General features: G+C 46.2%; 1 protein-coding gene across 1 annotated transcript; it reads left to right on the top strand.

The window, feature by feature from the left end:
- Positions 1-51,125: 51,125 nt before the first annotated feature.
- Positions 51,126-107,938, top strand: LOC144099484 (cytochrome P450 3A8-like). The gene is made up of 5 exons (XM_077632821.1): positions 51,126-51,313; positions 88,695-88,901; positions 91,468-91,657; positions 102,697-102,911; positions 106,378-107,938. The coding sequence occupies exons 2-5, from the start codon at positions 88,716-88,718 to the stop codon at positions 107,359-107,361; spliced, it is 1,575 nt and encodes a 524-aa protein (XP_077488947.1). The 5' UTR covers positions 51,126-51,313; positions 88,695-88,715; the 3' UTR covers positions 107,362-107,938.
- Positions 107,939-144,179: the final 36,241 nt, after the last annotated feature.

The raw sequence follows: 144,179 nt of genomic DNA, 5'->3' as shown, positions 1-144,179 counted from the left end.
GCGGTCGGGTTCGGCCCCGGGTACTCCGGATCAGTAGCCGAGCGCCCTAACCACTGAGCCACCGCGGCGGGTTCAGTTAAAAAAAATATGGAAAAATAGTTTTTGGGAAAGGAAATGACGGAGTATCTGTTTCATCTATGGGCGGAGACCTGAACCGCGCCGTAAGGGAAGGGACAAAGGAGGGACTGAGAGAATAAAGGAAGAAAGAGGTGCCGTAGTAGAGGGCTCCGTAATAATTTCGACCACCTGGGGATCTTTAACGTGCACTGACATTGCACAGCACACGGGCGCCTTAGCGTTTCGCCTTCATTGAAACGCGACCACCGCGGTTGGGTTCCACCCCGGGTCCTTTGTATTAGTAGCCGAGCTGAGTGAAATAATAATAATAATAATAATTGCTTTTGGAGGGAAAGGAAATGGCGCAGTATCTGTCTCATATATCGCTGGACACCTGAACCGCGCCGTAAGGGAAGGGTAAAGGGGGGAGTGAAAGAAGAAAGGAAGAGAGAGGTGCCGTAGTGGAGGGCTCCGGAATAATTTCGACCACCTGGGGATCTTTAACGTGCACTGACATCGCACAGCACACGGGCGCCTTAGCGTTTTTCCTCCATAAAAACGCAGCCGCCGCGGTCGGGTTCGAACCCGGGAACTCCGGATCAGTAGTCGAGCGCCCTAACCACTGAGCCACCGCGGCGGGGCCTGAGTGAAAACCACAATCGCGCTTTTAGGTACGTGGAGGTGGGGTCCGCCTGCAAAAATTTACTGTCGCACAATATTTCGTGCTTAGCAATGGGAAACTGGCAACATTTTTTTGATTGTACGATATTGTCTGTGTGCTATGATATTTACGTAAACAAACTGCCTTTCACGTTCGTTTCAGACTTTATAATTTGAAGTTATTTCTCGCTTGAGGATTTAAATTATTGCTATTTTTTTTGGACGATAGCAATTTTATTCTCCCTACTTATTCTGGTGCGCTTTCAAGACGATCTTCTCGTTGCACAGAAAAATTACTGCTGCGGAAAATGTTGCTCTAAATAACTTCATATTTATTCACACGTTTGCAGATTCCTGCTTTTGTGGGCGATGTTCACAAATCCCCCGTAGATCCAAAGCAGGTGTATGCGTAATAACTTGGAGAAAATATGTTTTTCTGAATTTAATATCCTCAAGTGCGCTGTGGTGCTTATGCAGCGAAAATGAAAACGCGCTTTATAACCGACTTACTTTACAACGTAAACACGCAGGTCGAAGTCGGACAGTGTTTGCGGCGAAGCTCCAGGACTGTTCCAATCGACGATAATTCTGGCTATGATGGTTGTTGGTCCAATGAGAATAAAGACGAGCTGCATGCAATCTGTCCACACGACGGCCCTTAGTCCACCCTTGTTTGTTTGCGAGAGAAAAATGAAGGTGTACCCTTCTCGCTCTTTCAAAAATCAGACGCAACAGAGACTGGTCAACACCGAATAGGGAAGGGCTTATTTTATTTGCAAAAATTGATACGCACTTAACGATTTCATTTCTTATAACAGATCCCACTTCACTTCACAGCGTTGCTACTTGCAACTCTGTGCTCTTTATTGCAATCAATTTATGAAATTATTACGATTCATCCTAAAATGGTTGCATCACTACAGTGAATTAAGTAAGATGTTATTCAGCATAACACAAAAAAGCAACAAGGGTTGAGGGGGAACCTTGTTACTGTTGTCCGTTTGTTAATTGTGATTTCAGACATCACAGAAGTACAGTCAGAGGCCAGAGGCAAAGGCGATAATTATGACCACATGACTATGCCCTTCTCACGGAGAAAACTTGCAGCGCAAACAGGACAGCAGTTCTCACACACAGTGGTCAAAGTGCAAGTAAATAAGACACCTAAAAAAGTTACAAGTCAGCAAAAGTATAGATTTTGTGTACACTGAACTATGAACATATTCTTCAAAGTTAGTGCAGTCCTCAAAATAACAGACACTGCATATGAACCAAAATATCTTCATTCCGCTACCCAACATTTCGACAGGGCACCCATGGTGCTTTTCCCGAGCAACCCATAACAACCAATCATAAAATTAACTGCCACCTGCCATGGTGCGCAGTTTGCTCACAATCCGGTGGGCAGGTTGCGATGACGCCACAAGGTTACCAGGACCTTATAAGGTCAGAAAGCTGGGCAGATGGTTGCGTTCCATAGTATAACAGCAATGAAGACGAGGCCAAGCGAAAAACCAGACAGCGCGAGCGCTGACTTTCAACTAACGGGACCTATGTGTCCCATTAGCCTCATAGGTTGCAAGTCTGGGTATTTTCGTGTATTTTTCGATCATGCACAACGTCGCCGACGACTACGGATTTTCTCCAACAAGAGCTCCTTAACGATCTCGCGGTAAATATTTAGAGGGGCACGTAATTCCATTACGTGTTGACAACGAGATAGCATTAGCAACTGCTGATGCTTTTACTAAAAATGACGTAACCAGACCGGAAGTAAAGTGACTACATTCCAGCCAAGGGGAATACTCCTGTCTGCTGAATTTAGTCCTTTGCAGCCAACAGGAATGGCCAAGTTCAGTGACGTCACTTCTCTCTTGCCAATTGGTGAATTTTATGATGGATGGCGCATTTTGCCCCCATGCGGCTGGAAGGCTTTCGCGTTAAAACAGTACCGGAACGTCCATGCTCATGCGAATGGGTTTGAGGAGGCGGTGCACTTTCCTCAGCAACTAACGCGGCTTTCTTCTCGTCAAGGTCAAGTTGTTAGCTCCATGAGATTTATGTGGTTTTTCCTATGGGTTTATTCTTAAAGCAGCTCAATAATTTTAAAGATTCCGACCGGCAACAGGGCAAACTAGAGTGTAACAGTTCCAGATAAAATTCTACTGCTTTAGCGACGTCACTGCGCTCATTAAGATTACGCAGTGTTATCCAGACTGCGGCCATTCCTAAGCCTGCAGCTTCCAAATCTCACCCGCATGACTTTGCCACAAGAGTCACCGCTTGAACACGTGTGCACAAAACACTCACCAGTGCCGCATACAAAGTTCCGCGCTCTCCGATTGCGATGTTGCACCATGTAAGGGGCGCTCCGAACAATGTAAAAGAAGCAAACCTTCACTCTGCTGTCTCCCTGCTGCTGATAGGAGTGCGTAAAATAAATTTGATGTTTTCAGGAAATGTGCAAAGAAATACAGTTCGTAAGGAATAGGACCATGTTTGTCTTTGAGTGAAGGGTGAATTTTTTATCGGTGATGATGGGGGGGAGCAAGGATGATTCCGGGTAATGCACGCAGGTAGCATCCATCTTAGATCAGCCTACATACTTTTATTTTTTTGCACCTGAAGCACATCAACAGAAAAATCGCTTCAAGAAGTGGCTATAACTACAGATATACGGAAAATGCAAGAAGTGTTTTCATGGAAGAAACTCGCAGTGAAGAAAGCAACGTAGCACCATTGGGATGGAACGAAAATTAGCGTGCGTGTACAAAAACCAGTGAGTCGCCGTACTGTATGCGGACGTTAACGAAACAATATCAGCTATCCAGGATGTAGCTACAAATAGAAAATAGCAGAAAGAGCTGTTAAGCTCAGTGTTTTTTTTTCTTCACTTTTCTGTTTGAGAAAAAATGCACGCCCATGAATGTATACGATATGTAACTTAAACTGCGCCTATTTCTGCAGCAAATTTCCTAAATCAGGAAAAACGAAAATTAAAAAGAAAATAGTTTAATTAAAGTTATCCCTAGAGGATTTTTAGTACTAAACATTTCCAAAGGAACATTTCCTCAGACATTGTGCTTGGCAACTAGAGAAGCATCCTAGACATAAGTGAAGCCATAATATCACCTGTACCATCTGTAAGTCGCATCACAAACAAGAAACTGATGTCAGTTTCTCAGCGCTACTTTTCCAGAAAATCTCCAGAAAATCGTTATGAATGCAGTCTCTAGTTTTGTCATTTTTTTGAAGAGAGAGTGCGCTTCGATCCTAGTCTCACCGGTTTCTTCCTCGTTCTTTGATATAGCTTCAAGGCAACACAAGAATGCATTGAAATTTTTCAGCATGGCCTTACATGATTCAGCGTGTCTTGACCACCTGGTCTCAGAGAGACATTTCAAAACAAGCTGCCGGCTGGTTCCGCTCATGCTGTCCAAAAGATACCTCCATCGCTTAGGTGAGGCAGCAAAGAACACATACAGTTTCTAAATTACAGTGGAAAATTTGACTGCCTCAAGGCAACTGTCAACGCTACACGCCAAATAAGTTCAGTGAATGACCAGCACGCGAGACGTAGACTGCCAATTCGTTCAGGTGTTTGATTTGAGCTTGCAGTCTTTTGTGTTTTCCTGGCATATTATTCGCATTATCATAAACTTGGCTCCTACAATCATCAGTTGAGATGCCATTGGTCGTCAAGAGGGACATCACGGTATCGAAAAGATACAAGCTGGTATGCGATTCGATTGGAACAAATCCAAGAAAGCGTTCGTACACATTTCCATATAAATAGTATCGTAAAACAACTGACAGCTGATCAACGTGAGTAAGGTCTGGAGTGGAATCAACAATTAAAGAGAAGTATTTTGCGCGTTTCACTTCGTCAACGAGACGTTCCTTGAGAGCCTTTGTCACAAGCTAGATAAATTCATCACAAATGGTTTTTTGACAGATAAGATGGGTGATGTTTTCCATTGTTCCTGTAAAGTTTGATGTGCTCCTCTAGAAACAGATCAAACTTGGCAATGGCCTCAAGCACTCCCATATAATTGCCATTTCTCGGCGAACCAAAAATCTCCTCACTGCCCCTAAACGGTAGATTGCACTCAGCTAGAAGCTTAACTAAAACGGCTACACACTTGAACACCTCTGTCCAGTAAGCGGTCTCAGTGACAAGATGCTTAACTAGTTCCTTGTTAAGTGTGCTGCTCTAGTTAGAGCGGCCGAGCCATGCTGCCACGCAGTTCCGGTGCTCGGCGCTATTTTCATGTGCGCAAACCTTTTCTTCTGCTCTTTTACAATCAGAAAAGCCGTGCGTGGTGAAAGCAGTGGGGTTGCTTGAAATCGAAAATAGGTTGCGCATGAAACAGTAAACGGAACCTTGGCACTCCGAGTACTTTAACCGATGTCGCTCGTACGCCTCCCCATTTACAGCCTTTCTCACGAAAAGATGAGGTGACATATAGCGTTTCTGAGTTTGGATTGCCTCTTGGAGGACGGAAAATTTTTTGCCCGATTTTGAAAACAATGGCCCTTTCTCAAGGCATACACTCCGAAAGCTGTCAGTAATAACGTCTGGTCACTTAGCAGCGTCACTTCATAGAATCTCTCAACGTACCTCTTGTTGCGAGAATGTCTGTACTTCTCTGTTGCCGCAACGAGAAGCCGTCTCATTCGTCCTCTTGAGGCACACTTTGTGTGTGGAAAAATGATTATTTGAAGCCAAACTAACAAGAAACAAGTGAGTCGGCTCTTGAAGTGTTGTTTCCTGGCGCTCGTCAGTAGAAGGAGGCTCATCGGGGAAGTTTGGCACCTGTTGATCAGCAGTAGTAGAAATCGGGCGTGGCGGACCACACACCTGGAGCTCTATGGCAGGGGTCCGGCCGAGTAGCATAGACGTTGCTGACTCAGGAACAGGACAGGACTCGGTTAGCGTCGGTTGCTCAGAAATATGAACGACTGAGGTTGGCACCATTTTCACAGGATCCAGACAACCAAGATGAGTCAAAGCTTGCTTCTTGCCAGAAAACTGTGGGGATTGAGTTGGCAAGTCCTCCACAGAAGCACAGTCGGCACTATTGGGAGTTTGACAAGGACTCCCTCCGCGGAAGCTGCATTCAGTAGGTACTTTGCCATCTTTGGTAGCTTCTTATTACGCTCTTCTCTTTCTAACTTCGCCTTTCGTTTAGACGCACCACTTTGATGCTTCCGACCGATCATTTTCGCATGAATGGATGCTAATTGTTCACCGCACCGGGCACTTCGTCAGTCCGACGCGACCGCAGGCGTCCAACGGTGGCAGTTCCGATGACTGGCGCACGCTGCCTGGATGGTCCGTGGCTAGCCGAGAGTGGTGCGTCCCCCGGGAGCTCCTCAGCGGGAGGGCTTATGCAAGCTCAACCGGCTGCTCGGGGCTTAATCGCAGCTCGCAATCAACTTCCTTTCATAGACGCGCGCCGCGTCTGTCTGTTGCTAGCGCCAAAGCAGACGTTCACATACGCATATAGTTCCTTGTACAAATTCCCTCCTTCTCCATACAATGTCACTCCTTCTTCCGTTCCGGTCTCGTCTTCCTATTGGCTAGGAGCAATCGTTTGTACTGGGAGGTTCTCGATTTTTCTTTCGCCCCGTCTACGCGGAGCGCGAGAACGAAGGGGAGAGGGCGACTCCTTGCGCGGGCGAAGTTACGCGCCCTCCGTCGCCTCTGAGTCATCTTTTTCTACTTTCTGGAAAGTTCGGCGGCCGGTCTGACCTACTTTTTATATCATACGGGGATACTTAACGTGCGCTAACATAGCACAGCTTACAAGCGTCATTTGCGTTTGGCCTTCATCGAAACGCGACCGTCGTGATCATGATTGAACTCTGTTCTAGGCCTCACTTTTTAAATAAACCTTTCTCCCTTTGTCTCTTGAACGTTCCTGTCAGAAATAAAAGGGGGGGGCATGCAAGTCCTTGTAGTTCTCAAACGCCGGGCGAGATCTTACGTCTCTGCAAGTTTACCACTCACTGCGTCTGATCCCTTTCCTTTAACTGCCAAGGTTATATCGTGTACGTCTCTTTCATTGGTTCGCGAGTATGACACAAGGTTTTCTTTCGATTCCGCTGCCGTTTATTCTGAAACTGATTTTATGGACGGCGCAAAAATAAAAATATACTCAGACAGGGACAATGAAGGCACATGAAAAGAACGGGTCTGGTTGTTGTTAACGACATCAGTAAACATGGCACACTGAGGTACAATCGCCCACGATCTAAAAATCCTGGGCAATATTTACAGATGTTTGGCAATAGGTGAATTTTTTCTGGTGACGGTTGCTGCTTTGATGATTCACATTTTTACTATTTTCTATTTATAGCTGTATACATTCAGGAACATATATTCAGCTGACAGTGTAGCGCTCGTCGTTGTTGTTGTTTCCTCAAAACAGCAGGCACATACTCATGGTGGGGGACTGGCCAGGGTTTGGTGCAGATCTAAACAGGAAAATTTTGAGATAAAAGTCAATGGCAACTAGAATTAAGTTAACACAATTATTTCTCGGTTACAATAATATACCTGTGAAGATGCCACACACCTGCTTAAGGGCATGCCCTTTGAAGGTTGTACTGAAGGAGAGGAGGACGGACACATATTGATAATTGTTGCTTCTTCGTTCTGTCTTCGACTTTACGCGCTTTTTCCGCAATGCATTCTATAAGGAACATTTTGGACAGAAACCAATTTATTAATTGACAGGGGCTGACGACATTTTTGTGGTCATCAACATCCGAAACAGGAGAACGACCATTTCAATTAATTTAACCACGTTAGGTGTCAATGAAACAGGTCTAATATTTTCCAGTTATTAGCCTGCACCATTATTTATAGATAAAGGGATCACTTTGGCGAGTTTCCATTTATTAGGAATCCAAACAGGTTTGATGGAATAATTTACCAGTGTAATAAAGAGTCAGGAGACTGCTCAATAAGGTTTTTATCATTTTTGATGTTACCCTATCAGGCCCAGAAGGCCCTATAACCCTATAACCCTATAACGGAAGAAGCTAGTGAAGAAGAAGACCATTAACGAGTTAGCCGTAAGAGGGAAAGCACAGGAGTTTAGGATAGCGCTGCAAAACAGATATTCATCTTTAACTGAGGAAGATGATCTTGATGTTCATTCAATGCACGATAATCTGACATCAATAATTACGGAGTGCGCAGTAGAAGTAGGCGGTAGGACAGTTCGAAAAGATACCGGGAAGCTATCTCAGGTGACGAAAGATCTGAATTAGAAGCGCCAAAACATGAGGGCATCTAACCCTACCGATAGAATAGAACTAACGGAGCTATCAAAGTTAATAAATAAGCGCAAGGTAGCCAACATAAGGAAGTTTAATATGGAGAGAATCGAGCATGCTATAAAGAACGGAGGTAGCCTAAAAACAGTGAAGAGTAAACTAGGCATAGGTAAAAACCAGATGTATGCATTAAGAGACAAGCAGGGCAATGTCATTAGCAATATGGATAAGATAGTTAACGTAGCCGAAAAGTTCTACACAGACCTGTACAGTAGCCAATGTAATCACAGCGTTCATGAGAAAGACAGCAGTGCACAGCAATGCGTCATCACGCCAGTAACGAAAGATGAAGTAAAGAAAGCCTTAGAAGCAATGAAAAGGAGAAAAGCAGCTGAGAAGGATCAGGTAAAAGCAGATCTGTTGAAGGATGGAGGGGACATCGTGTTAGAAAAACTATCCACCCTGTATACGAAATGCCTTATGACCTAGACTGTACCAGAAGCTTGGAAGAATGCAAACGTTACCTTAATTCATAAGAAGGGAGACGCCAAGGACTTGAAAAATTACACAGGCCGATCAGCTTACTATCCGTTGCCTACAAAGTATTTACTAAGGTAATCGCTAATAGAGTCAGGGCAACGTTAGAGTTTAATCAACAAAATGATCCGGCAGGCTTTCGTAAAGGATATTCCACAATAGATCATATTCACACTATCAATCAGGTGATAGAGAAATGCGCAGAATATAACCAACCTCTATATATAGCTTTCATTGATTACGAGAAAGCATTCGACTCAGTGGAAACCTCAGCAGCCGTACAGGCATTGCGTAATCAGGGGGTAGAAGGGCCTTATGTCAAAATACTGGAAGATATATATAGGAACTGCACAGCTACTATAGTCATCCATAAAGTCAACAATGAAATTCCAATAAGGAAGGGCGTCAGGCAAGGAGACACGATCTCGCCAATGCTGTTCACCGCATGTTTACAGGATGTATTTCGAGGCCTGAATTGGGAACAGTTGGGAATAAAAATAAATGGAGAATACCTAAATAATCTGCGATTTGCTGATGACATTGCCTTGCTGAGGCACTCAGGAGGTGAACTGCAAATCATGATCAATGAGTTAGACAGGCAGAGCAGATCGATGGGTCTAAAAATTAACATGCAGAAAACCAAGGTAATGTTCAACAGCCTAGCAAGGGAACAACAGTTCACAATTGGCAGCGAGAGCCTAGAAATTATGACGGAATACGTCTACTTAGGGCAGGTAGTGACAGCTGATCCGTATCATGACAGGGAGATAACTAGAAGGATAAGAATGGGGTGGAGCGCATATGGCAAATTCTCGCAGATCATGAGTGGCAGTTTACCAATTTCCCTCAAGAGGAAAGTGTACAACAGCATAATCTTACCGGTACTCACCTACTGGGCAGAAACGTGGAGGCTAACGAAAAGCGTTCAGCTTAAGTTAAGGACAACGCAGCGAGCCATGGAAAGAAAAATGATAGGTGTAACGTTAAGAGATCGGAAGCGGGCAGAGTGGGTGAGGGAACAAACACGGGTTAATGACATCCTAGTCGAAATCAAGAGAAAGAAATGGGCTTGGGCAGGGCATGTAATGCGAAGGCAAGATAACCGCTGGTCTTTAAGGGTAACGGAGTGGATTCCAAGAGAAAGTAAGCGTAGCAGGGGGCGGCAGAAGGTTAGGTGGGCGGATGAGATTAAGAAGTTTGCAGGCAAAGGGTGGATGCAGCTGGCAAAGGATAGGGTTAATTGGAGAGACATGGGAGAGGCATTTGCCCTGCAGTGGGTGTAGTAAGGCTGATGATGATGATGATGATGATGATGATGATGATGATGATGACGACGACGACGACGATGATGATGATGATGATGAGGGGCCAGAAGCAGCAGATGGTAGCCTCAACACTATCGGGGAAAGAGATCTGAAAGGATAATCAGAGGTGCATGCTGAATCTGAATCGTTTTTGCTGTTGATGTTATCCTATCAAAAGATGGAACGTTGCCACACTGGGGCATCGGCCAAGAATCGGGTGGCTATTCACATGTACTCAGGTAATAAAAAGGAAAATCATGCGGGAACGCAACACCGGAGGATTCTTCCACATGAACAGAAAATGGAAAAGGTTTTTGATTTCAAAATTAATAATAATAATAATAATAATAATAATAATAATAATAATAATAATAATAATAATAATAATAATAATAATAATAATGTTATTAAAGGTAGAGATTGAAACACAATTATTAAGTCAAAATCTAATAGTTGATAGCAAAGAAAATTTTGCAGTACTTAGCATGGCAGTCAGTGAGATTCTAGCAGGAAATTTAGAACAGCGGTTCAAACGGATCTGGGGCGAAAACCAAATGCGGTGGCACCAACTGATAGCAAGAGCGGACTGCTTCAACTGAGGCCAAGGGGCCGCAAGGACTCCCCCAGCCACCTTCTTCTCCGATGTCTATAGGCGACAATAGCGCTAAAAATGCTCAACAGATTCAGGCTCACTATAAAATGTACAAGGTGAGAGAGCGCCAAAGCCGACCTGTGAAGATGGAAATTTAGAGGAGGAATCGAGCAGGAATTTCGAGTACATTACGTCGCCTCTTCTACTTCTGTACTGACGGACATTATTCCTTCATATTATTTCCGAGCCGTCTTTTTTTTTTCTGTGAATATATGTGCCGATCTGAAATTACAAATATTGCATCTTAGTCTTTTGAAATCGTAGGTGTGGCATTCCTAATCACTGCGCTCGACTGCTTCAGTCTTGCCCAAACATCGTGGGTGCAACCGTCTGAGTGAAAGAAGTGCGCTGCAGGCTCGTGGCAGCACGTGAGGCCGGCCGCGGATCCCAGCTCGACCATCCTGGCTGACTGGTAGCGCCAACAACGTTCTCGAGCACCTAGGACGAGCGCTCTACCTCCGAGCAGGATCAGCAGGATCCCAAAGAGGGCCAGGGACATCCTTCAGCAAAGTCGTTCGAGGTTCGTCAGCCGCCTCCCGACATTACATCAATGGCCGTTGCGCCGTCATTGGCCCCTGACGATGACCAACCGGTACGACCACAGAACCCTGCTACAAGTGATCAGGCCACGGCATCCTCTGCGCCACCCTGTGGCCGCCACGCAGCTTGGAAAATTTTGGCTTCAGCACGCCTGATTGCGCTTGGACGACCGCCCTGGGGTGATTTGCCGGTCGCCGAGCGGCCACTTCGCCGCCTTTCGATTCCAGTCAGAGTTCTGGCCGTCAGGATCGGACGCCGTGGAGGAGAAAATCGCCAGGAGACGGAGTGTGGTGGGAGCCGCGCAGCTCAGCCGCGTCGCAAGCCGCGACTTTTCCTCGCCGTCCGGCTCTGCTCCGGTCGCTAGCTTCGTCAAGGTGCGGGAGCACTGACCCCAAAAGGCTCTTCACTCAGTGGAAGCAGGCGGAAGAAGTGTTTGCGACCTCGAGGCTCCCTGTGGACCACATCATGCACGTCTGCAAGGAAAAAAAGAAACGCGTTAAATAAAAGCTTGTCGCCGGAACAGTCGTTGTAGTGTTTGATTTCTGTTTTGCCAAGAATATATTCTTACGAAGCACTGGACTCTGTTGAGACTGATTATACAAAGCTCAGTGAGTACCAAGGTCAAAAGGATCGACTTTTGGGCGAGTTGGTGCACAACTCGAAGATACAAGGCGCAAGAGTAGACAGGACTAACCAAGAAGCGCCTTGTCCGTGTTCGTTTTGGTTTCGTCCTGTCTACTCTTGCAGCTTGTCTACCTTCAAGTACCGAGAGCTGCTTTTGTCTTTCCTTTGCGCCGATGTTCTGAAAATGTAAACCCGATCTCGCAGCTACTGGTTGTTAGATGGCCATTATCGCGAATGAATTATCTGACCAGTTCTTTAAACTGTACGACGTTTGGTTTTCGGACTGCGATGTCGCAAAACGACATCAACTGTGCTCAGGCTGCCATACCACACACTTGTTGCGCGGTGTGCAGTCCTTCAAGTTCCATGGGTAAGTTGTACCTTGCAATATATTTATTTATTTCCAAAGCATTAATTCAGAGACGAATTCGCCTTGGATAATATAGTTTGATATGTAAAGTTTAAAGGCCAGCTGCAACAAAAGTTTACTTTGGCTAGCTTGCTTCTTAATATTTTGGATACGTCATAAAACTAACCGCGACACGTGGCCTGTAAAAGAAAGCGTAGTGGAGTGCTCCAGTTTAATTTAAACCAGCTGAAGTTCGTTAACGTGCGCGGACATCGCACAGCACACTAGTATGTTCTATTGCTTTTCTTTCGAAATGTGACCGTGGAGGCCGGGATCACAACCGCTACCTTGGGGTCAGCGGTCGAACGCCAAAGCCACTGATAGTCACGCGTCGGGTGGTCTTGGATAATGGAGGAAACAACAGGTGCTGTTTGCTTGGTGAGGACTCAGAGAAGCCGACAGGCTCACAAATATATGCCGGAAGCCTCCGATTTCTCGTTGCATGATGCCGCGATAGGACACGTGCTTAACCGTCGCAGCATGCTACGCGTAAATTTCTTTTTTAAAGCGATAGCTGCTATTGCCACATTACAGGGTTACTATCCGTATTTGTAGGGTGTCGGCAGAGGTGAGGCAGATCCGTGTTCTAGCGGAGGCTCTTTTTCTTGTCGCCCGATCGAAGCGCAGTGTTCGCTGCGATGACGTCACGCTAATCGTTCGGCGTCCATTAGTGGCCGCCGCAGCGATGCAACCGAGGAAGGCGAAGTCGCACAACGGGACGAGGCACGTAAGTTGGAGGCAAGGATATGCAAACGTGAGGAGGGTCAAACCCAGGGGGAAAACGCCCGGTATACGGTGGTCTCAAACGCTCTACAATACAAGATCCGTTTCTCTGTGACCACATATTTGTTAGGTCTCCCTCCAATAACATGCACAGAATCGTGGTACCGTTATACGCGTCGTCATCACTTCGTTAATCATTTCGCGAATAGGAGCTCTGATGACTTGTACGCTTGGGAGAAGCGCTGGCAAAATTTTTGGTGCGCTAGCATTACTGGCCGCAATCACACATTTCACCGGGGTCTGTCCGAAGCTTCGCCGTGACCTTGAAGCTCGATAGATATGCAGGTGGCGACGCACGCAAACGCGGCTTAGCCAGTGAGGAGGCGGCTTGGTCGCAAAGCTGCAGCCAATGAGAGAACAGCTGTATCGCAGCTGCGGCCGTGCAGCACGCGTTCAGCAGATATTGTGAGATTCTCGCTGGACACTCAGAACCGAGTGGACGTTTGTCGCTTGCACTCCCTCAATCAGTGCTAGCGCACTTCGGACTTGATTAACTTTGCAAATCGGCTGTCATTTTCTTAGTGCCAAAGCAGTGTTGACCTCTGCTGACTGCTCGAGAATAGAAACCTGGCTCTCACAAGCCCAACCGGTGCCTGTGTTTGAAAGAGCCACCTGTCGTGAGTCGGGACAGTGGCGCATCTCTGAACCGCTGCAACACTGCGCGAGAGAGTGATGACTCTGAGATCTTTTAATATACATTAGCGCTGGACCAATTCCACGTATGTGGGCATTTACTGAGTATCGCTATCGCGTCGTGCCCTTAAAAGAACTCTGAAACAATTTTCGTGGTCATATTCCAGTGAAACAGATCTGCAGAGGTGCCCTCTGTGAGTGCTCGAGTTAAATTTTAAAGCTGTGCATCGCCCCTACCATTTGCAAATATGAAAGAAAAATCCATGCTCTCAGTAGCTCCCAACCAAGTAGAGTTATACCTCAATGCTCATCTCCCACCCCGATTAAGTCAGCGGGCAGTTTTTCGAGCCTGCTCACTGGGCGTGGGTGGGATGGTGCTAGAGGTGTCGATTGTGGAACGGGTTGATGGGCGCCGCCATGTTGAGGACTGGGCGGTGCTCGTAGTACACAAATGAGCTGAGAACTGTGGTCTCCCACGTTCTGTCCGCAGCCAACAAAAACCGGTTTTCCCAACAGAGTCAGAGCGGTGTATAGTACCGACCTGTTTTCTCATTTTTTTTTCTTCAGACATGTCGGTGTGTATGCGTTCAGTGCCGTGAGGGGAATCATCATTTTCAACCGTCGATATCCTCGTTGTGAAAGAGGCTAGCTCAAACTTTTTTGAGGTGCGCTGTCAAGTGATGAAATAGTGATCGCTCATGCACTTTCTTGACCATTAAGTATTTCATGGTCTTTTTGAGGAGGAGCTTAAGTGTTCCTTCAAGTTTTTTTCCCCACAGGCAAGTATTCGAAGCCTAAAAATACCGAGCTGGACTATCTAGAACATGATGTTGCATCTTCTACTTCATTACTGACAGACTCTGTTTCTTCATTTTATTTCCGAGCCATCTTAATTTTTGGTCAATATTCGCCGGTCTGGAATTACGATTCTTGAATTTTATTACTTTTGACATCGCAGCTGTTGCATTCCTAATCACTGCGCTTGAATGCCTCAATTTTGCAACCGTTTTGCAATTGTGAGTGCAACCGTTTGAGTGAAAGAAGTGCGCTGCAGGCTCGTGGCAGCACGCGAGGCTGGCCGACGTCCCAGGCAGACCATCCTAGCTGACCGGTAGTGCCGACAACGTTCTCGAGCACCATGGACGAGGGCTGTACCTCCGAGCAGGATCAGAAGGCGCCCAAAGACGGCCAGGGACATCCTTCAGCAAAGCCACTCGAGGTTCGTCAGCCGCCTCCTGAAATGATACAAAAGCCTGTCGCAACGTCAATGAACCATCACGATGACCAACCGGTACGACCACAGAACCCTGCTACAAGTGATCAGGCCAGGGCATCCTCAGCGCCACCCTGTGGCCGCCACGCAGCTTGGAAAATTTTGGCTTCAGCACGCCTGGTTGCGCTTGGACGACCGCCCTGGGGTGAATCGCCGGCCGCCGTGCGGCCACTTCGTCGCCCTCCGATTCCAGTCAACGTTCTGGCCGTCAGGCTCGGACGCCGTGGAGGAGAAAATCGCCAGGAGACGGAGCCTGGTCCGAGCCGCGCAGCTCAGCCGCGCCGCAAGCTGCGACTTTTGCTCGTCGTCCGGCTCGGCCAGCTCGGCTCCGGTCGCTAGGTTTGTCAAGGCGCGAAACCACCGACCCTTAAAAGCTCTTCACTCAGCGGAAGCAGGCGAACGAAGTGTTCGAAACATCAACGCTCCCAGTGGACCACACCATGCACGTCAGAAAAAAAACGCGTTAAATAAAAGCTTCTCGCTGGAATAGTAATTGTAGTGGTTCATTTCTTCCTTGTCTAACATACAGGCTGACGAAGCACTGGACTGTGCTGACACTGAGCATAAAAAGCTCGGTGAGTAGGTCGGTGATGACGAAACTGAGTCGAAAACACAGAAACCTAAATTAACTAAGAATATAGGGACTCAGAGACAGCGTCGATTCGTTTCCTATTCATTTATACTTCTGCCAACCATCGCTGCTGTCTATTAAGTGGCACTTGGAAGAAAGTGTCATGGTTCTCAGAAACACGCCCACGATGACACGTGCTTGAAGAAACGCTTCCCGTGCCCTTGTTTAACTAGTGCACAGGCACCGGCGCCGCCGAATGACGAAGCGCGACAACGCATGAGACCATAGGTTTAACACGCCTACCGGCTTTGTTGGTGCTAGTCCACTGTCGGCAAGATTATGTGGGAGGCGGTTGTGCGACGAAATGGTACAGCGTGGTCTACGTGACTCATCCGGTGTGGATGCGCAAGCCGGAGGACGGCTTGCGGGAGAGGCGACAATGCCGGCCGCGTGCCTGCGATTAGCCATTACATTTCTTAGGAGGCGTTGCTATTGTAACTATTGTAGCAATTAGCCATTTCAGTTCTTACGAGGTGTTGCTGTCGGCACGATCCATGTCACGGTTAAATGAAGTGGAAACAAACTGGAACGATCGAAATGCGACACCTGGTCGCATTCAGGTGTTCACTACGGCCACTCTGCGGAGCGGGGCTGAAAACTGCAGTGCAGCGTTGTAGAGAACGTAACAAAAGCACTTTGCTTCGCTGACTGTACCCAGGCATCATGGTAATGGTTGAGTAAATGATCATAAGCTATGTTGATATTTTTGGGGATAGCCGGTGTATATTTTTATCAGTTATTCTGTTATTCCCGCTGGTAGAAGGTAACGACTGCCAAGGCCCATATTCTCTCTAATAGCTGTCCTGGACGTAGGCACCTCCTGAGATTTGTGGTCGGTCCCATTTTGTGCAACACTGCAGACACGGAATGTAAGCTAACATTCCAGAACGTAGCTTCCATCGGCTGACACATTCTTCGCCACTTAGGAACTACTGGTAGTCATTCGATGATCTCTCCTTTCTGGTTCTGACAGAAATATAAACTTTTGCCAGGCAGGGGCCTATTGGTTTACATTCTTTTTTGGCTGCCCCACCATACTTTTTGTCCTCAGCGAGTGGCGTGCACCGATTAATGCGCTCTAAGTGGCATGTACACCAATCAAGCACACCAGATGCTTGATTACCCACTCATATTGTTCACCGACGTGAATTACTTCTGGACTATTCGCTTCGTTAGCCAGGATGCAAGCGGGTTGGACCAGGTCGCCAAATGTTCATCCTTCATGCGTTGTCCTTCATGCGCTGCCACCAAAACATTCAACTAGAAAATTTTGGTATTTCAATTATGTGCGCAGCGTGCTACAGATTTTAATACGCACCAGAAAGTACGACTTCGTAGAGAGTCCGTACCAAATCGCCCAGTCGTCAGCTTCGCTGTGGTTGTGGAGAATATTTGAAGGCGACAACGTTAAGGCTCCCGCTCAGCAGAAAATCCGGCTTGGTTGTCGTCGGCGTCGTCGGTCTTGTGAGGAAAAAATTCTCAGAGAAGCAGCCTAGATGGGCCACCTATATCGCGTGATCTCGTGGAGTCATGACAACCTACCCACAGGATTGTGAGCAAACTGAGCACCGTGATTGGTGGCAGTTAAATTAATGATTGGCCGCGAGAGTCTGCTCGGAAAGAGCAACTTCGGTCCCAAAAGCTTCACCGGTTGGAGCCCCTGCCATCGAAGGGCAGTGGCGTTGCGCTTAAACGCTTCACCACTGCGCCTGAAAAGGCATGAAGACTCCGAGTGATCTATGATAGTCGAAAATGACGAATTTATATATATGAGCATTAACCCATTGACACTATCGTGTCATAGCTTTAAGGAGAAGTTTAAGTTTCTCCTCCAATATTTTGAAGCTGGGTTTGCGTGTGTGATCCGCCAACCTAATTTCGCCCATCTCACGCTTCCGCATTGCCGCCTACTTTAGGCTGCTCTTTCCTAACACTTTTGTGTTAATTTCTAGCGATCAGCGCTTCGGCAGTCCAATCTGTTTTCCACGCTCTGTATTTCACCATTGCATTTTACAGGCCAGGGTTTCTTTATTCAAAGCTTGAACTCATAGTAATGCTGTTTCTTTTTGTAATTTTGGCATGATTTAGGTTTTGATGCGTTTCTTCACGACGTCCGGCGGTTTTCCGTTCTGTGCACGCAGGCTTCATCTTTTTTTTGTCTGCCTATTTTTTAAAAATAATTTTACCTCAAGCCTTGCCACTGCAAGAGGTGAAAAGCTTTGCATTCCTTCCATTGACTGCTGCCATCCCCTTTCAGCCGCTTTCATTTGACCAACCGTAATATTACTTCTACCTTCAAGCAATAATTTTGTGCACAGTTAATCACGTGCGCTGCAGATGTTACGAAGGGAACCTGCCCTTTTCATCACTTAAAGTGTCAGTCACCAACCCTACACAGCTGTAATCAGACCCAGCTTCTAATACGAAACTTAAGGATGCTGTTCCAAGTAGACCTCCTCTGGCGCGCGATCTCCAGTCTTACCGTTAGAGAACTTCTAAACTTTGAAATGCTACCTGTAAGCTTAATTTTGAGAAATGCAATTACACAAAATCGTACTGGGATGCAGAAATTACTAGTTATGTCAAACATTCGGATCTTATTATTAAACTGTGAATCTATTTATTATATTCTTCCCTGGAAATTCCTTGCCGAAACGTTTACTATTCAGCAGCTTAGGAAATGTATTTTAGGCAATTGGCGAGACGCAATAATTATATTAAGTGCCGGAGGAGCGCCTCAATGCGCATGCCTCTTTGTGCAAACACTTTTATTTTGATCATATACTATCCAGGCGAATAGGCAATTATAGCTGCCAAACCCGTTTTTCAAATCTTTCTGCCGTTGACGCAGCGACCTTGTATTTTTCGTTACTGTTAAAACAAACTACAGAGGAGCAATCATTAGGACTGGAGTGCCAGCGTTTTAAAAGTACTGTGGTGGCCTAAATTGAAAAAGCATATAGAAAAAGACTTTCTCGGCTTTTCTTTCCTTCTAGTCCAGTTCTCCTACGGCCGACTTTTATGAGGAAACACGACGCTTTACCAGAACTGGGGAAGTGACTGCTTAAAAATGGGCGGGAGGTAAGTATGCAGTATAGATTCCTTGTTATGAAAATTGAAGTATTAATTTCTGAGCAAAACAATCATACTCTCGAGGGGACAACAAAGGCTCTTCATCCTTGTCAGCTCGTTTAATTCGTTACATGTGTAATTGGCTATCTGTTTCCGATAAATCTATGACCGCTAAAAAGAAGCATAGACGTGCATTCAAGACGCTAAGAGCCCTTCGTACCACGCACAAAGAATAATGTCTCGGGCTCTCCCATCATAGCGCCGGGAAGGCAAGTTGACGACGGCGTGACAGGCTCCCAGTTCTTGGTTATATTTTTGAAAACAGTTTTAAAGAGGACCAATAAATCCGCCCATAAACGCGGCTGCTGGCCCGTTTTTAAAAAAAAATGTTTGGTAGCATGACAACACCAATTAGGCATTCATCAGATCAGGCAGCCAAATGAACTTCAAATAAAAATCAAATTTAAGAGTAGATAAAACTAATGCATTTCCTCTTGTCCACATTAACATGTCATTTTTCTTGCCTTACTTTATCAATCCTTTGGCAATTTTCTATTGCTTTTTCTCCTAACTAAAGAGATGTCAGACCGAGGCCTTTTTAGAGAGGCTATTGTAATAGAGCCATTTTGTTCTGTGGCATGTCCTGGTCTTTGGAAATGAAAGCAGTTCGTAATTCGGGATCTCACCTTTTCTCCAGTGTGAATATTTGCTGAAATACAGTATTGCGAGCTTTTGAATGCTTCACGTTGAAGTGCTTATGACCCGTTTCGTCATTGTTTCATTTCAGTGCTCTACGCACCTCGAGTGTTGCTCCCGTCTCTTCTGCGACGGTCATCAATGCGTAGATCCATTCTAGCCTTGCTCCATGTCAGACAATGAAGGTTTGAGCACATTTGTATTGCTAACACAGTTTTGTTGCAGCCTCTTCAGCAGTAGCCTGTATAAACAACTGAAGTTTATTCCATGCATGCAAAAATATTTGCGCATGTCACTTTGTTTGCGCCGCATCACACTCGTTTTCTAGAAATGCAAGTTTTGAACAAGCACCTAATCACGGTTATAATACTTCAGTACATAATTATGGCGCAGTCAAAGCGTGGGCACTTTTCATAGCACTGTTTATGCCTGAGGAAACTGTGAGGTCAGTGAAAAGCTCGGCAAACATGTTTTCCAGCATGCGAAAGTGTTTTTCAACAAGATAGGTTTCATTTTGTTAGTTTTTGGCCATGTCCATTGAATGAAGTCACACAAAGATGCATTGTTATTGGTTTATACAGATTAACTGCCGTGGTTTACTAGCAAGAATTCGAAGGCTATGTGCTTGGACCAGCTGATATAGCACATGGCGCGTCTATGGCGACGCCTGCTGTCACACAAAACCCCAAGAGACAAGCAGGGGGAGTACAATGGGGCGACACAGATCTGTCGGTGAGTGCGCCATGCTCCCCTTACAGGGCCGTGGAATGCATGCTGCAACTTCCCAAGTGTATTCACGAAGTGGTGGCAAATGGGAACTCTGGTTGCGTACTGACATGTTTATTTCGTTTTCGTTTTGATATTATTTACAAGACAGCCAAATGAAACCTCATAGGCGAATGATTGCAATTCTGGACTTGTAGCCGACCGTTAGTAATAGTCATATCAGAGTGCAAAATTTCAAAGCAAAATTACTGCCCTCGCCGCTGTGGCTCGATGTGAGCCATTCCTCGCGCCATTCGTAAACGGAGCCTCTGCGGGGAGCGCGGAGTGGCGTCTATCAGATGACGACATTCTGTGACGCATCAGCCACGCGACATTAGACATTATAGTTTGGTGTACTTAGTAAGTACACGCACGCATCCCTCACTGCATTTGACACTTTTAGCTTGCCGTGCCCCACCATCCCCTAAGTGCGCGTGTACCTAGTGGCACCACCTAGTGACGAGAAGTCAAAGCACATCACGACGCCGTGCTGAAGAAATATTTCACCGTAAATAATGATGACAGGGATGAGTGCATTGCGAGCCTTTTTGTACCAAGAACTGGAAGAAAATGTAAAAATTCACTAAAAGCTTGTTGCTATGAGGAAATACAAATGTCGAGGTACGCAAGGGATTAAGACAGTGTTGTCCTTAATCAAAGCTGCTGCTCATACTTCATGTGATAAATATGGGAAGAAGGCTACAAGAAAGTAATCTTGGTTATAATCTTTTGTATACACTAGGCAGAAAGGTCGCACAGCAGCGGCTCCCTAGTTTGTACGACGATATTCTACTATTTGCAGATAGGAATATTTGCAGACTGGCTAATTCTTGTGTAGACGAAGCAGATGCTCTAGGCTTCACTTTTAGCGTAAAGTAGGTGTGTTGACTTTCAAAGATCCAATTGATAAAGTGCTTACAATTCCAGGCCATGAAATGCGCAGACTGGCCAAATACAAATATCTCAATATCTGGGTAAATAAAGCACAGATATGCAAAAATACCTCGAACAGACGGTCAAGGAAGAAGGGCGAAGAGATGGCGGGATAATTAAAAACAGGGCATTATAGGTGTAGAACCGGTATGAGGTAGTCACAGGTACCTCATGGCGCGATGGCGTAGAGGAAGAGCATCCGCCTCGCGTGCAAGATGACCGGAGCTCGAATCCCAGTGCCGCGGAATTCTCCAGCGAGTTAAAAAAATCAACTCCCCCGGGTGTCGATGGAATTCCATACACAGTCCTAGGCTGCGACCTGATCTCGGTGACCAGAACCGATCACCAACTCCCTCATCAGAACAGGATTTTGTCACCGTGGTGCAGTACTTGGCCATACCATTCTAAGAACCGACCAAATAACACTCAGCTCTCACTCCCCAGTGGCTGAGGAGCAACTGACCCAGGCAAGGATCAGACCTGTGACGCAGCGGAGGATGCTAAGGATCTATGGCTGCGGACAAGCCGCCATTGGACTCTGAACCTTGCACAGTTTAACGCTAGAGCCTTATCTAGTGAGGCTAGCTTAGCAGTGCTGTTTTAAGGAATTGGAGGGTATTATCGGGACTTAGTGAAATAAGGAGCACAGGTGATGCGTGTACAATACTAAAAGGTGGGCACACACACTGCAATTGCAGACTAGCGGATAGACGAGAACTAGGTGTGGGATTCCTCATCAATCAGGATGTAGCTGGCAACGTAGAGGAGCTCTTTTGTATTAACGTGAGGGTGGCAGCTATCGTATTAAGGCTCAATAGGAAATACAAGCTGAAGGTGGTGAAGGTCTACGCGCCTACATCCAGCCATGATGACCACAGCATTCAAAGCTTCTATGAAGACGAGGAATAGGCAGTGAGATAAGTAAAATCACGGGACCCTGAACTGATGGGAGACTAGGATGTGAAGGTAGGCAAGAAGCAGGCTGGCGACCAGGCGTTCAGCGATTATGGAATAGGTTCTAGGAATAGCAGGGGAAAATTATAAGTAGAGTTCACACATAGAAATAATTTACGGATCATGAATACCTTCTCCCGCAAATGAGAGAACATGAAGTGGACCTTGAATAGCCCCATTGGTGAGACTTAAATTGAAATAGACTTCATAATATGCGCACGCCCTGGCATCGAGCAGGATGTGAAGGTCCTCGGAAATGTGCGTTATAGCGACCAATGGTAAGGTCCCGAATTTTCCTATATTTGAAGCGGGAAAGGAAGGAAATAGTGAAGCGGAATCCGATTAACGTGTTAGCGGTAAGAGGGAAAGTAGAGGAATTCAGGATTTCGCTACAAGACAGATATTCGGATTTAACTGAGGAAGGCGATCTGAATGTTCAGAGAAGAAACGATATTCTCACGGCTATCATTATGGAGTGTGCTTTAGAAGTAGACGTTAGGATGGTCCAAAAGGATACCGGCAAGCTAACTCAGGAGACGCCAAAGCTGAGGGCGTCTAATCCTACAGACAGAGCAGAACTAGCAGAGCTATTGAAGTTCATAAATAAGGGCATGGTAGGCAATGTAAAGTAGTGTAATGTAGAGTGAACCGAGCATGCTGTAAAGAATTAGGGTAGCCTAAAAGCGGTGAAGAGGAAACTAGGCATAGGTAAAAAAAAACAGATGTATGCGTTAAGAGCCAAGCAGGGATATTTCATGAGCAATATGGATCAGATAGTTAAATAACAGAAGAGTTCTACAAAAACCTATACAGAAGTCAATGTAATCAGCATGTTAATGAGTAAGTCAGTAGTGCACAGCAACAAATCATCCCGTCAGTAACGAAAAAGGAGGTAAAGAAAGCCTAGGAGGGGAAAAGCAGCTGGTGAGGAACACTTAACAGCTGATCAGTTGAAGGACGGAGGGGAGATTGTTCTAGAAATATTAGCCACCCTGTATACAATACCTTATGTCCTTGAGCGTACCATAAGATTGGAAGAACGACAACATTATCTTAATTCATAAGAAAAGATGTCAAAGACATGAAAAATTACAGACCGATCAGCTTATTACTCTCCGTTGCCTACAAGGTATTTACTAAGTTAATCGTTAATAGAGTCAGGGCAACCATAGACTTCAATCAACCAAATGATCAGGCAGGCCTTCGCAAAGTATATACCGGAATATATCATTTTCACACTATCAATCAAGTGGTACAGAAATACGCAGAGTATAAAGAACCCATTTACATAGCCTTCACTGACTACGAGACATGATTTGACTGAGTGGAAACCTCAGCAGTCATGAAGGCATTGCGGAATGAGGGTGTAGAAGAGCCATGTGCGAAAATACTGGAATAGATCTATGGCAACTGCACAGCTACTACAGTCCTCCATAAAGTCAATAATAAAATTCCAATAAGCGATGGCGTCTGGCAGGGAGACACGACCTCACCAGTGCTATTAACCGCCTGTTTACAGCGGGTATTTAGATGCCCAAATTCGAGACAGCTGCGGATAACAGTTAATGAAGAATACCTGAATAATCGGCGATTCGCTGATGACATTGCCTTGCTGAGTAAATCAGGAGAGAGAAAAGTATACAACAGATGTATCTTACCGGTACTTACCATTGGGGCAGAAACTTGGAGGCTGAAGAAAAGGGTTCAGCTTAAGTGAAGGACAACGGAGGGAGCTATGGAAAGAAAAAGGATAGACGCAACTTTAAGAGACCGGAAGCATGCGGAGAGGGTGAAGGAACAAACTCGGGTTCATGACATCGTAGTCGAAATCAAAAGAAAGAAATGGGCACCGGCAGGGCATGTAATGCGAATGAAAAATATCCGCTGGTCCTTAAGGGCAACGGAGTGTGTTCCAAGAGAAGGCAAGCATAGCAGGGGGCGGCAGAAAGGCGGGCGGAGTAGATGAAGAAGTTTGCGGTCATACGGTTGGCGCAACTAGCACGGGACAGGGTTAATAGGAGATACATGGGAAAGGCCTTTGCCCAGCAGTGGGCGTAGTCAGGTTGATGATGATAATCACAACAGAAATGGCATTTAATCACAGTGGTGGAAAAGGACTAGGAAACTAACCTATAAGTATGCAGGAAACAAGGGTGGACAAATAAGGAGCGGCAGGCAAAAAACGCAGAAGTTAAAAACTGGAATAATTCAATACAGGAAAAGTAGAGTGTACGACTATATAGAAATTCGAAAAGGAGGACCAGGAAGGAATCATTCTATGGTAACACAGGAGGCAGTGCCCTACTGTTTGAAGGTAGATCAAAGTGCATTAGACCGCGAAGCAGCAGAAAAGTTATGCCGCCACCGTCTGGAAGACGTTGAAGTAAGGAGCGTTAGCTGTTTGGCATCGCAATCTATCGTCCATGCGGTGTGTTAGCACGTGATTAGGCTAGATTTTCATACCTCACGGCAAGCGGGTGCCTACCGCCTTGCCAGATGCCGTGTGGGGACGTCATGGCCGCTATGTTAAGCTTAATAATAACTAAATATTGACGTAATTCGGCGATATTGGTGTCTAACATAATCTATTCATCGGGCCTGTTACGAATATGTCCTTAATAATTAAAAGCAAATAAATTTCATCCTAACCGTAACTAAACGTTACCTTCATATGTCCATATTGGTGTCTAACGTGTTGTACTCATCTAGATGATTCCCAATGTCTAATTAGTTTTGCGAGGACCTCATTAATTACTGCGTTATCGGCGATTGAACATAGGCACGTGATTTGTTAATTATCCCGTCACAAAACCAGTGACCCCACTATCAATCACCAATTCGTTGTACTAATGACGCCATCAGTTAATCAACAATTGGGTTGCTATATCGTTTTACTGCAGAGGCCGCCATCTTGAATTCCTCGGACTTGGAAAATTTCATGCCGAAGGGAGGTGGTAGCAGACCCCAAGAAATCGAGACACGTGATGAATAAGATCTAACACTCTTAAAAAAACTTTAGCCAAGAAGAAGACACTTGTGATGTGTGTGGTACGTCTCTGGAAACACTTGAACATCTTGTGCTACAATACGACGGTATCCATCTAGATGTCGATGGATACAGCCATGCAAACTTCCCGGCAGTGCTGCTTCTTTGGAGAGAGAGAAAGCGAGAAAGCTTTTATTTAATCGACTCATGCTTGAGTTCGTGCTCCTGTGGGAGAGGGAGTTAAGGTTCCTCTCCCTTGATGCTGAGCAGGTGCTGAAGGAGATTGTCCCATCAAGAGACCGTTTTGCCGTAGTGGGCAACCCAGGTCTACCACGTGATTATGTTGCGAGAAAGAGCGATGCTGCGTTGTGGTGGCTATTGGTAATTCTAGCATGTGTGGAAAAAGCTTCGGTATGGAGCCACACTTGGCAGTGAGGTGCATTAGGGGCCAGTTGTAATTTGTGTAAGATAGAATCATTGGGTAGGCTTGTCTGAGCAGCGCTGGGTTCTTTCGAGGGAGGAAGTTGGGTGGCCTAGAAAGTTGCCGTCTGGCTAATTGCGGAATGTTCGCACTGTCCTTGCGTAAATCGCTAAAACGAGCGAACGTTTCGTAGACAGAGATTTATCACACCGCGTCCTTTTTCGTAACATGTCTACTTCGCTCGCTATATCCATCTAGTGACGTCATAGCTGTGTAAATTAAACATCTCTTCCAATCGGAGCCTAGAGCGTACACACGTGCCTCTACACGCACTGAAAGAACCTCGTGCATGCCGTACATTTAAAGGCATGACGTGGGCATGACGCAGAGACTGGTAGGCGCACCCATCGGTACATAAGCGCGGTACATAAGGGATCTCGCATGCTTTGCCTTCAGCTTTCAAACATTCGCCCTCAAACCATCGCAGGAAGCGCCTTCCATAACGGGACAGTTGCACATCGCTTAACTGCTGCACCACTGCGCCAGGAGGAGTATGAGGGCTTCCAGGGATCGATGAATGTAAAGTGGAGAATTATAATTATAACTATAATTGGTTTTGGGGGGGAAAAGAAAAGGCGCAGTACATGTCTCATATATCGTTGGACACCTGAACCACGCCGTAAGGGAAGGGTAAACGAGGGAGTGAAAGAAGAAAGGAAGTGAGACGTGCCGTAGTGGAGGGCTCCGGAATAATTTCGACCACCTGGGGATCTTTAACGTGCACTGACATCGCACAGCACACGGGCGCCTTAGCGTTTTTCCTCCATAAAAACGCAGCCGCCGCGGTCGGGTTCGAACCCGGGAACTCCGGATCAGTAGTCGAGCGCCCTAACCACTGAGCCACCGCGGCGGGGCAAAGTGGAGAATGACCAATTCCGCATATATGAAAATACTCTGTGAAACGTTATGTGACCGCAAATAATATCTCTTTTGGTTCACCCAGCTGTGGTTTCTCGATTCTTTTAAAGCTTTTGCTCAAGTTATGTGAAACGCCCTCTTTATATACTGTATAAGGTCATTAAGATTATATCCTTTGTCACCCACAGATATATGCGCAGCTACTTTCAGAATTGGTCTCCCTAGAATATTTTCCAAGAGGCATTGTCCAAAATACCATACCGAGGAAGGTTCTGTGGATACCGTGTGTCTGCTAGGAAGGTTCTTTTCCTTGCATTGCTATATTAGTCTCCATTCTTCTGCAGCTACATGTTTGTCATGTAAATCGCTACCTCTCTTCCGTACGATCAATGCTTGGGTGCCATTAAGTGCTTTTTACCAACATGATCTTTTCATCCGTTTATTTTTCTTAACTCACCCATAGTTCTCTGAATGTTTGTAAAAGGCCGGACATCTCTCGTTGGGATTTTGTCACTTTAAGGATATTGAAGAGGGATGTTCTTTCCAAGGGCTAGCATGCCATAGCCATCGCGGCACATATCCAACCGTCAAAGCATTCGCTGTCTTGTTTGCACTGCAAGAATAAGTACGTTAGAAGTCAACTCATGACGAAGTAACACCCTAACCTTTTTTGAACATTTCAGTTGTCAGCATATTTGTTGCGCCAAGACAAGTCGCACCCATTACACACATCAAGCACAGACAAGCTTAAACCTGGGAACATTTCCAGCAAACTTGTCATAACAGTGCGCATACACAAGACGTAGATATATTTCCACTGGGTATCGCCTTGTATAGAAGCAGCGCCGAAGCTTCTCGCGCTGTCCTTACGTACCATCGTCAGCAGCGCTATTGGTGTTTACTGTTGGCGTTGGAGAAGTTGGTATGGAGATCTCATAGTACTGATGTTTTGGACCTTGTGTTGGAGGGGAGCCAATCTTAATGCGGAAGGATTTGCGTGTGAGAAGTGTACTTTGCTTTACGGTGCTGTGCCCTTCCGCGTACTGCTGCTCACAGAATAATTCGGAACGCTGCGAAGGCGGCCGAGCGCCGGCGGAAGATTACAGCCGCGGCTTGAGCATGCGCTAGCTCCCTAAGGAGCGAGCCGCGTTCCTATAGTGAACCTAGATTAGCTCTGCTGCTCCAGAACGCTAGCGCAAGAGCCTCTTAGTGCAAGGACAGGTGGGCTGAGCAGTACAGTGTCTGTGACAAGCCATTTTCGCGCGGCTCAACGCAATCTCTAATCGCATATGGACTGCTTGCGGCGCTTTGGCGATGGTATGTGAATCTATTCTGTGATGCAGCCGAGGTTTCCATGTTTGTGTACGAGCTCCGCGGATTGGCTACTACCAGCGCTTCTCGCCCCCCTTGAGAGTCGGTGGCGGGTGTGCGAAGTCTATTTCTCGCGCAATTACTTCTTCAGTTTCACTTTGTATTGTGAATTAAAGCAACATTTTGACAAAGACTTGACGGATCGTTTAGCGGCAGTTAAAGGGTTTACAGCAATGAAACTGTTCTAAAAATAAATTGGTGTGGCAGGTTTCTCAGTGCCTACTTCATCCACAGGAGGCTTATTTTTTTCATGCATCCAGCACTGTATTAAACTTATATTTAAGGCTCAAGAATATCAATGAGGTTTGCAGGTACTTCTACAGTGCGCCCTTGTGGTATCTGTAGCTTCGCATTTCCCCTTGTGGCGAGTATTCCTGCATTTGATCGCGCGTTTGCATTTGTTGGCATAAATGTACGCTTTTAGTGAAGAGTAGGCCCTACGTGTAAAATACAACAAAAATAGTGTGGAAAGCACTTTGCAGATACACAGCAAGAATCAGGCTGGGTTTATTTTTCCCCAGAACAGCAAAAAAAAAAAGAACAGAAAGGCAACTCTGCGTCGCCTTCCCCGACGCGCCAACTTTTTGTATTAAACTCGTACGACCTCAGTGAATGACCTCTAATAGGCAACCAATAAGAGCCGGCTGCATAATGTTTTCGTTCATGAAATATGTGCTGAGAAATGCGACGATTAATTTATTAAAAAAACATTCTATCACTATTATTTTGCACCTACAAACGAACCCTCGCTATTTTTCTAAAACTAAGCTTTCATTCACGATAGAAAATTAAACTGAGGGAGGAATTGCGCAAGAAGAGAGATTTCCCAGACCCAGCTGAGGTGCTTTAATATATGAGCAGCAGTCAATGCTAGCCGTAGCACCAATGACAGAGAGCTTGACGGTCTGGACAAAAGAATGCAGATGCCGGCGTCAACGCAACGCAAGCCGCGCGTCTGAGAGATTTCGGTGGACAGCGCGTGAACACGCTGCGCGCCAGACACCGGTCGCCAAGCCCGCTTCTTAAAGCTAAGAAGCCCCTAGCGCTAGCCTTTTTGGTGTAAGGCAGCTCTAAACTAGGTTCGCTAGGCAAGGGGGGTCGCTAGTTAGGGAGGCCGCGCAGGCGCAGTCTGTCTCCGTATTCTTACGCGGTGCGCTTCGCCGTCGAGTGGCCGCCCGTCCGCCGTTCCGAATTATTCTGTGAGCACGTGTACGTCATCGATGGTCGGTGTGAAGGGGCGACTGGGCACGATGGCTGAACGCAGATTTGATATTAAGTGCGGTGTCGGTGCACATAAGGAAAGACCGCAACAAGGAAAGTTTTTACCATTCTAACATCCTTGTATCCTGTAATGTTAGCTAAAGGAACCGTGATTCGTGGTCGTGTTAAAGAGGAGAGAGCACAAAGAGGCTTGCATAGTGTGATTTTTGGTCGGCCATGGAAACAGGAAATTTTATGGAGTCTTTTTCCAGGTGGTGGTGGTGAGAGTTCATCAATGCCCATTGAGGTTTTGTGAATGCTAAATGAGCAGTGTAACTTTTATCGACTGTACATGTATTTTGAATGACCAGAAAGTTCTCGCCATATAAGCAGCTATTGCCAAAGGTTAAGCAACATTTGAAAATAATGTAATACTTTATTTTTCCTAATGATAATATCTCTCTCATGTGATACTCGGCGTCTGAAAACCTTCGCCTTGCAGATACCAGTACTGACCGCTGCGTTGTCGACGAGTAGTGGCAATAATGAGTGCGGTATTTATCGAGATTCAAAAGATTTAATAAGCTTGTAGTCACATACAGTAGCGCAGTTGCAATAATTATAAGGACGATTACGATTCTCCCTAACCCGAAATATAGGCGCAGCTATGTGGGTGTCTCTAGTAGGCTCGTTGTTTTGCTTTGATCGGTCGTCTGCACGTGTGGTGACGCTGTTAGTTCTATAGTAGTATTCGTTGATGAAGAAGACGCTGTGCAATTCACAGCGCGCGAGAATGTGTATATTAGTCCGATTGCACTATTAACAAAAGATGACGGCGATGTAAAATGCATAGAGCGAGAGTGTGTTGACGTTTAACACGAGGCGTTATCGGCTGCGGCGATAGCCTAGACGTAGCCTAGTGTCCAGTGTGCTGCTTTGTTCGCAGCGCGCGTAATTGAATCCCATTCGCGGAAATATTTATTTTTATTCATTTGTTTATGCTTCGGCTGATTTACACCGATAGCGGCAACCCGCCAGAGGCCATCAACGGGCGCTTTAGAGCTGAGCTTTCAAATACCGCAAATACAAAACATAGGAAAGATACGCTACTCCGCCATGCGTAATGGCAGCTGAGCTGCGGAAGCCTGCACTGCAAAACCCTTAGTTTAATCAACGTTACGCCGGTATTACAACACTGCAGGCATGCATATGTGCTGCGCCGTCCTTGCCTGCAGTTCATACGCGAAGCGTCATCAGCCAACGCTCAATGCAGTCGTTTCGCTGCGTCTGTCTTTGGTGACAACGCCATGGACGGCGACCAAAAGTGGTCAACGTCAACTTCAAGCAAAACCTCGTTCAGCAATGATGTTTCCTCTACATCCAAGTAGGCAAAACCACGGCGGAGGCTTGGCGGGAGAAATATGTTGGTGACGCCACTCTAATATAGTGTGCGTGGCTTAGTGGTTGTTGCATGCTGTTTAGGAAGACGATCCTGCTGTAGAATCTCGACGCCAGAAGCTCTAGCCCGCTCTTAAAATCGTCTTAGCTTCCGCTGCGTTAAACAAACCTCTTTCCTCCTGTTGTGACTTCTCTTTGTTTTTTTATGAACATATCACCAGCAATGGCTGCTCTTGTAGTTAAACTAATCAAAATAATTGACCAGTAAGGGATTCTCCCAGCCGGAGCGCAATGGGGCGGCAGCACGATAGCGCTGATGACACGGCTCTTGAGTCGCGTGGCCGGCTCTTGTAACCTGAGGTGCTTCAACAAACCTAAGGTCCCAGATCGGAATCAAAACGAATTATACACTACCAGCTGCGCTGTAATAAGGCTTCTAACGTCTGTTACACATATCAGCAACCGTTTCATGCATGTAAGAGCGCTGATGATCCCAAAGCCACTGTAGCTGCCGTCACAATTTCTTAAGAATTTTAGGAAACGATAAGAAAGAAAGGGGTAAACTGCTCAGGAAGATGCGACAATTTCAAAGAGGAAAAAAAGTAAGGCTCCTAAAGCTTGTTCCAACGGTAACAGTGGCTTGGAAATATTGCGTTCATTTGTCTGCTTAAATTGTAGTCGATCCATTCAAAGTGGCCTAGCACGACTCCTTGTTGAGCCGAGGAGTTTCAGCAATGCGCAGCACCACTGTCTGCTATAACCTGACGTTGTCTGTGCATCTAAAAAATATATTCCTGCGAAACCGCTAGCACTGCCTTAGTTATTATCAGTGTAGAGCATACCTTCCAGGTGCTTTGTATGCGCCGAAAAAAATCTTTTGACGTGAACTAAGAATGAGTCACGCACATGGTATCATCCCTAGAGAATCTTCCTCATCTTACTGCTTATGTTTGAAACAGCCGGTTACATTTCTCCTGCTCTTTGATAAATTTGTGGAAAGCATCGCAGTTTTCTTATTGTTAACCAGCGCAACAGATGGCGATGACTTTGAAGTGACTTTTAATATCGACGACCACGTTTTTTTCTTTCCTGCAATTTTACCCTGTGCGCGAGGGAAATTTCTCAAATTGAGAAATTTACTATCCATCACCGTTCACCGCGATTCGGTGCTTTTATTCTTTCCAAAAAAGTGCTGGAACAGGACAGTGTTTTTTTTTTACCCGGTCTTTCAATGATGGTGCACTTCCAGGTGTGGCTTTTCTTTTTCAACGCTCTTGTCTGGGAACTTTTTCTTATCTGTCATGTGCATTGTTTTCCGCCTTCCTAGCATTCGAAGGAAAAGACGCCTCTCCGTTTGTTTGTTTTTCAAACTAGCCAGGATTATATTTCAACTTTGAGGCTTAGTACTTACCTGAGCGCCAATTAACTCGCACTCTTTGGAGGTGCTCGCCTGCAATTAAGCAGTGTGATTAAAGAGAAGTATACAAACATCGAAATTGTTCAAACCAATGCAAAGTATGTATAAACCTTGTTTGGTTTACTCATTTACGATTATTATCTTGCAGCATCTGGAAACCTACCAGAAAACGTTTATAATTGCATTGCTACCAGCAGTTTCTATCGCACTCGTCATGCCAAAGCTTATATGTAGCCCATAAAAAGTACATGTATTGTTAAATTTCTGGGAGAGGCTCTCGTCCCACAGAGTACGTAGATGGGCTACGGCTGCACCTGATATTGATAACGATATTCATATTCAAGGGCGCATTTGTTTAGACACATTGGACGTGTAAGTATTTCAGTTCTTAAGCATCCTAACAACAGCTTCCGGAGAAAATTAACATTTATCTTTACGTTGTGTAGAATTCAATGTTTTGTAGTAGCTTCCAACTTGCGCCTTTGGTTGCGTGACATAAAGAGTGAACCACCAATGCACCAATTACATTGCAAACAAGATAACTCAGGAACTATTCGAGCGGCTTTTTCAGACATCAGCACCACAGGCACTACACTGCCGCAGTTGTGCTCACAGCATCTAAAGCAACTCTCCTCATAAGCCCACATAATTATCTCCTATTTCATATACACGGCGTTTCACTAACTTGAGTGAAGGCTAGGGAAGGGGAGAGACGGGCTCGTTAGGATGTGCATCACGAAAGCCAACGGTCGGCGAAACCAAGAATCATAGGGTATGCTTCTATTTTTAAATTGGTTGCATTAATCAACGGAAGATTACAAGGGTAGTTCATTTAAAGTTACGTGATTAGAAAGCAGAAGAGAAAATAAACCACGCGCCGCCAGTGCAAGAGTAGTGGGAAGTCTGGAACATGGCAGCGAATGAGCGCAATGACGTTTGTTTTTTTCATATCAAGTGCGGTTTGTTTAAAAAGAAAGGACCACGCACAAGTTACAGACGTGCGCGATACAAGAGAAACAAATTTTTCTGGTTATTTCTCCACCCAGATTTCGAATCAGTTTTGGATATTATGCGCCAAAGGAAAGCTAGTTGTAGAGCATATAAAACCTAGCTTTTCACACAGGAACCTGACCACATGAACAAATAAACCTTCAAACTACGCTCCCTCTCCTTTGCACACGACTACACGTTCCCACAAAACATTGTATGTGTTCTTCTTGAACCCCCTCTTCACCTCTACGCAAAATACTTGGCCCTGAATTGAAGACAAAAGTATTGCATACGAATCATCTTGTTCAAATAACTAATTAAACTAAACATTATATTTCATTGTTGAGCCCCAAAAGACGGCAGGCAATAAGTCGCTGGTTTCACCAAGCTGCCTCTACCACTTTTTAAAGCATTAACTCGAGTGACGTGAAATACCGTGTATAAGTAGGCTGCAGATAAACTGGCACCGAAACAAAATATAATTAATTTTTTGCTTTTGCCTTAAGGGTATGACGTGAGAGCGAGGGTAATTCCCATGCGTGCAGACGGTCATTCTCAACTTTACATTCATAGATCCGTGGGAGTCCTTATGCCACCCCTGGCGAAGTGGTGCAGCTGATATATTAAAAAGACGACATCCAAAGCACAGCGCGATATACTAGAAAAATCAAAAGAATTTCGGTTGCCTCGTCGGGGCACGGGGTCTGTTCATTTTGGTGGCACTTTGGGACTGTGGTACCCTTCAGTAGGGACGGGTCCCTCTGCACCACCTTCCATAGAGTGCAGCGTACTGGGATTCACAAAACATACTACAAGGCAACAAAACCAGGCTTGGATGGGTCGAGAACTCTCCGTGTTTGCTCTGGCGCAAGTCTGTAGTACCTTCCTCTATGTAAAGCATGCCTACACCCTGCATCGATGCAGTTTCGCGCTACCGTACTTCTGGCTCTAAACCGTGCTTTGAAAGAAAAAAATCGTGCGCGCTGACCATGTGCAAGGTCGAAGGGAGCGTCCGACGCTGCTGCCAGCCTCGACCTGAAAGTGATTAGCAGGCCAGAGGAAGCCAATCAATTCGTCATGCAGTTCGGGGTAGGCCTCGTGTTTTCATTTTTTTTTCATCATTGAAGAAGCCGTAGAAGTGAGCAGTGGCTGAGGACTTTGACACGGCCAGCGCCCACATTTCGTCAATTCACAACCTGGCGCCACAAGCGCGCGCCACAACATCCTTTAATACTTCGTGGGCTGATTCTTTCAGAGTAAGGACGGCAAATTTTACTTCCCTGTTTTCTTCCTTGCCATGATGGGTGAACTTAAGGAACAATGCATCACGTCGTGGCATTCGCCTACGACCAGCAACCATTTTAGAGCGCTGGTGCTCAGAGCCCGTTCGTGGGTTGAGCCGCGTAGCCGTCGTCGTTGTAGCCGAGCCAAATCAAAACACTTCCCGCCACTGGTATTCGAACCAGAAGCACCGCGAACAAATCAGTTTCGCTGCTCACATCATGCGAGCACCACGATATCGCTGCACCCGATAACTCCTCATGGTAAACTACAGCCCACTCTCGCGCTGTGCTTTGCACATCGCCGTCTTCTTTTACCAGTACTGCTGCCGAACTAATATACACATTCACGCGCACTGTGCATTGCACATCGTCGTCTTGTCCAATTAAGACTACTATCGTCACCAGGCGTGCCAACGACCCACAAAATCAAAACAATTAACCTACAGACCCTGAGACAACGACAGAGCGGCGCTCAAATTTCGCAGTAGAAGGAATCGTAATCGTCCTTAGAATGTTTATAATGAAAATATTGTCTCAAGTTCTGTCGGTTTCGGTTTCAACAGCTCGAAGACAGCTTTGACATCGCTATTTCGCATAGCTCATGTGAGGCTTAAAGAAAATCCAGCCTCCCTCAAGAGCCGGACTGATAACGAATGAAGGAGCAGTGATTATAGCACAGTTTTTCATGCCTCATATGCGACCAGTACCGAACTTTCACGTCGAAACCATTCTTATGTTGTTGAAGCCGAAACTGAAAACAATATTACAGACAAAATGCAATTTTCCGTTTTTTAGAGGTCGTATGCGAATACCACGTTGTGATCCATGTATACATTAATGTCTCTCGCATTATAACAAAGAACAAAATACGCAACCAAAATTTTGTTGTCTAAACTTGTTTCAATGCTGGAAAAACTGCGCGGGATGCACTATCGGCAACCAATGAAGCGCAAAACAAGGGAACCTAAATGGCGACACACAAAAAAATAACTAGTTTGAACGTGGAGAGGAAATACAAGCGAGACTGATTATCGGAGCAAAAGGACAGTCTTCGGGTCATCCAAGTGAAATTACACTCCGCTAGTATTGGGCTTTTATGGATAAGATTTTGTCATTTTGCAGTTCGTGCTTCAAATGTCTTTTTTTTTCAGTTTCATATGTTGCTGATTTTACGTCGCAGCAAAACAACTCAGCTATCGCTTTCTGTACCACTTCAGCGGCTCTAATATTTGCTCTTGGGCGTGAAAGGAAAATTTAAATTATTGCATCCGTAATGAAAAATAATTACGTGAAATTTTAAAAAGTGCTTGCAACTCAGCAACACAGCTGTAAACAGTACGTCGTTGGCTACATTTATGTTGGCTTACCTCTTTAAGTCCGTGGCTCAAGTTACGTAATGCACCAGTCCGATATAGTTTGGTTTATGGGGGGTTTATCGCCCAAAAGTTTGGCATAGCGGGCTTGACGAAGCATTTCGATCAAAATTTCGTTAGGGGCGAGCTGGTGGTTTACGTAGTTTATTAGGGAAAGCAGCACAAATGACTCAACGCAAAATACTGAACAAAACGTGAAGCCGATGATCTTGTTCAGTATTCTATGTTTAAAACCCAAGCAATCGACACCAGTTCATCTACGCTTTGCAATCGGCGGTTTCTTTGTCTGCTTCATTCAATGCACTGCTGTCAAGAATAATGAGACAGTTTTGAGACGACAATTTTGTATTTTGTGTACAACTAGCGATTAAGCGCTCGAGGTTCTATAAACGCAGGTATTTCTAAATTACTTTGCCCTCTGAATAACACGACAAGCCTTCTCCTCTGCTGAAGGGAGAGTGAGTCGCAATATGAAACTCCTATAAATAATAGAATGGCAAGCACACAGTCATAATATCGATAGAAATGTGGCTCGCTGAGATTTTGCAAATTCCTGTTGACACGTACGTAAAGAGCCACTTAACACAGTAAACCGCAAGTTCAAACAATGTGGAATGACATTTATTTTTTTTTCGTGGTGTTGCAGATTTCTTGTCGTAACAAACCAACACTGTAATTTTGGAGGAACAGATGAGGGCATAAGTCTTATTGGATTTACTTGAGCCACCGCCGTCAGTAATTTAATAATATTTCAGCTATATAGTTGTAGCCAAATGCTTGGCTCAAACTAAAAGACAAAACTGCGAGTGTAGCAGCCTATTTCTGCCGCGGTGTAGTAGCAGCGGATATGAAGAACATTCAGAGAGCGGCCTTCTCTTTAACGCTGCGTCTATTAGAAGCAAGTTTGCATAACATCTTTTTAAAATGTGCACCGGCTAAAACAGTGATTTCGCCTCGCGCGAGGACTGACAAGCGCATGTGTTGTGGTTGTGAAACTAATCTAGTCTTATCTTACTCAATACTAACCCTCTGATATCCAATCGAATAAAGGAGACACTGCCACTGTTGTTTCGCTTTGTTGTGCACTCATATATAAAGGGATACATAGGGGCGAGGTGAGGAAAAAGAGCGGGCTTGCGATCGAGATGAGGCCACATCGGACAGGAAAGCCATATTATATCCTAGTGTTCTCGTGGTATTTTCAATAGTTTCCATAGGTCAACCAGGGTTGCATAAGCCTACGGGTGGCTCTGTCTGCCTCTGCTGCTAGTCCAGCTCCGTTGAGTTACGCGCTGGCAATTCGACCTCTACTTTTAGTGCCGCGTTATTCCCGGTTGCGGTGCATTTCAGTGTACAAGCCGGAGTGAAAATGGCGTCGTGCTGCTCGCGATTGTTCGGGGAAAATATTGACATCAGCCGAAGAAAAAAGTGGATCCACAACATCGCCCTTAAGGAGTATGTTTCCACAAAGCACACCGTCCGCAGCGAAATACTGTTCATTTCGTGGTACTTAAACTAGTTTCCATACTTAAAACTTATTGCGAGATCATCAGCAAGCTGATAGTTTTGCTTAATTCGCTGATCATTGTCCGTTGTTTCACGCGCTAATCTTTCCATTTGATGTCATTGCTCTTTTTTCTTTATTCGCGTCTGTTGGCGTGCGGATTGCGCTTATTATATCAACCTTAATTTCTTAATGTCAGTGTGGGTTTCCGCGAAAAACGTTTGCCTCGTCGACGTTAATTTTTTTTTTGCTAGTAAATACGCGTGCTTCTCACCTAGTGCAAAACGGAAAACGTTGATTTTCGTAGCATGTACAGCAGTCTCTCTCACGTTTTCCCCGAATCTCTAGCATGGTAGCTGTAGCGACGTTATACCATCGTCTGTATAGAGATGATAGGGGACGTTAATCTTTTGAGCGATTAAGGCCTTCGTCCCACCGTCGCGACTGTGCAAAACTCTACCGCGGTTCCGAGATGTAATGCCATCTGAGGAGTGAGTCGCAATAAAGGTGAGTTTTAGAGCGAGCTTTGACTTGTCGCAGGAGAAATTGCTATGGTATATTGTGTGACATTCCGTGTGTGCTACGAGGATCCACGTTCGACGGCGCGGCGTAGACGGAGACCCGTGACAGCGGCATCATCAATTACCCAGCCATGCTCTTTGAGTGACGACCAGAAAAACCGGACCCGCCGCCGCCCCGGGGAAACAGGCTTTATCCTCCCCAATTTCCGGTTACATTCCAGGACAAGGGAGCTGTCAGCGGGCCAGAGCGCGCCGTACCACAGCCGACGCTATGCGCTACCGCGAAGACGACATTCTTTCCCTCCCCCCCCCCCTTTGTCGTGGGCTATCGCCGGGAAGGCACCCACAGCTTCCCAGAAGGGCCGCGACGGACACCTGTCATGGCGGACAGGCAGTACTCGCCAAGAATGTGGAAAGACAGGCGCTAGTGAATTAGCTCCGAAGAGAGAGCCTGTGTATACTCTCACTTGAGAGAGAGTGGTGGCGTTTTTGTTGTTTATTTAGTTTGTATGGTTAACAGACTCTGGGTTCGAGGCTAAGCCCAACCCAAGGGGTGGTCTCCATCTCGCATGTTATTTTGGATTGGAGAATTGATGCTTTGGGCGGGCCACTGGAAATGACCGCCCTTAGTCCTTTGTTAATCAAGTGCTTAAAAGCACATGTAAACGGATGCAGTCCAGTCTGAGCTGGGGCTCCATGCTTAGCATGTAATGTGATGCTACTTAGGCACTAACCTGCCCGGTCGATGAGTAAAGTAGTGCAAAGTTTGTTCTTTTGTAAATTCAGTTCTGCTTTTTCCAGTTTAACTCTCTGTATATGTATGTTGTAAAATTATGCTCTGCTGTCATCATCTACAAGCTCGCCTCCTGTTCACCTTCCAAGCCGAACGACACTAGAGGAAGGGTTTGTGAACCATCCTCGAAGAAACGGACGACTATTGAAATTCTACTGCAAGCACGCTCAGGACGACATCGTTCGCCAAGAGGGCCTTCAGCGCCGAAGCCCGTCGGCGTGCAGCTTCTGCCAGCAACCGCTCGAGCCCAACTCCGGAGCCACTCCATCGCCCCCATGAAGTCGTCGGCACGTAAGCTCGGACGCCCCAGCCTCTGATGCATAATCTTAATCATGTGTAATTATTGAATATACCTGTTTGTTTAAACTGAGCCATACGGTGTCTCTTTGCCTCTCCGTCCCGTGTGGACCTGCGCATTATGGGGGTCATCACACTGGTGTCAGAAGTGGGGTCTCAAAAGCAAATGTCCTCTGAATGCTGTGACATTCATGACTTCAAAATTGTAATCAAAAGGGAATCACGGGACTGATTGTGGGACTTTTACCCCCATTTGAGAGGCTTGAGGCACAGGAGGGCTTAAAAAAAAAATGACTGTATCTGAGGGAGCTCCCACTCCACAGCCGTCGCTCGGAGAAAGCATGCTGGCATTAGGAAGCGTCACTCCGACGTTTACGGGAGATAAGACAGGGGTTCCAATCTGCGATTTCTTTTCCATGCTAGAAGAGATTGGGAAAATGGGGGGATGGTCCGATGCTCAAATGCTGGGAATGGCGAGGTGTAAGATGGCAGGAGCTGCTCATGATTTTGCATGGCGAGACGAAAAAGTAAAATCCACAAAATCATTTGCGGAATTTAAGAAGCTCGCGTTTGAGCATTTTGACACTGAACCACGTCACGTGCGAGTACAGAGGTTCCGTGACGCCGGACAGATGGTAGGGGAGGACGTGCGAACGTTTGCGTCGCGGCTTCAGCGCTTAGCGCGCGATACGTTAAGCAGGGAGGAGGAAGGAGACCAGCTTAAGAAGAAATACGCGGAGGATATACTTAAAGAGGAAATGACCGCTTTGTTCGTGGCTGGTCTGCAAGACCCCGTGCGCCGGTTCGTGCTCTCGCGCAAGCCGAGCAATTTCGACCAAGCCGTGGAGGCCGCATTGGATGAGGAACAAAATGAGGCGTTAACGACAGCCGCAGCGAGAGTACGCGTCATAGAGAGAGCGGTGCTCAACCCTGAGGTTGCTCTCTTGACAGAGCGGTTAGATCGCTTACAACAGCTGCTATCTCAGCAGGTAGAATGCCAGGTTGAAGCGCGCGCTCAACAGCGCCCACTCGCTGGAAACCGGAGACCGCCACAAAGCTACAGGCGCGGTATGCGAGATTTTGAAGAAATCGTATGCTTCGCTTGCCAGGGTCGCGGACACATCGCCAGGTTCTGCCGAAACGTGCGCCGTGGGGAGCCACAAAGAGAAGCAGGCGAGACACGCCCTAAGCAAGCCTACAGCGGGGCTCCAGATACCGAGTCAAAAAACTAGTTAGTCCTCCCCAGCCTGAGGAGCGTGGGGAGGGAGCAGTAGATGATGAGGTGGTGGTAGTTTGTGTGGCCGACGAGGCATGCCCTGTTGTGCGTTGCAAGTTAAATGGTTGTTGTATGGAATTGTTGATAGATACGGGGTCAAAGGTGACATTACTTAAGGAGAGCAGTTTTAACACGCTTCGAAGGAAGGGGGACCGCGAGGTGTTGGAAGCGTCTGGTGGTATGGCAACCAAATTTGTAGGCATAACGGGGGATCCTCTTGGCATAAGTGGACTCTACCGGTTACACTTCTCTCTCGGCGGAATTGCATTGGAGCACCCCTGCTACGTATGCCCGGACACGGTGTCTCTGCCAAACGGAGTGTCAGGTATATTAGGGCAGGATTTTTTGAGAAAAGGGAAGGTAGTAGTCTCATTCTCTGAGGAAGAGGTTAATGCGGGCGGCTCAAAAGTTCCGTTTTTGAACAGGAGAGGGGCTGAGATTCGCATTACCGATATTGACACCCGTCAAACAGTGGGATCATTGGAGAAGGTATATTCGCGGGTTGCCGTCCGGCTGGTCGAGGAGGCGGTCGTCCTTCCTTGGTCGGAGCACATTTTGTACGCGTTTGTGCCTTCAGATGTAGAGAGCGGCGCCGTGGGAGTGCTTGAGCCGGTCGACTCTCTCAGCAATGGCCTGAAGGCAGCCGCGTGCCTCGTGACAGTTAATGACGCCCACAGAGTGCCCCTACGGGTGGTTAACTGTAGCCAGCAGCCACTGAGCCTTCCCAAGAACAAAACATTGGCTTTCTTCACCTCTGCGATAGAGCAACGTGAGCCCACCGATACGGTACTCGCAACTGTAGAGCATGCTAGTCCTTCGGCTGCTCCAAAGGTGTCGTTCGATCTTTCTCACGTAAAATCCAGGGAGAGGGAGGCTCTGGCTGGTTTGCTGAACGACTACTCGGAGGTATTCGCCGCGTCCAACCTGGATTTGGGCTGCTGTGGCGTTATAAAGCACAGGATAGAAACCGGCACTTCATCGCCCGTTTACCAGCGTGCGTACAGGATTCCTTACTCCCAACGTGAGGAGATGGAGCGGCAGGTGCAGGACCTGATTGATCGCGGCATTGTCGAACACTCAAAGTCACCCTGGGGAGCACCAGCACTATTGGTGGAAAAGCCAGATGGCTCGTATCGATTGGTAGTGGACTACCGCAAACTAAATGCCGTAACTCGCATCGATCCATACCCCATCCCCAATATACAGGAGACGCTTTCTCAGCTGGGCTCTGCCAGGTACTTCACGGTAGTGGACATGGCGGCGGGATTCTGGCAGATAGCAATGGATCCGGCAGATGCCGAGAAAACGGCATTCAACACGCCCTCAGGGCACTATGAATGGAAAAGAATGCCGATGGGTCTGGCCAACAGCCCTGCTGTCTGGCAGAGAACCGCTGATGTTATCCTGGCAGGTCTTCTGGGGAGGCTGTGCTTCGTGTATATGGATGACATTATCATATACAGTGGCAGTTTTGATAACCATTTGCGCGATATTGAGCAGGTTTTGGTGCGACTAAGAGCAGCGGGTCTCAAACTGAAGCCCTCTAAGTGCCAATTCCTCAAAAACTAGGTGAAATACCTCGGGCACGTTGTTTCAGCTGACGGCGTGCGACCGGACCCTGAGAAACTAAGGTGTGTCTCGGATTTTCCATCCCCGACTAGCGTCCGCCAGGTCCGGCAGTTTCTCGGCCTGATCGGTTACTACCGAAGGCACATAGAGGAGTTCGCCAAGCTCGCTAAGCCGCTCACCGCCTTAACAGCCAAACATGTCGTCTTTCGTTGGGACGAAAACGCGGAGAATGCTTTTGGGGCCCTGAAAATGAAGCTAATGAGTGCACCGCTGTTACGCCACCCGGATTTTAGTTTGCCCTTCGTTATGGCCACAGATGCGTCAAAGTTCGCAGTTGGTGCCGTGCTATCTCAGGTTATCGAGGGCAAAGAACATCCCGTTGCTTTTGCTAGCCGACAGTTGAGCCCCACAGAGCAAAAGTACGGAGCTACGGAAAGGGAGTGCCTCGCCGTTGTCTGGGCAGTAAAGCACTTCAGATGCTACCTTTACGGCCGCAAATTCAAGCTAGTCACAGACTGCCATCCTCTGAAATGGGTGATGAGTGTCAGGGACCCTAGCTCGCGACTCGCTAGATGGAATCTACACCTGCAGGAATACTGCTTGGAAGTTGAGCACAAGTCAGGAAAGACACATCTGAATGCTGATGCACTCAGCCGCACAGCTGCCGTGGCAGCTATAGAAGAGTTTGTCCCCGTAGTCGACCCCGCCGAATTACGCACAGAGCAGTGCAAAGATCCTGACCTGAAGCGAATAATCGAAAGCTTAGAGGGCGCACCGTCTCATCCCGAACAGCTAGGTTATTTCATTGACAAAGACGGCACCCTGTGTCGGCGCACGAGGCCAACCAGGAAAGGGAGACCAGAGAAAACCGCTTGGGAGAGAGTCGTCATACCTCGGTCGTGGACAGAAAGGGTTCTTCGCGCGTTTCACGATGCGCCATGCGCCGGTCATTTTGGCGTAGCGAAGACACGCAGGCGTGTGGAGCGTTTGTACTTTTGGAGTGGCATGCGACAGGATGTTAGAGACTACTGTGCGAAGTGTCATTCCTGTCTCGAAAGAAAAACACCCAAGGGACGAAGACCAGCTCCAATTCAGCCGTTCCCTGAGGTTTCGGCTCCCTTCGAGCGGACAGGTATGGACATAATGGGCCCATTGCCCACGACCACTTCCGGAAACAAGTACATTTTAGTATTTGTCGACCACCTTTCAAAATACGCGGAAGCGGTAGCACTCCCAGATCAGAAGGCAGACACGGTTGCAAGAGCATTTGTAGAACAGATCGTGCTCCGACATGGACCCCCGAGGCAACTCTTGACAGATCGGGGAACGAACTTCGTGTCGCAGCTAATGAGGAGAGTTTGCGAGCTGCTTAAGATCGCTAAGAAGCAGACAACACCGTACCATCCGGCTTGCAACGGCGCGGTGGAGCGACTGAACCAAACCGTGGCCGGGTTCCTGTCGCATTTTGTTTCGCGCGACCAGCGGGACTGGGACTTGTGGCTCCCGTATGCAATGTTTGCCTACAATTCCGCAGCACACGAGAGCACGGGCGAATCGCCATTCTTTCTTCTCTACGGCCGAGACCCGGACCAGCCTAGTTAAGTGCCAGAGGGCCCCCGTCGTGTCCCATACGCTTCACTGGACAACTATAAGGTTGAGCTAGAATCGCGCTTGCAAGTGGCGAGGGACATCGCAAAGGAGGCCTTAAAGAAAGCGGCGAAGCGCAGGAAGGAGGTGCACGATCGCAGTGCTAGAGACGCGCCGTTTGATGTGGGGGACAGCGTTTACATTGAAAACCGCCAAAGGCAGATTGGGCTAGCTCGTAAGTTCCAGACGAAGTGGAGAGGACCGTGCGAGGTTGTCGAGAAGCTTTCTCCGGTAAACTTCAGAGTCCGAGACGTGAACCGGCGTTTGATAAGGATACACGCAAATCGCCTCAAGTCGGCACCGGTTCAGTATTCACGAAATGAGGAAAGGGAAAGCGCGGATTTTGATGGGGACAGAAGTGAAGCGGAGCGCGCAGATAGTTCGCAAGAAACGCCCTCTCCTGCATTTGTTCGGCAGGCGCCCGAGGTGACGGCCGGAATGCCACCGGATTTACTTCATGCATTGCTAGAAGAAGAAGCGCGCGAGGTTGCTGCGCAGATAACGCCAGGAGAGGCTCCTGCCACGAGCCCTCGCGAGTCCCAAAGCAGACAAAGGGGCACAGACTTACTTAGTATGACTCATGAAGGCCGATATCCGCTGCGAAATCGGAAAGCTAAGTCGGACTAATGGCGTAAACAGAGCGGAGTTGTGAACTGGTTAGAATTGTGTAATGCCGCAGCTCATAACATTGCTATGTGCTTATGTGTTAAGTTATCGGAGTTGGTAGTTAAACCTTTCTGTCATTAAGTAACACCTGCACAGGAGAGCATGCGGAGCGCATGCAGAACCTGCCCTACTTCCTTTCGTTATCTATATTTTTGTCTGTGCCGTGATCGTGCTAGAAGTGGGAGCTCCTTTGTAACTGTGGTAAATTTATTTCGTCAAGTTTGGACTAGAAAGGAGAGGCTTGGGTGCTGAGTTTCATGTTTATCTGTAAAAAGATCAGTGCTGCCCCTGGAGACGCCAGTATTGACAGCGGAGGCATATGGTGTTGTGCAGTGGTGTTGAGTGCAGCGAAAAGTGTTTTGTCGGACGCACTGTGCGAGGCGATTCAGAAAGACAAGGGGAGCTGCGTGGACTCAAATGTTCGGAGAACATTCTTCTGGAGGGTGAGCGAGTGTGACATTCCGTGTGTGCTACGAGGATCCACGTTCGACGGCGCGGCGTAGACGGAGACCCGTGACAGCGGCATCATCAATTACCCAGCCATGCTCTTTGAGTGACGACCAGAAAAACCGGACCCGCCGCCGCCCCGGGGAAACAGGCTTTATCCTCCCCAATTTCCGGTTACATTCCAGGACAAGGGAGCTGTCAGCGGGCCAGAACGCGCCGTACCACAGCCGACGCTATGCGCTACCGCGAAGACGACATTCTTTCCCTCCCCCCCCCCTTTGTCGTGGGCTATCGCCGGGAAGGCACCCACAGCTTCCCAGAAGGGCCGCGACGGACACCTGTCATGGCGGACAGGCAGTACTCGCCAAGAATGTGGAAAGACAGGCGCTAGTGAATTAGCTCCGAAGAGAGAGCCTGTGTATACTCTCACTTGAGAGAGAGTGGTGGCGTTTTTGTTGTTTATTTAGTTTGTATGGTTAACAGACTCTGGGTTCGAGGCTAAGCCCAACCCAAGGGGTGGTCCCCATCTCGCATGTTATTTTGGATTGGAGAATTGATGCTTTGGGCGGGCCACTGGAAATGACCGCCCTTAGTCCTTTGTTAATCAAGTGCTTAAAAGCACATGTAAACGGATGCAGTCCAGTCTGAGCTGGGGCTCCATGCTTAGCATGTAATGTGATGCTACTTAGGCACTAACCTGCCCGGTCGATGAGTAAAGTAGTGCAAAGTTTGTTCTTTTGTAAATTCAGTTCTGCTTTTTCCAGTTTAACTCTCTGTATATGTATGTTGTAAAATTATGCTCTGCTGTCATCATCTACAAGCTCGCCTCCTGTTCACCTTCCAAGCCGAACGACACTAGAGGAAGGGTTTGTGAACCATCCTCGAAGAAACGGACGACTATTGAAATTCTACTGCAAGCACGCTCAGGACGACATCGTTCGCCAAGAGGGCCTTCAGCGCCGAAGCCCGTCGGCGTGCAGCTTCTGCCAGCAACCGCTCGAGCCCAACTCCGGAGCCACTCCATCGCCCCCATGAAGTCGTCGGCACGTAAGCTCGGACGCCCCAGCCTCTGATGCATAATCTTAATCATGTGTAATTATTGAATATACCTGTTTGTTTAAACTGAGCCATACGGTGTCTCTTTGCCTCTCCGTCCCGTGTGGACCTGCGCATTATGGGGGTCATCACAATTGCATTGAATGGTGTTTTTCAAAATAACATCAGATTCTTTAACTCCGCAGTTAATAAAATAGTACAAATCGTGTCCGTGAGATTCACTTAGTCACGGAATGACTCACTTAGTCACGGATATATTTTTCTGTATAAAATCAATTGCGTCATGACTGACACCTTCACCTTTTAATATATTCCAAAGGAGTTGCCTGTTCACGTTGCCGTATGCACCGCTTATGTCCAGGAAGGTTAAATACAGAGGTCTGTTTTTCGCCTTAGCTATTTATATCCACTGGGTAAGCACGAACAGGATATAATCTAAGCGCCTACCACTTCTGAACCCGTACTGAAGTTCTCCGAGTATTCTATTACTTTCTACCCATGAGAGCATTTTTAATTTCACCGCATGCATCACCAGCCTGTGTATAACTGATGTTATCGCAATCGGTCGGAAGGATTTTATGTTCGTCGTATTGCCTTTCCCTTTATAAATCAAATTCATTCCACTCAGTTTCCAGCTGTGCGGAATTTGCTGATTCGTTATGACTGCCTCCAATACTTTTATCAGCGTTTCCTTGCCTCTTGGGCCAAGTTCATTAGTTAGCTTGATTGTAATTTCGTCGATCCCTGCTGACGTACATCTCGGAATATTTGCTTCTGTCTTTTTCCGATTAAGATTGGTCCGCTCTACGCTGTTTTCTATTGTGCTGTCCTGTGTTGCTCCCTCATTTGGAGTGATTACCCTATCGTCTTTCTGAAATGACTAAGCTATAACTGATTAAATGTAGTTAACAGCGTCATATCCCTCTATACACTTTCCCTCGGCATCGTGAATCTGTTCCTGCTTTCTGTGATTAGCTCTGCCCAGTCAGCTTATGCGGTGCTAGAATTTTCTTGGCCCCCTTTACTTACATCGCTAACTTCAGCCAGCCAGCGATCAGAGGACAGCTTTATTTTAGCCTGGACGAGGACCTTAACTTGTTGTTTCTTTTGTCGATAAGATAACCATTTTCGGCCTATTTCCTCTTCAAATAACGACGCCCTCTTTGCTTCTCTGTGTTCCCGTGATGCCAACCGTCGTTGTTCGATGACCTCCCTAATTTCCTTATTACACCAACTTCGTGGCTTCCTCTTTTCTCTCCATCGGTTTACTACTTTTACTTCTTTTATTTTTGTACTAATGGGTAGTTTTGATTACAATCTCACTTTTCTATGAGATGTGTCTCTATTGCTTCCTCTATGCCGGCCGCTATTTGCGCTATTTCTTCGTCATATAATTTTGCGTACTCTTTTTGACTCCCCTTCATTTCTCTTTTCAGCAGGGCTCCTTACTGTAGACTAATACCCTTATGATCTTTACCGAGGCTGTACTTCCCCTGTTCGTCTATTTCCATTATTGCGAGCTTGCTATGCATCCCCTGCGACATTAAGCAGTAGTCTATGGTCGTTTGCCATTTACGGGATTCCCAAGTGATTTGTCCATCACATTTTGTTTCTATATTCACAATAGCTAGGTTTTGTCGCTCACAGAAGTCGAGCCTCAACTTTCCGTTACAATCTGTGTATACATGCAGATCCCCGATGTGACCATTCACGTCCAGCAGAATAATATCGGCGCTTTCTCCAAACTGCTTTATATCGTCATTAAGACACTTAACTAGATCCGTGTACTCTTGCCTGCATTTGTCCCCTGTCCCTTAACAAACTAATCCTAGCCATGCCCTTTTACCTGCAATTGTACCTCATAGCCAGACATGTTCTTTGCAAGTTGACTTTATTCATTGTCACTTTTTTCCTTGATGTATCATCATACCTCCTCCTCCTCCATTCCTCTCCGTTGTTGTTCTGTTGCTCCCTTCCCAGACGTAGCCATCAATAAATGGTAGGTCTTCTAGATCCCTTAGCTGTGTCTGGCATAGCCAGTATATACTTATTCGTCCTTCAACTGCTGTTCTATGTCTAACCACTTCGCTCTCTTTCTACCGCCTTGCATGTTTATGTACCTGATCCTGGTGTTAAATTTCTTTTTTTGTAGTTTTCTTCCTGGACCTCCTAGTGGCCATTTTATTGGCGTCAGCCTCCATTGTTACACTTTCTACTTTGCTTCTACCTACCCGTACGCCCTGAGCCGCAGTGGACCCCTAAAAATGCTACTGCCTGGCCTTCCAGGCGTCACCCGATCTCGGCTCCTAGCCTTCCATTAAAGTGGATGCCATCTCGTGTAAAGCCTGCGACGAAGCCTTCTCAAGCACTTCACTGTTTATGTCTGCCACTTCAAAGCCTTTCTCGTGGCTTAACTTCCTTATCGCCCGATTAACAGCCACAACGTCCTTGGCAATTTCTCCGTTACGTACTTGCACTTGTACTTGCACTGTGCGCACCACGATCTGGACTTGCTGTGCTATCGCCCTTAAGTCGTGTACTCCCTCCACTAATCTTTCCACTACTTTTGCGGCTTCACCATTCAAGACATCATTTAGCCCCGCCGCTACCACTACCAAATTGCGCTCTGCAACATTCTTAGAAAGTTTGTTTTTGTTTCTCTCAGTACTGCGTCTACTGCCCTGCCTGAGAATTCCCCGACAGCTATCCGCTTATCACCCTTTACACGCTCCATTATAATTATTTTGCTCCTACTCATATTTGAGTCACCACCGATAAGCACTAGGCTATTCCCTTCCTCCCTCCTAACTTCAGGATTATTATGCTGCCTCTTATTTGTTATACTGTGAGTTAGCGTGGGAGTTAGCCTCCCGTGTTTGGTTCGTGGCATAAAGTTTGTCGCTATTACCTGGATGGAATGTTGGTACCTTCGTCTAAACGAGGTTCTTAACCAGCATTTTACCCATGGAGGAAAGAAATTTTTAGGAGATGCTCTGACGTCACATTTAAGCCCGCAACGAGCCCGGAGCACGTTGCTCGGGCGCATATGTTTATTCTTTTTCGCCGCTGCGTTCTTGCCGCAGGCCTCCACGATTTCGCGCGCGTAAATATAGTAGACAAACAGAGAATCAAATTGAGCGTACACTTCAAAGAACATCCTTATTTAGGTTATCTTTTTTTATCATATGTGCCTTCATACATAGCGCCACCGAAATAGAACTTGACTTGTTACGCTGCTTCATGAACCATCGTTTGTTTGTTTTTTTCCTGTGTGCCATGGATCGCTCTGTGCATTTTACAATGCTTTCGAAACTGCTATTCGGCCTTAATGCAATGTAAAGCACTCCTTTTAAAGAGAAACTCTTTGAAAAGTTCTCGTACATGCTTCCCATGGAGAGCTTGCTGCCACGAGTGTCACAGTTAATTGCCACACTGCAACACTTTGTAGTTTCAGAAAATAATGAGTTTTTATTGGACAGTCGTGATACGTGCTCATGAAGTGAAAAAAATGTCTCTTTGTCAAAAGGAATTTAGAAATTCGTGTATGAGCAAGGGTTTTGATGTCGGGTTGTTTGCGTGCTGTTGGAGCTGTAAAAGGAAATGAATGAGCGCAAGTCTGCTTCCGGGTGAGTTGTGAACAACGTTGCTATGCGTAGACACATCCTGCAGCTAAGTCTTCAACCAGCCATTTAAAGCTGCTCTTGATGCTGAATGTTGGAATCCGCGTTGATGGCTGCAATATGACAGTTCTAGCAGTTCCTTGTGCTGCAGCAGTGAGGACCGGAAAAACCCTGGTGTGTAGTTTTTGGTCTTGAAAGCTGTTTTTACCTTCATAGAAAGTTTTCGTGCCGGCGGCCATGCCGTGAATGCTTTGTGATAGAGCAGCGGGGATGGGCCGATACCCTAAAGAGTTTCCGTTGTTCGCCCAGAATGCCGAATTTGGGATCACAACATGTATTCATAATGGTGGCCGTGCCAAAAATGACTTGTAACTCACAACTCCAATCGCTAATCCTAATGATAAGAGAAACGAACATGGCCGACAGTGCGTATAGTGGCGCTGAAGGGGAGTATTTTTGGGAGGAGGGGGTAGTCAAGAAGTGTGAATTCCTGGGCGGATTGGTACATATTCAAGAGAAACAAACCAGCGAAAAAAGACGCAGGACCAGCAGAAGACACACACAGACTGTCGCCGGACTTTCAACTGATTTATTATTCGTTCCACCACTTATTTAAAGCCACACCTGCGCAAGCGCACATACTGCCACATTCATCAAAGTCTGGACGTCATTACAAGCAAGATAAAAAAATGCCACTCTTTGCCAGTAAGATTAACAGACGGGTCGCTGATACAAACAGGCTAGTTCTTTTTGATTAGAAACGCTGCTAACAGTTCGCGCAAGTGCCTAGACTTCCCGCGGCAGATAATGGTAGTGCTGTTAAACAAAGCTGAGCAGTTTTGGTAATCCTTCACATGTATTGACCAGGTTGCTCCCTGTACCAAAACGCAGCGTTCTGCAGTGTTCTCTGAGTCGCTCGTTGGAGCCCTATCCCGTCTGTACAATGTAAATTTTCCCAAAAGAATTAGGGATAGAATACACTACCCCCTCAGCACACTTCGTGAACGTCGTTTAGGGCTTTGTTTTGTAAGCAGGCCCTCGCTTGGGGCCAGAGATGCGGGCTAGAGACCTGCCACCCTCTAAAGGCCGCTGATACATAAAATTTCTCATCATTTTTAATAAGTTCGCTGCGGTTAAAGTTTTATTCTTATGTTTCAATCATCATTTCATGCCAAACAATAGCCAAGCTAAGTACGAAACCTCACCTTCGCCGGTACCCCAGCGCATCCCCATGGCGGATGAAGTGCAGCGGCACCTGCTTTCCCTATAGGAAATGTTGAGAAACTTTATAGATAGTGGGATCAGAATCCGATCACGGCGGCTGCGTTTCAATGAACAAGAAATGCAAAGAAACTTTAACGCTATCAGGGCTCACAGAAGGGACAAATGAAAGTTGGCCTGTATCTATGGATTACCGCATAAAGAGGCTGTATTTACGCGCTAGAGGACGCCATGAGAGCAAATGCATAGGTAGCGCCTTCACAGGGAATTTTTGCGTGAAAACAACAGGACGGTGTCATGCCATTTGTAGCTTGGTTAGACCACAAAGCTATTCACCTGGGAATGATCGCGAAATCTGTGTATAGCTTGACTTGGCGAATTTGAATGAATGGCGGGTGTCTTCCATTTTTAAAACTGACTTCCTCACTAATAGCGCCTTTTCTTCAGCCGAATAAAGTAGCCACAAAGAGAAAAGTAATTAATTTTTACAAAACCAAATAATTGGACAGCCTTGTCGTCAGCGTCGTTATGAAGAAAAGCCAGGTGATAGAAATTGCACCGGCACCATTCACTACGACGCGCCTCCGAGCTACGACTCGAAAATGAATTCTTTTGTGCGTCCCTTCTTTCCTCGAGCGTTCGTCTTATCAGTCTAAAAGTTTGGCTTAGTTTGGTTTTTTGGGTGTTTAACGCCCCAAAGCGACTCAGGCTATGAGGGACACTGTAGTGAAGGGCTCCGGAAATTTCGACCAACAGGGGTTCTTTAATGTGCACCAACATCGGACAGTACACGGGTGTCTAGCATTTCGCCTCCATCAAAACTGGACCGCCGTGGCCGGGATAGAACCCGGGTCTTTCGTGTCAGTCAGCAGCCGAGTGCAATAACCACAGACAGACAGACAGACAGACAGACAGACAGACAGACAGACAGACAGACAGACAGACAGACAGACAGACAGACAGACAGACAGACAGACAGACAGACAGACAGACAGACAGACAGACAGACAGACAGACAGACAGACAGACAGACTTGCGCACGAAACCAAATGTGCTTTTTTGGCATCGGGTAGCGGAGTGCTCTAGTAATAAAAACTAGTAGTATGCAGCTTTCATTCCGTTTCTTGTGAAAGGGCGTGCAAAAAGCTGAAAGAGGGATGCCCCGAAAGCTGCCGACGGAAAGAGATTAAGGACAGGCAGAGGGGGAGGGGGGGGGGGTCGGAGAGGGCCGGTGCAGGAGCGCTGAGTCGTCCATGAAAAACAGTTGCGAGAAGGAAACACGTACGTTCCTTGTCGCGCCAAGTGTTTCGAGTGGCGCGCTGGCCTGGTTAGCATTTAGTTAGTCGCGGGCAGCCGCGGTAGCCAGCGTGCCTCCCTAAACGCACTCGGACTCTAAAGCGCGAAGTTCTCGGACCTCAGACATACACCCAGCCTGCGGTCATTGGAGGTCTAAGACAGGAGGGGCTACAGCGGCCGTCGCGGCAGGAAGGAGGGCGACGGTTTCTGGGTCGCGGAGACGCAACAAAGAGGTGAGCCGCAACCGGTTGCTTGTGCCTATCAGCCCGTCAGGATTTCGGTAGATCAGCGTCATCGCTCGACGGTAAAAGACGTAGCAACGGAGGGCCTTCGTCTTTCACTCACATTGCAAACATTTCTCGCGCACAGAGACTCAAGCCCTTCGGTTACAAAAACACTGACAATAATGTACTCGCGTGCAAATCAGCTGTGGGAAGTAAGAACGTACGCGCTCCTTTCAGATGGTATACTTCAGCACGAATTGATTGTGGCCGAGGTCGCTCTGAAATACACATTCTTTCTTCTGACTGCGAGTCCCTAAAGTACAAACTAAATTGTAAACACAGAAGAGCGCCGAAAGTGTAAGAACAAAGTAGTAACTAAAATTTAAAAAGAAAACGTATTCTTTGTACTTGGGCAGTGTACCCAAGAGAGAGCACGTCATGAAAACCCGTCTGTATGCCCTTTCATTCTCCGTTCGTATGAAGAAACGAAGTGTCAGGATGTAATTTTTAATAAGGCTTCAGGAGCTGGGCACTGGTGGTTTTTACGACACTCTGCAACTGTTTCAATGAAACTAATTACGCATCATCTGTGGTTTAAAATTTGATAATAATTTTCCGTGACTAATTCCCGCAATCTATGGAGAAAGCCCTCTTCTTTTATAACGACTGCCAACAATACAAGTTTCGGACCAGCTTAATGCTCCCAAATTGGGGACATCCTGTGCGCGAAATTTCCGCCTCAGCGCCACTGCTGAACTCAATGAAAACAATAAATTCTTCAAGAAAGCAGTAGCCCGTCGATTCAGTTGAGCGAGGAGAGGAAGCATAGGAAACGCACCGCTTTCCTAACACGCGCGACTTCCACGTTGTAAGTTTACAACGCGTGGCTGACAATCGCACCTACGTCAGGAGAGAACAGCTTTTAGGAGAGTCGGCTAAGCTTTTACACGCACATCTTGAGAAAGCGTTTGCTTACTCGTGTTCTCGTGCAAGCAACATCGGCGTCCACGAGCGGAATATGGGAAGTGATTGGGCATTAGCGCCGCGCACGCCTCGAAATAACCAACTAGGATACGATTATCGGTCGGTCATCGGAGCTGTTGACTTGTGTGTCACCGTCTTTAATTCCACTGCTTTAAACAAGTGACTGCATTTCAGACATGCGAGTGTGCAAGAAAAACTGCTCTGTTTGTTCCGTGGCATCACGAAGCTTTACCTATACGGGTTCAAAATGTATAAGCCTTACTGGAGCGTGGTTCATGCATGCTCTTGCACCGCCTTGAATGCTTACACGGAAGATCTAAAGCACCGTGATGCGGGTCTGAACAATGAAGAGATTCAAAGTCTGCGCATAGCGCCCAGTCTTTGAATCTTTTTGGAAGTATACCAGAGATGTCGATCTCTCTCGCGCTTCTCGCCATGTGCTGTACGGCATGTGGCGTTGTCTATTATAGCTCATTCAGCAGCGGTGGCGGGACGTGCTTTTAAAGTTGAACGTGCGTAAACTTGTGACTTTAAACAGACGCCCGCTGCGAGGCTAAGCGGCTGTACCATTATGCGGCCGTTTTGTTGGGTGACCAACGAAATTACTGGCATACACTGCGCACTCCGCTCTCGGGTATCAGAATCGGTGCCACACTCTTCAATATATGTAGTCTCGGTGACTAACTTTGAGTATAGTGACTGTAACATAAGTTTGTCACGCATACTTAGGCAGTAACTACCGGTAATTATGGATTGATAGCAACATTTACAACTCTTTGGAAGAGGTAACAGGTAATATTTACCACGCCCGGTCTCGAGGGGAGCGCGCGCTCTTTCGTACGGCCTCCGCACTGAGCGCGCGGAGGGTCGTCTATGCGAGAGTCGCGCTCTCCGCCGCCGCTAGGGGCGCGGTGACCGTACCGTTCGTGGGTCACTCGCATCTGTGCCGGCTGGTGTTGCGCGCCCGGCTTCGCACTTTCGAGCGCTGATTAACGGCAATTAACGGGATTAACGGCGAAAAAAAAAGCGCAAGAAGAGGAACAACAAAGGCATGTACGTTATGGAGATAGAAATACAGAGGATATATGATCAAATAGCGCGAGCTGTTAAAAATTACCGACCAGTCACCTTCCCATTTCAGGAATCAAAACGACTATAGGGCAGGTATTGCGGGGATCAATGCACGGTTCATACCGTGATTAATTTTGTTCTCGTGGTAATCACTTGTCGCGCACACTCAGTAGCACGACCGCTTGACGCAAAGGGCGAACCTCGCTTAGCGCTTTGCATCCTTTGGCTGTGTTAGTAGTGGCCAACCACAGGCGATGGTTCTAGCCATAGTAAACATGCTCTGGAAGTATGCACGCTAGGATATAGGCGGTTGTTCACTCAAATGAGTAGAAATCTTGGGCTCTTATTGAATCATATACGTATATCACCTTTCCAAAACAGCATTTAGCGTCGATACTTTCAAATATTACCGACAGATGCCTAAGCAAAACAACAATTTCACTACATAACGTATTTGGTGGAGCAGATCGGCCGGTAAATAATTTCTTAAAGCGGGCGAGCTCCATAGGCTGATGATGTCAGGTCAGTGATGTCACATTCAAGTTTCGGAAAAGAAAAATCAAGTACAGTGTAGACATCGCAGGGATAAATTGGTTAAACGCACGATTCACACTCTTGTAAATTTATTTCTCACGGTTATCACTTGTCGCGCATGCTCAAAGAAAACGCACTGCAGATGGCGGGTCATGGCGGAATGGATGCAAGCACGCGATAATTGGTGGATAAGCACTCATCAGGCGAAATTTTAGGTTCCTCTCCAGCTGAATCACATGTACGACCTTTCTCAAAATGTATGTGGAGTCAAAAGCTGTTAACAATGAATGCGGCAGGAAGCAAAAAATTCAAGTTACACACTTGGCGGAGGTGTGACTGGCGCGTAAAATGTAAGTAGGTGTATGATATATAAACCACCTAGGATTTAACCGAACTTGAATTTTCTTCTCCTGCTCGTATATTCAGTTTACTGCCCATTTTAAGCCTGTTAGATTAAATCGGCGATTACTTAAACGGGATACTGACTGTTTAGTTTGTTTTTTTTTTTCTGAATCCCGATGAGACTATACAACAGTAGTCTATATTTCCGTACTTTCTCGATATTTGTTAAACAGAACATTCAAATAATTCCTTAGCTTCAAAATTTCCATAAATTAGTACCTTGCCGTTTTTCAATATTCAAAAATTTTCTTCGAGAAGGTTGAACATAGATATTCGTGCATAATGTTAACTAAGATAATTTTATATTGAAGGAAGAAAGGGGGGGGCTGTGAAACTTATTCCAGCTACGTGCGTTATTGCCTTTTTCTGTAAAACAAATAATTTATTGAGGTTTATTTTTGACGTTGTTCCCAAAACCAGATGGCAGTGGCTTAATTGTTAATTGAAGTTGTAATTATGTAGGAGTGTATTCCTAGGAGTTAAGTTTAATTAGGAGTGAAATAAGCGCCTAGTTTTAAACGAAGATTGCTCAAATGAACCCAAAGTTATAACACTTGGGAAGGCGTTTTTGTTTCATCTCGAAGTTTCTCAGCGAATATGCCTTTATGATAACAGAGCTATTTTTTTTTCTTCTTTGAGTCGTCTTCATGGTTGCATCTCACTCTGCCAGCTAGCTTCAATTAGTAGTCGTACGGGCAGTGTACACCCTTTGTGAATAGTGACCATGATCTGTTGCGAAACACTATAGTTGAGATATGCTCCAGAATATTACTATGCGGTACAAATTCACATCACCTTTGGTCATAAACAATATGCAACTCGAATACATCAATGCGCAAGGCATGTGCAGGCTTGCGGATTGAGTGTATACTAGCCCGAAAAGATTCCAAATAGTTTGCAGCGCTTCAAAAGTGCGAACAGCGAGCGAAAGCGCCAACGCGCCGCAGCATTTCACATGCGAGCGGCCAGTCCGCCGGCTGAGGAGCGGTTGGGTCGCAGCGCCACGATCGCGCAGCGGAGGCAGACAGGAAATATCCCCAGTGCGCAGGCCGTACAACTTGCGCGCCGCCGCCGCTACTCGAGCCCGGCCGTGTACTTACACAACATTCATTGTACACACTATAGTTAGTCGTTTGAAACCAGCTTCTCCTTTGTCACAGCCTGTCAGCCCCTTTCAGGACTAAATAGAAAGAGTTGAACGTTTCGCCCCTAGTCAAGGGAAGCTGTAGCTTCTACAGACTCGTCCGCAGATTTATCCACAGTACTGAAGCGGTATGCTGCGGGATAAGTGAATGAAACCTTGGCTCAGCCACTGTATAACTGATACGGTGGAGTTCACTCTAGCCCAGACATTGTATCTAAAGCCGGGTGTACCTGCTTAACACTTTCAGGTGCATTATACGCAAATGTGTTCAGGGAAAAGCTTTTTCTCAGTGTGTGCTACACTGCAAAAAAGGTTTAAAATTACAGGCGTTCTCGTGCAAATTTAATATTTCCGCGCAGAAAAAAAATGTTACTGGAAATAACAGATATGTGGTCAAGCAAGAAAAGAGACATTTTTTGTTTGTGGCTGCCGTGGTCTAGTCACATGCGTTTCTAGTAAGAAATAAGCAACGAATAGTGCACCTGAAAATCTTAAAAACTTCCGTTTATTTTTTAAAGTCTAAAAGATAGTACACTGAAGCGTAGCGCTAAATTTTCCGTACAACTAGTACTCTGGGGTGCTGCTTTTGATGCGGATCTCAAGTTCGCTGCCGAATGAAGAGCGGTGGATTTCTTGCTGAGTCGATTGGTTCGCTTTTTTTGGACAGGTGAGTGAAAATACATTCACTGCCGCTTGATACAGACAGTATTGTTTTGTTTAGTGTCACCTGAAGTGGTCTCTAAACTGTATTGTGGATGTTCCGTGCGATGGAGGGGATTAATGTAGCGAAATGTTCAAGCATCCTTACAGAACTCGCATCTCACAAAATGGCGGGAAAGCCCGAGCCGTGTGTAACTTTCATCCTCCACCTTGTGGTTGCAAGCTGCCTATGCTCCTTAAACTGTTCATGGTGAGGATGCGACTTTGACGTGCAATTAAAAGGAACAGGACGAGCGGTGATGCGCGATTCCCTTTCTGCCGCGGACGCCGCCGCAGCGGCAAGCGTCGTGTGTCTAGTTCCATTGCAGTAGCTTCTAAATTGTGCCGCAGCCTCGCTACCGCAACCATGAAGCCCTTAATTTTCCTCGCGTTCACGATTGTCTCTAAAGACTGTTTTAAATCTTTGCAATGTGTCTTGACGTGATCTGTGCGTTAGAGTTGAGATCTGCCAGGGGCCGGGCTCTCGCTTGGGCTTCGGATTGAGAGATTCCGGCCCCTGCATCGGCTGGTCGTTTCCCAATGCAAGGGCACCGCATATTGCTGACGTGGGGCTACTACGGCTGGGCGGAGGCCGTTCGGCTCGCGCTATCTTCGAATTCACGAGCGTTCAAACTCTGTGTACGCGAACATTCGCGAGAAGACAAAGCTGCTGTCTGGGCGCTTGCCTAGTTGTCGATAAGCAACATCGACCCGGAAGCGGTGCGTTCCAGTTTCCCGCTGTGCGTGCTACGCGGCTACGCTCCCCCGTGTATTGCGGTGGAGCATGTCTTCGCCTCGGTGGGCTCGGGGTCCTGGTCGCCGCCGCTGCATCGGCTTAAGCGTCAAAAAGATTCGACATGGCTATTGCGGTGGCTGTGAAATATAATCTAAAAAAAATTGTTTCCCGGCTATTGAAAACTACGATATTGGATTATATCACGTATTACGGACTGTTCCGGACGGTGAGATGCACGTTATGTTGGGCACGGGCCGTCGGTCACCCGTATATGTCTGTTCTATTCGTAGGCTGGAGTAGAATCCCGAAAGGCGTAGACGGTTCACAGCATGCTTAAATTATGACCAGATTGAGGGCGCAGGTTACTAGACTGCTTATTAAGGGCTAACCTTAGGCTTCGAGCGAATGCGCATCTCTGTAGTTAGCGATGCTTGCCGCGCGAAACCAGGCGTGAAGATGTCGATCTGTGCCGCGTTGGTAGGTGCGCTTCTTTGCAGCATGTCGAAAGCAGCAAATAGAGTGTGTAACTTAGCTACGTAGCCTATTCAGTGAAGAGCGCGTAGCAAGCACCATGGAGGGCATGCTTTGGACGTGATTTTAGCCATGTGTTTACAGCGATGTCCGCTGTAACTTTCGAATGAGAATCCGCTGAGAAAGTCGCTGCATTATTAAACATTTTGTTTTTTCTGTCACTCAAGGATGAACGAACTAGCCCGATTTTACACTCAAAACCAGTGTTCCGTGTTCGATAGTTCAATTATGAAGCGTATCGCGGGCATTACACAAGTGTGTCCCGGATAACCTCGTCAATTCGATTTGATATTTACGTCGCTGTGAGACATTCGTGTTGCACTGGACCTCTACTAGAACTGACCGGGATCACAGCCTGCTGTAAAACATGTAGATTTCAGTGCATAGACCGGGTGCTTTACCCCTGGCTTAAATATATTATTAAGCAACCTGCATAACGGTATTTCTAAGGCTGAGGTTAATTCTGGTAGCGACTGTTAAATCGGTAAGGCGAATTACTCCATCCATAAAATAATATTGCAATTCCCTTATGTATTTTCAATTTAGCACGCTTATTGTAGTAAAAAAAAATTAAAGCTTTTTAGCGGGATCGGGCAATTCCTGAAACAAATCGCTATTGGGTTGCACGGAGCGAGAAAATCTTATGCGTGTACGAGGATGAAAACGAGACTGGGAAGCAATGCCTGCGTCTCGTCCACCTCGCCGTCTTCCGCTTTGCGCCGCATTGGTTATTTCACTTTTAGTAGGACGTTCTAGCGGGCCGATTGGTTCGTTTTGGAGGAAGGTCAGAAACTGCGCAAAAGCACGAGGACAAGGAAACGAACGCTGCACCTCGAGCGAAGACTGCCAACTGTTTATCTGCCCGTGGTGTCGTGTACATTTTTTTAACCTTTTTTCTTCGTCCCTTCGTCCAGTTTCTAACCTTCCTTAGTTATTTTGTCATCGCGGATGATGCAGCAGTAAACAATGATGCCCCTTAGCAAAGTAAGCAAAGCCAGGTGTGATAGCGCGGTTGCTTGTTTGGTGGGAAATTGGAGAGTTTTAGTTGCGCGTCCGCAGAGGCTTGCCGTACGCAAGGAGTTTGCGGGGACGGTAGTGCGCATGCGCAGAACGCAAGCGAAAGGTGATTTGTTTTAACCTTTACAGACTTGTATTTTATGAACTGTGAGAAATACGCCAGTGCTTTTCTTTCTGCTGTGCTGGATTGTACAGCATTGTGGACATTATGTACAGCCCCCTTCAAAAGTATACAGCCCGAGGGGTTTGATTTTAAGCTGTTTAGTGGGGCTCCGAAGCGCATATGGCAGTCCAAAGCTTAGGACGGTTGAGGACGCCAAGCCATTTCTCTTTCGAGAAGTTATGGTGGCTGAGGACGAGGCCTTAGAAACAAGCCCCATGGGTCGTATACTTAAGGCACGGGGTTTACCTACTATGGATCAATATTTAGACAATTAATCAGCTTAAATTAGCTCATTAACTTTATTATTTCTCTCTTAGAGGGCTAGGTTATATTGCACAATTTATCCGTCAAAATAGAAGGTTAGCCTTGTTTCTATTTTCTTTTTACTCGGCAATGTAGTTCGAAGTATCGAAAGAAAGCTGGCTGAATTGGCTTTTCCCCTTTACCTAACTATAAAATGCCGTCGATGCTCACGGTATTGCCGCCGAAATCAAGTTAACTTGTACATAATCAAATGCGCTACCTGCGCCTGTATTTGGCGCATGCATTAGAAGTGCGAGAATCAATTTTTTTACAAATATGCAATGCTAGAAAACCGACTCCACGAGCTTTCAGGTGCGTATTTTTTACAGTCGATATCTCGAAAGATACTGACGAATAAAAATATTTAAAGTATAGTTGATATGGAAGAAGGGTGGATGGCTGGGCGAGTTGGTAAAGTTCATTGTGGGTGGTACGGCGACGAAAACAGACAGAAGAACAAAAGAAAGAGACACCACAGAGGAGCGCCGACTCGCACCTAAAGTTTTATAGAAAAGTACACAGAATGTTTACATCACCGTCATGTTATGTTAAAATGCATAAAGCACTTGCACGAGCGCTCAAGAGGGTGACTCTTCAGGTAATCAATTGACACGCGGTGAAGTGCTGTCGAAAAGAGCGTTAGCCCCCCACCCCCCTCTTAGTTTACCTCCAGTTAAGATCAAGAATTATCAAGAACCAGAACCTCTTTGTCAACCAACAACAAGGAAGGCTGGCTTATACACTGTGACTGTTTCTTACGGATGAAATATGCTTTCATTTTTTCCAAAGATATTGTTTCTCCATTGGGATACGACAACCTGACAACTAATGGTGTTCGAATTAGCAGCGTTTGCGGCAGGTAAGGTTGGTCTGGCGCATGCATGCAACGAGGGCACAAACAAACACAGGCACAAACAAATTTTGCAGGCATTGTATGCCCTCGACGCACTAATAGCTACTTGGCTTTGGTTTTCTATTTCATGCACGCTTAGCTAGCTTCGCCTTTATTTTCAAGCAGTACTTTTAGCTACTTGGCATTGGAGGGTTTGTTTCGAGCACGTTTAGGTACTCGGCTTCGCCTCTGTGTTTCGAACTCGTTTGGTCATTGGGCTAGGCTGGTTCTTTAGCCAGCACCACCACTAGCGATGCTGTCTTGCACGTTCAGCACACATACCGACACGCTTTCGACTATCCCGTCGGAATGGCGAATATCCAGTTCAGCCGGCGTGGCGAATATGCGAGCATTCAGCAAAGCACACTTTTCGCGAACATCTGTTCTGGACTTCCCTTGTTTGCACCGCGTAAACGCGGAATTCCAGTCGGCAGATGCGTCTTTTGAGCAAAGGAAATGGCGCCGTATATGACTCATATCTCGGTGGACGACTTAACCGCAGTCACAGCTTGCGTGTTGCTAGGACAGGATAGAAAGCAAAGATGTAGAACAGCGGCGAGGGAAGATGGAGTTAGGTGGGAGTGAAAGAAGAAACACAGAAAGAGGTGCGCGGCTTGCCTAGGCTCCATTACAGCACCTCTTTCACCATTGCTTCTTTCTTTCCTTCCTTTATCTTTTCCCTCCCAGCGCTGTTCTGAGTCCTTCAAAGTTTCTTGGCGGACTGCCACTGACGTTCTCAACACTACCATTGCATAAATTGTTTTCCGTGTACCCGCTTTCGTAGTGTCATTATTATAAGTAACCTTAAACATATGCGCCTTAGCAAAGCTAACTATGGAGATAACATGAACGGACACTCAGAATAAACGCAAAACAACATCTTTTTAAACTCTCACGCATGTAGGGCGTCCTAGAGGAGAGCCCCTAGGCGTTGGAAGCCCGTCGCTCTATGTAAGACGCTCAAACGATGGTGTTTGCTAGTTTGGAAAATACTACCATTGGGCTCCGCCTGTCGCGATGGCTGGGTGGTTAGAGCGTTCTGCTACAGAGCTTGCAGTACACGGGTTCGAGCCTTGCCACACGGGAACGTTTAGATTGAGGCGAATAGCGCCCTTCGGCTTAGACGCTTTCGCGTCAAAGGGATATAGTGAACGATAGAAAGTGAGAGCCGCCGGTTTGATTTCAGTTAAGGAACTTCACAGAACTGTGTCACTTCGCTGTGGGCACCTCAACCTCTAAAGCGTCAAGCATTACACACAACGCTTTAAGGCGTACGTTGTACCACCTAAATGGCTTAAATAAAGTTAATACAGCTTTCGCTGTAAAACATAGTAACTGCAGCGAAGTGTAACTTTATTTGGAGTGCAATGCTCTGCTCGAGCGCTCTAAACAAGGGTCCCGTATACTGTACGAAGAAAGCACTGTGACGCGCACATGCGCTGCGGTCTCTTCGCCGCTGCATTTGCGAGTTAGTACGAATAAACATTCAGCAGCGCCAAAAATCATATAAAACCAGATGGTAGCCAAAGCACAACACAGGCGCAGGCCATCAAGGAGATTTTCATTCGAAAGATAGGAACTATAAAGACAGGAGATGAGACAAGAGCAGAAAAATCAATGTTTTCCTTCAGCGCGCGCAAAGAGAAGTCACAGTGATTAATTTTTTGTATAAGGCAGGAACCCGCTTACAATGAAAGCAAAAAAATGCGTACAGCAAAAACACAGTCAAATGGACAACCTTTCGAGCGATCTCTTCGAGCGCGAGGAGTTGTCAAGAAAGGTAGCATTATAAGCTATAGTGATGAGATAGAAGGCTTATCAAGTATGCTTCTACTATGCAGTTCCCTTCGTATCTTATCACCGGGGGTGAACAAGATGCTGGTCCTCTCCTACTGAGAGAAACACGCTTGGGATTTCCTGTAATGTACAGAGCGATGCTGGAATACGCCTCATCTTTCAATGCAGCTTTTATGGTTTTCATGACAAAAATGAATTACCGCGGTTTCTTTTGAGCACGCCTTGAAAGGAAAAGACTGAGTTTCCCCCTATTCTCTTACCTGCCGTTTAGCTGACAGTGTACACCTGTCGACAGTGACAGTGTACGCCTGTATTGCGTTCCGGCGCCTTTCATGCAGTTCCTCTTTATCCCAATTTAATTCTTAGGCCTCCGGTCTGGTAAGGTGAAAAAGAACAGCCAGTCTCTATTGTTACGTGGACTTTCAATGCCCATCATGTAGCCCTCGCTTTGACCTGCAGTGAAATTTCAGTTACGCGGCGGCACGACGCCCGCGAATGCGTCGTTTACTTCGGAACAATTGCCAAGCCTATTGTTGCGGTGCTGATATACAGATTGACATCGTTCACGCAGAAAGCGTACAGGCGCTAAAAGACAAAGACAAGCACACTCAAAACAGCACAGGCGCCAACTTCCAACTAAGTTTATTCATGGAAAAAAACCGCTTAATTACCACACCAGCAGGCAAAGGTAGAAGCAAAACAAGAAAACACGCCGTGACAGAGCATAGGAACACGTGCCAAAAGGATCAAGCAATGATTAGAACTCTGATAATGACCCACTGAGAAACCTAATCTCTTCTTCTGAGAGCGAGACAGATGACTTGCTTATGCAGATATGATATCGCAATCTTGTGCTGCCTCACTCTTTCATTGTAGCATTGACCAAAATGGTTATAAAAAATGGTTATGGGAGCCACATGGCCACTCACTGCAAAAGCTGCAAGTGTCGTCCAGGTTTTGAAAACGCCAAATTCATCGCAAGGTCTAAAGACAAATTAGAGCGTGAAATCATAGAAGCTTATTATATCAAGCAGAGGGGTCATATCTGCATAAGCAAGCCATCTGTTTTGCTCTCAGAAGAAGAGATTAGGTTTCTCAGTGGGTCATTATCAGAGTGCTAATCATTGCTTGATCTTTTTGGCACGTGTTCCTATGCTCTGTCACTGCGTGTTTTTTGTTTGATTTCTATCTTTGCCTGCTGGTGTGGTTATTAACCGGTTTTTCTTCCATGAATAAACTTAGTTGGAAGTTGGCGCCTGTCCGGTCTTGAGTGTGCTTGTCTTCGTCTTTTAGCGCCTGTACGCTTTTTGCGTGAACCATGTCAAGCTACAACCAACTACCTCAAATGAAAGTCTTGCTGATATGCAGAAACGCTTTTACGTGCAGCACAGGAGCTCTAAAGTTCTGTGGTGTGCAGCTGGAGCCAAGAATAGAGCCCCGAGGGAAACTATGACGCAAAAGAACCTCGCTTGTCTGCAGCAGCCTTCATTACAATCGACTCGAAGGTCGCACACGTGTTGAGGGCACTCCAAACTATGCGCGTGCTCTCTCGAGCACGAAAAAGTAAAATCAGAATCTAAATCACTTGGAGCGTGCATGCCAGCCGCATGACGACATTAGCCTTCAGCGTGGAAGCAAATCAGAGGTAGCCTCGACTATTCGCGAAATGACGACCTCACATGCCAAGGCCGTCATGATTAGGGCGCCGGCCGCTCTCACTGGCGAACACTCCCATTTTCCTGTTTACGGCCCTGCACCCATCACGCTAACACTTCCAGTTATTAGATAGTTTTAGTTTCACGTACGTAGAGGCTTCACGTACGTAGAGCTCTTACGGGTGACCAGTGCGCATGCGCAGAACGCAAACGGTATGCGCGATTCTCACGTACGTACGTAAGATTCGGATTTTTACGTTGCGGTCTTTGCGTCGCCTGCGTACGTAGCGTTGACAAACATGGCAGCGCCCTGCCCGCCCGCTTCACAGCGATAACAACTTCGTAGCTAATCCCTCGACGCGATATCGTGTTATAAACTGCTGCATTCGCCATCGATTTGCCCATTCTTACCCTCGCATAAAGTTTCAAGCGACAAATAGCTTTTGTTTTTCAGATATAAGGGCGATTTCCCAGCTCTTAGGCCTGATGAAGCAGCTCTCGACGCAGTTCGACTGGCTTGGCTTTGACTCGTCTTGTCTTAGAGTGGCTACATCAGTGTCTTCATCTGTCAGTAGAAGAACGCACGGCGTCTGTCGCTTACGTGCAACTAAAATGGTTTGAAACTACATGCGCGTATGCTACGTAGACTTCTCACGTTTGCGTATGTGAACTCTGTACGCACGTGAAACTAAATCTCTCTATAATTCACTATCGCCTTCTCTTCCTTAGGCCATACAGACGGCATCCCCTTAGGTGACAACATCCGCTCTTATTAAGCTTCTGTTTTATAATCGCAAACAATCGGTGTTTGGTATGGCTCTCGGCGTTCCAACATTTCATTCGCAGGTAAGAACGACAAGACTGTTCAGCTGGAAACGAGGTGGAAAAAATCAGCGATCATTGCGGCTACCCGCATTGGAAGAATGCGAGACCGTTGACGCCTCCTCGACACTGGTCGCCATTCAAATTTGGCACAATGGTTGTTTTCTCGTTCACTTAATTGATTGGTTATCGATTAACTCTGTTTATGCCCTTGTTTCATCCCATGAACCATTTCGAGTTTTAAAATCTCCCCCCCCGCTAATCAAATTGTTCCTTAATTAACAACTTTTTCACAATTAATTCACATTATTACATCTTTATTCTCAACTAATTTATAATAATTTCAATTTTAATTCACCTTAAATAACATTAATTCATCTTAATCCACAATGCTTTACCTTTAGTCAAAATAATTCCTAATTCACATTACTTCACCCATAATTCATCTTAAAGTACCATTATTCATATTTAAATCACATTATTTCACCTGAATTCGCAATTATTTCTCCTTTAATCCCAATTAATTAACTCATGACACTTTTTCTAAACGTTAAATATTGGTTAGATTTCCATTAACTGCGCATTTTCCCTCGTTTCATCTCAGTATTCATTACAGACTTTCAAATTTCGCCCCACGCGTTGGCTCCGCCCACAGTTCCGGAGACGTGGTCCCACACTTCCGGAAATTTCAAATTTGGCGCCACTTTTGCTCTGGCCCCGGCCACTTTTTGGAAAATTTTCGCTCTGATTAATTAACTATTCATCTGGTTTCAATTTTTTTTTCGGGCAGCATCCTCACATCATTTTCTTTCGTTTAGAACCACTAGTTTCACGCTATCTCTTCTGAGTTTCCCACAGCTGCTGCCGGCACATTTTGCGGACAAAATGCCCGGCCATAAGCATAGTAAAGCTTTCGCTTTAATAAATATAGCAGGTCGGTGTCGGTGCGCCTACTGGGGCCGCCTGGTGTTCTGTGTCACGAATGGCCCGAAAATGCAGCAAGAACCCGCAAGTTGTTTTGTCTTCCTCTTACCGGCCTGTTGTTTCCCGTCGCTTAGATATATACATTTCCTGACACTAGGCCCATTCTCAGTTGCAGCTCGTCTTAATGCGCGTCTATCCTGTGATTTTAGCCAGGCGAAGTTACCAAATGGTCCGGTATGCTTTCTTTTCGATGTTCTTATAATTCAGTACGCTTAATATTTTGCAAGCATGTTTAAATATGGGATTGATAACTCTGACAAATAAAATGCCAGGTTTTAAATATTCACTGCAGTGAGCTATACATAAGCGGTACAAATGTGGAGCTCTATTTCCCTGGATGTTTACTTTTATCATGATATGCACTCCATTAGTAGCACCAAGAGAAGCGTCGTAGTTAACTGCTTATGCATACGAACTTTCTTCGAAGTAAATCGGCATTATGTGCCACGTGCATTCATCGTTGTCCATGCACGGCGAGAGAGAGAGAGAGCTGTGCGCGTCTACGCACTGCTGCTCCCGGAAGGCGCAGCTCACGCACCTCCGGTGGCGTAATCCGGTCGTGTGGCAGCGGCAGCAGCCGCAGAGAGCGACGGAGTGCCACACCCAATGCGTGGTGAGGAGGCCCCGGAGGAAGCAGCGGCAGCAGCCGCAGAGAGCGACGGAGTGCCACACCCAATGCGTGGTGAGGAGGCCCCGGAGGAAGCCAGGGCAGAGTGTCGCGCGCGGGACTCTGCAGGTGTGCAGGATGCCGGACATCATTAACGAGCGGCGACCTAAATATAGGCCTCCTGCATGTTTGCAAACTAACGGGGTGGCGCTGCAGTCGCTAGCGGCTCGCGGTAGGCAATAGGCCAAGGAGTGGCGTCGCGGAGTCGTCTTGAGCGCTGGTTTTCAAGGCTTGCACGTAGGCGCTTTTTTAGGTTCTTCGACACGCAGACTTGGCACATGCATGGAACTTAGTAATTTGGCGCAAAGCACACAGGGCTCGCGGTTACCATATGCGGCATATTGAGAGAAATAGTTCGCCTCTGTGTATTGTATGTGTGGTTAGTGGTAAACAGAAAGCATTTCTGCGGTTGATTTGTACTCCAGGCATTGAATAAAATAATGAGTTTTTGACACTCTGCACTAGCCGTAAGGATTTTACTTCGGAACAGTAGTGAGGGGAATCTCTGGCGTCGTTTCGGCGGAGCAGAGGTGCGCTCACCGTCAATTGACACACGTGTCGCGCAGTGCGAAAAGTGGGGACAGCGTCGTGTCTCCGATCTCCTCTGCCTCGCGTAAGCGCTGTTTTTAGCCCCAAGGTCACGCACCAGCCAGGTTGACTTCTGCACTTGTTAAACTGGTCAATTTGGTGAACATTTTTGATTTTTGGAATAAGTTTCTACCCGCCTTGGTGGCTCGGTGGTTAGGGCGCTCGTTTACTGAGCCGGTGTACCCGGGTTCGAACCCAACCGCGGCGGCAGCGTTTCGATGGAGGCGAAACGCAAAAGGCGCCCGTGTGCTGTGCGATATCAGTGCGCATTACAGATCCCCAGGTGGTCGAAATTATTCCGAAGCCCTCCACTACGGCACCTCTTTCTTCCTTCCTTCTCTCACTTCCTCCTTTATCCCTTTCCTTACGGCGCGGTTCAAGTGTCCACCGAGATAAGTGAGACAGTTACGGCGCCATTTCATTTCCTGAAAAGAAACAAGTTTAAATTTCATCTATTTTCTGCGCGATCATGTACTACATCATGAAACATGATATATGCAAGACGCAATAAAAATAACAGGAGGCTTTTTGCACACTTAAAGCACGCAATTTGTAAGGATGCCAACGTGACCGCCCAAGACTGACACAACTTATCGGATTTGTTTCTAGTCAAACCAAAAATTTATGTTGGTCATAATAAAAAACCTGTTTCAAGAAAATATTAAATGCCATAAAAAGCGCAATTATACGTTCGTATAACTTCTACACACGCTAAAACATGCTGCGCTACTAACAAACGAACGCATTCCTTGGTGGCGATTGAACCTGCAGGCCGGCGCCTCGTGCGCACCGGCTTAAGAAGATATATATATATATATATATATATATATATATATATATATATATATATATATATATATATATATATATATATATATATATATATATATATATATATATATATATATATATATATATATATACGGGCGCAGCTACATGTACACCCCCCGTCAAAAGTATACGGCTCAAGGGGTTTGCTTGTGAGGCCTGCTGCGTGCCTCGTTATGCATGCTCAGCGACCGTGACCTCTCGAGAGAGGAATAGCATCGCTTCCTCAACCCTCCCAATCTTTGGAGTGCTAGATGTGCTAGCGAGCCCCGCTAAACAGCTTAGAAGTAAACCCCTTGGGCTGTATACTTTTGACGGGGACTGTACATACGCTTTTGAGAGCGTTAGCTCTTATTCATCACGTTTCTCGATTTCTTGGTGTCTGCTACGTTCTCAAAATGCGGCCCCCATAGTAAATCGACATTGCAACGTAATCGGTGATTGATTGGCGACGTCATTAGTATATCGCATAGGTGATTGACTGTTGAGGTCACTATTATGTCACAATTAACTAGCCACGTCACTATGTTTAATCGCTTATAACTGAGTAATTAATGAGGTCATCATAAAACGAATGAAATATTTGGAATCCTTTACATGAGTGGAACACTAGAACACGTTAGACAAAAATATTAACTATTGAAGTTAATATTTATTTATGGTTAGGCTTAATTTTAATTCATTATAATTACCCTAGACGTCATGACCTAACTAATGGCATATTCGTAACGGGCTCGATGGGTAGAACATGTTAGACACAAATATCGCCTAATTAGGTTAACATTTAGTTATGGTTATGCTTAACATGGCGGCCGAGATGTCAACACTCGGCTACTTACAAGGCTGTAGGCGCCCGCTCGCCGCGGGGTATGGAAAGGTTGCCTAATCACGTGGCAGTACATCGCATAGACGATAGATTGTGTTACCAAACAGCTAACGCTCGTTACTTCAACGTCGTCCAAACGGTGGCGGCATATTTTTTCCTTGTGCAATTATAAGCGTACTATACTGATGTTAGGTGAGTGAGCGCAGCAACTTCCCTGCTATGAAGCACACTTAGTGGCAGCGCCTAGACTTCGCGCTTTACTACCGCGGCCCATTTCATAATGCGGTATTTGTCTGCGAAAAACCTATCAAGGCTAATTTAATTTTCCTTTTTGTTCTACTACGGGGATCCAACGGTGACGAAGCCGGTCACTACATGCTGCCGACGCAGTGTGCAAGTATCACACAGCCGGCGCTAGCTGCGGTCGCTGCGGTAGGCACGGGCAAGCGGAACCGGTTTTGCCTACCCTGCTAAAGTCGCTACTGACTACAGCGCCACCGCATCTTCATGACGTCGCGTGGTGAAGGAGGTTTATACAGGAAGAACGCGATGCGAGAAAAGTTCGAAAGTCCAAGCCTGCACATTAGGACTCCCCACGGTAACTTAAGTACTTAAGTGAATGCAATTGGACCTCGTTGTAACGAACCTGAAGAGGCGCGACGATTACTTCGTTATAGCCGTAGCTTCGTTATAGCCTGTCTTGACCGAGCTTCCAAGGGGAATCGTCAATCCTTCGTTTTATTTAATATTTCGTTTTAAACAGTTTCTTTACAAAGAGAAACCAGTGTATTGTATTTGGCTGTTGAGGCCACATACCCGGTTTCGAATCCCACCCATGGCGTCCGAATTTCGATGGAGGCAGGAAGCAAAAACGCCCGTGTCCTGTGTGATGTCACGCGTGTTAGCGAACCTCTGGTGGTGGAAGTTAATCTAGAGCCGTAGTGTACGGACCCTCTTAAAACGTGTGTATCTTTGAGGCAAACCCCGTATATATTTGCAAAAATATTTCTTGTCACCAACAAGAGCCCTCTAACACGAACAGGCCAGTCTTACACTTTAGTTGGCTTTTGTTACCGTGCGTTATGATGCATAACACACGTGGGATTGAAAAGCACTCAATGATCCTTCAATGACACCGTAAAAAAGTTTCTGAACCTTTACTGCATTTCGCCATTCATGAGTCAATGAATTCTTTCCAAGTTTCTTGTAGATTTAGAGGGTAAGATCTCATCGCGTAAATTGGTGAAAACATTGTGATCATAAGCACAGCGTCTTGCTGCACCATACCTTGCGGCAGAACAAGGATCAACACAAAGAAATTGTTTCCGAAGTTCCTGCGTGGCGGCAGTTCCGTGTTTCAATAGGACATTCCAAAAATTGGAGGCGACACTTATGATCCGCCTTGATCCTGAAATTGCTTTTATGGGCATATTGTAGCGAAACAGATCTGTAGAGGTGGTATTTGTGGGTATTCGAGTAAAATTTGAAAGCTCTGCGTGGGCACTATAATTTAGAAATGTCTAAATATTCTATATTTCAGTAGCACGCCAAAGATTAAAGCGACACCTCACAGCGCGACCTCTACCCTGATTACGTCAGCGCGTTAGGCGACGCGCGGTGAAGTGTGGCGAGTGGCCGTTTTTTATGGAAGATCCTTTGTCTGTAACACAATGCCGTCTGAGCACTGGTCACACAAAATATTTCGAAACTGCCAAAGGGGAGCCATTATAGAATATATTAAACAACATTGGCAGTAAAATTGGCCCCTCAGGTGCACAAGAATTCAGCGGCAACTTAGAACTCAAAACGCAATTATCATCGTTGACAACCACTTCAACTTCACTAGCTCGAATAGTGACCGAGAATTTCGTAAAAGGGATTGCGGAATCCCCAAAACTACAATTTGCCTAAGAAGATTTTATGGTTCTGGGTGTCGTATACTTTCGCTATATTTCGGAAGAGACGGCACGCGAAGAGACTTCGAACAAGCGCTGAGAACAGTGCATCCGAATATTCGCCAAGTAGCGAATTCGTACCACGCCGAGACACAAAGCCAAACTGACGGTCAGGCAGTATAGAAAACTTCTTAGTAAATGAAAAGAGCGTGAGAAAAAACTTCTCTAACACCCGAGCAATTACTGGTAGGAGAAAAATTTCCCGGCACCTTTCTTTTTTATTTTCTTCCCTGACTTTTGTGGAGGTAAAATAACTGAAGTTTTTAAACGTTTGATAACCTCGACAGCCTCCAAGAAACCACTGAATATGCAAAAAAAAATGATATCTCAAAACGCACTATGATTTCTGCAGAGGGTGTGTAATGGTATTCTTGCCTTTTCAGGGGCCTTATACAAGAATCGAAAGCAACCGTTTGCAGATCACACTATCGTAATAGTATAAAGCTAAATCGTCGTGCCGTGATATCCAGTGTTATTATTGCGTTCCTCATTTTGCGAAGCAGGTATAGCTGATCAGTCCTCTTTAGGGGCTTTTTACTGATATTAATGAGGATACTTTTTTATAGTTTCACTTCGAACATTATAGATAGCTATTCGTATTCGATTTGAGCGCGCAGCTTCTTAGTGCATAGAAAATATATGAAAAAGCCAAGAAAATACGAGACTAACCCAATTATTTAACTTTTGAGTAAGCCCTCGTCTTGCGTGCCTCTCTTTTCCTTATTTTTGTCGCCCTAACCCTCTCCTACAAATCGTTCTTTACCAACTAGCCCAAAGTTCCACTTTGCGTAATATCCATGAATGTATTCAGAGGTACCACCGTGCCAGGCGCGGCAAGCCTCAGTGATCGTCACAGAGGAACACACTGGCATCGTTGCGCAGCAACACTGCGCGCACCCCACGCCGCCCTATCGGCTGAGGTTGGCGTGAAATGACGAAGACGTGTTTTCGACTTACGAGCACTTCGTCCACTAGTGTCACTGAGGATAGAGACAGTTGCTGTGAGGCGTCTGGAATAAGGAGAAAGGATATAGAGAATTGGGGTCCGGATGCTCTCTGAGAGCACTTTGCTATGGCCGCTTTCGGTTTGGCTCCTGGGGTTTGACTTCCCAAAGTGTCTCAGGCTATGAGGAACGCCGTAGTGGAGAGTTCCGGAAATTTCGACCACCTGGGTTCTTTAACTTTCACTGACATTGCACTGTACACGAGCCTCTAGAATTTCGCTTCCATATAAGTATGAATGCCGCGGATGGGATCAAACACGCGTCTTTCACGTTAGCAGCCGAGCGCCATAACCACCGAGCCAACGCTGCGGCTTGCTATGACCGCTTTCATGTGTGGTGCAATGCAGACGGTGCACTGCTGGTTACGGAGGGGTTTGCGCATTCCTGTCATTGCGCAAATTCCGTTTCTTTTTTCCTCCTGGTGTATAAGCATAGATATTACACAATGACTCGGCTGTCATTCAATTTACGTCCACAGCGATGCCGCTGAAGAAATTTTGCGTGCCGAAAGGCAGCGGAGTGTTGCCGCTAGAGCTTGTTATGTTTTCCTCTGGGTTAAGCCCCCCCCCCCCCCCCCCCGCCAGGAAAAAATTAAAATATCTAGTTGTGATTGGTGACTGAACGTTTTTGCAGACTTTTTCATTTTATTGCGATAATAATAACACCTTTATTTTTCATCCAGACGACGAGAGAGAGAAGTCTGAAAAAAATTTGAAAGTCAATTTGGCTAGCTGCCTCCTTCCCAAGAGTGTAAACATATGCTTTGCGAAGGCATACAGTGCAGGCTGAGATGCATGCACTTTGCACGAAAAAAATAAATGAAATGAGCAATAAAAGAAGCAAGAGAAAACGCACAAGCAGTCAAAGGCAAGATCGGATAATACAGCCATCACAGCACATATATAAATGACCAAGTGAAGCTCTTGTAATCAGGAATAAAATACAATACAATACAATATTTATTCTGAACAATCAAAAACACAATACACGTAAAACGCCTGCCAAATCCTCAGATGGCTTGACTGGCAGTGCCTGGCAGTCAGAAAACAAGAAAATGCAGAAAGTTGTTACTGTAGATAGCAGTGAAAGAGAAAAAGTAAAACGATGAATGAAAAAAAATTAAGTGCTTCTTAACATTATTTTTATCTCTTGTTTAGTGTTCGCTTTTCAAGCAGGCGCTGGAAATTTGTTAAATATTGCGGGCACATAATATTGTCGCGTTCGTTTTCCATATTTTATTGAAGTCTTGGGGATTATGAAAGGATCCTTTGGTCTTAGGCAACGGGTTGGTCTGTATAGTGTTTTAAAATCATTTTTCCAAAAGTGGTTAATTGTAACAGTTTCGTCCATAAAAGACGTAAAGGAGGGCATATTCAAAGGCTTTAACACATGAGTGTCTTTCTTAGGGCATAAATCATATACCATTGACAACCGCAAACAGCGCAAAATTGAATTAACTCTTGAGCTCCATCTGAGGGTGCAGTGACCATACACAGTCAAACCATAAAGCTTAATACTGTAAACTAAAGCATGAACAATTGTTTTTCGTACAGAAATTGGCATTAGGTATCGGATATTGTACAACATACAAGAAACTGTGCGCATTTTTTACAGAGGTGGGACAAATGAGAATTCCATAAAAGATCACTGTCAAAAAACAACCCAAGATATTTAACAGAAGGTGCATATTGAACAGGTTGACAGGTGCATATGTTACAGTCAGATGTGTGTAAGAATAATGGCTTCAATGGTAGAATTTTTTTTCACTGGACTATGGAAGCACACAAGTCACGTTTTAGTAGGGTTAATGCTGATTAGATTAGTCACCAAACAGTCCATGGCTCTGGTTACATTATTCTGTAATGAACGAAGTGCATCATAGTAATTAATTGAACAAGATACAATTACCGTGTCATCGGCGTATTGATACACATGATCATCTAATACATTGGACAGATCGTTCACATAAATGCTGAAGAGCAGGGGGCTTAATATAGAGCCCTGGGGGACTCCAGAATAAATGAAAGCAAAATCACTGAAACTGTTTTCCACTTTTACACACTGTCGTCTATTATGCAGAAAGTTAGATAATAAGTTCAAAAATGATCCACGAAGGCCGAGCAGAGACAGTGTTTGTAGTAGAATGTAAGGACAGACAGTGTTAAACGCCTTAGAGGCGTCCAAAAAGAGAGCACATGCTACCCGATTGCGATCTAAGGTTGAATTTAGCAGATCAGAGAAAGCTTCTAACAGTGTTTGGGTACCTCTCCCCTGCATTGACGATAATACACTATGTTAATCTAGAAAGTGTGTTATTGTATGAGCCAAGTGTTTTTCTAGTATTTGCGCTGTGCAGGGGATTACCGAGATAGGCCGGTAATTTTCTATATTATTGCGCGCACCTTGCTTATGAAGTGGAACTACAATAGCGGTTTTCATTTCAATTGGGATCGCGCCAGTACCCAGAATATGATTCACAATAGAGAGTAGCACATATTTAATAGCGTCGAAGTTTCTTTGCAAAGAAAGCCGTACAGTAGCTTCCACAAATTTGAGAGGAATTAACAAGAACTAGAGAGAAGCGGAATGAAAACAAAGAAGGATATCATCGTTAACGATATCAAAGTCACAGCTGCTGTCGAATATCAAGCTCAATATATAAGCACTTATGGTTTCGGGAAGGGCCCACTGCTTCCCCTCTCGGCACCAGAAATGCTATGTATGGTGGCGCCCCCACGCAGAGTGGCACGGGTCGGAACTTGGAGGGAGGGTTTTCTACTTTTGCCCGCGATAGTACAAGCATGTGGGATATCTCCACAGTAAAGTTTGCCATAAGGCGGCACATTTACAGTTCGCACGCCTTTGCATGCATCGATAATCTGGCATCAGCTTTTTTTTTTCTCGTGCTAACCGCAGTCACATCACTGTCGCCGCTACCATACGTTCCCTGTCGAAAAAAACAACTCATAAAATGGGGCAGGATAATAGATAGGGGTGCTTCCACCCAGATTATGCGGATGTTTTTGTGTGCACGGGCAGTGAAGCAACGCTTTGTGCCATGCGGCCTGCTTATAAGCGCGTTCGTGCGCTTTCCTCCGCCGGCCTTCCTCAAAAGCAGCTAGATGCGGTAGCTTGCGAGACTCTGGTTCCTCATTGCTATCCCCGAAAATGCAAGGCACGAATCAGTGAACCCGTTTGTTTCCACTCGAGCGCTTTTCTCTTATAGGCACACAAGGAGGGACATTAAACGCTCCAAGGTTTTGTCCTCTTCCCTGCAGCCCTCTCGTACATTATTTCATTTTTGCAGACAACGCCTTGAAGCTGCACGTGGACCCTAAGGGACACCTAATGGTGGGTTGCTCTTTGGCGACGCGTTGTTGATTATCGCACAGAACACAAGTTGTTTTTGTATTTCACGCCCTTTACAATGTTGCCGCTGCGGCTTGGATTTCATATCGCGACCCTGGGGTCCACTGAAAGACCGCAACGGTAGGATTTACGCATTGCAGCCCAAGCACCTGAACGCACTTATGCAATTCCAACGCTTGAGACAAAATTTAGCGCTGATTTCTGGACTATCTCCACAACATGCAATCACTCTTCCACGTACGTCACTAACTTAGTCTCTGCGGGCGCACTTCCCCTGCGGTGGTGCCGCTAGAGTAGCTTACTACTCAATTTATTTTTATTGCGATAGCACTACTTCTCAAGGTCAACCGGCGCACCGTTTCGCGTGAAGCACGACGTTGAAGGTGATCTTGAGCAGACCATAAATAAATAAATAAATAAATAAAATACGTATTGCAGAGACTGGGATTCGAACCCGCGGCGGTGCGAACAGTTCACCTTCGCTGGCCACTTCATGACAGTACTACGCTTTCGGCGAAGCCCATCATGCCTCGTGTTAAAACACAATACACTCTCGCGCTGTGCATTGCACATCGTCTTCTTCATTAATTAACACTACTATCAAACGAATATTCGAATTTGATCCATGTAGCGGCAGTGGCAGTGTGCTGCATGCGTTGGCGTTTACGACATTGTTCCAGAAAGGCGGCACTGGTATATCGGGTACATTGGCATTGATGATGAAAAAGTTGGAGATGGCCGTAACTGGGTCCCTGGGTCAGCGGATACATCAATCGCGCTTTCAAATATGGGGGTGGGGGGGGGGGGGGTTGTGCCTACGTGCGAAAAATTGTTCTTTTGCACATTTTGTTCATATCAATACAAAATCGGTGCCAGTTTTATTTTTCAACCTTGGATGTGCCAAAATGTATTTCTCCATAAGGACATATACATTTTTTTTTATTCGAGAAGTGCGCCATGAGGCATAAGTTGAAAAAGGAAAGCGGGGGAAGGAATGCACGTGATTGAAAGTTAAAAGAGCGAGTGAAGAACCGTTGCGTTGAGGTAGTCGCAGAGGTTGTTAATGAAACGGTTGTCCATTGTCCACTTCACGTAGTCACTTTCGCGGTTCCAACGCAGGCCCACCTCCCTGAGGAGCCGTTTTCTGATAGCAGCCGTCGCTGGGCACGTCCACAACAAGTGCCGCACATCACAATTGTCCGGTGCAGCGCTACAGTGAGGGCATCTGTCAGGTGCTGGCAGATCTTTGGCACGCCACCGATGACGGACAGATGGTGTCAGAGCCGCCCTTGCCCGAATCCGGCGCACGGATGCCTCCTCCTGCCGAGTAAGACTACGCGGGAGAGGGTGCGAACACGGAGGAATTAGAGCGCGTGTTCGCTGGCGCAGAACTTCGGAATCGGAAACGTGGGACAGGAACGGATCTGGGGGAAGAGGGGAAGGTGGCGGATCGTCTAATGTATGAAGATGAGTCATAGCATCCGCTTGAATGTTATGTGGATCCTGGGCATGGCCGCGAATCCAGTGTATGCACACAGGACATGGATACTTTGCGCAGAGCACATGAATAGATTGTGAAATCTGGAACGTGCATCGAACAGCCTTAAGCTGTTTAAGGGCGGCGCGGGAGTCGGTGTAAATAAGAACTCTTTGAATGTTGGAACGAGCGGAAGGGAAGCAATGGCATTATAAATGGCTTGAAGTTCCAATGCCAGGGGAGTGCAGGTATCCGCAGTATACGTCGCGCGAGAGTTGAGATGCGGATGAGATGGACTATACACAGCAGTAACTCCCCTCTCTGCAGAATGTGATGCATCCGTGTATAATATGCACCCTTGAGGCAGATACGCTGCTGATACCGACGGGGAAACAGTGGGGCGATTGTCAGTGAGCTGGCAATAGGACCACGGTGGAAGTGTCTTTAAACGATGAAGTTTGAGAGACTGTTTTCGAGCTCTATTTGCCACCCGTTGATCGATCATTTCACTGAGTGTATTAAGTTGGGCGAACTCCTGTAGAACAGGGATGAGTGTTAAACGAGGCAGATATGTTATGACGCGCATAGCCTCACGATTGATAGCTTCAAGGGAGTCCCACTGTCTGCGGGTGAGACGTTGAAATTGTGCCTGATATACTATCCGTGGCTGAAGGATAGAGCGCACAAGCTGGCGGGCCGTATGAGCACGTGCGCCACCAGAGCGCATAGCTATGCGACGAATCAGACCTAGAGTAGCGTGAGCCGATTTACGGGTGGCGGTCAGCCACGGGGTGCCAGTCCCAGATGTATGGAGGAGAAGACCAAGAATACGAACAGTTTCTACCTGAGCAATCAGAGAATTACGTACCGTAAAATGTAAAGGGGGAGCTTTCCGTAAGGCTGCTTTATTTCCAATTCGAATGAAACATGATTTAGTAGGAGAGAGTGTTAGACCCAGAGGTGGGAGGCGAGATGTCAATACATCCAGCGCGTGTTGAAGGACCGACTGATGAATAGACGCATCTGGATGACAGCACCACAAGGTGATATCATCAGCATATGCAAGCACGCGGATAGAAGGGATGGTCTCTAGGGCTCGAACAAGAGGAATTAAAGCCACATTAATCAATGTGGGGGCGAGAACGGAGCCTTGCGGCACTCCTCTATTGGAAGTGAAGTTACCAAAGGGCTTTCCGTGGACACGCACGCTGAAGGTTCGATTTGCTAAAAAGGCGTGAATGGAGAGGAGGAACTGGTGAGGGAGGCCAAGAGTTTGATGGGAGGCAAGAATGGCAGAGTGAAGGATGTTATCATATGCCTTTGTTACGTCTGTAGCGATTACGGTTTGTACAAGGTGAATCTGTGGAGAGTGGTCAAGCACGTCAGCAGCCAAAGTAGCAAGGCCGTCCTCCGTTCCAATCTGTGGGCGGAAACCAATTTGGGAATCTGGGTAACAATCATGGGATTCCAGCCACCACGACAAGCGTGCGGCTAGAATGTTTTCATAAAGCTTGCAGATGGTAGGGGTAAGCGAAATTGGACGAAGGGCCGAGAGAGATACTGGAGGCTGACATGACTTGGGTATTGGAACCACAATAGAATGCTTCCAGTCTCCCGGCATGAAGCCAGAAAGCCACACTTCGTTAAAAGTATCAAGTAGGGTTTGCAAAGCCCTCCCTTTCGAGTTACGGAATAAGGAGTTAGGTATGCGGTTGTGCCCGGGAGTAGTAGTAGCTTTTAAACGTTCAATGGAGGCCAGCAGCTCTGCCATGGTGAGGTCAGAAGTAATCCCATCGGAGGGCTCTGTAACCGATAAGTCAGGTGGAGACGTAGCGGTGCAGTCATGGTCTGGAAAAAATTGACGGGCCGCTTGCTGTGCAAATGTGTCCTCATCCACATTTAGCGCACGGCGAATGCTCTCTGTGTAATCTGCAACCTGAGAAGGGCGCTCCATGGCGTGAAACACTCTCCAAAGATGTCGATTGCCCTGCGTAGAAGACAGGCGGGCACACCATGCAGCCCAGCGTCGCCTGCCTAGCCGCTTTGTATAGCGCGGCGCCCGTGCGGTAGCGCGGTGAAGAGTAGGAAGAGCCGATGGGTCATCGGGGTGACGAGTAGCGTAAAGATCCGCCTGGCGACGAAGAGCCCACAGATTCAAGAGATGGATGTCCGGGTTTGGGTCGTCTTCATTTACAGTAGTGGTAATAGTGTGAGTAGCGAGAACAGCAGAGAGAGTAGACAGTGCTGAAGAGGGGTTGAATGTAGATAAATGATTGTCTGCACGTACAGAGTCCCGTGACGTTATTCGTACAATGCGGCGTATTTTCCGTGTACGCGTAGGCGTGAGGGAGATAAAAATAGGGCTGTGATCGCTACCCGAAGTATCAGAATCAACAGCCCAACGAGGGTTACCGGGGCCTAACCACCAAGTGAAATCAGGTGAACACAGGCCACCTCGTGGGCGGGTAGAAGTATTCGGGTGGTTTAAAAGTTGAAAAGAATGATCCGAAAAGCTCCCTTGGATGTGTGCACCCCTTGAGGAATCCGATGGGTAACTCCACGCAGTGTGTGCGCCGTTGAAGTCACCACCAACTAGAATAGGGATACCCGAGTTGGTAGAACGTAGAAAACGAACCCATCCCAAATTGAGAGATGCGGAGCCAGGACGACTATAAAAAGAAAGTAGGACAAGGGGTGTGCGTGCAGGTTTTACGAGAAGGACGACAACCTCTTGGCGTGTGTTGCACCACCGTGAAAGGTCGAGCGGTGTGTGCGGAACTGAACTGTGAATATAAATTACAGATTTACCTGGGCTGAGGGAGGAGGCGGTGCAACGGCGATCAGGGATAGAGGGTGAATGGTATGCGCAGAAACCTGAAATGCGTGGGAGTGCATTATCATCTTGCAGTAGGAAATCCCATGCCCTCAGCTTTCCGTCGTGAAGGCGGATGTTCACTTCAGAGGCCTTATTAGCGAATCCTCGACAGTTTCACTGCACCACCACCGATGATGATGCGCTATCCATGACGAGGCCGAAGAGCTTCCACGATGAGGGATGTCACCTGTTTCATCAGCGCTAATATCTTATCCACTGTCGGGGTAGTCACGGCTAACAGGCGGTCGGCACCTGATTGTGGGCCAGTGCTTACCCTAGGTGATTCCTCTGATGATTGCTCCCGAGTTATTAGAATTCTTCGAGAGGATTGAGAACGACGCTGTTCCCGGCGCTGGGTGAGTTCGTCTAGTCGGCGGCTGCGAGCCTCCGCGATTGCATTGTCTAAAGCCGTGTCTTCTTCTGTGGTATCCACATGTGATGGATGCACTGGACGTTTTGGCGTACCATTTGATCCGCGAAGACGAGCCGCTTGTGCGTATTTGCGCTGGTGAGGAGACGTATGGTGAGCAGCGGGCTCAGATAAAGGAAGTTCAGGGAAGTCGTTGTCGTCACATGCGATATCTGCAAAGCGATTACTTGTAGGAACATCCATTTTTGCAGGCGACTTGTGAAACTTCTTCGCTTGCTTCTTCTTTGGACAAGTGGGGGAGCGAATGTTATGGTCCGGCGATTTGCACAGGGCACAATGAACTGCTGGTTCATTCATGTCGGCCACAGCTGCTGGATTAGGGCAGTTAATTTGCATATGTCCTTCTTTGTGGCAGTGATAGGAAAAAATACGACGAGGTCGGAAGGGCTGTGGTCTGGCGATCGCACCGTAGTAGGTAAGGTACTTCGGGAGAGTCAACGGGCCTTGCAGGATGAGCAGGTATGAGCCCCGGCGACGAAGGCCGTGCTTGCAGTACAACATGAGTTGAGCAGCGAATATTTGCGCGCACCTCCTCGGGAGGGCTCGTGCTGTCGACATGATAAACCATGGAGCGGAGTGTGTCAGGACCAGATGCAAAATATATTTGCACCGGGGCATGCTTGCTGTCATCCAGGGGGATCCGCGTAACTGCGCAAAGTTTCTGGGCGTCCATCAAGGATGATAAGTTTACCGTGATGGTGTTCAATGGGCGATGGACGACAAAACCGCAGTAGTTCGAAGAGCCAAGAGCATGGTCAATTGTGGCTTGAACATTCCGGGCAGGGATGGCAGTCATATCAAAGCGCAATGTAGGCTTGATGGTAACGCGGAACGAGTTCGCAGCAGGCGGAAGAGAGCCTTGACTCACGGGAGGCATCTGTGGAGGAGGCTCAGACGCTGGTGACGGCCCTTGGTAGGAATACTGAACTGGCGCGACGGGCACAGTTTCTTGAGGGAGTGCCACGGGCACGTAGGCGGTAGAGCAGTCCATGTCACAGGGCAAAATCGTAGCATCGGAAGACGGCGCAGGCTGGAGGCCCAGAGGCGCTGACGATTGCGTGGACGGGGAGGCTGCGTCAGGTTGCAACACAGCGGGAATCCGCGTAGCTGACGTCGACAACGCAGAATCCATACAGACGCGTAGCGCGGCCTCGCTCGGCAGCACCGAGCTAAGCCTAGCTTGCCCCTGAGGGTTCCGGTTGGGTTTTCTCACTTGAGAATGCGCCCACCCTGCCGGGAATTTCTCCGCAGGGGCGTCGTTAGCATTCGGGTTCACGGAGGGCACTGTCCGACCCACGCCACACGGGAGCAGACAGCGAAAAGCGAAAACACAGACCTAGAAGCAGACACGTAGCCACCCACTAGGTCTTCGTCTTCTTTTTCATATATACATTCACATTTATCACTGGATTAGGCCTGCAATGCAGAAGCGGCGCAGGAGGGATCTTATTTATTTTCAACATTTTTAGTCAGAACCAACCCAATGAATGCTACTCATTACCACGTGCAGACCGCTGCCGGGAATTCGGGACAGCTGTCTAATTCACTCATTTAAGAGCGAAAGTTCTACTTCACGACCAAAGCTGAAAAAAACCAGGCCATCGCTGAAGCTTTGACCTTGCATATATAAATAACATAAATATTGCCGCGACTGGGATCCGAGCCCCCGGCGGAGCGAGAAAATTAGCTTCGCTGGCCACTTCACGAGAGAACTATGATATTGCCGTAACAGATCCCGCTTCGTGTTGGTTGGTTGGCCTCAAATAAAGCTGGGACATACCCACTATGGCGGAGTGGCCAAGACAAAGGCAGTTAATTGCTGGAAACCTGAGCGTTTTGACGGGAAAAGGAGTAGTAATAGTATACAGGCTGACAAATTGGAACACGCAAAGGCAGGGGTCCTGTTAACTTGGAAATGGAAGACAGGAGAATGGCTTAATGTGCATAATCGTATACAACGCCTCTAATGTTTCAATTTCGTACTGACTGCAACATACTGTCGTGCTGTGTACTGCACATCATCATCTTCATCAACTTTCATCTGGGGCCCGAACAGGTCAGATGAGCATAACCTCGATGAGAGCTTAGCCTGATTGTAACATCCTTGCCAGACGTGTTGTCGACCCAGCAAAGCAAAACCATGAGCCAATCAAGCAAAACACATGGTTTGGTGCGTCTACTCGGTTTAACTACGCTAAAACCCTACCACATTTTTTCCCCAATGTGGCATAGAAAATTAACATTTAAAATCCGCGTGTTTACACAGGCGATGACGCTCACACAAAGACAGTAGCAAAATAAAATGAATAGCGTGTTATATCTGCTATTGTTTCAGCGCAGTGGATGGCCAGCGATTATGCGCAATACTTACGAGGTCTAGTCGAAGCTCACACAGTACGGAACGGTTAATGTTATTGCAGAATACGTCAATAACTTTAGTTGTCGGGTGCTGAAATTCACTCTACCGTGTCATTATGCCGTCTTCACCGCGAACTGATTGATGCAGCTTGTTCTGGATGATACTTCAACTGTAAAAGGTTTCGAAGAAATGTCTTCTGTAAAAGTGCTTAAGTTGCAGCTGCTCCAGCTTCCAACACGTCGTGCTGCAGAATCGACGGAATTGTAGTTTTTATAAATACAGTGGATATTACAATTTCAGGAAGTTAATTTTTATATTGCAGGGAGGCTGCAATAATTGTAAAAATGTATTTATTACCACATTTGCCTGAAGGGCAGTCTCAAGCAGTAGGCTTAACCAAATCTTCGCGCGCTAAACTCTGATCTGTCCTCTCTGCGAAGCAAGCATTCGCCAAGTTCACTGAAGAGCGGGAAAGTAATATGCCAGGAAAAGCAGCGTAGGCAGCGAGAGACGCTGAGCACTCTGGCCAGCAGTGAAAAAGAAAAACAACCGCTCCACGTAAAACCTTAAATGCGGCGAGTGAAGCCCAATGCGCTATCCACTAAGAAAAAATTGCTAGTGGTTTAGCTCTTGTTAACCCTGGACGAAAGCGAAAAGCTGCATCTGCCTGGCAACGTTTGTGGTCCAGTGACTGGCGGTCTCCACGGCAGGTTTCGCATCCAACACACCTAGCGTTAGGCTGAACGCATCGAAGTGCACCGGTGTTTTATGCAGAACCCACTGATGCCCTGCGCGTGCGATTCCAGCAGACGTTTTAGCGCTCCGGTCGGTTAAGGTGTGTGACGTCACGGAGGGAGTAAGCAACACACCTGAGACGCCTCCTTTCCTTCTCCCCTCAGCGCGGTGACGGAGCGCAAATCCGCCACTCTAAACGGTAGGCGTCGCATAGATCACAACTAGAGTTTCGCTGAACGCATCAGAGTGCACCGGCGTTTTATGCAGAAGCCACTTTCATGACCTGCGCTTGCGATTCCAGCAGACCCTTTACCGCTCCGTTCGGTTAAGGTGTGTGACGTCACGGAAGGAGTAAGCAACACACCTGGGATACCTCCTTTCCTTCTATCCTCAGCGCGGTGACGGGCGCATATCTGCCGCACCCGCCGCGGTGGCTCAGTGGTTAGAGCGCTCGGCTACTGATCCGGAGTTCCCTGGTTCCAACCCGTCCGCGGCGGCTGCGTTTTTATGGAGGCAAAATGCTAAGGCGTCCGTGTGCTGTGCGATGTCAGTGCACGTTAAAGATCCCCAGGTTGTCGAAATTATTCCGGAGCCCTCCACTGCGGCACCCCTTTATTCCTTTCTTCTTTCATTCCCTCCTTTATCCGTTCACTTGCGGCATGGTTCAGGTGACCAACAATATATGGGAGAGATACTGAGTCATTTCCTTTCCCCCCAATAAAAAAAAAACCACACCAATCTGCCGCTCTTCACTGGAGGCGTCGCATCGATCACACCTTGCGTTTCGCAGAACGCATCAAAGTGCACCGGTGTTTTATGCAGAAGCCACTTTCATGACCTGTGCATGCGAGGCCGGCAGACGCTTTCCTTCTTGACAGAAGGTCAAGGTCAAAGGTCAAGGTCAAAGATCAAAGGTAAAACTCGAGATAGTTGGTGCAACAGCCGCTGGTGTCACTGCTGTAGCTGACGTCATGTGTCGAACCTGACTACCACCAGTTATGCTCATGATTTGACCTCTAGCTATTTTCAAGGTCTAACTTGCGGCCCCGCTGATGGCTAGAAAAGCTGGCGAAGGGAAGCTTTACGCTTCAAAAACAGTTCATGGAGAGGGCTCTACACTCACGACAGCAGCCAGGAGGAGGACCATTCGCGAAGGTGAGTTTAAGAAAAATGTGGAGAAAGGAGGGGTAAGTTGAGCAGCCAATGGACTTAGGCAATACAAGTCTACTACTTCCATTTGCATTTAACCACCCCAGACACGCTGCACCTTTCTAGCTGCAGTACATTCTTTGCTTACATCTACTCTCCAAGCGAGGTAGCTTGCAATAAATTTTTTCCCCGCATCTTTTAAAACTGTGCACGGAACTGCTTATATTCTGAACATTTCTCTGCCGTTTAAGTGAATATGTTTCATTTGCTAGCATCCAATCCTAAAACCCGCCTGTTGGTTTTGAAAGCCTTCGTTCGATATCTCAAGCGTGTAAACTGACTATTATTTGCCGGCGCATTGTAAATGTTTACAAAACACACGTTTCGCGCTTTTTCTAGACAAACCTCTTTATGCCCATTTATATAGGGGATTTACCATGCCGGAAAGGAGTATTCCCTAGCTTGGACTGAGAGATCTCCTCATGGGCAATTTTTCTTTGTGGAAATTTGGGAAATTCCTGCATTGTTTCATTCTCCCAATTAGGCTTGTGAAGACTTAAGGAACTGAATCTTTCAAATGCTACTGGTAGTGGGTTTATATTTTTTCTCTTTCGTTATCAGGTTCATATTTCAAGCACGGGTGACCGATCAGCAAAGTTCAATAAGACGCTGCATTCTAAAAAAAAATGTTGAAAGCCCGGTTTGTAGGATTATTGAATCATAATGCAGTTCTCAGTGAACGCAATGGAATCCATCCTGTAAATTCCTATCGCGACTACATATTTCGTACAGTTGTTCGCACACGTATGCAGAGCGTTCGAACGGCGGGCTCTGTTGTTGATTTATGAAAATTCCTTGCGCCTGGCCGGACCGATGCAGCTTTTAAGGTTGAGTAGTTAACCACGACGCATGATAATGTGAATGTTTGACCAAGTCTTATTTCATGCTCGAGGTCGCTTTTAATGACAAAAGTGTCTTGCCCGGCGCGCCATTCGAGCACTCTAGACAAGTGTGCGGATAACAAAACATGACTTCTACATCTCAGTTTACAGTCAGCCGAAACATCACGACCATAACTACGTATCTGTCGCATAGGTCAACGCCGTCACTCAAACGATTGGGAAAAAAATAAAGTTGAGGTTGCAGTGTCGTATAGGGCGTACAGGTCACCTAACGACTGATTGAGGCGCCTATATTCTAATATCGCAACTGGAACAGAGTATCCGGTATCGCAAGGTGTAGTATATGGCCACCACTTCCTATATGAGCGCACCAAGTAACCACTGGTCGTCAATGTCGGCAAGCTGCGGAGCAGCCGACCAAGCTGACGCAGCGGAGGGTGCTAAAAATCTCTTGCTCCGGACGTTCCCCCATGAAAAAGCTAACCTGACAACGTTTAACGCTAGAAACATATGTAGAGAGGCTAGCTTAGCAGTGCTATTAGAAGTCTAACGGTTATTAGATATGATAGCACAGGGCTTAGTGAGGCTGGGAGGAGAGACGAAACATATACTGAGCTTTATAGGCTAACACGCACTATGCTAGCGTGGTCTAGCAGTGAGGCGAGAACTGAGTGTGGGATCCCTGAGCAATGAGGACATAGCTAGCAAAATAGAAGAATTTTATAGTATTCCACTCTTAGAGAGTAATAGCGTATCATGTTGCACAGTATTACCACCTGTTACACAGATGAGGGAAGTTATCGCAACTTAGATCAATTAGAACTAATAATTGAAGGTGGTAAATGTATACGTGCCTACATGACGATTAGATAGTCGAGCGCTTCTATGAGGACGCAGAATCAGCAATGACTATAGCAAAAACACAGTACACTGCGCTGATGCACCACTTCATTGCCAAGGTAGGCAAGAATCCGGTTGGAAACCAGGCAGGGGAAACTATGGCATAGGTTCAAGGAATGGCTGAGGGGCATTATAGCAGAGTTCGCAGACGGATCCAATTGACGGATCATGAATACCTTCTTCCGAAAAATTGGAGAACCGGAAGTGGACATGAAAAAGCCCGATTGGTGAGACTAGAAATGGAATGTACTTTAGATTCTGCGGGCATCGTTTCATCGTGCAAGATATAGAGGTGCTCGACAAGGTGAGGTGTAGAGACCATAGGATTAAAGGTCTCGAATTAGCATAGACTTAACGAGGAAACGGCTGAAACAATAGATGTATTACAGAAGGCAAAGAGCTACCGCTTTCATTTATATAGAATAAGAAGTGCCAAGTGATTGGTCAGATGATGCGATTAAATGTCGCCGCTATCTGACTTCACAACATATAAGAAAGCCTTCCATCCACTCTGTCGAGATCGTGCTTCGAGTAGAGTAAAGAGTGCCTCTTCGGGTGTCAAAGAAAAGTAGGGAAGCACTAATACGCATGTCACTGAGCGGCGCAGCCCAGAGACAGATCGCGAGTGCACTGGGTTTTCGCTGGCTACAGCAAACAATAATTTGTGCGCTTAGAAAACAAGGGTGCATGTGGGATGCATCAAGGAACAGTGCTCGGAAGGCGACACCTAAAGCGTTAGTTCTCGAGACCGAGACCATCACCTTCATGACAGCAGGCAATATTAGAGATAAGGTTAGCCTCGAGGTCAGCAAAAATGTTTTAAGACAGCGGCTTGTCGAAGAAGACCTGAAGATCTGGAATACTGCCTAAAGGCCGCGTCTTTCCTACATTCTTGGAAAGGAGAAAGGCTGGTACAGATCATATTCACTGGACAGCAGATGGTTGGCGAAATTTCGTCTTTACTGACGAGTCCACATTATGCACCCCGTGAAACCAAAAGTGCTAATTGTATAGAACAGACCTTACGGGGTTCGTTTTTAATATCATGAATATATGCTTATTTTCTCCCAGTTTCGTTTCCAGCATTTCACCAGTATGGGGTTTTTTCGTTATCATTGATTTAAGAGTCAGGTTGTGCTGGAAATTTCTGTATGATGAAACAAAGATTGACCCTTTGTTTCCATCTATTGTAGGTATGACCCCCGATATGTCCAGCAAGAGCCAGTGAACGCAGAAATATCAATAAAAAGTGTATCTTGGACCTTTACACAGAACACAGAGCCGAGATTATGCACACTCCTAAAGAACAACGCAGAACAGGCGCTCCTGCCTCCTGTGCTCAACTGTTTTATCAATGACGGCTACTTCATTCTACAGCAGGACGTGTCGCCCGTACTCACATCTCGAGGTGCCAAATGTCGCCTAGAACTATTCATTATTGCCATAGACTGGTCGCCGCAGGGCGCGAACATGAATATTATAGAAAACATGTGGGGCATAAATAAACATATTCTAACAACAGTGGGACTTCACAACACGACGTGCGATGATCTATGGTACACAGTTGAAACCGAAGGGAAGATTGTCTTAGAGCGCAGCTCTTCAGAACGCGCTCATGGGTTGAATCGCACGGGCGTCGGCCTTTCACTTTAACCTTATTTACTGGTTAAAGTAAAATCTTACAATATATGATAACACTGCGCTCATAAACGGTTTTCAATTTAAAAATGCTTTTGTGCAGATTTGTTGGGCATGACGTCAGGAGGAGAAAAATGCACTCCGTCAGTCGGTGATGGCATGGCGGGATGGCAGTGCTTGTACCTCGCAAGTTAACTTTTTAAGGTAGCAAGCATACCTTAATCAAGGCCGAGAAAGAATTCTGGAGTGAGAAGTATGCAAAATTCATAAAAATGGAATAATACTCTGCCATTACAGCATTTAAAAAATATGTGAAGAAAACCTGCCCTTACGGTCTAATTACGAGGCAGTCTTTGTCTGCTGCTGGTAGTCAGCGTTTCAGTATTTCAGTTCACGAACATGTTCGTGTACGATTCCTGCATCGTTGTGAATACAGAATTGCATTAGGGGTACACATATATGTCGTACAAATACCAACAACATTAGCTAAACATTCGTACAAGATAAAAAGTGTGTGAATGGCAGAGAAAAGAAAGGGAAAGAAAACAACCAGCGGCACAAACTACGCACCCATCTACGTTAACATTTTGTAAACAAAAACAAGTGTAAAAATGAGAGAGAGAAAATAAGGGTAAGCAAGCAGCACCACAGAAACACCCATGCACGTCACAAGACCGACAACAGTGCCCGGAAGACTACTATCGGACCGGAATTCGACAACACAATGAGGCAGGGCATTCTTTCACTGATGACATTGTGGAAAGAAAGAGCGGTTCGAAATATCAGTGTGAAATTTATCTCACGCCTTTTTCAGATGTGATCGCAAGAAGTTTTATCGAAATAGATGCGATAACGAAATGCTAACATAACTTGCACTTGACGCTCCTCTACGGAGCTCACTTTCAGCATCTGATTTATACAGGTGCTAAGAGTACTGAAAAAAAAAACAATTTTTTTATTCACAAACCACGCTGCACGACTCTGAACGCGCTCCAGTACAGTACAATGGGTCTCGGCTCGAATGACCGAAGCTGCACAGGCGTAGCCCATAATTGGTCCGATCAAAGCACAAGCGGTCTGAGCGAGTTACTCACTTACTATGCTTATAATGTCACTTCGAAGCCACATCTTCGCAATGAAATAGTAAGCGCTTGGATTCCCGGAGGCGGCTCTGCCGTATTAGCAGAAGCTTTAGAACGCGCGCTGTTGCATTGTTAAGGAGGATTTTGCGCGTAGTAGCGGTGAATCTCAGGTGTCTCACCTTCCATTAGACGCAGTAATAATTGCGACAAACGAGTTCATCCTCAAGAGCAGTAATGAGTCATCTCCATTCGGTTGTTTTTCGTTCATGGCGTAAGTAACAAAGGTTTCTGCTACACTTCTTTCCTCTGTAGGGAGGGCTGTACCTTCAGAAACATCCATGACTTACTTTTTAGTACAAGCTAGGTCGAAGATAAAGGCATGCGACGCGGCTCCCTTTGCTTCCATAAGGTTTATGAGGTTCAAGGTCTGGACAAACGATTTTTGCTTCTTTCGCTACCCCGTGAACATAGCTGCAGTTTATCTAGAAGACGAATTAACGGTGTGTATGCAAAAAGAAAGGCCGTCGAAGCCAATTTTTGCTACGCTTCTGTCACTGAGTGTGGGGTCACGTTTTTCGCACTTAAGAAGACCTGTAACCACTCTGCTCAAAAAATTACTGAAGATGTGGTGTTTCTGTGATCTTCCAAACTTACAGGTAGCTCCAAGCGGGTGGTTTGAAAATTACGCCCCTCTCTCTCTCTCTCATTTTATTCAGCTCAGAGGTCACTGGACAGTATCCCAGCTAATGGATGTTGAGGCCAACCTTATGGGAAGGGAAACATATGCAGCCACTTTAGAGAGATGTTTTACGAATGATTTTGAACTGATGCGTGCATCTAAAATTAAATTTGTTCCAGGTTCTTGGGCGCAGGTAGGGCACCAGCAGTCGACGATGACGACGAGCGTTATTCTACTGGAGGTCTTCCTCTTTGCGGCGGTGGTCGCCCTGGCGGCGTTTGTCACGTGGGCTGCCAGGAGGCGCCATAAGCAGGGCCTCCTCAAGAGGTACGGTATTCCTGGGCCTCCGCCCAGCCTCTTCTTCGGCAACTACATGGAACTGAAGAAGGACCGACTCAAGGTATCCAATCCGTGAGGGCAAACCCGAATGAGAATTACAGAAATTGATCAATACTGATGCTTAGCCAAGGAAATTCAATCGACATTTTGTTCATATACGCACACCAATATATCTGAAGCCACAAAAAACGACCTCAAATAACCAGCTGGTCTTCTCTGCTTCACTGATACGGTCAATATTTAGATTTAAAGCTGCAAGCTTGAAGCGACTCTATATATTTTTAGGAAGGAAAAAGAAATATCAAGCTTTACGAGATATATTCGTCGGGCTCTAGAACAAGTACTTACTCTGGCTGACCAGTAAGTAATTGTACAAGCATGTATGTGCAATTACGCACTTGATGGAACCTCTTTGTGCCAAGTATAATAGAGAGAGGCGGTCTAGTTGGTGATTAGATGCATTTAAGATGCATTCTACTACGGTTTGTGCCAGAACGCCATATTTTAGGTCAACTCTAATCTGGTAAGCTTTCTGTGGCAACTTTCATAGTGTGTCATTCCTTTATAATAGGCGCTGTTGAAGAAGAAAACCAACCGCAACTCTCGGGCAGAGAAGTGAACGGTGCAAGCGGCATCTAACGAAGTGAGGTCATGAGAAAAGACACGGCACAAAAAACTGACAGACGATTACGATACTTGGTAATGCGAAATATGAGCGCAGCTCTTCACATGCCACCATTGGCGGGCGTCGTGTTACCCTCCTTGGCGATCTACGGCGTGCAGTTCCATGCCAACACACCACTTGTCGCCGAGCAGGCCGAATACGACTTGGAGTGCTTTTGTAACCGTGCTTATATACACTTATCTCTCAAATTATTTATCTTAATATATCGCAGAATCAAAACACCTACAGAGCTGCACTCAAATTTCGCATTATTGCATATCGTAATCGTCCTTAGAACCTTTTAGCCGTTTAAATTGCGCGCGCACGCTTTTTCCCGGCCATCTACATGAATGCGGGTTCAGCGCAACTGTGCATGAGCGAACTGTTGCTCTTGGGATGTGGCGTGCGATCGCTGCGGCTGTTGTGTGTGAGGCAGCGTGTGAGGGTATTCAGGCAGCAGCGCTGCTGGGCCGCCGTCACGTTCTCGGCGGCCAGTGCAAGCCGTTGCGATGTGCACGGACGTCAGGTCGGCTCCTGGCTGAACATGTAAGCGACACCTCTGCGGATAGAATAGCTGTTTGGCTTGAGTGGATGCTAGGAGGGCTGCGCTGCAGCTAGAGCATAGGAAGCGTCCGCGGTGACGCAGCCACCCATGCCACCGCACAGCCGCAAGCTAAGATTTTTTAACTGGAATGGTGCCTAATTTGGCCAATTGTCTTAATTTCCGTTTTTTTCTTTACATATTTTCAACATAATATTAATTTTATCTGTTGAAAAGCATGTTTCTGACAACTAGTTTGTGCCCTGAACAGAAAGGTCTACGTTGAGAGGCTTCAGCAGCCTTGCTTTACTCAGGCAATTGGCAGTAATCCAATTAATCTAGAATTTCCCAGGTATCTGGCATAACCTTTCCTATAGATCCTAGCATTTCCTAATGTTTGGGGTGCAGGTGCTCTTTGTATACGATTGCAAGCTTTCTGTACCAATATCGCCGCCATCGTCGAAGACACTTAGGGTATTTTCTTCTTCCCAGTCTTGTTTTCAGATATCGCTGGTTTAACCAGTGGTCAATATAGGCCTCTCCAAAATCCCCGCTATTGGTTACCTGTCTTATTTAAACAGCGGACCATATTTACATCTTTGTCTGTTAATACTTGTGTCTCACATATATTGATCATTCTTGAGGGACTTCCTCTGTGAGTTTTTATCAGTACAAATTAAGGAGGAGCTTGTCGGTCTGCTCCAGGGCTCCTATTTCAGACAGACCGCCATTTCGTTTTATGCTTTCAGCTGCTGCTTTTTTTAGTTGTTATTGCACGCTAGAATAAGTTCTGAGTTCCAAGTGACCGCTCTGTCGGTATTTAATGGTCACATTATAGCGATCACAGCTTGAAGAGGGCGCAATAATAAAGTCATGATTGTCGCCTCCTGTACTGGGCAGCCGGACGGTTTCACGGTAAGCTGCCGTACCGTTTACATAACCGCTAATGAACCCATACATCTCTATTCCAAAGTAGCTTCTTGCTGACTGCCAAATCTGATGCATTCAGGCGCCTCTCCGCGCACAGCTTAAGTGTCTGAAGCGAATCGGATGCCGAGGTTGAAACATGAAATTTAATAAGTACCGCAACTAGCCGAGAGTAAAGATATTTGCGGAAGCCGAAATATAATCTGAACGAATTTCGTGGAGGCGTAGTGAAAACTGCGCACAAATTAGCAGGGACGTTCGAAATGATGATTTGCAGCCGCCATAAAAATAACAACGTTTTTTTTTGGAAATGTGAACCAATAAAATATGGAATGAACGCTTGAAGGAAGCTTTGCCTATAAGGGTTTGCCATTTGCTTATAAAGACCTACAGTTTCTCTCTACTGATGATCCCTGCATATAAACGCTTTGCATTTCATTACCCAGTATGATGAAATTAATATTTCTACTATTCCTAATCATTGCCTTGGTACAGGTTATGGAAACGTGGGCGCAGAAGTACGGCAAAGTGTACGGTTTCTACGAAGGAGAGGTTGCCAAAGTGGTCATTGGTGACATGGCTGCGATCAAGGAGTGCTTCGTCAAGAGGGCCCACGAGTTCGTTGACCGGCCACCCATGGTTACGGATATCGAAGTTGTAGTCAACAGCCTCATCGGCCTTAAAGGTATGCTTCTGAAGTCTTTGAGAAGATCTAAATAAAGTAATAAAGGTGTTCTTGAAATGCCCTCTTTTTAGCACATCGGGGCATTCGCACGATCGCTAACCGGTTCGTTACGCTTGCAGCGCCCTTCTGGGCAGTGTTCCACATTATAACAACTTTTTCCATCAAAACTGACTAAGTAACAGTTCAGCGTCATCGTTATCAACCTGACCATGTCCAATGCAGGACAGATGCCTCCCCTATATCTCTCCAATTAACCACGGCCCGTGCCAGCAGTGGCCACTTTTTCCCCCGAGAGTGTTAGCACGAGCTTGCTAGTGGCGCGTGCTTTGTTATTCAGTGAGCTCAAATTAAAGTCAACAGGGGTTGAGGAGAGACCTTCAGTCCCCTTAGCCAACGTTTCCACAAGAGGGCTTGCCTTCGCCGTCTTTTGGTGCAAAAGTTGGCTAAGCAGACTAAAGGTCTCTCTTCAAACTTGTTCACTTCCTTCTTTTTCAAAATTAGGCACCATATTTCTCCCCAAACAAATGCAGACCGCTGGGTAAGTACAAAGGACCAAAAGGGGCTTCCCTCTTTTCGTCTCAGAAGAACTACGGTAGCCCCGATCGGCTTGGAGAAAAGTCTTCGATAAGACAGAATGTCAGAAGAAAGTCAGCACGTGCTAAAGACACGAGAATGAGCTGAGTAGCAACCGCCACGTTCCCGTCATTTAGTGAGGTTAAGCGTATTTAGAGAAAAATGAACCCAAGCCGCGTAGGTATTTAGGAGACGTCGCGATGCGAGGGAAAAGTTGTCTTTTTAATGTTATCTCTTGGCACAGTAGATTTTGTCAAAAACATTCAGAATGTCGGCTGTTCTTGCGATGCTATCCGTCCACGTCTAGATCAGATTTCTAGTCACGTCAGCCGTCCCCTCCTTTACCTTCAAAAAACGACCGAGCAAATAATTCAGGCTCCTCCAGTATTAGCGATTATTTTTCTCTGCAAAAAGTTTCTGCATTTCGGCATTACTCGTTCGATTATTAACATAAAGTTTGATAATTTTATTTGGAAATACCGAATGATGTTTGCGGCTGTGCAGCAGGCACAACTAGTGGTGTTCGCAGCGTGATAGACTGCTTGAGACTAGGTCCGCCAGGGAGCTACGTACGCAAAAGAGCATGTACACACACAGCACAAGTGTATTAGAAATGAGGATGTAGACGCAAGCGACATGGAAACGAGCAACATCATGCGAAACAAGCGTCCTACATCTCAGCCCAGCGATGTTGGCGTTGAGCGGTGCATACGGTCGTTCGCTGCGGCGACTGGACTTGTCAAGGGTGCTGCGGCTGCTGGGAAGGCGCGCATCGGTTGCTGCGCCTGCAGCCGTGCGAGGTGTAGTGGAGCCGGAGAGTGCTGGTTGGCTGGCAGCGAGGCTTCGGGAGTTAGCGGTCGTCGGCTGCTAGCAGACCATGGCGGCAGGCTGTTGTGGTGCTCTGCGGTAGGCTGAGGGGGGAGGGGGGCGGCAGTGTAAGGACCTAGGTGCCCAGTCAGACCTGGCGAACTGACCTCGAACGCAGAGCTTCAAGGAGATGCGTCCCGACACAGCGACACAAAATCTGACTCTGATGAACTAATGATGATTACCTCAAACTTAATGGCACATACCTAGAGCGAGAACCGCGTTCAAACGCTCACGAGCCTTCTTTTACTTCCTCGGCATCTTCCTTGTACGGATGAGGCGCCATAATCCACATCATCACACACAGTCCCTAGCTGACCTGACAATAGTGAAATAAAGTTATATTTGAGTTTTTCGAGTTTAAAGTTTTTAACAGCACTCATGCTTGTGAATGAGCTCAGTGAAAAGGCAGTGGCAAACAATTTCTATCACCAAATTAGCACACAATTTCTTCCCAGAACAAATTTAATGCAGAAATGCTTTCTGCAGTGTGTAAAGGTGTCGGTTATTCTTTGAATTCAAAGAGAGGCATTGATTTCAAGAATTCCTTTCCATAAAAACACGTCATCGTCATCATCATCATCATCAACCTGACTACACCCACTGCAAAGCAAAGGCCTCTCCCATGTCTCACCAATTCACCCTGTCCTCTGCCAGCTGCCCCACCCTATGCCTGCAAATTTCCTAATCTCATCCGCCCATCTAACCTTCTGCCGGCTCCTGCTACGCTTGCCTTCTCTTGGAATCCACTCCCTTATCTTTAAGGGCAGCGGTTATCTTGCCTTCGCGGTACATGCGCTGCCCAAACCCATTTCTTCCTCTTCACTGCGACAAGGATGTCATAACACGCGTTTGTTCCTTCACCCACTCTGCCCTCTTCCGGTCTCTTTACGTTACCCCTATAATTTTCCTTTCCATGGCTCGCTCGGTTGTCCTTAACTTAAACTGAACCCTTTTCGTTAGCATCCACGTTTCTGCCCCGTAGGTGAGTACCGGTAAGATACAGCTGTTGTACTCGTTTTCTCTTGAGGGATATTGGTAACCTGCTATTCATGACCCGAGAAAACCGGCCATATGCGCTACACTCCATTCTTATCCTTCTAGTTATTTGAGTCTCATGACCCGGATCAGCTGCAACTACATATCTTAAGTAGACGTATCTCTTTGCCACTTCCAGCACCTCGTTGCCAATTGTGAACTGCTGTTCTTTTGCTAGACTGTCGAACATTACTTAGGTTTTCTGCATGTTAATTTTTAGACCCACCGTCCTGCTCTGTCTCTCTAACTCATTTATCATTCTTTGAAGCTCACCTCCTGAGTGTCTTAGCAAGGCAATGTCATCAGCGAATCGCAAGTTACTTAGCTATTTTCCATTAACTCTTATCCCCAACTGCTCCCTATTGAGGCCTCGGAATACCTCCTGCAAACAGGCGGTGAATAGCATTGGCGAAATCGTGTCTCCTTGCCTAACGCCCTTCTTTATTGGAATTTTATTGCTTACTTTATGGAAGCCTGTGGTAGCTGTACAGTTAATTTCATATATATATCTTCCAATATTTTGACATAAGGCTCATCTATACCTTGATTTCGCAATGCCCCTATGAATGCTGAGGTTTCAACTGAGTCAAATGCTTTCTCATAATCAATGAAGGCTATATGTTGTGGCTGGTTATATTCTGCGCATTTCTCTATCATCTGATTGATAGTGTGAATATCATCTATTGTAGAATATTCGTTACGAAAGCCTGCCTGATCATTTGGTTGATTAAAGTCTAAGGTTTCCCTGACTCTATTAGCGATTACCTTAGTAAATACGTTGCAGGACACGGACAGTAAGCTGCTCGGTCTGTAGTTTTTCGAGTCTCTGGTGTCTCCTTTGTTATGAATTAAGATTATATATGCGTTCTTCCAAGCTTCTGGTGCGGTCGAGGTCATAAGTCATTGCATATACAGGCTGGCTAGTTTTTCTAGCAGAATCTCCCCTCCGTCTTTCAACAGATCTGCTGTTACCTGATCCTCACCAGCTGCTTAATTTTCCCCTTTGCATTGCTCCTAAGGCTTTCTTCGTTTCCTCTTTTGTTACTGGCAGGATGACGCGTTGCTCTGTGCTACTATCTCTATCATTAACGTTGCGATTATACAGGTAACTGTATAGGTTTCTGTAGAACTCTTTGGCTACTTTAACTATCTTATCCATATTGCTTATGACATTGCCCTCCGTGTCTCTTAACGCATACATCTGGTTTTTACCTATGCCTAGTTTCCTCTTCACCGCTTTTAGGTAATCTCCGTTCTTTAGAGCATGCTAGATTCTCTTCATATTAAACTTCATGATGTCGGCTACCTTGCGCTCATTTATTAACTTTGATAGCTCTGTTAGTTCATTTTCTGTCTGTAGGGTTAGACGCTCTCATGCTTTGGCGCTTTTTAATCAGATCTTTCGTCACCTGAGAAAGCTTTCCGGTATCCTGTCGAACTGTCCTACCGCCTACTTCTACTGCGCATTCCGTAATTATTGATGTCAGATTATCGTGCATTGTATGAACATCAAGATCGTCTTCCTCAGTTAAAGCCGAATGTCTGTTTTGCAGCGCTATCCTAAACTCCTGTGCTTTCCTCTTACGGCTAACTCGTTAATGGTCTTCCTCTTCACTAGCTTCTTCCGTTCCCTCTTCATGTCTAGGCTAATTCGAGGCCTTACCATTCTGTGGTCGCTACAACGCACCTTTCCGAGGACGGCCATATCCTGAATGATGCCAGGCTTAGCGCATAGTATGAAGTCAATTTTATTTTTAGTCTCACCATTAGGGCTCTTCCAGGTCCACTTCCTGTTCTCTCGTTTGCGGATGTAGTATTCATGATGCGTAATTTATTTCTATCTGCGAACTCTACTAATAGCTCTCCCCTGCTATTCCTAGAATCTATCGCATAGTCGCCTACCACCTGGTCGCCAGCCTGCTTCTTGCCCACTTCCGCATTGAAGTCGCCCATCTGTACAGTGTACTGTGTTTTTACTTTGTTCATGGCCGATTCCACGTCTTCACATATGCTTTCAACAGTCTGGTCATCATGGCTGGTTGTAGGCGCGGGGGCCTGCACCACCTTCAGCTTGTACCTCTTATTAAGCCTAGTTACAATAGCTGCCACCCTTTCGTTAATACTGCAGAACTCCTCTACTTTGCCATCTATATCCTGATCAATGAAGATTCCCACACCAAGTCATCCCCTAATCCGCGATAGCACAGTATGTACCCGTCCTTTAGTACTGCATACGCATCACCTACCTTCCTAACTTCACTAGCCCTATGACATCCCACTTAATGCCCGCTAGTTCCTCAAACAGCACTGCTAGGCTAGCCTCACTAGATAAGGTTCTAGCGTTAAACGTTGCCAGGTTCAGATTCTAATGGCGACCAGTCCGGAGCCAGAGATGAAACAATCAGCAGTCAGCAAACAGTGAAAGATGAAACAGACAACAATTCAGACGCTAGGCTTTTGAATCTATCATTGCTTGATACTGTCAGGAGATGGAGTCTATGAAGCTGTCAATTAACGTCTAATCTATAATTTATCTCTCCTTCGGCAGCCGATTAATTTTTTTCAACCCTGAGGCTTTTTTCTCAATAAGGGAACAATCTTGGCCTATCGCTAGGCTTTAAATTGAATTCATAAAAGCAAAGTGGCTTGCACATTGTATAAGGTCCTCATCATCTTCTTAAACCACTTCTTTTACACACGTAAAAAGGAGCCTTACGCCGCTTTCTGCAGAAATACTGATTCGAACCTATAATTCTAGCATATCTAACGAATTACTTCCATTTAAAGACTGGCCATGGTACCTTGAGATCGGTGAAGGAACTCTGCTCCACAGGCGGAGAATCAGCCCCACGCTGATATGTTCCCGCCTCAGTGGTTTAATGTAAGAAGATAATGACGAGGTCAATATCAAGTGCTTTTAGGGCGACTTCCACAACGAATCCTATCACTCCAACAGCGAAATACATTTCATTCGTCCATCGAAATCACCGCCTTTCATTGGTCACATGACCGCAGCAGGTGTTATAGTTTGCGTACCTGATCCTAGTAGCCCAATTTTCTCTACTTGTATGCAGCATGCAGCACATTTTACTTTACGTCTCACATATTTTTATAAAACCAATGTAGATTCAAATACGAAGGTCAATTCTTGGATTAACCGCAACAAAGAGTCGAGATTTTTTACGGCCCCCAATAATATGTGCTCGTCGAAAATTTGGCTCATCGATCTGGAGCGTCCCAGTGAACACAGGAAAACCAAAACTTGTCTCAATCTATGTGTCTTTCACTGTCGCAAAACCGCGAACTGCGCTTTTCGTAAATGAATGGAATGCTGGTAGTGTTTCATCCCATAGTATGTACCGTAGATAACTGCCATCTGAATAATTTTGTTGACTATACGCACCTTCAAATTTGGTCGTTGCGGACAAAATACCTAGTCATAAAATAATGAATTATAAAATAAAAATAAAATAAATAAAAATAACGGACAAAAATACGTAGTAACTGTTGACTCTACCCACACCTTCACTTTGGTAGATGCGGATTAAAATACGCAAAATACGTTGCAATGCATGCAACCGCAGAATACCTAACTTCAATATTACAGAAAGTGAATGATAACCTAGAACACAACAAAAATGAATAAAATGGGTAGATACCATACAAAAGACGAAAATGAAAAATAACAACGGGCAAATACCGTATACTTGCGGGTAAGGGGCGCACTTGTGTATGGGCGCAGCAAATCCTGGCAACAGAAGATGGAATTATTGCATGAATATGTGCTCAGAAAAGCGGATAGGTATTTTATTTCGGATTTATTTTAAACTAATGCAAAAATATTGTATTCAATTGATTTCAGTTGTACCTTTCTTGCAACGAGAAATAAACAGTGCAAAGATGAAAACGGATAGGGGTAATCGTAGCGACCGCTCATTACAATCTACAGTGCCGGGAGAATTTTTTTGCCATAGCAAAGAACCGTCACCGCAGCACAAATCCGGCGCCATCCGCCGCTGACTAAAAAAAAAAAAAGTTGGCTGGCGGTTTAGCATTGCTAAGCACGAAATATTGTGCGAAAGCAGTTTTTTGCACTTGGACATCACCGCCATCTACTTGAAAGCGCGATTGAGGTTTCCACTGACCCAGGGAGCCAGTTGCAGGTGTCTTCAACCTTTTCATCTTCAGTGCCAATTTACCAAATTTACTCCGGAGGCCTATGCTCCAGTGCCGCGTTTCTGCAGCATAGTTGACAACGCCAACGCGTATTGCTACAGCACCTTGTTTCTACCACAACGTTGTCCACGACAAAGCATGCGGCGCACATCTCTGCAACTACCGGCACAGAGCTCAAAGCGCGAATATTAGTGTGATAGTAGTATTAGTTGATGAAGAAGACGATGCGGAATGCAAAGCGTGAGAGTGTGTTGCAATTTAACATCAGGCATGTATACGGTATCCTACTCGCAAGTGTACGGTATTCTACCCGCAAGTATACGGTATTTGCCCGTTGTTATTTTTCATTTTCGTCTTTTGTATGGTATCTACCCATTTTATTCCTTTTGTTGTGTTCTCGATTATCATTCGCTTTCTGGAATATTGAAGTTAGGCCGTCTGTGGTTGGCTGCATTGCTACGTATTTTACGTATTTTAATCCGCAACGACCAAAGTGTAAGGTGTGGGTAGAGTCAACAATTACTACGTATTTTTTCCGTTATCTTTATTTATTGTTTATTTTTATTTCTACCCCCAGTGTGGGAATGCGCCATTTGTTGATAGGCTAACAACAACAACATAACACCAGGCGTGTTCGGCTGTGGCAATAGGGGTCATGCTGGGGGTAAGGTGGCCTGGTGTTTGGTGGCGTAAGCGTGCTTAGACTTTTCTTTTCGGCAGTATTTTCATGCAATAAAAAAAACTGCGGCAATAGCCTATACTCCGTTTCATACATACCAGATAACGCTGCCAAAGCTAGCGCACCAGAAACGAATGACACGTGGCGGCGTAAAAGTTGGGCTGAGGCTTAGCTAAAGTTTTAAGCCTGGATATCTCGAAGCGAAAAGCTTCGTGGCGATGCTCGTGGTTTAGCTTAAGGTTTGATACATAGGGTTACAGTTTGGGTATACCTTTCTAACTTTTCCAAAACGTGTTGTCTTAGGTATAGAAAGCTTGTACAATCGTCTAAGATCCCGCAAATGCCATAGTCTATCACAAACGTCACACACGTGGCCGAACGGGTTGTCCACAAAGTCTGTCGTAAAGACCTTGGTCACGATGGCACTATCACCGAGTTTGAACATGCAGTCTGTGTAGCGGCGAGTCTTTACCTCTTCTTCCATAGCGTCGTCGTCGTCGTCTTCACTCTGTTGGCTGCTAACACTGGTTGCAGACGCGGCTAAGCGTCGCTTTTGAGCGTCTTGTCGTCGTCGTTTAGCGAGACGCTCCTCTCGTTGCTCGGGTGTTTCGGTTGCTCGTTTAGCTCTGGCCTTTTCATTCTTTCTTCGAAACCGCTCGACGTCTCCCGAAGTACAGTCTTCGCTCACCTGGCCACTCTCAATTGACGCAGCCAAACGGCGCAATTCAGCGTCCTTTTGCCGCCGTTTAGCAAGGCGTGCCCCTCGTGATACTTGCGTTTTAGCCGCTTGTCTCCATCCTCTCTGCCATCCTCTCTGCTCTCGCAGAGGTAGGAGTGGGTGGTCGGATGTTTCAATGGATACGGAGCTATCTATCCATGCGATCCTTCTTTGTAAGCACTGAGGAAGGCCATACTTCTCTTCACTATAGCTACCGCGGCGTCCCCCAGGGCGGTGTACTTTGCCCCGTGTTATTTAATCTAACACTAATTTCTCTCCTTGAGCACGTGCCAACCACAGTCAGGCTATCAATGTACGCGGATGACATCTGCATATGGACATCTGCAGTAAAACGCCTACAGTTGCGAGCGAGAATTCAGAGAGCCGCCACACAAACTGTTATCTACCTCCGTAATCGAGGTCTGGAAATTTCCTCCGAGAAATGCGCACTAGTGCCATTTACGCGCAAACACATGGCAAACTACAGTGTAATGATAAATGGCCAAATAATACGATGGGTTCGATCGTACAAGTTTCTAGGTGTCATAATCGACAGGGACTTGTCATGGAGCACACACATATCATACGTGAAAAAACGGTTGACAGGCATCTGCCACCTGTTCAAGTTTTTCGCTGGCAAGACCTGGGGAATGTCGCCTAGTGCCATGTTACAACTGTACAGGGTGCTTTTTCTAGGATTTCTACGATACAGCTTGCCAGCAATAATCAACATAGGCAAAATGAATCTACTCACAATACAAAGTCACCAGGGTCAAGTGCTCCGGATCTGTCTAGGCCTGCCTCAGAGTGCTTCAACAGTGGCTACGATAGCAATCGCTAGAGACCACCTTGTCAAGACCCACATTGAAATTGAAGTACTCAGGACTCATATAAGGCATCTAGCCAGGAATCCTCGTCACCATTTAGCCTCTCTACCAGCGGACAGGCCACACACATCCTTCAGCCAAACGATAACTGCATATGAAGAATCATTGCCAGCTTGTTTCACTCCGGCTGCGAGACCTTCGATCCCTCCATGGTGCCTCGCTCAGCCAAAAATCAACCTCGCAATACCTGGTATCTCGAAAAAAGCTGATCTGTCATCACCAACCCTTAGACAGCTCACGCTACTACATTTGTACGAGAACTACCGTGACTCCACGCATATTTACACTGATGGATCTGTTCTTCCAAGCAGCTCCGCGGCGGCAATCGTCATTCCAGCGAAAGCTACAACAATCAAATTTAAGACGACCGACGCGACAACATCGACGGCAGCAGAGCTCGCAGCGCTCTTAACTGCCCTTCATCACATTGGTGATGAACCGCCACACAAATGGACAATATTCTGCGACTCGAAGCCGGCACTGCAGTCTCTACTGTCACCTCTACGACGCGGACCGCACGAACAACTAATCTTCCATATTGCAGAGACGCTACACCATATAAGTGATGCCGGCCATGAAATAACGTTCCAGTGGCTTCCAAGTCACTGCGGGATTATCGGCAATGAACGGGCGGATCACGCTGCCCGCTCGGCCCATACTGAGGAGCGCCACGTCCCAATTCCTCTTTCTAGAACTGACGCGGCACGGAAGCTCCGCCTACTTGCTCGGCAGTGCACCGAGTCGCAATGGAATGAGCCACATTTAAGAAATACGCGACTGCACTCACTTGATCCAACATTAACTCTTCGAGCGCCACCACAGCTTCGCCGTAGAGACGCCACGCTTTTATATCGACTTTGGTTGGGTGTTGCCTTTACTAGAGCCTATGCCTTCCGCATAGGAATGTCCGACACCCCAACCTGTGACCACTGCGGCCATGAAGAATCAATTGGCCATATATTGTGCTCCTGCCCGCAGTACAGTCCACAGACGGCATGCCTTAGCCACGAACTTGACCAACTGGACGACCAACCGCTATCCGAAAAAGGAATTCTGCAACATCGCAAGGACCTACCGTCGCAGAAGAAGGCCGTGCAAGCGCTTTTGCGCTTTTTACAATCTACCGGGCTGTGTGAAAGACTTTAACTGGAACGCCTTGTGTGTGTGTGTGTCTCCATGTGTGCATGTTCCTTTTTTTTCCTTTTTTTTGCGTTTACCTCTCTGTCATCTTTCTAGCCCCTATCCCCCATCCCCAGTGTAGGGTAGCAAACCGGAGACTCACATCTGGTTAACCTCCCTGCGTTTCCTTCATTCTCTCTCTCTCTTCATATCTTCGCTGCTTTTAAGCCAACTCCCACGCTACCACTTCTGGGTCTTCTCCTTCTTCCATGGCGAAAGGTCTGACGACGGAGGCAGCGCGCGGCGGCGACGACGGCTGCGGCAGCAGCGGCCACCTGAGCACAGCGTGACGTCACTCGGTTTCGCGCATGCGCAGCTGTGGCAAATCTGTAGTGTGGCTCACGCGAAGCCCGGTGTTGACGAGCCTAGTGAAGCTCTTCACTTCAAAAGTTTTGGCGGGCGCCTATACTTCCGTAGGCTCCGCTGTGTTGCCTAATACGTATTAAACTGAGTATACTGCTCGCGCGCAGCAGCTTGCGAAGCGGATTTGTTTGCGCCACCGCGGATTCGACCCCCCCTCGTGGATATTTATTTGATTATTTTTATTTATAACTTTCACTAGGCACGAACCCACAAACACATCAAGCAAATAAAAGTCTCAAGCTCTTGTGGGGTTGACACATCGGAATGATGCTTTCGAAGCAAAATCAATATCAGCGGGAGGGACGTGACTTAATCAGATCGGGTTGGTCCGTTTGAAACCTCCATCGGCCAACCACGGCAGGTTTCAGGTGGTGTACGCGAAGAGCTCGGTAAAACTAACATGGGTCTCACAGGCCCTGCCAGCTACTTCCGGCGAACCCATCAACAGCTTCGAATGCAGTCGCATTGTCAGCATATAATGATATTGGGTGTACCTGCGTTCTCCCTTTCACGATGTGACTATCAGAGCGAAAGCACCCGGCTACTGTTTTCTTCGCAGGAGACGAGTGGAAGACAGTGCGGAATTTGCTGAATCCGAGCTTCACCACGGCAAAGATGAAGCTGATGCTCGACGTCATTCATCAGTGCTCGGACGCCACGGTGCAGATCCTCAGCGAACGTGTGCCGGCACGAGGAGGTGCCGAAGTGAATATATCCAAGCTTTGCCAGGGGCTCTCCATGGACGTCATCACCAAGTGTGCACTGGGGTGGCAGGTGTGACGCCTTACGTATGTCATTAACATACAGCCAGCAAGGTTTGCTTTCTCGTCACGATGCAGCGTGGCTTGTTTTGTATCGAAGGTGTAGCAAATCTCTCGTCGCACCCTCTAGATATTAACACTTCCTGGACAGTCAGAGAGGCCCCTACACAGCTTAGATGCAGACCTTATTTAGCTTATATCTCTGACAACGCTTACACGTGATAAACTGGACGAAGGACATCTGTTTATGGTTGCAGTAAATGCAACGTTGCTGTCTGCGTAATTTATTGGAAAGGTGGGTAAATGTGGTTAAATATTAAACAGCTTCTGCGCTAAGGTTCTAAGGGGAGTAGCTTCCATTGTCTATTGCGCCAGTTTTGGGGCAGCAAGGGAGGAAAAAGGGTCCTGGTGAAAGCAGAGTTGAAGGAAGGAGCTACGTCACATTGTTGCAGTGGCAAGTGACTAATGATGTCACCAAGAGACAAGAGCGCTGAGAGGAAACAGTCTTAGTCAGGGCCGAGTCAAAGGGGCGAGCGAGGTCACGTGGTTTAGCGGTGCTTGAGAGGAACGATTGCATGCCTTCTGGCGTCCAGTGTTGGCAAATGTTCACTTCGTGTCAGGAAGGAGTGTTATGTTGATTTTCGTTGTAGTAAATGAAAAGTTGTCAAATCTGCCACTTGCACATGTACTCCACCAAGAAGAAATTGAGGAACGCCGTCATTCAGGCGCTTAAAAAGAACACATACTTTATTCTTCTTGGCTCGTGCTTTGAATTTCAGTTATCCACGTACATTCATGAATATTACAGGAAGTAGGTCAGTCGCTTTCGTACACAAATTTCTTTGATAGTTGCGGTTGTCCTGTTTTCTGCATTTTCTTCTTCCAGAGTGCTTATTTCATTATTGAACGTACCCTGCTTGCTTCTGACAGTGTGTCTATACCTTCGCCTTTGCTGCTTGTATAGTCTTTGTTCTTGGAATCGGCGGGAGTTACTCCAACAACGCTTCTCTTTGTTTGCCTGAAATATCTCGGTGATCCCTCCCGAGCATAGGACCAAATTTCGTGCAAGGATGTGAGGATGCGATTACCCCTCCTGTTTGCACCGAAAGGGAGGAGGGCGAACAATGCTTTCGGCCTTTCGGCCTTGAACTTCGCGCCTTCGCTCTTCGGGGGAATAACAACCTCACTGGTGATGTGAATATGGTGCATTGTGACTCCATTTTTTAATACTAGCCTGTTGCTTTCTCGAATTGAAGCGTCAGACTGCGCCAGTACTATTAGTGGTTACCTTGGTAGATATTTTGATAGCAATGAACGGTAGGCTGATAGGTCGTATAACTTCTATATCTCTATGCATCCTCAGCCTTACGGATAAAAAAGAAATTAGGGGTAACATAAGATCCGCGTTAAGGGCATGACGCAACAGCGTTAATGGTTATTTGTGGTGCTGTGCAAATATTCAGAGCTTTCAAATAGCGATATGAATATCGTCCTATCCGATTATTTGAATGAATCAAATAGTGTATGTTCAGTATTATTCAAAACGAATTGAACACGTTCTAATCTTTCCGAAAACATTTCGAATAACTGAAACGAAGTTAGAATGAGGCCCACCGTATTTGTCTTTGACGGCTGTTTCAAAAGCGAGACGTACACCGACATGGCGCTCTTTAATTATAACAACATACCAAGGCACCTTCGCCGGAGCTTCAATGTTTTGCAATATACTTCGTTTTGTGCAAATATTCGCGCCAAGAGCGAATGGCCTACGACTAGCCTGTCTGAATCGCAACCCAAGGGGTAGGGTGTCGATTCCCAGCTAATTATTAGAATTTTCTTAGAGCGTAAAACAATTCACTTTACTTTCTTGATCGTTAAAATCACGTTTCAGTCATGTTTCGAGCTCATAATCTCAAATTTTCCCAGGTTTTATTCATTTTTATTGTACAGCACTTAGTGTCATCTCTTGACCACTTCCGCCAATCACGATATTCTCGACCCGCCAACGCAAACTGAAATGGTTTCTCTGCTGAATAACCGGTTCAGGCTATCGAGTAATGTGACGTTAGCACTGTGTAGGAAGTTGGCCACATTTATTGAAGGCGCTACGAAGTCTGAACAGCAGGTGACAGACTCGCACGCCCGCTCTGCCGGCCGGCATGGGCACCGTCTACTTGCAAACCCTGCCCCGCGGGGTGGCACCATGATTTTTCCATGCTACCGGTACGCTTAAGGTCGCGAAGCGTATGCATTGCTTGGTGGCATAAGTTTCTTGCACAATGCTCCCACCGTCATTCAAGAGAAGCAATTATTTGATCTCCTTCCCTGCTCCTTTTCTTCTCTCCACTGCTGGTGAGCATCCTGCTCGGCAGGAACAAAAAAGCAGCCTCATGCAATGTAATGCAGGAAATGTTGCGAAGACGAGATAACGAGATTAAGAAGTTGACGGGGATAAGGTAGCAGCGGCTGACGCAGGACTAGAATAATTGTAGATATATGAAAAGCCTCTGTCCTGCAATGGGCATTGTCAAGCTGATGGTGATGATAGCGGCAAACAGCGCAGAGGGCGAAAGACTAGAAACTGGAGTGCACGGGATGGCCGCTGTGTATTCTTGTAGCGCCCGTCCTGCGTGCTCCTTTCTTCCGGTGGTTATGGTGCTTGGCTACTGAACCGTAAGATGCGGGTGCGATACCAGCCGTGGCATTGTCGTTTCTATGGAGGTGAGATGGTAGAGGTCCGTGTATTGTGTGACGGCAGTGCATGTTAAAAACCATAGGTGGCCGAAATTATCGGCAGCCATCCACTACGGCGTCCTCATAGCCTCATTCGCTTAGGGACGTTAAACCCTCCAAACCAAACCTAACCAGTCTTTATCTTACTGTTGTGTACTCGGCCCAGTGAGCCCATCGACCACTCTCTACACCGTGTGCTTCGAGTTGGGCACTTTTGGTGCGCGATTTATTTGGCATGCCATCTCTAATTGTCGCTCCACCGCTTTAACGCCGCATTTGTGTTCTCCCTCATTAATCGTGTCAATTTTCTCCTCCTTCCGCATTCCGTAGTGGCCACATGATCGCGGATGCCCCGGCGCAAACGCGGGCAGCGCGAAGCCATGGAAGTTGCGTGAACAGCTAGCGCTAGATGTAGAAAAGAAACAGCCTACTCCGAACACTGGCATGCTTTGACGCCAAAGTCTCTGGCAAGTCTGCAATGGAATAATAGAACCCTATTGGCATTCATGCGACAACATTTGCTCACACATCCTATATGTATTACGAGCAGTCGGTTCAAGTCTGCATGTAGTCCATGCTGTTTGACAGCATTCTGTACGTATATGAGACGTTATTCACAAATAAGAAGGTTGCGGAATTCCCGTTTTCAACTTAACGCCTCGCCAGCCTTGCAGATAATGGCCTCTGTTTTGTTTGTTGCAATCAAAGTGAAGTAAATTGATTTCTCATTCTTCTTGCTCTTGCAGTCTGGATGCCAACAAAACACAGATGATCTCCTCGTCGGTACCATCAGAAACATACTGTGGAATTCCGGAAACATAATCAATGACGTCTGCATACTGATTCCGTGCTTTGGCCGGATAATATCTGCCATCTTTCCGTTCCTTAGTTACGGAAAGCTATTCACATGCATCCACGAGTCCGTGCAGAGAGTAGTCGAGCTCCGCAAGAAACAAGCACCAGGCGTAGCGGACATCGTTCAGCTAATGGTCGAAGCCCAGAAAAACGCCAATGAAGCTAGTGGCACCGAAAATAGGACTGCAACATGGCTGCCTAATGGCGCGATGTCCAAGGCGAGCTTTATCAGGGATACGCACATTGTGTCCAATTGTTTCCTCTTCATGGCGGCTGGCTACGAGACCACTGCAAGTACACTAGCTTTCGTTCTCTACGAGCTGGCCAAACACCCAGACGAGCAACGCAGACTTCATCAAGAGATAATGTCTGCCATTCCCAACAAAGAAGCGATCACCTACGAAGACCTGCAGGAACTGAAGCGCCTCGACGCAGTTATTCGCGAATGTCTGCGCCTGTACCCACCTCTGGTGCTGGTCACGGCGCGTATCTGCCCCAAAGATACGCACCTGGCAAACGGACACGTCATTCCACGTGGCTCACACATTGTCCTGCCGACGTGGAACGTTCTGCATGATCCTCACTTATGGTCTGACCCGTATAATTTTGATCCGAACAGATTTAGTGAGAGTCTGGATAGGGACCACCTAGCCGCCTCTGGTGTCGCCTTCGGCTTAGGACCCCGTGAATGCATCGGCAAGCGCTTCGCGCTGCTCGAACTCAAGGCTGTCCTATCGAAACTCCTCAAAAAGTTCAAGTTCAGTGTTTGTGGCGAGACGCAAACAAAAATGAAATTCAAGGTTCCTCTCATGAACATGTTTCCGCAGCGTGAGATAGTGTTGCACGTTGAGGCTCGTGAGCCTGGGAGAGGGTGACGTATAGACATATGGACAGGAGGCACAAATAAATGGTCGATACGATCGTTGACCTGTGAACCAAGTTGTTAACTCCCTAGATTGCAATTTTAATCACTGCTGACGGAGGAAGATTCCTTCAGGAGTCAAAATATGCCTCTCTAAATCAAACCATTCTTCAGATTTTTACTGTCAACTAGTCACCCTCTCTGACCTCCTAATTTATCAGATCATATCGAAGGGGGAATGCAAATCATTCATCATCATAATTTCTTAGCCCTTAATAATAAATAATAATAATTTTTTTCTTTTCTCATTCCAATACAAATGTGGGCCTGTCAAAGCCTTAGAAGGCTTGAGTGGCAGCGCCCGGCAGTAGACGGCACAAAACTCATGCACCGAGCACACAAACAAAAACAAAAAAGGGGGGGGGGTGAGAAAACTAAAATGAATTAGAAAAGTGCGGACGCAAAGACCCCTGCGAGGGTTATTATATAATGGGGGAAGATCGAAATAACATTAGACATAATAGGTCAAAACGGTAAAAAATTCGTTCCTTGGCAGGACACAAGTGACAGAAGAATATATATATATATATATATATATATATATATATATATATATATATATATATATATATATATATATATATATATATATATATATATATATATAAAATACAAGGGCTGTGAAGAAAACGTTTAAAACAAAAATAAAACGCGAGGGCAGGAATTACTCACATTAGGATTTCAACTATGATGAAAACGTTTGCCGTAATTACAAATTATAGCGTTAAATTACAATGCATTCAGGCATTGAATTCCATTCTTCAACGGCAAGAGGGAGAAATAACTGGTTAAATGCCTTAGAGGAGCCAAGACAAATAATCTCATAAGCATCATTGAGCTTTTCTTGTGTTTTCCTTTTTGTGTGTTGCATTATAGAAGTGCGTAATATAAATATCAGGAATTTCTGCAGCGATAGCTGTTATCCGCCTGTTTGAGGCTTGCACATCGTAGCCGTACGACGTCGTCGCTGCCGGTGTAACCAGTGAGTGCGTTAATGACATCCACCCACCGCCTAATGGGTTGTTGGTGGATGTCACCTTATGTCCCAGTCAACCTCGGTGGCATAAGACTAGATGTGGCTGTGTTTCGAACAACCGCCTGCCAGTTCAGGGATGCATCACTTGACAGTAATATGTGCAATATAAGATATAATTCCTATCGCAATATAAGATAACTGTATCTTTTCTACCTAAAAATATCCCCAAAATTAAACGCCTAAACAGCTAGCACTGAATTACTCGTTACATAGTCGTAACCGTCCTGTGAGCTTTTTTTTTTACTGAGTCAGAATCTGCTCATAGAAGCGCACTACCCTTAGAGGAACCAGAACTGAAGTCTTGACCATTTTTTTGTATTTGCGCGTATTTATAGATTGCGACTTCATGAGGAGTAACAAGCTCACCCATACTCATTAAACTTACTGCTTTCATACAGTGTGCTATATCACTAGCGGTCTGTGCTCGTTTGTCCACGCCCTTTATATGTATCTAAATATTTTAAGTTCATATAGTGGCTTAGTGGGCCGAGGTGCTCGGGCCAGTTGAATGGACAGCACTGCTGTTATTGATTCCAGCTGGGCTAGCAAAAAGATGAAGAATAATGGTAGAGGCCTTCGTTGTCTTCATACATACTGCCATTCTTTAGTGCTGGAAGTGATGGAAGAACAATATTCGATCATGATTTCGGAGAAGAGCTTTTGAACAAGGCGGCCACTCGGCGTGGCCCTTTTTTTGCATAAAGACTTGGAGTATGCGAAAGCGCTTTGCAAATTGCAATGTTAGTGCAATAACCAAGCATTTTAATGCTATAACCAAGCGCTCCTTAATGCAAAATGGCATGTTAAATCCTTAAAATTTTGTGCACCGACGTTCTGACACAATCTTAGCTTACCTACTGAATACAGCCCTTTTTTGTGCCTGAATAGTATTAATACACTTGAAAAGTCTTGTGTATTTCACTTATTTGTTTTCTGTGTGCAAGCGAAGCCTGGTTTTATGTCATGTTTGTTGCTACGCCGTGATCACGTTTCATGCAATGTGTGAGCCTCCTTATCTTTGCTTTGTTCTGGAAAACATTGGATGTTTGTTTGATTTGTACATGTTCAATTTATTTTTACCCCTGCACTGTACTGCAAACTGTACAAGGAAGCTGAGGCCTCGTCAGGCGCTACAGGCCTTTTGCCTCAGCTTCCTTTTTCTTCGTAAGGAATAAAGTCTTTAAAGTTGGAAAAAAAAGCGTCTGTGATAGAACATACATGAGATGTTCCCTTGAATATGAATTGCTTCCAGCGGAGACTGATTTGAATAAAAGTTATTTTTCTAAGTAGTCCGACTGACTTTGATTCCTAATTCAGAGCGCAAGAAAATATATTCAGGTGAATTCCTCCTGGAAATCAGTTTGTCATAGCAACAACACGAGTGTGCATTCAATAATGCAGTATGATACATTTGCTTCTAACTAGATATTAGAAGGCATAAATATATCTAGAAAAGCTTTAATTTGTTTTGAGTGGTATTCCGGTTTTTTTCCTTGAGTGAGGTGACCGGATAGGTGGAAATTTTTTGCAGGTTTTGCCCCCTGCTTATTTTCGCACAAGGCGTTTTACTTGAGAGAGGCTTGGATGAGAGACTGCTGAGGTTAACTGTAAAACACCTTGCTGTGCGACTTGGCACATACATAGATCTCTAGGAAAACGTTGCAAGTTGCGCAAGTCGTGTCGTCCCTTCCTATTAACGCGAAAGCGTTAAAGGACCTGTCCACCAGAAAATCAGATGGTGGGGTTGTCGGCGTTGTGAGCGAGCAACCTACGAGGCAGATGAGCCATCTAGGTCACGTGATCTTGTGGAGCTATCACAACGTGCCAAGCATGGCAGGAGGCAGTTAAAGGATTGCTCGCTCGCAAAGAGAAACCTGGGTATAGAAGGCCTGCCGTTGGGAGCACTTGTCACCGCAGGGCAGTGGCGCATCGCCTAACCGCTGCACCATTGCGCCTCCTATGAGCTACGAGGACTCGCAGGGATCTATGAATGTAAAACAGAGAATGACATTCTGATATCTGAAAATTAACCTATTACGCTTTTGCGTTATATCTTTAAGGCGGAGCCTAAGTGTCCCCTCTGATCTTTTTTTTTGCGCTTCATCTTGAGTTAATTGCCAGTCCTTTCAACTTCACGCATGCCAGAGGCACCATTACCACCAGCATTTCCCGGTACTTCGCGATGCAGAGGACTCCACGCTGTCTCCTCTATTCCTCACATTTAGTGTTGCAGCGAATTCAGATCCGCTCTTCGACACTACCGCCTTTCGGCAGCGTTCGCCAGTGGCCACATTGCCTGCGAATGAGCTCCCGACGGTAAATACCAGTCGAGCGCCCATTCGCCGAACACCCAGTTGGGCAAAGATATTTCTCACGGCGAGTCCGCAGCATGTTTCGATCGCCACAGATCTTTCACAGACACATGAGGGTGCATGTAAGTAAAGCGTTGTCTTCTTCTGTGGGACTCTGTGGCCCCTTTTATCCATTTAAACTTCGCGTGCTGTATTCTAGTCAGTCGGGTGCGCACAGGTGCAGTGCAAGTGCGCTTGACCGAACTGTTGCTGGCGAGATGCGGCTGAACTGAGCTTACAAGTGCACAGTGGTCTTTGTGATCATAGCCAGTTTTGGTGCTACATGTGCTACCGGGCTCAGCTGCTTCTTTTTCTTGTGGCAGTAAGTACGCTCGGCCTTCCTCACTGCTTTGGCAGATTGAGGCTCCATTGCACTCGCCCGCTCTTCGTTTCCTTTAGCGCTGCATTCAGCCACATCTCTTCCACAATCTTGTCGGACTACATGAATCTCTCGCTGGCAGCGTACGCGAGCCTTTGAAATCATTTACTCATGCAGCTTCATTGCGACGCCAGAACGGTAGTACTACTGCCGCGGAGCATATTTAAGTTTAGGAAGAACTGATGAAAGGTGAAGAAACCGACGATGATTTAGAAGCTAGCCAATGCTGCGTAGCTCTTTCAAAGTTGATGGTGAGATGCCGTGCGGATGGCAGATTAGTATCAGAGATTGGCAAAGGAGCCTTCTCTCTTTGAGCCGGCGCCGATTCGAAATGATCTGAGGTATTTAGTAAAGGTAAGTTTGATTTTTTTTTGAGCTGGCCACAGCTTTTCCAAGAAATTTTCGAAGATTCCCGAACGGAACTGCTTCAGTTCGGCATAAGCTTCACCGCCGCTATGGCACGATCTTCGCTTTATTTGCCAATACTGAGAGCTTAATGCCTTTGATACGTAAAATTCTACTCTGCGCGACAGTTGAGACTATCGCAGACTAAAGAATTCTAAAAGCGAACACCTGTCATTAAAGGATCCTGTCACAGCCAAATATGTTTGGAGCTGTTTCTGACTAAAATATGAAGGACGAGAACTATAGTATGTTTTGCTACAGAATATTTCTGGAGGTGCACCTTGCGGCTTCATGAAAATTATTGCATCGATCTCTTAGGCAAACATCAAAAGGGCTTCGCGATAAAAAATATGCAACAAGGAGGAATGCCTGCTTTATATTTCTGTTATTTGGCTATATGACAACACTCTCCGTTTTTTAAAAGTGAGATTTTTACACGGACGCAAATTTCACTGATGGAATACTGAGAATGGCACTGGCGTGTTCTCAGAACAGTGCTGACGTAGACCCCTGCATTTAAAAAGGCACTTCTTCAAAATGGAGGCAACCTGCTCTGATATGTCGGACAAAAAAAAAGAGAGCTGAAAAAGAGCCACCTGACCCACTGTTTTGACTGACTGCAAGTCGCCGGGCACCTCATTTTATGCATCATATTTCTCCCTTGACGTTGGACACCGAAGGCCCGTGAAAACAGTGGTCTGTCGAAAAGCATTAACTCCGGCGGTGGCTATCACAGATGGTCGAATACAAAAATCAAATATCCTGATAATCGTGTCTTCTTGGCGGCGCAGCTAAACTCTGCCCCGTAGCACGGCTTAGTTTTTGAGTACCAATACTCGAATCAGCGTGTTGTGAAAGAAAAGTGTACAGGCTGCTGCGACAAGAGCCGGTTGCGCCGTAGAAAGAACTAATGTTCGGACTCCTCAGCGCACTGTTAACGTCGTTGCATCAGAATAACAGTGTGATGAGCTGAGTGGCAAGTTTGCTTAAACCGGTATCAATTCTTTAGTTTGCTGTTATTTTTCGAAACCCTAGGACACACCAAGGTTCAGCTGATATTTTATGCCTGATACTTTTCACAGCACTCCGAAGTGGCTGTGCTCTATGCGCGAGGAGTTTTTACGAGTTATGGGAAAATCTGCTTCTTTGCACGGCTGATGTTGCAATGTTAAGCGAATAATTTCGAACGACGCTTTAAGGTGATTCCGGAAATGTGGGATTCTGAAATTGGCAGCTGCACGTGAGGCTTCCTATCTTTATTGGAGATTGTAGTTATCTCTATATGTTTATATGTGCTGACAATGTTTCCGAAAACGAAGGAAGAGTGAAAGGATAGTGATGCAAAAAAACAGTATTTGCCAGTATTCAGAAACAACGGTCACAGGTCATAGCATAGTTGTGCCTTGTCACCGGAGGCGAGGTGAAGAACAAGACATTTCTTGCGGCGACTAAATACGTGACCGCCCTAGGTAGAGCCAATCAGATTGTTTAACATCGAATAAAAAATGCTTCCTTTAATCATGCGAAAAATGAGGCATTCTGTTTAGTATTGTATTCTTTGAGACACTCCAGTTATAAACAAGGTCTCGCTGCACAAATGAGATAAGATAACCAGATGGCTAGTTTCACTGAGTATGCAAATACTTTTTCTATTGCCTTGATGTCAGTATACCTGCTAGAGACCAGTTTGATATCCAATGAATTACCAGCAAGCGCAAGTGCAGAAAACAATCGTGGAGGGCTGGTAGGGCAACGCTATGACTTCGCTCTAATTACGTGCAAGAGGGCATGGGAATGGCCAGATCATTACCCGAGGAAGCACGCGGCATGGGCGGGAAGTCGATGGATGTTTCCAACTGCACGTTTTCGCTCCATTTTGGCCAGTAACATGTACACAGGTGTGAGCACAACTGTCGTTCTACCAACACTTAGAGGACACGTGACTCCTTGCCTCAGCGCCGCATTTGCTTATCAAGCGTCGGTCTGCCTTGCCAACTGGGTGCTTCTGGAAGAAAGTGCAGAAAGCAGAAACACAACTGAAGTAGTTGTACGTGCATCTTATGGAACGGTACCTGTTTGCAACCTATCCATTACGCATGCCACGTTTACAGTACCAAATCAGATGGCGGAGATATCCGGCACTACAAAGAAGAAAGTTTACTGACAGGATTGCCTTTCGGCGTTTCAAATACGAACCTGTACTGCGCAGTTGAAGACCTCCTTAAGAAATAAGCTTCTGATTGCTGCGTGCTATGGTGCCATCATAAGGAATTCTCATCCTTCTGAAGGAATTAAGTTAGATGTCGTTCGGAACGCACTACTTCTCTACAATACAACCCTTGCTGAACGGATTTACAACAGATACAGAAACATTTGTGCCGATGTTTTAGAGCGTGTTGGCTTTAAGCGCGGCAAAGCTCTGCTGGTGCGAGCTTCCTTCATTTTTCATTTATACATTTTTGTATCTCTGTTCTTAGAGGAGTGACAAAAGGGCAGCTAATGCGCCAGCCAGCGACGATGGTTTTTCGGTTTGCTATAGTGCTTATCGGGGGGAAACAGGAACGCAGATCTGATTAGACAGGCACGCGTCGCCGATGGCCGAATAAATGGCAGCGGAAAGTAAACGAAGACATCGACGAAACACACAGACGAGGACGATGCTCGTCGTCCTCGTCTGTGTGTTTCTTCGATGTCTTCGTTTACTTTCCGCTGCTATTTATTCGATCATGCACCAACTAGCTCAACAATCCACCTTATTAGCCGATGGCCCTCGTGACTAATAATAATAGCGGCGGGCGGCATCGTTGCGTTTATCTCTTCTATTAACCTCTCTGCCGGCCGCTGCCTCCCTCCATTTTCTCCCCCTACTTTTTCCCTTCCTCAAGCCCTTCCATTCGTTATCTCATCTTTCCTGGCCGCTACGATTGGTTACCGTAGACGGGCTTCATCCATGCGAAGCCTCGAGGTGCGCTGCGTGTGACGTCTCATGTCGTAAGAAAGGGGACCGGATTCATCTACGGTCGCTATGATCTCAGCTTTTCTCCGTCAACACATGCTCATACAGAATCATTGCTGAAGTTGCACACGTGAACGCATCACAATTCTGCGCAAGATAGTTGACGCTTAATTAGGCATTCAGGCACCTGGTAATGAGCAATGCAACTCGAAGGAGCCACATATTCGACATAGCTCCTTTCATACCACATGCAGACTCTTTCATCCCTTAAACTAACAGATGAACTTTGGAATAACTTCTATGATTCACTTCGCTCATTGCTAATGGTGAGTGTTGTGCAGTTGCCTAATTCTATAATCTTTTTATCCGTTTAAGTGATTTGTGCTTTTTGCGCAGGATTTTTTTCTTCAGACAAGTTTATTTATTAAAAAGTGACACTTTTGCGCAGTTTTTTTAAACAAATTGTTTAGCAAGGCGGACATTACATACTTCATATGCATCAGTATTTCGACGATTAGTAAACATATATAACTAATAATCTTTTTATTTTTAATTTCAGAGGAAAAGTTACATGGCAAAATTGATGGCCGTCAACATCAGAGGTGAGTATTGTTTTTAAAGTTTCCTAATCGGCAACGAGGTTCGAAATAACGAACGTCCAAAATGCAAATTTGAAAGCTTCTCGAGTTGAAAACCTCAGCCGTCATGCAGGCATTTCTGAATCAGGGTGTAGAAGAGCCTTATGTGAAATTGCCGAAAGATATCTATAGGAACTGCACAGCTACCATAGTCTTTCCTAAAGTCACCAATAAAGGAGGTCGTCAGGCAGGGAGACACTATTTCGACAATAAAATGTTTACAGGAGGAGTCCCGAGGCCTGAATTGGGACCAGTGTGAAACATACGTTAACGGAGAAAACATTAATAATCTGCGATTCCCAGATGTCACGGCCTTCCTGAGTAACCAAGAAGATGAACTGCAAAGCATGATCAATGAGTTAGAGAGGCAGAGAAGAACGGTGGGTCTAAAAATTAACATGCAGAAAACCAAAGTGATGTTAAACAGTCAAGCGAGGAAACAGCAGTTCACAATTGGCAGCGAGGTGCTCGAAGGGGTAAGGGATTACGTCTACTTAGGGCAGGTAGTGACAGCTTATTCGGATGATGAGAGGGAAATAACTAGAAGGATAAGAAAGGGGTGGAGTGCATATGGCAGGTTCTCTCAAGTCATGAATGACAGTTTACCAATATCCCTCAAGAGCAAAGTGTAGAACAGCTGTATCTTACCGGTACTCACCTACGGGGCAGAAACGTGGAGGCTAACGAAAATGGTTCAGCTTAAGTAAAGGACAACGCAGCGAGTCATGGACAGAAAATTGATAGGTGTGACGTTAAGAGACCGGAAGCGGGCAGAGTGCGTAAGGGAACAAACGCGGCTTAACGACATCCTAGTCGAATTCAAGAGGAAGAGATGGGCTTGGGTGGGGCATGTAATGCGAAGACAAGATGACCGCTAGTCCTTGAGGGCGAAGGAATAGATTCCAAGAGAAGGCAAGCGTAGTAGGGGGCGACAGAAAGTTAGGTGGGTGGATAATATTAAGAAGTTCGCGGAGATACGGTGGGCGCAGCTGGCAAAGGACAGGGTTAATTTCAGGGACATTAGATTGGCCTTTGTCTTGCAGTGGGCGTGGAATCGCTGATGATGACAATGATGCCGAGTTGGCTATCCAGAATTGCCAATGGCATCGCTGTGCCTGGTTTTGTCGCCGAAACCAATTTAACTCCATCTACATCACCAAATAGCCAACAACGCCTGAATGTGGAGCATAAGAAGTGTTGTAGACGCCATTTTATAAATATTTAATGCGGGAAAGCCAAGTCGACGAGCTTCCAAATTATATTTTTCACGTTCAATACTTCGAACCAAGCCAACAAATGAAAAAATTTAAAAACCACCAAAATTTTGGGCAAAATTGAACCACAAGTAATATCTCCTTTTTTAGTATCGCGGCCGAACGTACAAGCATACTTATACATGACAAGGTTAAAACGTTCACGGCAGTTTTGCATAGGTGCTGATGAATTTGCTGGCCATCGCCGTTGTCATATGTATGGTAACATGGTGCGTTTCCCTTGGTCATTGCACATTGTGCAGTGCGCGAGGATATATATCGCAGTACTAACTCGAAATTAGCGTACACTTCAATGACTGTTGATTCCTAATCTCAGTGAGCTACGAAAAAGAGTGACGTTAGATACAAAGTTGTCACACCTGACGTGAATCTTTTTGATCTTAAAAAGAATAATGTGTATTTAAGTCACTTACGGAAACAAGAAGCTAAGGTAAAGGTCGTTTTGCATCGCCTCCTTCATTTTAGTGCTTGTGCGTGCATGACGTCTAGCTGAATTTTTTGCAGCTCGCCTTCTTCGTCTAGCTTTGTCGTGTATACTTCCTTGGGCTAGCGCACGCCACAGCCCCCATTCTTTGCCCGCGTGCCTCCTTCGTATTTTCTCCAAACCTCTGCTTCAAGTCACTTTGAAATAGAATCTAGTCACGTGCTCTACTGCCACCAGCGCACAAACCACCATAAAGAGTCAGGTCTGCAGTTTTCTTCGTCGCTTCTCACATGAATATTGCATTACAGAGAGCGGGCTTCTTGAATAAAACGCATATCTAAAAAACTACAGATATCTTTACACCAATGCTGTGCATTCGCTTGGGTGCAGCAAACTCGGTCTTTCAGAAACTAAGCGCAGACTCTGAGCCATAGTATTCATTCAAATAATAGCGAAATTAAAGAAGAGGCAAAGGCGAGAAAGAAGTGTCGTTTTTAAGGCAGCAACAACAATCCTCAAATGTATGAGGGTAACAACAACAACAACCGTGGGTATGTGCCATGGTTCTTTAGGCAACAACAAGTATCGCAGGTTGTAGCCTGCACTTACCTTAGGCCTGTCTTCATATTTTACTACAGGCGCTGCTCCTGGACAACGTCGAGCAAGCCGAAAATGGAATTAAGGCAAGTAGTTTAAAAACAGTTTATACAGCGCCTACGGCCGACACGTTTCTGATAGCTTTACGCTTTACGAAGCAACTGCCAAGCGGAGTGTCAATCGAATGCAAGCAATTGGTTGGTTCGCGCGTTTAGGTACGAGCCCAGGTATTGTAACGCATAAATCCCTATGGCGGACAGCGCAATGTAAGGTCGGACTATCTGAATTGTAGGTTTATAACATAAGAATTGCTGCCAGAGAGAAATCCTGATAATTCCAGCACTGGTCGTCGCTCGTTTTGTTTTTTTGTCACATTTGTCACATTTTTTCTTGTCCCGACCGGCTCCCCGCGGCTGCGGGTTGGCCGTGGGAGACAGCGCGTTTTTGGTTTTTATTTTTTCCTTTTTACCTTTCTCTCTCTCTATTTTCTAGTATTCTTTCCTTTGTGCCCATATTCTTTCCAACATTCGTTTGCTTCCTTTGTTCATGTGTCGCACATGTGTGCCAATGCGAACTCCTTAATTAAAGTGCAGTCTTGAGAAAGGACAGGCTCTGTCCGAAACGTCGACTCAAAATAAATCCATGGGTAAATGAAGCGTTTCACAACTTTTCACATATATATATATATATATATATATATATATATATATATATATATATATATATATATATATATATATATATATATATATATATATATATATATATATATATATATACATACATATACACATGCAAACTTGTGAAACGCTTCATAAATATATATATATATATATATATATATATATATATATATATATATATATATATATATATATATATATATATATATATATATATATATATAATTATGAAGGGAGCCAACAGTCACCGAAACCAAGGTGCACAGGGGAATGTATTTTAATTTTTTTTATGTGTAGTGCTGATCAGTGGGATATATCGCATAAAGAAAATAATTATAAAGCAGCAGAAAAATAATCATGCCGCCGTTTGAATCCGAACCCACGACCTCCGAATATCGCGTCCGATGCTCTACCAACTCAGCTATGGCGACGGCTGTCCAATCTGCTGCTCTCGTGGGTATTTATTCTTATTGGGTGTAAGAGGACCTTGAGAGTGTTCACCAGCGCCACCCTCGACCATAGCGGCGGACGTAGCACGTCCTGTATTACAGCGAGTGTGACGTGGAACGCCATCTAACGGCGAGGGCGGAAACTGTGCGAGAGCCCTCTTATGATACCTGTGGCATCAAGACTGCCAGAACCAAGACCCTCGTAAATCTAATAGCGAGGATATATATATATATATATATATGTATATATATATATATATATATATATATATATATATATATATATATATATATGGCGTGATTACACACACACACACATTGTGTGTGTGTGTGTGTGTGTGTGTGTGTGTGTGTGTGTGTGTGTGTGTGTGTGTGTGTGTGTGTGTGTGTGTGTGTGTGTGTGTGTGTGTGTGTGTGTGTGTGTGTGTGTGTGTGTGTGTGTGTGTGTGTGTGTGTGTGTGTGTGTGTGTGTGTGTGTGTGTGTGTGTGTGTGTGTGTGTGTGTGTGTGTGTGTGTGTGTGTGTGTGTGTGTGTGTGTGTGTGTGTCCCCGACAAAGCTTGCGAGCAGGTTATGTGCATGCGTACTGAAAAACGGCCCATAGCGCTCTCATGACACGCTCTATATTGTTGTTGTTGTTGTTGACCTCACACAATGGACGCTCTATATGGCGCGGATGGCCAGAAGAAAAGAAGAAATTGGCCACTGTGTTTCCTTTCCTTAGCTTCACGAAAGCTTAATGAGGATAATATGGCCGAAAATTTAATCATTATATTCCTCGGTCTTCTTTGAGTCGTCCCCCCATGGCATATTTTTAAAGAAAAATACGGTGGACTGCATCATTTGGGAAGTGCTCCACACAGTGGCATTGAACGCTGGAGAGAAAACATAAGCAACATAGCGGAGAAAGCTAAAAGTATACAGCGGCGCAAGCAAACAAGGACGACAAAACGCAATGTTATCGTCCTTGTCTTCTTGCGCTCTTGTTTCCTTTTAGCTATGTATCTGCACCAACCTGTTCAAACAAAAGTCTTGCTGATATGTTGCCGATAATGGACAAACTAACACGACACCTTTCCTATGGAGAAAATAATAAGAGCCGCCGTTTTCTCAAGCCCTTGGTTTCTATTCTAAGTTTTGGAAGATGAAAAAAGGCGGTTAGTATAGTTTAATAAAAATTTTAATCAAGCGTTAAGTTGTGAATACAGTTATGAAATGAATTTTGTTTACATTGTCAAACAAAGCATTTTGCTAAGAACCGCATTATTCCCGCACTGGCGTTAGTTCCCATCAATTTGGGGTTCTTAATATCTCCAGTGCCCTGCAGTGGGCGTAGTCGGGCTGATGATGATGTTGATAATCTCAGTATACTGCCACATCTCTCTTTTTATCTCCATCGACGTGTTTCCGCCACAGGCGACAAAAAAAATTCCCAATGGTTGCTTTGCGGCGCAGTGCCGCAAGGTTCACGCGCTGAGCGAAGTCGACGACTTTCATGATTCCTAATCACTTGTCATGAGTTGTAGATTCAAAGGTGCAGGTGTCCCGTAATCTCATAGAAGCAGCGGAAATTTTAGCAAATACTGCATTACAAATGTTTGATAGATTGTGAGAGGCTCTCGTATCTCGCTGAAGCAAATTCCGAATTATATATAAAAGTAAATTTAACCGAGACCTTGGGATATGCATGTCTCACGCTTCTTCGATGTTTGTATATTCTGCTGTTCTACGCTGCCATTAACATGCCTTCTTCAAAGGAAGGGAAAAAGAAACGGGCGTTGGGCGGGAACGACCCATGGGTTTTTTAAGGCTGTTTTAATGGATTGTTTGTGAACGTACGAGGGGAAGAATGTATTTTGTTATTTGAATGCCAGAAGAAAAAAAACTGAGGGCAACAGCAAACACAAAAAAGTGAGGATTGCTGGAGCATGTCTTTGTTTAGTTAATGTTAGAGTTCATTTTGAACAGAGGGTAGAGACTAGGATATTAGTCATAAGTTAAGTAAGAGAGACAGGGAACTTTCATGTATATGAGAAAATTAAAAGGCAATCAAACCCGCCCAAAAAAATTCTTCAAATTATGCGTCCTGAAATAACAACTTTACATCTACTTACAAAGCTCAAGTGCTTGCACAAGCACCGCCACTGCACTCTGTCATCAATGGTTACGCCAATAATGTCCATTGCTTGCTCTCACCATTGCTTGCTCTCACAAGCCAACAAAGTTGTCATCTAGGGCCATGGAGACGCTGCTGGGGATTTTTTTCCGATGGGTGAACATGGCGGATGCCCGTGTAGGTTTATGCCTTAGGAGCGAAGGAACAAGCAGCTCACTCGGATGTAGGCAAGAATCGAACAGCCAGCCGTGGTTTCACGTACCACAGCCCGCGCCTGCTTTATTTTAAAGCGAAAGCTTTACTGGCCGCGAAATTGCGATTTCGCCATGGCTGTGCTCCAAGGAAGCACATGACGTCACAACGCGCGCCTCACCACGGATATTTCTCTCTCTCTCTCTCGCTCCCTGGTCATTACTGCGCATGCGCCACAAGTAGCACCGAACCACAGCTGTTCCGCCGCTGCGCAGCGCTGCGCCTTTCTTCAAAATCGAACTTTCAATTTTCAGTTTTGCTCCCGTATGCTGTGCGATGTCAGTGCAGGTTAAAGATCCCCAGGTGGTCGAAATTATTCCGGAGCCCTCCACTACGGCACCTCTAATTCTTCCTTTCTTCTTTCACTCCCTCGTTTATTCCGTCCCTTACGGCGCTGTTCAGGTGTCCGCCGAGATATGAGACAGATACTGCGTCATTTCCTTCCCCAAAAACCAATTAATATTATTATCATCAAAATATTAATGATAATAATTGGCTTTCGAGGAAAGGAAATGCCGCAGTATCTGTCTCATATGTCGTTGGACACCTTAAGCGCACCGTAAGGAAAAGGATAAAGGAGGGAGTGAAAGAATCAAGGAAGAAAGAGGTGCCGTAGTGGAGGGCTCCGGAATAATTTCGACCGCCTGGGGATCTTTAACATGATCTAACATCGCACAGCACACGGGCGCCTTAGCGTTTTGCCTCCATAAAAACGCAGCCGCTGCGGTCGGGTTCGAGCCCGGGAACTCCGGATCAGTAGTCGAGCGCCCTAACCACTCAGCCACCGCGGCGGGTTATTATTATTTTCAGTTTTCTTTTTCTTCTTTCCCTCCCTCCTGTATGCGCTCCTTAAGGGCGCGGTTTGGTGTCCACCGAGTTATGTGAGACGGTTACTGTGCCATTTTCTTACCTCAAACACCAAACAAAAGAGGTCAGCCAACGGCGTTCATAGAGTTAACTGGCGTTGACAATTTTGGAAAGGCCGTTCATTTTCACGAAAGGCGCACAACCGGCTCCGTGGGTCAGTGCAGACCTCAATCTGGCTTTCATGCATGTGGAGTTGGTTTCCAACTGCAAAAACCTGCATTGATTGCGTTCCGCACACTGGATAGGCAGCGCGTCCTCCCTGCCACCCTGGGAGGTGGCATGCAGTTAATGGTTGATCGCGAGAGATTATCACCAAATGAACGCTGCGGCCTAGCTATTGCTGCCGTGCCGCATGTAAGCCACAACGCTGTCAGCGCTAATGCATTCAGGCCACATCTCTCCCTCACCACCGCCACATGTATCAAAGCACGAATGAGGCGTTCGCATATCCACGGAGCCAGTTATGCGCCCTTCATGCCGTCTAAGCCATCGACGTCTAGAACATTGCCAACGCCGACGCCAATGAACACAGTGAACGCCGACATCTTTTTCTTTGTCTACCCTGGATTAGCTATGCTAATCCGCATTATTTTTTTTTTCTTTCCCGTGCGGGCACGCTTTGGCCGTGCTTTAAGCGCATCCAAAGGAAGGCGCTACAACCTCATTCGCTTTCCGCCCGTAGTCGCTCAGGCAAGCGGGAGCGTTTTCGTTACTGTGCCCGTTTTCCGCCAGACTGTTGCTCCGCAACCAAGGCCATGCTTTCAAAAAAGCATGTTTTTTGTGTTGCGTTTTGTGGCGCTTAGAAGTCTAAGACTATCATGCGCCAAACTCAATTTTCAAAAAGCGTTTTGTTTCTATCGCTGCCTGATATGGGCCAGAGAAGCTTGTATAGCATTTGCGCCCATCGATTTGAACGATTGAACGAAACGATTTCATCGCTTGAACGAAACAATTCAAATAATTGTTTTTGTTTTGTATAGCCCGTACGGTCACATCAGCTAATAGCTTAAAAACAGCATGGCGGAGACCACGGTGATGATTTCATGGCAAAAGTTGACAATGCCTAGGAAAATATGCCCTAGTTTTTTTCGAAGGTTCTCGGATACGATCCCACTGGGATCATGTGGTTTATTTTCCTTTCTGCTTTAAAATCGATCGTCTTTAAGTGGTGAAATAATTACACCATTAATCTTCGAATAATGAACACTACACATTAAAAAAAATATTTGCCCTATGCTCCTTTGTTTCGCGGACTGTTGGCTTCCTTCATGTCGTGTCTAACCCCTCTTTTCCCTTCCCTTGCCTGCTCACTTCTTTTAAACAAGACAAAAGAAGCACGAATCAGAAACAGACATGTAAGGTGTTTTAACATGATAATATAAATAAAGCAACTTAGAAAGGCGAAAGAGGTTTTGAAAAAGGTGGAAGGACCAATGCTGTAACAAGAGTTGTAAGAACACCCATTCCGAACACCAGAACGTAAACAGCAGCAAATTAGAAAATCAGGATTACAAACAATGTGTCGGTCCATGGGAATTTAAGCAATGTTGTTGCTTTAACAAAGGCGAAGAAAGACGCAAGGAAACTGCAAGACAGGGTTCATGGTGTCTATAAGGTTGTATATCATATTAACTAGCCTCGTGATATTTGTGGTGTAGAAAATGGTAAGCTGTGTTACTATAGTCGGATACAACTCCAGAACAAAGCGGCAAATGTCCCTGAACTGTCGAGGATTCGCTAATAAGGCCTCTGAAGTGAACATCCGCCTTCGCGACGGAAAGCTGAGGGCATGGGCGTTCCTACTGCAAGAGCATAATGCACTCCCACGCCTTTCAGGTTTCTGCGCATACCATTCACCCCCTATCCCTGATCGCCGTTGCACCGCCTCCTCCCTCAGCCCAGGTAAATCTGCAATTTATATTCACAGTTCAGTTCCGCACAAACCTCTCGACCTTTCACGGTGGTGCAACACACGTCAAGAGGTATTCGCCCTTCTCGTAAAACCTGCACGCACACCCCTTGTCCTAGTTTCTTTTTATAGTCGTCCTGGCTCCGCATCTCCCAATCTGGGATGGGTTCGTTTTCTACGTTCTACCAACTCGGGTACCCCTATTCTAGTTGGTGGTGACTTCAACGGCGCACACACTGCATGGGGTCACCCATCGGATTCCTCAAGGGGTGCACACATCCAAGGGAGCTCTTCGGATCATTCTTTTCAACTTTTAAACCACCCGAATACTTCTAGCCGCCCACGAGGTGGCCCGTGTTCACCTGATTGGACTTGTGGTTAGGCCCCGGTAACCCTCGTTGGGCTGTTGATTATGATACTTGGGTTTGCGATCACAGCCCTATTTTTATCTCCCTCACGCCTACGCGTACGCGGAAAATACGCCGCATTGTACGAATAACGTCATGGGACTCTGTACGTGCAGACAATCATTTATCTACATTCAGCCCCTCTTCAGCACTGTCTACTCTCTCTGCTGTTCTCGCTACTCACACTATTACCACTACTGTAAATGAAGACCCAAACCCGGACATCCATCTCTTAAATCTGTGGGCTCTTCGTCGCCAGGCGGATCTTTACGCTACTCGTCACCCCGATGACCCATCGGTTCTTCCTACTCTTCACCGCGCTACCGCACGGGCGCCGCGCTATGCAAAGCGGCTAGGCAGGCAACGCTGGGCTGCATAGTGTGCCCGCCTGTCTTCTACGCAGGGCAATCGTCATCTTTGGAGAGTGTTTCACGCCATGTAGTGCCCTTCTCAGGTTGCAGATTACACAGAGAGCATTCGCCGTGCGCTAAATGTGGATGAGGACACATTTGCACAACAAGCGGCCCGTCAATTTTTTCCAAACCATGACTGCACCGCTACGTCTCCACCTGACTTATCGGTTACAGAGCCCTCCGATGGGATTACTTCTGACCTCACCATGGCAGAGCTGCTGGCCTCCATTGAACGTTTAAAAACTACTACTACTCCCGGGCACAACCGCATACCCAACTCCTTATTCCGTAACTCGGAAGGGAGGGCTTTGCAAACCCTACTTGATACTTTTAACGAAGTGTGGCTTTCTGGCGTCATGCCAGGAGACTGGAAGCATTCTATTGTGGTTCCAATACCCAAGTAAGGTCAGCCTCCAGTATCTCTCTCGGCCCTTCGGCCAATTTTCCTTACGCCTACCATCTGCAAGCTTTATGAAAACATTCTAGCCGCACGCTCGTCGTGGTGGCTGGAATCCCATGATTGTTACCCAGATTCCCAAATTGGTTTCCGCCCACAAATTGGAACGGAGGACGGCCTTGCTACTTTGGCTGCTGACGTGCTTGACCACTCTCCGCAGAGTCACCTTGTACGAACCGTAATCGCTACAGACATAACAAAGGCATATGATAACATCCTTCACTCTGCCATTCTTGCCTCCCTTCAAACTCTTGGTCTCCCTCACCGGTTCCTCCTCTCTATTCACGCCTTTTTAGGAAATCGAACCTTCAGCGTGCGTGTCCACGGAAAGCCCTTTGGTAACTTCACTTCCAATAGAGGAGTGCCGCAGGGCTCCGTTCTCGCCCCCACATTGATTAATGTGGCTTTAATTCCTCTTGTTCGAGCACTAGAGTCAATCCCTTCTATCCGCGTGCTTGCGTATGCCGATGATATAACCTTGTGGTGCTGTCATGCAGATGCGTCTATTCATCAGTCGGTCCTTCAACACGCGCTGGATTTATTGACATCTCGCCTCCCACCTCTGGGTCTAACACTCTCTCCTACTATATCGTGTTTCATTCGAATTGGAAATAAAGCCTGTTTACGGAAAGCTCCCCCTTTAAATTTTACGGTAAATAATTTTCTGATTCCTCAGGTAGAGACTGTTCGTATTCTTGGTCTTCTCCTCCATACATCTGGGACTGGCACCCCGTGGCTGACAGCCACCCGTAAATCGGCTCACGCTACTCTAGGTCTGATTCGTCGCATAGCTATGCGCTCTGGTGGCGCACGTGCTCATACGGCCCGCCAGCTTGTGCGCTCTATCCTTCAGCCACGGATAGTATATCAGGCACAATTTCAACGTCTCACCCGCAAACAGTGGGACTCCCTTGAAGCTATCAATCATGAGGCTATGCACGTCATAATATATCTGCCTCGTTTAACACCCATACCTGTGCTACAGGAGTTCGCCCAACTTAATACATTCAGTGAAATCATCGAACAACAGGTGGTAAATAGAGCTCGAAAACAGTCTCTCAAACTTCATCGTTTAAAGACACTTCCACCGTGGTCCTATTGCCAGCTCACTGACAATCGCCCCAATGTTTCCCCGTCGGTATCAGCAGCGTATCTGCCTGAAGAGTGCATATTATACACGGATGCATCACATTCTGCAGAGAGGGGAGTTACTGCTGTGTATAGTCCATCTCATCCGCATCTCAACTCTCGCGCGACGTATACTGCGGATACGTGCACTCTCCTGGCATTGGAACCTCAAGCCATTTATAATGCCATTGCTTCCCTTCCGCTCGTTCCAACATCCAATACAGTTCATATCTACACCGACTCCCGCGCCGCCCTTAAATAGCTTAAGGCTGCCCGACGCACGTTCCAGATTTCACAATCAATTCATGTGCTCTGCGCAAAGTATCCATGTCCTGTGCGCATACACTGGATTCGCGGCCATGCCCAGGATTCACATAACATTCAAGCGGATGCTATGACTCATCTTCATACATTAGACGATCCGCCACCTTCGCCTCTTCCCCCAGATCCGTTCCTGTCCCATGTTTCCGATTCCGAAGTTCTGCGCCAGCGAACACGCACTCTCATTCCTCCGTGTTCGCACCCCTCTCCCCCGTAGTCTTACTCGGCAGGAGGAGGTATCCGTGCGCCGGATTCGGGCAGGGGCGGCTCTGACACCATCTGTCCGTCATCGGTGGCGTGCCAAAGATCTGCCAGTACCTGACAGGTGCCCTCACTGTAGCGCTGCACCGGACAATTGTGATGTGCGGCACTTGTTGTGGACGTGCCCAGCGACGGCTGCTATCAGAAAACGGCTCCTCAGGGAGGTGGGCCTGCGGTGGAACCGCGAATGTGACTACGCGAAGTGGTCTATGGACGACCGTTTCATTAGCAACCTGTGCGACTACCTCAGCGCAACGGTTCTTCACTCCTTCTTTTAACTTTCAATCCCGTTCAATTCCTCCCCCCCCCCCCCGTTCCTTTTTCAACTTATGCCTCATAGCACACTTCTCGAATAAAAAAAAAATGTCCCTCAAAAGAGCCGCTCCAGCCAATGGCGTCGACCGATTCTGAATTTTGACCGACTCACCCTTCTCTCTCTTCATGGATCCCGTTGGATCAATCGGGAGTAAACGCACTCTAATCGAATTGACCGCGACATTATAAAATCGGTCGATGCCGTCGGTAGAGGCCAACGCTCTGTGATGCTGGCGTCAAAACGACCTGCAAGTTGCACTCTCGGGCACTGACGTCAATTTGCGGGCGCAATTACAAACAAATTGTGGCGGCGCTGGTTTTGCTATCAGCCATGGTAAAAAAAAATCTAAAATGTTGCGTCGGTTGTAGTGTACAACACAGTTAATTGAACACAATGCCACGTTATTGCAGGCTGGGAAAAAAAGGACCGATATTCTAATTAACCAGGTTACACCTGCGGTGAGTGATTATGAAAAATAATTTTGGGTCACTTCCTCCTTATCGCTTCACTTACGGCGCGGTTCAGGTGTCCAACGGTATATGAGACAGATAATGCGCCATTTGCTTTCCCCCCAAAACCAATTATTATTATTATTATTATCACTGATTTGTCGCATTTAGGAGGTGCCCTGAATTCCACTTTACGAAATCTCCTCCCGCATGTATAATTTCTTAACAAAAATCTTGAGCTAAATTAAACTGAGTTGAAAGTACAAAGCAAAGCAATGAACTAGAAAGATTGTTAGCAGAATGCTGCTGCATACAGACAAGCTTAGAAAACATAAAAAAAAACGACATTATTGGAAAGAAAAACATGACACGCAGAACTAAGTCTCTTGAGGAGAGAATTAAGGTTTCGTAGCCTACTTGGCACCTTCTTCGCGATTGAGTAGCTGAATCGAGTGAAACGCTTTTTAACCTTTTTTCTGTTTGCTCGTACAGTTCCGGGAAAGGGGTCACCGCCGTCTAATTCAACTGAATATGGGGCGGGGGGAAGTTACGTGCGAGCAATGCGTATTGGCGAGGCTGCGGGGATTGAAGCTCCCATTGGAATAATGTGAGAAACGACAGCAGATACAGAAGTAGAGTATGCGATACCAAAAATGTAAACCACAGATGCCCGCTCGCGAAAAAGAGGTGGAGCATCAAATGGGGCCGAGTAACGAGCTAGTAATATTAATAGCAATATTAACAACAAAGATTAGCATGCATGGTTATTATACAAAACCAGTGGTTAAGATAGATGGCAGTATAGCTTCCGTTTCCGTTCGCATCATTGTCAATTAAACAAGCCACAGCATAAGATTTTAAAATAACACAAAAATCATCATATCTTTACCTTGCTATATTGTTTTGTTTAAAAGAAAAAAAGTGAAGAAATGATATACTGCAGGGTTTCTGTGCTGTTTTGTGGAAGTGCTGGAGTGTCAATACTGATACGAAGCTTGGTTTTTAATATGATCGCCCACCATCAAGCAGATTCTGCACTTTGTCCGCGTGATAGCGCGGCTATTATTGAAAGTAAATGGGGCGCCTACAGCTTCAATATACGTTTATATTGCTGCATTGCTTTATTACAACAGCAAATAATTGCCGGCAAGGGCAAATCTTAAAGGTCGAGACCCAACCGAAATTTTTTTCTTTGTGAAGGTAATGCAGTATGAGCAGTGACCATCACAGTATCACAATAATTAGAGGGTCTTCTTAAAACCACATTGCAGGAAACGGTAGAACTGAGCAACACAAGGTAGGTCGAGATGAGGGACATACGTTGTATTCGTGGGCTCACGCACCGTAAATGTGCTAATAAATAAGCACTGAGTGAGGATAAGCACTGAGTGAGAATAAGCATTCTCTTGAGACAGGCTCCGGCCGTGAAAAAAATTTCTGTGGGTGTTTGTAGATGAATAAACATTGTAAAAGGCTGCCTAATGGGCGAGTGGCATAGGAGAGGCGCTGTCATATGTTTCCAGTCTTTGTTCATGTCCCAAATTGTGACCTATGGTTTAGTCTTCAACTTACGCAACACCTGATTAATTTAAACCATTTTCTTCACTCAGGTGAGTCTGTTATACACATAACATTGTAATCAGTGTTTATCAAAACATTCGAATGCATGCGACCTCACCAAGTGTAAAAGACTGACAACCAGACTGACAAAGTGCCCAAAAGTGTAATCTTCTACTTGGGCAGAAGGTTGTATTTAGGCTACGTACTTACGATCGTGATCAAAAGTTTGTGGGATGCATATTGCCGCAAAAAAGGTTTTTGTAGCTTTGACTTGTGATTTAGTCGCGTGCTATTCCCACCAGCGTAAAGGATATGCATGTCAGCTCATATATTGGCACAATTCAGGCTGCCAAATTACGTGACTATGCCGATAATTTTTTATTCTGCACACTCCCGCACCTTAAGGTTTTGATGGCTACATTGTCGCCGCTACAGGGGCGAAAGCCAAGTCGGGTGACCATCTCGGACGCCACAATCACTTTTCGAAAGACAAGAAATGCAGCCATAAAATTTGATCGGTAACCTTGCTTCCTGGACGTCGCCTAGAGAGATAGTGGTCAATCTAGTGCGGAATCCACCATTTTTCGTCTCTTGCTGTACAATGTGGGAGCAGTCCATCGGTGCCTACTTTCGTGAATGCAGCATTGTGCGAAATGTTTGTCATACTACTGGAACGTGATGCGCTCCGTGGAACTGATATCTGTTTTCAATTTTTGAAGATCTGGACTAATAGATTATATAAGTGGTAATGTAGTTCTTGAGCCTAAACTCCTAAAATCATGTACGATAACGATAAAACAGCGTGACGACGACCGGCGCAATTACATTGCCTAAAAATAGCACAAATTTTCGCGCTAGTATATTTTGCAACTAAACCGCTACTTCAAGCCCTTAATGATGAGCTTTAATGGCGCGAGGGCGGTTTTGGATAAAGCGTGCCATGGTACCAAGAATTTTCGTCTCCACAAGGTGGGGTCAGAGACTCATTTTCCAAGCATTTCAATAAATATTAGGCGAACACCAGGCCTGGAAAAAGCTTGTTTCGATTGTACCACCCATTGGGTAAATTTTGTATCCAGCCCACCGGCTGCCCTTTGCCAAATCGTCTTTTGGGCGCCGAAACCATCTTCGATCGAACTGCCAACGCACGTTGTCCAACTTGTATGCGGCGCTTCTCCTATCATTTGAGTAGCTTGGCGTATTACATAAAAACCGTCACACTCGGATTCATGATTAATTCTCGAAAGATACTTTCGCGATTTAGTGATTTTAATCCAGTTATCTTATTTGAAAAGTGAAAACGAGATTAGAGTTTATTTCCTTGTGCTGTACAACCAGTCTTATATTTTGTTACAGAGAAAAACCCACTGACAGAATATCATTTTTGCTGTAGCATTACGGCACTAACAGCAAATTACTATTATTGCCAAATGATTATGCGCTATAACGATGATAGAGTTTGCGTTTTTCGATGTTTGACGATAAGCATTTTATTTACATCACTTTTGTCCGGTTTTCGTTTTAGAGTGTCATCCTTTGCTCCCTCTTCGAGTATGAAGACCACTTGTGCAGGAGAGAAATCAGGGAGGCTCACCACATCGCGATTTTTACAATGTAGCCGAGTGCCCATAGAACGCCAGATGTGACACACTGAATGCGGCTATTGCTGCCATCATTGGACTTCCAATAAGACAAAACTGTCGAAGAACGTTAAAAATATTGACAGAGGAATTTCGAAAAAGTATCTGGGGAGGCACGTAGCCTAAGACAAGTAGTGATTTTTATTTGTATATTCTCACCGCCTCTTTCACTGATAATTGTGCGGGATGAACGATATACCTACTCATGATCACCTCGATCTCTCACATTAAACACAGTGATAGTTGCAGTTTTATGAGATTTTCTTTAGGTACTTACAATTTCAATAAAACAGATAATTTTTCAGGCATAAATGCAATGGTTGCTCAAGTTGTTCACCTTTTTTCTCAGATCATAAAAATGCTGATTCTTGTTCGAAAGTCTCGTGTTGCACTGTTTTGCACATTTGCATTGACAGCTGTTATTTCGAAGTTGAAATATTCTGCATTTGTTTTTGACAAGCTCGCGATACACTCGTACGATCACCCCACGTGAGCAAGGAAAATCAGGACACCCTAATAATATATCCGCTTTATGTAAACGACCTACAAATGATATACTTCCTCCATCATACCTACCTGTGTGAGACAAATACGAATGACACTAAAAACTTGCATGCTTGGAAAAATAGTTTCGACTTTTCTCCTCAAAAACTAGCTGTTCTGCTCTCATTGAGTCGGGCCCTAAGGGTCGATTCTAATATACACTTGAACCAAACCGCGCACTACCAATTAAACAAGAACACAAATGTTTAGGAGTCACTTTTGAATGGAAACCGATTTTTACCACACATTAGCAACCTTAAAAAGAAAGCTTCTCAAGCACTCAATGTCCTAAATGTGCTCTCACAAAAACACGGGGGGGGTCTGTACAGCCTGCCTTTTGCAAATCTATCACACTCTGCTTCGCTCTAAGCTAGACTACGGGAGCATAGCGCATCATTCAGCAAAGGCATCCTACCTGAAACGATTAGACCCTGTTCATAATCTTGGTCTGCGCCTATCATCGGGAGCATACAGAATATCGCCGGTACTCAGCCTTTAGGTTTATTCTAATGAGCCCGTTCTAGAGGATCGAACAATTGAACTTACATGCACATACATCCTAAACATTCGTTCTCTGCCGAAACATCTCTGCCATCCCATTGTCACCAAGTGCTCATCCAATCGATTATTGAACAACGAACCATAGTTTATCAGGACTTAGTGTACTGCGCTTTGAACATAAATTCGAAGAGTTAGCGGTATTGGATGCCCTACTGAGCATTGCCCAAATATATGAATATTTTCACCATGTTACAGCGTTCCTTTAGCATGTGACTTCACACTGGCACATTTACACAAAAAGAAAACGACATATCAGCACATACTACAAGAAATCTTTCAACTGAAAGAAAAATATGACACCTACATTCAATCTTAGAATAATATGGCTAAAAACCAGTCGTATTGGAAATGCAGAACTGCAAGGAAAGAGTAAAACAATGATACGGCTTCCACACTGTGCACAGGTTTTTACTGCCGAGTGCAATGCCTTCTTTGCAGCTGTAAAGCAAATAGTAAAATAAAACATCAAGAACAGCATCATCTACACTGATTCCCTGCGTATGATCGAAACACTGCGCTGTAGAAATGCTGCTCAATTCTTATAGGTATCATCTTACGTAATAAGTAACAACACGAAAACATAACATTAAATTTTTCTCGGTCCCTGCCCACGTCGGAATTTTAGGTAATAAATAAGTAGATGCCTGCGCTGCGCAAGTACGATTTGGTGAAGTACAATACGGGAATTTACCGCACTGGGATTGTTTGAAGTTAATGATTAGTAAACTCAGAAATAAGTGGCAGGCCGCGTGCGAAGAACAGATAAACAACAAATTGCATTTTGTAGGCCCAATTTTAGGAGAATTAAAAATATCTACACTCCAGGAACATTTGAAAGAAGTTATTTTATGTTGAATACACATCGGATACACACACCTTAAACACAGGGTCTTGCTGGCAAAGCAAAGCAAACACCACTGCGAAATGTGGGGTGATGAACTCACTACAACCACGTTTTAATTTCGTGTACAAAACATGAAGGAACAAGGCAAAAATATTTTACAACATTTTTCAATGAATTCATTCCTTTAGACCCCATGCTACTTTTCACTGATCAAGCACCTAATGATTTTTCAAGTGTTTTCAATTTTCTTAAGGAAGCCAGTATTTTACACTATATGTATCTCCTTCAGCACAGCACACCCTAACCCTGTGTTTGGTGAATCGTGGCCGTAGTTTTGTGCCATTAAACTCCATATAACTCACAAACCAGCTTGACACAAATCGGCAAAAAATAGAAAGTCGTCCAAGGTGTAGAAAACGGACGCGAGAAGGCCATAGCATCGGCGATCAAAGCAGCACAGACAAGCAACCCCCTTGAAGCCCTGAAGGCGAGACCCATCATCCTCTTGAAAGTGTCAAGGGTATTATGAAAGCCCACAACCATGACTTTAAAATGACAGGGACAATAATCTTTAACGAAAGCGGTTTTTGATCATGGTCGATGACATCTGCAGTTATCTCCAAATTACAGGAAGGAGATTAACCGTTGAAATGGCACCTTTCGTCGTGAATACAACAACTTGTTTATTCATGCAGAAGCGCTTTAAATGGAGTAAAAGCACATGATATTTTTTTAACGGGGGTTAGTTTTACTTATGTGCTCCACTCTCCTGACGGGATTCCGTCAAAACAATGGGCGTCAAAACAATGAATATTTGAGAAATAGGCACCGCGAGGGTTTTTCCGCACAAATTAATGCCCGGGTTGACAGGCGAAAGTTTATTGTGGAGTGCGAATTAGTAAGAAATCAGAACATTGTATGGGCACTTGAAAGTGTGCGTATCGATATCTGTATCGATGTTCTCCTTAGAAATCGCGCAAAAATGAGCTGAAAGCGCGCTTATATTTCTGCCTGCAACATTTGAAACACGGAGGCTCGAGTAACAAGTGCAGCGTCGCAAACCTGGTCTTCCCTTCCTGCACCCCTACCCCCGCCTTGCAGGCGCCCCCCCTCAGGCCGGGCTGCACCCCGTGAAGTCTGCATCCCGCTCTTGACTCCATTGATACGTCGAAACGCAATGCAAAGAGTTAACAAATGAATAATCTTTATTTGAGAAAAAATCACGGCCGTCCGATGTGCGCGAACACCTTGAACAGGATACAAAGCCCTTTTATGAAAACCTGTATAGGTGCCAAAACCTTGACAGTTAAAGATATCTGCGTTATGAAGTCCACCACTTAATCCCAACTGCAAAGCGCTGTGCTGTTAACTCCTAATTTTTTGTGCATAAAATTATGTTTGGTTCGTCGAAATGTAATCTGTCGCCTTTATGTATTTCTCTCACTAGTTTGAACCATCCACCAGCCGTTTTCTGAAAAAGCCAGATATCCATCAACTTAGGGAACAGTACCTTTTACTTCTGCTTACTCCATCTGTCTCCAAGTAGGGCCGAAGAAATGAATGTATATATTAAACGAATACGGCGCGCGCCTTTCTCTTAACTCATCACAGCTGTTTTTTTTTACAACGGCAGTACCAAGCACTTAATTCATTTTTTTGGCCCGTCTTATGCTCGCTGGTCGATGCGCCGCAGTTTTATCACCCTCTACTCGAAAGCAATCCTCTTCTGGAAAGCTGCTTTTTCGAGGTGCATTAAGTCTTTTTCCCTAAACAGAGACAGGGTTCCATCAGTGGAATGAACGATGACCGCTTAGTGGCAAAGCATTACAACGAGACACTTCATCAGAGTAGTTGTTCTGCTTAGTCCTCCCCATCACTGTTTGGGAATTGTGGAGTCGTTATTTTTGGACAGAGAATATCCGCACAAGCAAAAGCCTTCGCGATGCACTAATTGAAGCTGCTCCTACCAGGGCCAGTACAGGTGAACACACTGGACCTAATTGGACCTTCCCTGAGTTGTAATTTTGTCCGAACATTGCTCTACTCACCTGTGTTCTGTGTATGTTTTCGGACCGTCGTGCTTTCAGGGTAATTTCGCACAACATTGGAGGTTCCGATTCTACCAGAGGAAAAGCTGAGTCCCTCAAAAACCAAGTGCACCGTATGGGATGTTTATGTCCACTTCCAACAACCAAGATGTTTATGTTAACTTCCTTGGTCGCGTAGAATCAAGTTTTGCTTGAGTTTCATAAGCGAATTTGAGAACAGCTAGCAGCAATATCATAGCAGTATTATTGTAGTAATATCAGTTGTATCGTAGCAGAAATATCGCAGAATGTGCACATCTTGCACATTTTGAATCTAACCGGAAGAGAATATGCTCAATAGGGACAACTAGAATCTCTGACATATTAAGCGCGTGCAATCGCTCAGCCTATACTTAACAGCTGAAGCGCCTGAAACAGACCTGCAGCACTTCATGCAAGGAACGCGATTCTTCAATTATTCTCTGTTAAATACGCAAACTACACTAATCGTTATTCACCACAAACTGAAGTAGCAACGGTGTCTGTTACCTAGTAGTTCAAGGTGTACCGAACAATATGGCATCAATATTCCTTCTTTACGTGGCCTTTATGCTGACAGCCAGAATTATCACCGTTACCAATTTTGACCTAAACGTACGGTTAGTTGGAAGGCGCTATGACGTAGCTGTGGCAACGTGCAAGAAAACATGGGACACGTCAGCGGTTCCTGGATGCTGCGTACTGGTTTGGCCGCAAGCCGATGGATATTGCTGATTGAGAAGTTCCAACATATGCTGGCCAGGAATATATAAAGCAGCATGATGACCACTGTCTTTGTGCCAGCGCTTAGCGCCGATTGCTTTACCTGTCTCAAAGCTACATTTAGTTATTTCTTTTTTTTACCTCACCAACTAGGCGCTCCTAGAAAACAGCGCAGAAGGCAGAAGTATGATACAGAGCCCCATTAAAGGCGTCTATCTGCAAACAGTCGAATTCTGAACGCGTTTTGTCGAAGCGAATGGCAGTGAAAACACATCGATTAGGACTTAAATATTTTATTACACTCAGAATTGCCCAACGTTGTCTCACGGACACCTCCCAATATCGAAAACGCGGACCGTGTTAAGAAATCAGGTTCTCAACGTAGTGTGTTTTGGTGCACGCATCAGCGCTAATTCCAGTCCCTGCAAAGGAACTCAACCGGATGTTATTTGGAGTGGGCTGCGTGTGTAGAATGCCTCTATTTTACTGCGGACGTACAACGACCCTATTCGGATGCTTCAGGATGTTCATGCTGGCAAGATTAATGTCGTTATGGAGACGTGTGCAGCCATCAAACATGCGGTTTTACATTACGCCATTCCACCGGTCATCTCCTACGAATACGAAACTTCCTACGCTCTCTCCGGGCTGACTACACCGGTCTCTTTTATCAGCATGCTGGTCGATTTTAGATCAGGGTTCTTGTTTCCAGTCGCGTGCCTCGGGTCCGCCTTGTTGGTTGTAAGTGTCGTTGATTTCCTGGAAAACAGATCGCCTTGGCTGAACCCAACTCTTGATTCCTTGATGTTGTTTGTGGCTTCGTTGTATGCAACCTCTTCACCGCTTCCCTCGACTAAACTTGAAACCAGCAGCGCGCTTTATGCGAAACTTCAGTCGGCCCTCAAGAAACGAGCTGAGTTCTCTCTTGTAGCTAAGTATCTTCGCCGCGCAGCGTCGGCCTATTTGTCTAATAAACCGGTTTCCGGATTGGTACGTAACATCTCTGGCGCCAGGAGCTGTTGAATCCAAGGAAGGAAATAGGATAATTATTGCTGTAACATCCATTAGGAAGAATTATGCGAGCGAAGGCTTACAGCGATTTTGTTCGTAGGATATTTGAAGCGAAGCGACTCTTTCTTTAAGAAAAGCGCCAAAGCGGCCCGCAGACAAGCTACGCACTCTGATGCTCCTGTCGAAAAAAAAAAGCACTACTTCTAATGGCCTATTATTTCCCTTTTTTCTAGCATCGATGGGTGCTGCTATGGGGATACTCTCTGCCCAGATAGCAATCGGTTATTTTTGGAGATAAGATGTGTGGAAGCTACTTTCTCATCGTGCTGCCTTAATGTATGCATACTGATGCGGCTGTTTCCTGATCTCAAAACGGATTAGCAGCCACTCACTTCTGTGTTATGCACGGGCTCTAGTTTCTTTCTGGTACAACCTAAATTCACTTCACTTCACTTCACTTTATTACCGTAAAGACCCCACTTTGGGGGTGTTACATAAGGGGTGGGAGTACAAATATAGGTTGAATATGATTGCTTACATGATATTTATAAAATGCATATTTAAATTGTTCACAAAACTCGATTGGTAGGTGATGGCATCACCGTCGTAAGGAATGCCATTCCAGTCTTCAGCAGTGCGAAGAAAAAAGGATGCGGAAAAAGTGACGGTGCGGGTGCGTTGGCATGACACTTGCAGTGGATGGCCGGTGCGATGAGATATGCGAGCGGGCGGTGTGATGTAGGGTGGTTGTCCGAGGGAACTGTAAAAAAAACTTATGAAACAGACTAAGAAAAGCAATGCGACGACGATGGGCAAGAGTTGATAAACCTGATTGTCGTTTAAGTGACGATACACTGATGTCGTATGAATAGGCAGAATGAATGAACCTCGTGGCGCGATTTTGAACAGATTCCAGTGAACTGATGAGATATGCTTGTTGCGGGCTCCAGATAGCAGATGCGGATTCTAGTTTTGGTCGAATGAGTGATTGGTAGGCGAGAAGTTTAATACTTTGAGGGGCGTGCCGTAGATGACGTTTCAAAAAACCCAATGACCGGGATGTTCGTTACATGAGAGCGCCAGGAGAGATCCTGGCACAAGGTGACACCTAGGTACTTGTATGAGTACACAGATTCTAGTGGAACGTTAGCAACGGAGTAATTCTGTAACTTTTTCGGTTTCAGAGAACTTTTTTTAGCATTAACCAAAATATGAAGTGGAGGATTTTCACAGTCAAGGGCACAGTCATCACCGTTATGCGCCCCCACGGTAAATTCACTGCTGGGAAATTTTCACTTCTTAAATTGTTCACAGTCGCTTGCTGCAATTTTAAAGCTGGCGTCAGCTTATTCTACTGTGTGTTCTGTTTGCTGTGCTGCAGGTCGCTTCTCTTATTTTTTTTATGCGCTATACTGTTCACTCGAGTGTTCGAGATGAAATCAACTCTAATTGCTGGGAAACGATCAAATCGGTTCCCATTTAATTATTAACTGTTGCTAATGCAGAAATTAAAAGGCTGTCCTGGCGCGGTACGATGCTATCAGTTATAGAGCGGAAGGAAATTTTTAGTTAGTGACATCTATTCAACGAGCGCAAGGTAGGCGACATAAGGAAGTTTAATATGGAGAGATTCGAGCATGCTCTAAAGAACGGAGGTAGCCTAAAAGCAGTGAAGAGGAAACTAGGCATAGGTAAAAACCATATGTACGCATTAAGAGACAAGCAGGACAAAGTCGTTAGCAATATGGATAAGATAGTTAACGTAGCCGAAGTGTTCTACTCAGACCTTACAGAAGAAAGCCTTAGAAGCAATGAAAAGGGGAAAAACAGCTGGGGAGGATCAGGTAACAACAGATCTGTTGAAGGATGGAGGGGACATCGTGCTAGAAAAACTAGCCACCATGTATACGCAATGCCTTATGACCTCGACTGTACCAGAAGCTTGGAAGAATGCAAACATTATCTTAATTGATAAGAAAGGAGACGCCAAGGAATTGAAAAATTACAGGCCGATCAGCTTACTGTCCGTTGCCTACAAAGTATTTACTAAGGTAATCGCTAATAGAGTCAGGGCAACGTTAGACTTTAATCAACGAAATGATCAGGCGGACTTTCTTAAAGGATATTCAACAATAGATCATATTCACACTATCAGTCAGGTGATTGAGAAATGCGCAGAATATAACCAATCTATATATATAGCTTTCATTGATTACGAGAAAGCATTCGACTCAGTGGAAACCTCAGCAGTCATACAGACATTGCGTAATCAGGGGGTAGAAGAGCCTTATGTCAAAATACTGGAAGATATATACAGCAACTGCACAGCTACAATAGTCCTCCATAAAGTCAGCAATAAAGTTCCAATAAGGAAGGGCGTCCGGCAAGGAGACACGATCTCGCCAATGCTGTTCACCGCATGTTTACAGGAGGTATTTCGAGGCCTGAATTGGGAACTGTTGGGAATAAGAATAAATGGAGAATACCTAAATAATCTGCGATTCGCTGATGACATTGCCTTGTTGAGTCACTCAGAAGGTCAACTGCAAATCATGATCAATGAGTTAGACGGTCAGAGCAGATCGATGGGTCTAAAAATTAACATGCAGAAAACCAAGGTAATGTTCCACAGCTTAGCAAGGGAACAACAGTTCACAATTGGCAGCGAGAGCCTAAAAATTGTGACGGAATACGTCTACTTAGGGCAGGTAGTGACAGCTGATCCGGATCATGAGAGGGAGATAACTAGAAGGATAAGAATGGGGTGGAGCGCATATGGCAAATTCTCACAGATCATGAGTGGCAGTTTACCAATTATCCTCAAGAGGAAACTGTACAACAGCTTTATCTTACCGGTACTCACCTACGGGGCAGAAACGTGGAGGTGTTGCAAAAGGGTTGCAAGCCCCAAGGGTAGCGTTGGCCTGGCGGCCTGGGGCACAGCTGGAAACATCCGAAGGTCCTGGCAAAGGATGAGTCGACTGGCAACAGAACAACTTGTTTATTCTGGCATCGCAAAAGAGCAGCCGGTCAGGGCGACCACGTTACTCGAAGGAAGAAATCGAAGTCCCCCCGTTGGCGTCCGGGGCAGCTCCCTTTATACCCACGGAGTCGAGGGCAAGAAGGAACGGCTTGGGAAGAGGCGTCCGATGCGGCGACGCTTGAACATGTTCAGACGTGACGTGCGCGTCCGCCGGGCCGGCGCCGGTCAGACCTCCTCGCCTCCCAGTTGGGGAGCTCCTCTCCCCGGCTGCCGCGCTTTGACAAGCGTGGGCACCAACATGCACACACACACACACACACGCACGCACGACGACACGTGGCACTGAAACCTGCCTGGACGCGCTTGGCGGGAGGCGTTGCGGCAGCGATGAACGGGCCCAAAATGACCGCCACTTTGAACGAAGCCGCGGCGTCCGTTGCATCCGCGCCGGCTATACCGCGCGTCGTAGGCGAGACGTAACAGACCGCCCCACCGGGAGAAGGAGATCCCGATGGTCAGGGGACTACATCCGCTGTCCAGAGGGATGTCGCTCGGTGATGCTCGTAATCGAAACCGGTCGTCCCTCGACGTTGCTTGAGCGCAGCGCACAGAGAAGGCCTCGTTCTCAGGTTCAGGTCCACACAGGGCACTGCAAAGTGACTTCGGGAGAGTTGCCATTTTTGTGCTCGTTCCCAGCAAGCGTTAGAACTACGCCGAAACGCAACCGCTCAGTCAGCAAGCACGAGACAACCCTCACTAAGCTCTGCCAGGCTCTTTCCCCTTTTATACTACTGCCTAGTTCCTTACAGTAGTCAAGCAGCACTCAGAACGCGTCCACAAATTGGAAAATTGCACTAGAAAGCACATAATCACTTCGAAACACTAAACAAAAGCAATATGTTAAAAATCCTGCCTCAGGAAGAAAACATCAGTAACAAACAACTTTGAGGCGGATTCCTACGTTAGGGGCTTCGACTTAAGCCATCGGCGTTACCGTTGAGACTCCCCTTTTTGTAACGCACCTCAAAGGAATATTGTTGCAAAGCGAGGCTCCAGCGCAGGAGGCGGCCATTTTTGGGAGAGATGGTCTGCAGCCATTGGAGAGGGCAGTGATCCGTCTCAATGATAAACCTCGAGCCGGCTAGGTAGCATGACAATTTCTGAACGGCCCACACGAGACACGCACACTCTTTCTCGGTGGCGCTGTACGCCTGCTCACGACAGGTCAGCTTACGACTAGCATACAGGACGGGGTGTTCCACTTCTCCATTGTCCCTTTGGCACAGTACAACGCCCATGCCTCGCTCACTAGCATCGCACTGAACAACGAACCCTTTTGTGTAGTCTGGCGATCGTAGCACAGGCTGGCTTGTTAGGGCGCTCTTTAGGGCGCTAAAAGCTCTTTCCTTTGTCTCGCTCCAGAGGACTGTTTGGGGCTCTGTTTTTCTTAGAGCATCCGTCAGGGGAGCCGCGATATCGGAGTCCCTTGGGATGTACCTCTGATAGTAGCCGGCGACACCTAAGAACGACCGAATATCGGTCTTCGTGCGCGGTTGCGGGAAGTCTCGCACAGCGGCCACCTTTATTTCAGAGGGGCGGCGACGACCCTGTCCAATCACGTGACCGAGGTAGACAACCTCGGCCTGTGCTAATTGGCACTTGGGAGCCTTGACTGTCAAGCCGGCTTCGCGCAGGCGGGTTAGCACTGCCCGCAAGTGTGCCATATGCTCAGACCAGGATGCGGAGAATATTGCTACGTCGTCTAAATACGGTAAAGCGAATTCTTCCTGTCCCCGCAACACTTTGTCCATGAGGCTTGAAAAGCAGTATGGCGCGTTCTTCAAACCAAAACTCAAAACTTTAGGACGGAATGTTCCCATTGGTGAAATGAACGCCGCATACCTACTAGCCTCTTCTGTAAGTGGAACCTGCCAATAACCCCGGACAAGATCTAGGGTGGAAATAAACTGAGCGCTACTAAGTTTCTCAAGGCGCTCCTCGATGTTAGGGATCGGATAAATTTGATCCTTAGTGATGGAATTAAGCCTGCGGTAGTCGACGCAAGGACGAGGTTCCTTGCCCGGTACCTCAACTACAATCAAAGGGGAGGTATAATCACCCTCACCCGCCTCAATAACACCGAGCTGTAGCATTTTCTTTACCTCAGCCTCCATAATATCGCGCTGGCGGGGTGACACCCGGTACGCCTTGGATCGTACTGGCTCTGGGGAGGTAAGTTCTATATCATGAGTAAGGACAGAAGTCCTACCAGGCCTCTCAGAGAACTGACCTTGAAACTCTTGTAAGAGTTGGTGTAGTTCGGTTTTCTGCTCAGGCGACAGCGGTGCTTTAATGATTAAGTCACTAATGACCTGATCAGTGTCTTCCCTGTTCGTCACTGAGCCTAGTCCCGGAAGCTCGACCGGAAGCTCTTCTAACTTTCCCTTGTCGGGCATTTCCTCTCCAGTACCTGGTGCCTTCAACGCTACAGGCTCAATTTTATCCAGTTCTGACGTGCTCGGAATATCAGCTTGCTGCGCCTCCGACCCTTTTTCATTGTTCGACAACGTCGGCCCCGCAACTACCGCCTTTGCAGCGAGCTCCCGAACTCTCGATCTGGTTAAGGCCTGAACGCTAGCCTCACCAAACAAAAGCCCCTTCTCGCGCAGGAGGTGATCGGACCTGTTCGAAAATAGGTACGGGTACTGGGGGGGGGGGGGGCAGCATAGATGACACTACGGCCTCCGTCTCAATTGCTCCGAAAGGTCCTTCAATAAGCACTTTTGCTACGGGCAGACACACGCTATGAGCTTCCAAGGCTTGCTTGATCCATGCGCACTCGCCCGTGAACATATCGGGTTCTACGTAAGAGGGGTGAACTACATCCATTGTAGCTGCGGAATCACGAAGCACTCGGCACTCTTTCCCGTTCACGAGGAAGTCTCGCATGTAAGGCTCGAGAAGCTTCATGTTCTCGTCAGTGCTGCATAATGACAAAAACACGACTTTTGTTTTTGTTTCTGGACACTGCGCCGAAAAGTGACCCGGCTTCTGGCACGTATAACACACGCGTGCTTGCCTCGTCTCGAACCGCTTTCTGCGTTCGGCTTCGGCTGCCGCCGTCTCCTTACGTTCGGTCGGACTGCTTTCACTCGCATCCGCACTACGTGTGTCCCCCCTTGCTCTCATGGGTGTGAACTTCGGCCTCTCAGACTTGGAGCCAAATTCACCCTTTTGACCGTCCTTAGCTCCGCGAGCCCGACGCGTCACAAACTCCTCGGCTAGCTCGGCGGCTTTAGCCACTGTACTAACGTCTGGCCTATCCAAGACCCAGTACCGCACGTTCTCAGGTAACCGACTATAAAACTGTTCCAGCCCGAAACACTACAGAATTTTCTCGTGGTCACCAAACGCTTTCTCTTCTTTGAGCCACTCCTGCATGTTTGACATAAGCCTGTAGGCAAACTCTGTATATGACTCACTTTTGCCTTTTTCATTTTCTCGAAACTTCCGGCGGAACGCCTCCGCTGACAGCCTGTACTTTTTTAGCAGACTCGATTTCACTTGGTCGAAATCCTCTGCCTCCTCTCTCTTCAAGCGAGCGACTACGTCGGCCGCCTCGCCGGGTAACAAAGTGAGCAAGCGCTGTGGCCACGTTTCCCGAGAGAACCCCTGCTTCTCGCACGTTCGCTCAAAGTTAACCAGGAACAAACCAATGTCCTCTCCAAGCTTAAACGGCCGCATCAGGTCAGTCATTTTGAACGATACCCGTTCTCCTGCACCGTGTGCATGACTTCCATTACGAGCGCGTTCCATCTCTACCTCGAGACGCTTCATTTCCAAAGCGTGTTGACGGTCGCGCTCTTCTTTCTCTTTCTCTTTTTGCTCTTTACGTTCGCGCTCGTCTTTCTCTTTTTGCTCTTTACGTTCGCGTTCGTCTTTCTCTTTTTGCTCTTTACGTTCGCGCTCGTCATTCTCTTTTTGCTCTTTACGTTCGCGCTCGTTTTTCTCTTTTTGCTCCCTCTCCTCAATGGTCTCAAGGCATTCCGACAGCTCGTCATCCTCAGCCTCCAACTCAAGAATAGCCCTTAGCAGTTCTGGTTTTCTGAGTTTGTCTGAGACATCCAGACCCAACTCTCTTGCATGCTCCAGCAATTTCGGTTTGCGCAACGACTTCAAATCCATGGCTGCTCCGAATGCTGCTTTCTCTACTGCCTACTATTGTCTTGCCGCAAACTAACCCGGCAGCAACGACAACCACAATTACCAGCTCTGTTTCTGACACTAACAAAAGCCTGGCAAAACTCAGAAGAAGAAAGTCCCGCACTCACCAAACCTCGCAGCCAAGAATTCAGCGCAATCGTTCCGCTGCAGGCAACCAGTCATCACACAGGGCTCGTTGCACTGCTCCCGGATGGTCGTTGTGCTGCTCAGCATACAGTTGACCGCATATCTTCGCTGCTGGCCTCCGTTGTCGGGATCTCACCGCTGGCAACCAGTTGTTGCAAAAGGGTTGCAAGCCCCAAGGGTAGCGTTGGCCTGGCGGTCTGGGGCACAGCTGGAAACATCCGAAGGCCCTGGCAAAGGATGAGTCGACTGGCAACAGAACAACTTGTTTATTCTGGCATCGCAAAAGAGCAGCCGGTCAGGGCGACCACGTTACTCGAAGGAAGAAATCGAAGTCCCCCCGTTGGCGTCCGGGGCAGCTCCCTTTATACCCACGGAGTCGAGGGCAAGAAGGAACGGCTTGGGAA

The sequence above is a fragment of the Amblyomma americanum genome, chromosome 7, assembly GCF_052857255.1.
Source record: "Amblyomma americanum isolate KBUSLIRL-KWMA chromosome 7, ASM5285725v1, whole genome shotgun sequence".
NCBI classification, from domain to species: Eukaryota; Metazoa; Arthropoda; class Arachnida; order Ixodida; family Ixodidae; genus Amblyomma; species Amblyomma americanum.
This window is presented reverse-complemented; position numbering and strand designations above follow the sequence as displayed.

What these genes read in the sequence shown, in the direction of transcription:
- LOC144099484 (XM_077632821.1), top strand. Translation starts at nt 88,716, where the DNA reads ATGACGACGAGCGTTATTCTACTGGAGGTCTTCCTCTTTGCGGCGGTG. An exon ending in TGAAGAAGGACCGACTCAAG is followed by an intron (nt 88,902 to 91,467) that starts GTATCCAATCCG and finishes GCCTTGGTACAG; the next exon opens with GTTATGGAAACGTGGGCGCA. An exon ending in AGTGTGCACTGGGGTGGCAG is followed by an intron (nt 102,912 to 106,377) that starts GTGTGACGCCTT and finishes TTGCTCTTGCAG; the next exon opens with TCTGGATGCCAACAAAACAC.